The following is a 127,879-nucleotide window of genomic DNA, read 5'->3' on the forward strand; positions in this document are numbered from 1 at the left end:
GTAATAAATAAATCTTAAAAAAAAAAAAGGTCTTCAAATTGAAGGGGTGAATTGAGACCAACACACACACACACACACCCTGTGGCATGAAAAAACACAAAAATGTTCCAAATTTTTATTTTAATTAAGGTTAGGGGTACAGAATAATAAGAGTTGTGTGTGTGTCTGTGTTGCTTCTGACAGATGAGGCATGGGCAGTAGCTGCCTTAGGGAAGGATACCTTGTTTGTCTTGTTGACTTCATACTTGGACTTGTTATTGGCATAATCAGAAAGTTTTTGTTTTGAGATGGTCTCACCATGTAGCCCTGACTGGCCTGGAACTCACCATGTAAAGGGAACTTGCCTCAAACTCAGAGGCCCTCCCTCCCCTGCCTCCTGAGTGCTGGATTAGAGACTGCAGCAGTCACCTCAGTCCTCCAGTGGAGTGCCAGGGTGCCCAGGAAGGACTTCAGCACAGGAGGAGTCGTGTGAACGTCTACATAGGCACATGTGCATCTGAATGTGTCCATCCTGTTAGAAATAAGCCAGGCCCCAGAGAGGGAGACCACCACTCCAACTGCAGGCCTGGGCAAGGCTGACTTCACTCTTGATCAGAAGGGTGTGCTTGGGAGAGCAACAGAGACAGGAAGTGCCAGCCTGGTCTACAGAGGGAGTTCCAGGACAGCCTCCAAAACAATACAGAGAAACCTTGTCTCGAAGAAACAAAAAACAAAAACAGAGACAGGAAGTGCATTTGATTTTTATTGACTGGGGTCCTACCTCATGGTCTCATCCACCTGGCTAATTTGAAAAGAATTTGTGCACAGGAAACGAAGAAGGAAGGGGGAGGGCTCACTGCTCTAAGGAGAAAGGGTCATTGCTCCAGGCCAACAAATTCCTGGACTATCCCAGAGGGTCTCTGGGTAAACAAAGGTTTTACTGGGAGGGAGATGTACAATTTTTGCACAAAAGTCTTGCAAGGTGGAGATTTTAAGTTTTGATTCCTTGTCCTGAAGTTTTATAGTATTTGATAGAAAAGACTTCATATCTGGTATGTCTTCCATGAGAGCATGTCGGGGGGGGGGGGGGTGTACAAGCACGGGTGTGGGGGCATACACGTGTAGGGCGTGTGAGAGTGTGTGTGCGAGGGCCTGACAGTGATACGGGGATGCATGTGTGTGACCTGCACATGTAGGTCCATGGAGCTCCGAAGCACAGCTGACCAGCCCACACGGGGGGGGGGCATTTGCGTTCTCAGATAGGGCGAGTGAGGTTCACAAGTCCTTGTAGCCCCCTCACTTGGCCTTGAGGTCATTCACCTGCCTTTCCAGGTATCCTCTGAAAGGGTGCTGTGGCAGCAGAGACAGCAAGGTCATGAGGAAGTATTTAAAGCATAGGATGGCTGCTGGAGACAGCCTGTAGCTCACTGGGGCTGTGAGAGTTCAGGAAGTGCTGTACATGACTGTGAGCAGACAGTGTTCTTGCAGGCTGGAGTCTGTGCAGGCTTCTCTGTTCTGACTCAGCCTTCACAGACAGGCAGGGTGTGGCTGCCCACGGGGATTCCCAGCCCACAAAGAGTCCTTGGCTGACTGAGTTACCTCGGGGTATTTGCCTAGACTGACATCAGCCAAGATGTCCATAAAGAGTGGCTCACATCTTCCAGGAAGGTCAAGGGCCTCAAGTTTGCCTTTTTTCTCTTGGGTTGTAGGTCCTAGAGCCTGATCAGCCTTGTGTCTGCCCCCCCCCCACACACACACACCCGTAATCTGAGTAAATGCCCTGCATCAAGGCCAAGCTGGTGGGGGTGGGGGGAGCAGCTGCTGAGCAAAAGACAGCAAGCGTCCCTTCCCCACCCCAGCGCACACTCCACAGCTGTGTGTGACGCCTCCTCACATAAGAAGCATCGGCCCTGACTGACCCTCAATCCAGCTCAGAAAGCTTCGATGGAGGACTCCTATAGCAGAAGAAGCTCCTTAAGAATGCAGGGTTGCACACACATTTAATCTCAGCACTCAAGAGGCAGAGGCAGGTGGATGTCTGAGTTGGTTACAGACCTGGTCTCCATAACAAGTTTTAGGCTAGCTGGAATTTGAGGCCCTGTCTCAAAACTAAATAAATAAATAGGGGCTGGAGAGATGGCTGAGCAGTTAAGAACACCAGGTACTCTTGTAGAGGACCCAGGTTCAGTTCCCAGCACCCACATGACAGCTCACAACCATCTGTAACTCCAGTTCCAAAGGGTCTGATGCCCTCTGCTGGCCTCCTTGCACACTGCATGATCATGTCTATCATGCAGACAGGTAAGACACCCACACACATTAAGTAAAAATAAATAATAAACTGGCAGCTCACGCCTTTAATCCCAGCACTCAGGAGGCAGAAACAGATGGATCTCTGTGACTGGAGGCCAGCCTGATCTACATCGAGAGTTTCAGGACAGCCAGGGTCACAGAGAGAGACTGTCCCAAATAAAACGCAAACAAATAAATATGATTTGGGGTGAACTCTGGAAAAGGAGGGAAGCTAATTAGTGGGTGGGATGCTCAGAGAGGGAGCCCCATATGAAGGACACTGCCTATCCAGAGAAGCAGATATATAGAAAGGAAGGCAGGAGGGTTGGCACCCCAGGAAGGTGAGCAGGGCAGCTGCTTGCCTTGGGGTTCCCAGCCTGACAAATTGGAGTCTGCAGTGTTTTAAACTGGAGTTCTGGGGCCGGGCGTTGGTGGCGCACGCCTTTAATCCCAGCACTCGGGAGGCAGAGGCAGGTGGATCTCTGTGAGGTCGAGGCCAGCCTGGTCTACAAGAGCGAGTTCCAGGACAGCCTCCAAAGCCACAGAGAAACCCTGTCTCGAAAAAACAAAAAAAACAAAAAAAAACTGGAGTTCTGGGGCTGCAGATACAGCTTTGTGGAGTGTTTGCCTGGCATACATGAACCCTGGTGCCAATCTCCAGCACTGTAGAAACCAGGCATAGTGGCTCAGACCTTTAATGTGGCACTGAAACTATCTCAGAAAGAGAAAGAAAAGAGAGGCCCAATCTTGCACTATGATGACTATAATAACTCCTCTTTCAGAGCCCAGCTCCAGGCAAAACCCACCTGTAAAGGGAAACCTTTTCCTTGTCAGCCGCTTTGGTTTATTCCCCACCAGTCACCTGGGCTCTGCCGCATTATAGTCCCCAAATAAACATACAAGAAGCTGTATTAATTATGAAGCTGTTGGCCTTGCTTGTTTCTTACTGGCTAGCTCTGACTTAAGTATCTATCCCATAATTGTTAATCTAAGTATTTCTCTTACCGGAGAAAAGTTTCCAGGCTTCTTACCCATATGGCGGTTACATCTTGACTCCCTGTGTTTCTCCTTCCCAGAGTCCTCCTGGACTCCAAGTCCCACCTATCTTGGTTCCCTATTGGCCAACAGTGCTCTATTGACATATACACAGGACTTCCCCCATCATCCACCCACATGACCATGGGCCAGTGACCCACACCCCAGACTTACAAAGGCAGAGGCCCATGAGATAGGAACCAGGAATTGTCAGACATCACATGACTGTTGCTGGACTTTTCTTGTCCCAGCCACTTGGCCCCAAATAAACACACAGATGCTATATTAATTATAAAAACTGTTGGCAGTTATCTAGGGCTTCTTATTGACTAGCTCTGTCTTAATTACTTACCCAATTATATTAATCTAAGTATTTCCACATGGTCTTATCTTAACGGAGAAGGGTCTGGACCTGTTACTCCTTCCTCCACTACATGGCGTCTCCTTGCGAGCCCTCTCTGCCTACCCTTCCCAGAATTTTCCTCATCTCCTAGTCCTGCCTATTTTCCTGCCTCTATTGCCCAAACAGTGTTTTATTCATCAAGCAGTAAGAGAAACATAAGCAGAAGGACATCCCCCATCACATGACCCTGTCTTTAGGGCTGATGACTAGAGCTAGGGTACCTCTCTAGCTCCGAACCCAGGGTGGGTGTTCACATCTTAGCTCTGCTGTTCTGCAGAAGAACCCTTGGCAGGAAACCTCATCAGGACAGAAGATAGCTGGCTCCAGGTCACCAGGGGGACTAGCTTGTGTTTTATTTTCACACTGCTGGGATGCAACCCAGGGTCTCTAGTATGCTAGAGTCCCGCCCCCCACTGTGGAGTTGTCCTGACACTACTGTTGGTCACTCAAAGGCTGTCCTTAGACTGCACTCACCCTTGGGAGAACCCTCTCGATCCCTCCACTGAATGAGTTGTCATCAGGCTGCACTTGGGAGGGAGCCATGACAGCCCCACCTCCAACCTTCTCCACCCCCCACGCCCCAGGCCCCACCCTCCACACCACCCCCAGGGCCCACCCAGGTCAGACTCTCCAGTGATTTCAGAGGAAATCTGATGGGCTGAAAGCAGGTGCCAGTTCCTGCAGAAAACCCCAGTGGTTTGGCTGATGACAATCTTCCCAGTGGTCCCACTGTGGCAACAGGCAGCCACACAGGTTAGTCTAGCCGGCTAAGGTCTCCTTCCCAACCCAGAGCAAGGATTACCTGCTGTCAGGGTATACCTCGCCAGCAGCGGCCACATGGCAGGATGGGTGGCTACCTGTGGCCTATGGTCTAGTCATACGCCTTGCTGGGGCATTGATTCACAACTGTTAGGCAGTTTATGTAAACCCTCCATCATCCTGGTGTGAAAACAATGTTTAGCATCTGTCCTGGTTAGCCTTGTCAACTTGAGGTAGCCTAGAGTCAGCTGAGTGAAGCCTCAACGGAAGAACTTGGATCAGATTGGCCCATGGCCATGTCTGTGGGAAAGTGTCTTGATCAGTAAGTGACACAGGAGGGGCCAGTTCATCGTGGAGGACACCCAACCTAGGTAAGACAGGTCCTGGGCTATGTAAGAAAGCTGTCGGGCTGGGCTTTGAAAGCACACGCCTTTAATCCCAGCACTTGGGAGGGAGAGGCAGGAGGATCTCTGTGAGTTCGAGGCCAGCCTGGTCTACAGAGTGAGTTCCAGGAGAGCCTGAGAAGCAACATAGAGAAACCCTGCCTCAAAAAAAAAAAAAAAAAAAAAGCTATCAGAGCGTGAGCCTGTGAGTGAACCAGTGATTAAGCCAGAAAGCTGTCCTGCTTTCTGCTTCAGGTTTCTGCCTTGAGTTCCTGCCAGGACTTCACTCAGTGATGTGCTGTGACCTGGACGTGTAAGCCAGATAAGCCTTTTCCTCCTCTTAAGTAGCTTTTGGTCAGAGTGCTTTATCAGAGCAACAAAGAGGAAACCAAAACAACACTAAAAATTATTAAAAGGATCTGGAGAGATGGCTCCGTGGTTAAGAGCACTAGCTGTTCTTTTAGAAGACCTGGGCTTAGTTCCCAACACCCACATGGCAGCTCACAACTGTGTGCAACTCCAGTTCCTGGGGATCATATGACCTCTGTGTGTACTAGGCACACATGTGATACACAGGCATACACACAGGCGAAGCACCCATATGCATTTATGCATAAGTCAAAAGATTAAATCTCAAAACAGCCAAGTATGGTGGGGGTGCATGTCTTTAATTAACCGGAAGGCAGACATGGTGGAACCCTGTGAGTTCAAGGCCAAGCTGGTCTACATAGTGAGTGACTTACAGGACAGCCAGAGTTACATAGTGGGACTCTGTCTTGGGGAGGGGGGATCAAAACAAAATTTTAATTACTGTGCTCTTCCAATAATTTGATTATTTGTTGAATGAGAAAATTCCAAGGGACCCAAAGTCCACAGTAAATGCACAGATATGTTATCTTTTATTTTTGCCAAGCTGTGAATGGATCCCAACGCACCCCACATGCCAGGCAAGCTCTGCACCCCCAAGCTGTGTCTCAGCCTTCAATAACAGTTCAAATGCGTTTGTACCTAATTAACTGGAACAGCCTCAACATTCCTTGTCATACATCTTTAGGCGCCTATTATTCGCCCACAGTCAAAGTTTGCTGTGTATGTGAGTTTGCAAAGCTAAGGTGTGTAAGTTATGGGTCTCAGGACTGCTATGCACAGTGAGGGTCTCTGTCTTCCTGGTTCTGTTGTGTGTGCTAAACCCAAACAGCCCAGGGGGGCAGCAAGGGTCTTCTTTAGGTGTGAGCAAGCCTCTGGAACCCTGACCTCTAAAAGCTGTGTTGACATTCCGGTCTTATTCGGGAAACAGGGCTTTTGCTGAGTAGGTAGGTAAGATGAGGTCATGCTGAATTAGGGTAGCCGTGAGGACAATGACTGCTTTTCTTCTAAGTGGAGGGAAAGCTGGGGTGTGACTCAGCAGTAGAATGCTTGCCTAGCACACATGACCCAGCTCTATCAGTGTATGAGTTACGTTCTATTGCCGTGATAAAACATATCACCAGGGCTACAGACTTGGCTCAATGGTTAAAAACACTCACTGCTTGTCCAGAGACCCGAGTTCAGTTCCCAGCACCCAAGTTCACACTTTACAGTCTCCTGTAAATCTAGCTCCAGGGGATGCAATGCCATCTTCTGGTCTTTGTGAGTACCTGTATATGCACATACATACATACATACATACATACATACATACATACATACACATATATATATGCACGATTTTTTAAAAATGACTAGAACCATCTTAAGGAAGAAGAAATGTATCTGAGAGGAAGAGTTGTGATGGTGAGAACGTATGGCAGCTGTCAGCCAGAGCAGGAAGCTAAGAGGTAACACCTTCAACCACCCAGAGAAGACAGAGAAAGCAAACTGGACAGGCTATGAGCTCTCAAAGCTGACCACTGTTGCGGGTTCCCATCTGGGTCCCATTGCCGCTTTAGACCCCAAATAACACACAAGTCACTATATTAATCATGAAGCTGTTGGCTGTTTGTTATGGTTTCTAATCGGCTAGCTCTGACTTAATTATTAACCCATAATTACTAATATATTTTTATAAGGACTTATCTTTCCAAGGACGCAGCCTCATGGGTCCTCTTCCCGTGATCACATGGCAACAACTCACCCTTGACTACATTTCCCTGAATCCTCTTAGACTCCTATCTTGCTTCCCTATTGGCCAACAGTATTTACCAATCAAACATATACAAAGAAGGACTTCCCCCATCAGACCACCAGTGCCATACTTCCTCTGACAAGCCTCTAACTCCTAAGGTTCCAAAACCTCTCAAGCAGGATTGCCGTCTGGGGACCAAGTGTCCAAATACATGAGCCCGTGGGGGACATTTCTCATCAAAACATCACACTCAGGTGGGAGGATGTGTGTATATAATAGGTAGGAAAACAAGATGTGAGGGTCATCTGGCTGTGGCATCTGTCACCCCATGGATGGCTAGAGTAGATTTGCTGATCTGGATGGCTAGACCTGTCTCCTTCATTCACAGCTCCATCTAGGTCCCTCTCAAAGCTGCATGGTTGTTGGAAGCTGATGGCCTTCCCGATAGAGGAGTACCAGTCGTTGGTCAAGGACGATCAGGGCATGTGATTAGTTGCACTCCCCTGCTAGAGCTTCCAAGGGAAGCACTCAAGGGAACAGGTTATGTGACAACAGGTTGGCTGGAGAGAGGTACCAGGGACATCAGGACTTGTGGCTTGAAACAGACCTGGGAAGGGATGGTCCAGTGACACTTGATTTCAAATGTCACCTTCCCTATTTCCTTATGTCAAGCTCCCCAAGTGGGTGCTTTGCAGCCCAAGAAAACTAAAACAATTTCGTGCAGTTTTTTCACTTTCGTTGAAATAATCATGGACCAAGACACTCACTCTCCCCTCTTGAAAATGACAGGGGAGGGGCAATGGTGGTGCAGGCCTTTAGTCCCAGCACTCAGGAGGCGGAGGCAGGCGGATCTCTGTGAGTTCGAGACAAACCTGGTCTACAGAGCGAGTTCCAGGACAGCCTCCAAAGCCACAAAGAAACCCTGTTTCGAAACCACCACCCCCAAAAAAGCGATTTATTGATTATTATTTTATGAGTATTAGTGTTGTGCCAACATGGATGTGTGTGCAGCATGTGCATGCCTGGTGCCTGAGGAGGTCAGAAGAGGGTGTAGGAACCTTTAGAACTGGAGTTCTGGATGGTTGTGGGCCATCATATAGGCGCTGGAACTTGAACCATGCGTTCTCTGTAAGAACAACAAATTCTCTAAACCATTGAGCCAACTCTCCAGCCCTTATCTTTGGTTTTATTTCAAATTTTAAGATATATGTTGCTCTACAGAGAAACCCTGTCTCGAAAAACCAAAAAAAAAAAAAAAAAGATATATGTTGCTCAGTGGCTAAGAGTACTTGCTGCTCTATCAGAGGACCTGAGCTCAGTTTATAGCACCCACAACAAGTAGTTCACAACCACCTGTAACTCCAGTTTCAGGGGATCTGATAACCTATTCTAGCTTCTTCAGGTACCTGTAGCCAATGGTTCGGTTATGGTGCGGGGTTACAACACTTCTCAATGATCCGGGCAAAGGGCTAAGGATTTAAATGAAGACAAAGACAGCAGCTCATTCTTACAAGGAGAATGGCATTTATTGTAACAAGAGCAGAGCATTAAATACCAGCAGCAGGCACGGTGGAAAACTACCAAGGTCAGGAGCTCATGTTCCCAGGGACCCTCTGGCAAAGGATGGACGGACAACAGGAACTTGAATTTAGACAATAAGAATGGTGAAAAAAAGGAACTTGCATTCAGGCTACATGGGAAGAGGAGACAAAAGGTATTGCTAGAAGCTCCCAGTCACAAGCTGGTCAGCAGACCTCCATGGCGGAAGGGTGCAACACACTTGCACACAGTGACATGTAGAAATACTTTTTTTCATTACTACTGCTCATACCAAAAAATGTCCTAGGGCTCAGATTGGAGGTACTGGTTCTACCCCTAATACTGCATGCACTAGCACATACATTTTATCCCATCTCTCAGGAGGCAGAGACAGATGGGTCTCTAGAGTCCAAGACCAGCCTGATCTACATAGAGTTCGAGGCCAGTCAGGGCTACATAGTGAGACCCTGTCTGTCTTATTAGGGTTTCTATAGCTTTGATGAAACATCATGACCAAAGCAACGTGGGGAAGAAATAGTTCATTTGGCTTACACTTCCACAACACTGCTCATCATAGAAGGAAGCCAGGACAAGAATTCCAACAGGACAGGGACCTGGAGGCTGGAGCTGATATAGAGACCATGGAGGGATACATCTCACTGGCTTGATCCCCAGTGGCTTACTCAACCCGCTTTCTTACAGAATCCAGAACCACCAGCCCAAGGGTGGCTCCACCCACCATGGGCTAGACCCTCTGCATCAACCACAATTAAGAAAATGCCTTACAGCTGGATCTTAAGGACACATGTTCTCAACTGAGGATCTCTCCTTTCAGATGACTCTGGCTTGTATCAAGTCCACATAAAACTAGCCAGGAGGCCGGGCGTTGGTGGCGCACGCCTTTAATCCCAGCACTCGGGAGGCAGAGGCAGGCGGATCTCTGTGAGTTCGAGACCAGCCTGGACTACCAAGCGAGTTCCAGGACAGCCTCCAAAGCCACAGAGAAACCCTGTCTCGAAAAACCAAAAAAAAACAAAAAACAAAACAAAACAAAACTAGCCAGGACACTATCTCAAAATAAAAACAAAACCTGGTATGTGGTAATACCTTTAATCCCAGCACTTGGGAGGCAAAGGCAGTCAGATCTTTGTAAATTTGGGGTCAGTTTGGTCCTCAAAGCAAGATCTTAGCCAGCCAGGGCTATACAAAACAGGGAAACAAATGAAAAACAAACCAAACAGCAGAAATTTTTGGATGCACCCTTCCAAGTTGGAACAGTTGGTCTCTGGTTCTTCCTGGGGGCTTTTGTAACTTCCCATTCTGTGACCCCACTAGTTTGGTCTTACTACCTCTGACCCTGGCTGTAAGCGCTTGGGCTGGTAGAGGGTTTTGCTCCATGACCAAAGCAGCAGAGATTCCAGCGCATATCTAACATGCTTAACTTAGTCCACTTGTGCAAATGCATCTAAGAATAGCTCCCTCTTAGCTGGGTCAAAGGTTATTACTATTTTTCTCTTTTGCTAATTGAGGTATGCACCTCCTCCATTGATAACATTACTGACCTCAGACATAGGCAGATACTGCTGTATCCGATAAAATAAATCTATTTAAGAAAAAAGAAAAAGAATCCTTGCTTGAGAACTTGTGGACAGATGCAGTCAGAAGGGCTGGAGCAACTTAGGGTAGTAGGTGAGTTGGACAGCTGAAGTTGGACAGCTGAGGAAGAGCAGATTTTGAGCTGATTGGAACGCTCTGCATTTGGATAGTGAGGACCAGTGCATAGACTGGGAACTTGTAAAAGTCACTAAATTATACACTTTAAGAGGGTAGTTTTCTTGTATGGGAATTCTATCTCAATTAAGAATTTTAGCCGGGGGCTGGAGAGATGGCTCAGAGGTTAAGAACACTGGCTGTTCTTCTAGAGGTCCTGAGTTCAATTCCTAATGTCCTCTTCTGGCATGCAGGCTGTGTACATAAAAAAAATAAATAAATAAATCTTAAAAAAAAAAAAAGAGCAAGGGGACCAGGACACAAGAAAAAAAAAAAAAAAAAGAAAGAAAAAGAATTTTAGCCGGGCAGTGATGGCACACGCCTTTAATCTGGGGAGGCAGAGGCAGTTGAATCCCTGGGAGTTCAAAGCCAGCCTGGTCTACAGAGTGAGTTCCAGGACAGCCAGGGATGTTACACAGAGAAACTCTGTCTCGAAAAACAAAAACAAAAGCCGGGCGTTGGTGGCGCACGCCTTTAATCCCAGCACTCGGGAGGCAGAGGCAGGCGGATCTCTGTGAGTTCGAGACCAGCCTGGTCTACAGAGTGAGTTCCAGGACAGCCTCCAAAGCCACAGAGAAACCCTGTCTCGAAAAACCAAAAAAAAAAAAAAACAAAACAAAACAAAAAACAAACAAAAAAAACAAATAAACAAAAAGAATTTTAACGGGGAGGGGGAGGGGTGGAAAGATGGAAAGATGGCTGAGAGACTAGTGTAAGGGCTGAAGTTAGTCTGTAAGCCCCACTTGCCTAAAGACAGGTGTTGGAGGTTGTTGTTCATAGAACAACACTTCCCAGCTACACAGTGTCTGGGTAATCACACACAGGGAGATGGGCAAGCAGGAAGTATGTCAGGGTAGATGCCTATCCCCAGTTGGACGTAGGCAGGAAGTACCATAGCTTTGTAGCTGTTTGCCTTTATGAGCATCTGACTAACCTAAATCAGGGCCATATCTCTGGAGATCTGGGTGTGGACCTGGCCAGTTCCACCTTCCAGTACTAAATAAAGTTTGCTTTGGATGAATGCGAAACTGGTCTTTCTCCTGGCGATTTTCAGGTTTAACACTAGGTTTCAGGTTTAAACAACAATTGCTGCTTTTGCAGAGAACCTGGGTTTGGTTTCCAGCACCCACATGGCAGCTCACAATCTTCTGCCCCTCGGTGCCAGGGAATCCAATGCCTTCTGACCTCCATGGGCACAGGAGTTCATGTGGTGCACGTATATACATGCAGGCAAAACACTCATACACATAAATGAACATTATAGGGCTCCATGTAGTGTGCTCATCTTTAATCCAGCAATCCCAGGCAGGGGCAGGCTCACCTCTGAGTTTGAGACCAGCCTGGTCTACAAAGAGAGCTCCAGAACAGCCAGGGTTAGCTACATGGAGAGACCTTGACTCGAAGGAATAAAAGCCAAGCATGGTAATGCACACCTGTAATCCCAGCAGTCAGGTGATTGAAGCAGGAGGATCACAGGTTCCAAGCCAGCCTAGGCTACATACTTAGAAAGAGGGTCTCAGAAAACAAGTCGAGGGGCTGTGTGAGAGCCAAAGTTATGTTTTCAGTTTTAGTCTCTGTGCCTAAGAGAGCTGTGAAACAAATGCCTCTGATCTGCATGCCCCTTGCCCAAGCACAGATAGTTCCTGAAATGCTGGAAGCCACATTTTTCACTTCCCTAAACGGCTTTGTTTGACTGGATGTGCTTGATCACATGTGGGTGGGAGGTACATGGGCAGGAAATACCTCAGAATGTATGCTTGCCCCTGATTGGACCTGGTGGCAAATGTGGTGAATTGTGAGTTTTGCCTTTTTAAGCCCCTGCAAACCATGACTTGGGTCCATTTTCTGGAAACCCAGAGTTAGACCTGGCCAGAGAGTCCACCAATCTGGCCAGTATTTAATTAAAACTTACTACAGATTTGGCTTTAAACTGTGGTCATGGTCTTATTCTTGACTGGTAGGGTTAACTACTGGAGAGATGGCTCAGGGGTGAAGAGCTCTGACTGTTCTCACAGAGGACCTGGGTTTGATTCCCAGCACCTACAGGGCTGATCATAACTGAAATTCCAGGTCCTGGGGTTCTGATGCCCTTTTCTAACTTCCAAGCATGTTGTGTGTGTGTGTGTGCGCACACACACACACACACACACACAGGCAAAACAACCATACACATAAAAATAAATAAATAAAACTTTTAAAAAATGAACAACAACAAAAATAATTTAAAAATAGACATACATGAATTGTCCCCTGAAGGCTATGGTGGCAGAGCTCAGGGCTACCCTTCTCAAAGTCTAATATGTTAATATTTACACGGTTCCCTTCCTTCCTTCAATAAAAAAGTAACAAATACAAGTCTCTTCTATCAAATACCACAAAATTTGTGTTTAGGACAAGGAATCCAAAGACTGTTTTGTTTGACACGGGATCTTTCTATGTAGTTCAGGCTGGCCTGAACTCAGAAAACATCCTCCTAAGGGTTATGATGAAAGGAATTCAAATGTTTTATCTCCCCTATCTTGTAAGACTTTTATTAAAACATTTACAAATGTTTGAGTCCCTCCACAAGCACACACAGTAAAAGCTTTGCTTACACGAGGCACACTGCTCTGTTTCAGGAATTTGTTGACCTGGGGCAGTGAGCCCGGCTCCCCTTCCTTCTTCCTTTCCTGTGCAGCAGCTCTTTTCAGACTGGCCAATTGAGTAAGATAGTGAGGTTGAACCCTGGCCAATGGGGAAAAGACACCGGCGCCACTTAGAATAGAAATCAAACGGGCCGGGCGTTGGTGGCGCACGCCTTTAATCCCAGCACTCGGGAGGCAGAGGCAGGCGGATCTCTGTGAGTTCGAGACCAGCCTGGACTACCAAGCGAGTTCCAGGACAGCCTCCAAAGCCACAGAGAAACCCTGTCTCGAAAAAAAAAAAAAAAGAATAGAAATCAAACGTACGTCCTGTTTCTGTGTTCAGCCTTTTCTAGATGCTTCAGTTGGAGAAATGGTCTCTCTCTCTTTGCAACACTGAACATATTTCTAACCTTCCTTTCCTCCCTCCCTCCCTCCCTCCCTCCCTCCCTCCCTCCCTCCTGGGATCAAGGTCAGGGCAAGTGCAGACTGCATGCTAAGAACAACCCCCACAAACTGGCAAACTGGGCCACAGAGAGGCATGCCTTTAATCCCAGATATCTGGAGAGGGGCCCAGAGTGGATCTCTGAGTTCAAGGCCAGTATGGTCCACAGAGTGAGTGAGTTCCAGGACAGCCACACAGAGAAACCCTGTCTCAAAAAAAAACAAAACAAAAAAAACAAAAAACAGCATGGAGAAGAGGTTAAAAAGCTTCGTGGCAGAACATAGATTAATAAATAGTAACAGGTTAATTTAAGTTATAAGAGCTAGTGGGACAACCTAAGCTAAGGCCAAGCTTTCATAGTTAATAATGTCTCTGTGTCATTGTATTGTTTGGGGGTTGGCAGTACAAAGAAAGTCCTACAGGAGAGACTGGCTACACAGCCAACACAGCCTTACCCACTGAGCCATGTCGTGTGCTCGAGAACTGTTTGATACTGCAACCCTTGAAACCTTTGTTGTGTGTATGTCTGTGTCCTGCGTGCTGCCTTGTGCCAGCAGAAGCCAGTCGGAACTGCATTTACAGATGGCTGTGAGCCACCTCGGGGTGCTGGGAACGGAACCTGGGACCTCTGCAAGAGCAGCCAGTGCTGTCAACCTCTGAGCCTTCTCTGCACCTCCCGGATATTGAAACTTTAACCTGCTGTGTACTAATCCTCCTTGCTGCTCCCTGACCCTTGGTCGCCTGCTAGTTTCTGTTTCACTATTCCAAATACTTTTAATACCTGACAAAGTGTCAGAAGAGGCCACTGGTCTACAGCACCCTTACCCACACTTTGCCTAGGAGGATGTGCAACCCAGAGGTGACCTTGCCATTGCAACCTTGAATACTTGCAGCTGCCTTCTGGCCTCCTTCCAAGTCCACATATAATGGGTGGAGCCGATGAAGCCAGGGCGTTGGTGGCACACGCCTTTAATCCCAGCACTCGGGAGGCAGAGGCAGGCAGATCTCTGTGAGTTTGAGGCCAGCCTGGTCTACAAGAGCTAGTTCCAGGACAGCCTCCAAAGCCACAGAGAAACCCTGTCTCTAAAAAAGCCAAAAAAAAAAAAAAAAAAAAAGACTCACTTCGAACATTGTACCTCAGAGAATGTATTTATTTATGTTACAGAATAGCCGCAAAGGGTTAAGGAAGCCTTGCTGAAGATAGGGGTGGAAAGCAGCTGTTCTAACTCAGTCTGATGAGTCCAGCAGGTACCAGTGTCCAGTAGGAGGCGTCACAGCTTTTTATGAGGTGTGTGTGTGTGTGTGTGTGTGTGTGTGTGTGTGTGTGTGTGTGTGTGTGTGTGTGTGTGAGAGGGTTGTTTCTTCTGTTGGTCTGAGGCCTTCATAGGATCAGAGGTCTGGCCAGGCGTTGGTGGCGCACCCCTTTAATCCCAGCACTTGGGAGGCAGAGGCAGGCAGATCTTTGTGAGTTTGAGGCCAGCCTGGTCTACAGAGCTAGTTCCAGGACAGCCTCCAAAGCCACAGAGAAACCCTGTCTCAAAAAACCAAAATAAAAAGTGAAAGTGCTGCTTTGTAAAATAGAGTCACTCTGGACACAACACAGCCTGCAATCTGTTGTCCTAAACAAAATGGAGAAACCTGGAGCTGGTTCACCATGCCCACCGTCCAGCCTCAGGGGTGTGAAGAGTGCTGAAGTCTAGTCTTCTGGTAAGTGCCCTTGGTGGCTGGGCCACATTCTGTCCCCCTGGTATGATGTAAAGAGACCTTGTTTCACCTTTGTTAACTTGTGAGAAGGGAAACCAGCTTTATAGACATTGTGGTTTTCCTTTCGGTACATCCTCTCCTGTTCTCTCCCGCAGGTGTGACTATAGGCTGACATTGGTGGCTATAAAATGTGGTTTCACCCTACAGGTTCCCATGGATCCCTATGAGAGTGCAAAGTCCGTGTGCTCACCCTGTTTATTCCCAGGGGCTGTCAACCTCTCACTTGCCAAAGCAAGACACAGGGAAACTTGATAGGATGAAAAAGGAAGCAAAATTGCAGTGAGAAATTCCAGGGATGGCCCCATAATTCTGTTTCTACAGCCCTACGGAGACCCACATTCCTGGGGAAGGCTGAGCCCCACTGACAAATGCTCTGTAATATACTCTGCTATTGGATCCAGGAAGACTTTCATGCTCAACAAGATAAATTCATTCCCTGGGTGTATGCCTTAATCCCAACACTCAGGAGGCAGAGGAGGTATACCACTGAGTTCTAGGCCAGCCTGGCCTACATAGATTGTTTTAGACCAGCCAGGGTGGCATAATAAGACCCTGTCCAAAAAAACAAACAAGGGCTGGAGAGATGGCTCAGTGGTTAAGAGCACTGACTGTTTTTCCAAAGGTCCTGAGTTCAATTCCCGGCAACCACATGGTGGCTCACAACCACCTTGAACGAGCTCTGATGCCCTCTGCCGGCATGCAGGCAGAAGATTATATGCATAATAAATAAGTAAAATATTTTAAAAAACAAACAGCAGTGGTGCACACCTTTAGTCTCAGTACCCAGGAGGCAGTAGCAGGTGGATCTCTGTGAGTTCGGGGCCAGCCTGGTATACAGCCTGAGTTCCGGGACAGTCAGAAGTGTTACATAGAGAAACCCTGTCTTGAAAAACAAAACAACAAAGTCAAACCAGAAATGACTATTGGCTGCAGGGTAGGCATGGGTTCACGTGGGTCTGTGGAAAGAAGACTCAGGCACCCTAAGAACACATTTAGTCTTTTTGGGCTGTAGGGTGGGTCTATCTTGTCTCTAAAGAATGAACTGATTTCCCTTTGCCCAGGGTTTTTATTGTTCTCCAGTTTACACCTTAGCAAGTTGATCTGATAGCCTCAAAACAACCTGAATGAATAGGCCTCCGAAGGGATCTTAAGAAAATACCACAATACCACAGTTTTTTCTTTTTTTGTTTGTTTGTTTTTTCAAGGCAGGGTTTCTCTGTGGCTTTGGAGGCTGTCCTGGAACTAGCTCTTGCAGACCAGGCTGGTCTCGAACTCACAGAGATCCACCTGCCTCTACCTCCCGAGTGCTGGGATTAAAGGCTTGTGCCACCAACGCCCAGCCAAAAATACCACAGTTTTCTAACCAAGTTTTACACAGGCTTTGCACCATTGGGAAACTCTCCAGACAAGATTCACATTGTCCGACAAGAGAAACAAAAGGTATTTACTAGGCACCTGGACCCATCCCGGGTGTATGAACTGGCTTTTTGGAGCCCATTCCCTATGGTGGGATACCTTGCTCAGGTCAGATACAGGAGGGAGGGGCTTGGTCCTGCCCCAACTTGGTATGCCAGACTTTATTAACTTCTCAAAGAAGGCCTTACCCCTTCTGAGAAGTGGCTGGGAGGTGGGAAGGGGTGTGGGGGAGTGAGAGAAGAGAGGGAGAGGGAACTGGGGTTGGTACGTAAAATGAAAAATAATTTTAAAAATGCTATCTACTGGCCGGACGTTGGTGGCGCACGCCTTTAATCCCAGCACTCAGGAGGCAGAGGCAGGCAGATCTCTGTGAGTTCGAGACCAGCCTGGTCTACAGAGTGAGTTCCAGGACAGCCTCCAAAGCCACAGAGAAACCCTGTCTCGAAAAACCAAAAAAAAAAAAAAAAAAAAAAAAAAAAAGAATGCTCCCTCAGATACCCCTTTCATTTATACACATATTAATTAATTATGCAGGCTTACATTATATACTGCCTTTTCCCTATCTTACTGTTTTACAACCTTGTGTAAGTAAACCAAACACATTTCAAAGCCAGTAAAGTTACTTTTGCTACAACAAGAGCAATGCCTTCCAGAATAAGAAAACTATTAAAGTGATTCATAGGATTGAATGATGCTACAGTATCTGCATTGTATCAGGTAACTTGTTGTAAAAGTTTCTTTAATTTCTTTCTGAAAATCATAAACCATTTGAGAATTAGGGTGACCATTAAATGCATCTTAACCTTATCCCAGTCATACTTGCTTTCACTAAAGGTATAATACAATAGGAAAAAACATTCCAACCATATTTTAATTTTATCTGTTCCTTCAATATTTCTTTCTTTCTTTTTTTCTCTGAGACAGGGTTTCTCTGTGTAACAGTCCTAGCTGTCCTGGATCTAGCTCTGTAAACCATACTGGCCTCAAACTCACAGAGATCCTCCTACCTCTGTCTCCCAAGTGTTGGGATTAAAGGTGTTGGCCACCACCACCTGGTTCCCCCAATATTTCTAACTGATCCCCTAATAATATAACAGCTTGCCTTAACTCATCTAATTCATTCACTATCTCATTATTTCCTTCAGTCCAAAGTTCTCTTGAATGTTTATACCAGTCTCTAGAGAACTCAGCACTTTGAATTTCTTTTTTTTTTTTTCCGGTTTTTACGAGACAGGGTTTCTCTGTATTGTTTTGGAGGCTGTAGGTCCAGCCCAGCCTCGAACTCACAGAGATCCGCCTGCCTCTGCCTCCCGAGTGCTGGGATTAAAGGCTTGCGCCACCAACGCCCGGCTCAGCACTTTGAATTTCTTTATGAAGCGCCACTCCAGCTGTTTCTGCTGCAGCGGTCAATGTAGCGATTCCCACAATAACTGCAATAACCAGTCCGACCATTTGACATGTTCTTTTTAGTATTCTTTCAGCAAGCTTTTGTAGCAGGATTGTCACAGAGTCTTGCCGTGGCCTTGGCAATTTCCCCGGTATCCAGATTGCTGGCCTTGCTCTAAGAATATATCAACTTTCAAAGGTCAAGTGCTAGAATTAATGCAGGTATGAAGGGCACAGCATTCACAAGTGATGCTGTAATTATTAGGGTACCATTGCATAAGCCCCTTTAGTAGCAAGTAAGGTAATGTACATGTTAGTATTCAGGCATCTGTACGGGCCTGCCCTTGGGTTCCTAGTGTTTCCTCCTGCCCCCAGGCAGTTTGAGGCATGCCAGGACTCTGGAACCTGGCCCACACACAACAGCTTTGCATCTCTGAATTGATGGGTTCCTTCATCCAACACTGGCGTGATTGGTGAGCCTTTCCTCCTTCCCCACCTCTAGCTATTTCCCACAAGCGATGACTGTCTCTCAGCTGTGGTTCCTCACCTCCTGGACGAGACCTGGTTCAGGCCACCACAGCTCTCTCAGGCTCAGAGCCCTAGGCCCCCACCCTTTGTGTGACAACTCACTGGGCAGCCTGTGCCTTTCTTGTTCCTCATCTGCACTTGAGTCCTTTGGGCCTTGCCCTTCTGCCCCTGTACCTCGAGTGACAACTCCCTGGACAGCTTGACTCTTTCTCCCTCAATCCTCGCTTGATGAAAAGTTGCTGGATCTCATTCTGACTCTCTCGTGGGCAATAAGCCTACCAAAAATCCACTTCATGGCCCTCTATATGCTGATATTTTGTGGGACATTCGCAACATTCCGCCAGTGATGCAATAGATGGAAGGAGGCCTCACCCTCTAAATCTCTCTTCTTTCCCCTTCCCCAATAAGCCTCTCACACTAACTCTGTTGAGGGTGACGTGTTTGCTCAGGGCAAAGCCCACCAAAAGGCAATCCCTTCATGCTGGTACCCTACCCACCGCGCTCCACCTCAACGGATCTGCTTTCTTCCATCTGAAGCAAATTTGCTTCCTCTTTCCCTGGCGGCTTTGCCTTCCATTCAATGCGGGCAATTGGGTCTCTAGCAGTGCTATCTGCCTCTGCCGCTGCCCTAGACGTGAGGTTTCATTTCTCGAAGTCCTGGACCAGGCAGCTGTGTCTCTCTCGGGCTCAGAGCCCTTGCCCCTGTCCTTTGCATGACAACCCACAGGAAAGCCTGCGCCCTCTTGAAATCGACCCTCTCTGAATTCCTGGGACACAGAAAATCGCAGACCCGTGGGTCTCACTTCTCTGCCTCACTCATGGGAACTTTGTCGTCGTCTGTAAATCCTTGCTCCCATTAGGGTGCACCACCAACACCCAGCTGTCACACAAATTTTTAAGCTGTCCCCAGGATTGCCCTGGCCAGCAGGGCACAACAATGGTCTAGCCCACGGGAACCTGGAATGACGGGACAGGAGACAAGAGAAATGGACAGCAAGACTACGGGGCTGATCAAGCTGCAATTAAAAGAATTTCGTACAGGCTTAAATAGGGGAAATGAGGTGGGGGATAGGGCAGAGGAATGCAGGACAATGAGGGAGGGGTCGTTGCCTAGTAACTAGGCCACTAAAGGTGAGCAGATAGCAGGTATTGGAAAGGTGAAAGGGTCGCAGGGGGAGGGGTTAAGTGATCTAATTGTGGAATGTTTTCTTTTTTGCCACTGGCTATTCCTGTGAGCCCAAGTTCTATTCATTAGGAAGCTGGGGAGGGGGGAAAAGGTTGAATGGGACTTAAGGTAGCTATTCTTTTAACACTACGGGCTATTCTTAAAAAAGGCTGGCATTATTTATAAGAGGTTCTAAATAACAATGATTGCTACCGACAAGAAGACACTAGTGAGATTTCCAGAGATCTACAAGGATGACACCAACTGGCAATCTAAGCAATAGGGGAGACTACCTTAAATGCCCTTCCCCATAATGAGATTAGTGACTGCCTTATATGCCAGTGGCTGATGGAAGCAGAAGCAGACACCCACAGCTAAACACTGAACTGAACTCCTGGAAACCAGTTGCAGAGAGGGAGGAGTGATGAGCAAAGGGGTCAACACCAGGCTGGTGAAACCCACAGAAACAGCTGACTTGATCAAGGGGGAGCTCATGGACCCCAGATTGATGGCTGAGAGGTCAGCATGGGACTGATACAGACCCCCTGAATGTGGGTGTCAGTGAGGAGTCCTAGACAATCTATGGGGTCTCAGGTAGCAGATCAGTATCCCTGGCATACAAATGGAGTTGGGGAGACAATTCCACAGGGAAAGATGGTCTCTCAGCCTGGACACATGGGGGAGAGCCTAGGCCCTGCCCCCGGGTAATATGACAGACTTTGAAGATCCCCTTGGAGGGCCTCACCCTCCCTGGGGAACAGAATGAGGATGGGGTGGGGAATTCAGGGGGCTGGTGGGGGGCTGGGGAAGAGGGAAGGGAGAGGGAGCTGGGATTGACATGTGAAGTAAGCTTGATTCTAATTTAAATAAAAAATAAAAAGAAACCCAGGATAAGTGTCCATAGTGTGATAAACATACTAAGACTGTTCAATGTGGAGATGGCAGGAGTTGGCTCCACCCTGCGGCCTCACTACCCTCACAATCATGAGGCTCTCATAGGAATTGTCAGTCTGGAGGACCTTCAGTACAGATGTGGTCTCTGCAGTGAGTGTCTGGTCCCCAGATCTTGCTTGGCACCTGAGTGTCAGATTACCCACCACATCTTGATCCCAGAATTGCTGTGCTGGATGGAGTAGGAAAGATATGCTGCTGGGTTGAAGAATGTCTCACACAGTGCAAGAGATATTGCTCAGTGGTTAAGAGCATGGACTGCTCTTCCGGAGGACCCAGGTTCAGTTCCCACACCCAACAGCCAGTTCCAGGGGATGTGACACCTTCACACCAATGCACATAAAATAAGTTTAAAAAATATGTATGTATGTATGTAAGTATGTAAAATTTGTTTCTCTACCAGTGGATGTGAATTTGTTTCCTAGCACCTGAAAGGGGTAAACTAAACTCAAAGGCTTCACTTTTAAAAATGAAGGGTCCAGACCCTCACTCAGCCCCTGCTTTAGCAGTCATGACAGGCTACAGAAAAGACTTGTGGGCCTCTGACACAAGGAAACTCCAGATCCTCTGGCCTCCCTGAGTCTAGGGCCAAAACTGAACACAAAGAAACTCCAGACACCACCCGCCTCCCAAGCCTCCTAGATACTTCGTTTCTGGGAACTCTTTGGCCACAAAAGAAACTCCAGGGGGGACCAAAACCTCCCCTGTAGTCTCCAGGATATGTTCTGAAAACTATTGGTATCTATGTACAACAGGCCACCTGCAAGTTACAAGACAATGTCGTAGAAACCACAGAATGTTCCCTCTCAGCACTGACCAATGACAATAATTGGTACACAGGTATTTCATGCCGAAATATGACTTTGAGAAATTCTCCTGATTGTTCCCAAATGTCAGCCAATCAGAAACCAACCCATAGCTGCTGATGTAATCCTGTAACTTTTGTCTTTAAAACCTAGCAGTAGACAGGGAACTTCACACCCTCCGGAGGCTGCTATGTCAGCTTACTAGACAGGGTCCCTGTTGTGGGTGAATTAACAATCATTAAACCTTGCTTTTTTTTTTTTTTTTTTTTTTTGGTTTTTTTTCGAGACAGGGTTTCTCTGTGGCTTTGGAGGCTGTCCTGGAACTAGCTCTTGTAGACCAGGCTGGCCTCGAACTCACAGAGATCCACCTGCCTTTGCCTCCCGAGTACTGGGATTAAAGGCATGTGCCACCAATGCCCGGCTAAACCTTGCTTTTATAGTTTAGTGGGTCTGTCTTCCTGGTGGTCTCTGGGACTTTGCAACTTGGGCACAACAGCACCCACATAATCGTTCAAAACCATCTCCTGGAAGAGATCTGATGCCATTCTTCTGACATCCTCAGACATCAGGCACCAGACATACATACATGCAGGCCAACAATCATACATAAAGAAATCTTTGTTTCTTTGTTTGTTTGTTTTTGAGACAGGATTTCTCTGTGTGTGTTGGCTATCCTGGAAGTCACTCTATAGACCAGGCTGGTCTGGAACTCACAGAGATCTGCCTGCCTCTGACTCCCAAGTGCTGGGATCAAAGGCCTGTGCCATCAGAAAGAAATGAGCCCCTTCCCCCCCCCCAAAAAAAATCCTTGCTTGGAAATGGAGTCTTCCCGATATAATGAATTAGGATTAGACGATACCCAGGCATGGAGGATTATATCTTGAGTCCCAGCACGTGGGATGCTAAAGCAAGAGTGCAGCCGTGAGCATGAAGCCAGCCTAGGTTAGAGCGTCAAACTATCGAGAAAGAAGACAAAAACAAAAACAAAGAGCCTATGGGCTGGAGAGATGGACCAGTGAGTTACAGTGCTTTGTGCACAGGCCTGAGGTCCTGGTCCCAACCTCTGATTCCACAAGGTGACAGGAGAGGAGGTTGTCTTCTGACCTCCACATTCCTGTGCACACAGATAATAAATGAATAAATGAATAGGGATGGGTGGTGGCGGTGGTGTACACCATTAATCCTAGCACCTGGAAGGCAGAGACAGGCAGATCTGTGAATTCAAGGCCAGTCTGTTTTACAAAGCTAGTTCCAGACCAGGCAGAACCACATTATAAATAATAAAACCAAAGGAGGAAAAATTGATGTCATGTTGCCTCAGGTTGACCCTAAAACCCAAGGCAGCAGCCATCCTGGGACTTGAAGAAACATTTAGAGGGAATGGGGGAGGCAGGCAGACAGTGCAGACTGGACTGTTCACCTACCAGTCAAGAGGTGACACCAGAGGCAGGATGGAGAGGGGCCTAAGTTCCTCAGAGCCTACAGAGAAATAGCCCTGTGACACCATTACCTTGGACTCTGGCCTCCAGCCACAGTCATTTCTATTTGTTGTGTTGAGACAGGGGTCTAGAACTCTCTCTGTGTCCAATCTCCTGCCCCAGTTTCCTGGGGGCTGGGATAGCAGGCATGGTCAACACTCCCAGTTCATTTCTGTGGGTTTAAGTCACTCTGTTCTGAGAACTGTCACCACAGCCCAAGCTGAAGTCATTGTATCCATAACTTCTGTGTAAGTAGGAAAGCAAGTCCAAGTCCAGGAGTGCCTCAAACTTCCAATGCAGTTTACTTAAAACTGTGTAATAGGGCTGGAGAGATGGCCCTTTGTCCATCTGCTCCTGCAGAGAAAATGAGTTCATTTCCCAGCAGCCACATCAGACAGCTCACAGTAACTCCTGCTCCAAGGGTTCTACTGCCCCCTTTTGGCCTCTGCAGTCACCGCACTCACATGCACATACCCACAAACAGACACACATTGTGGTGATTTGAATGACAATGATCCCCATAAACTCTCATGATTGAATACCTGGTCCCCAGTCGGTGGAACATTTGCAAAGATTAGGAGGTATGGCCTTGTTGGAGGAGATGTGGTACTGGGGACAGGTTTTGAGGGTTTTTTGTTGTTGGTGGTGTTGGTGGGTTTTCTTTTTTTTTTTTAAGATTTATTTATTACGTATGCCTGCAGGCCAGAAGCAGGCACCAGATCTCATTATAGATGGTTGTGAGCCACCATGTGGTTGCTGGGATTTGAATTCAAGACCTCTTAACCTCTGAGCCATCTCTCCAGCCCAAGGTTTTAAGGTTTTAAAAGTTCACACCAGGAGCCGGGCGTTGGTGGCGCATGCCTTTAATCCCAGCACTTGGGAGGCAGAGGCAGGCGGATCTCTGTGTGTTCGAGGCCAGCCTGATCTACAAAGTGAGTTCCAGGACAACCTCCAAAGCCACAGAGAAACCCTGTCTCGAAAAACCAAAAAAAAAAAAAAAAAAAAAAAAAGTCCACACCAGGGTGGGGGAGGAGGGAAGGGAGAGGGAGCTAGGATTGACATTTGAAGCAAGCTTATTTCTAACTTAAATTAAAAAAACAAACAAACAAACAAAAAACATTGCCGGGTGTTGGTGGCGCATATCCCAGCACTTGGGAGGCAGAGGCAGGCAGATCTCTGTGAGTTCCAGGCCAGCCTGGTCTACAGAGGGAGTTCCAGGCCAGCCTCCAAAACAATACAAAGAAACCCTGTCTTAAAAAAAACCAAAAAAAAAAAAAAGTAAGTTCTCAGATTCTGCTCCAATGCCATGCTCTCCTGCTCTCCACCATGATAGGCATCGACTCTAACTCTCCACCACCAAAGAGCACCAAATTAAATGCTTTCTTTTATAAATTGCCTTGGTCATGGTGTTTTGTCACAGCAACTGAAAAGGAAACAAGACACACATGTATACCTATTTGAAAATAATCATTTAATAAATAAAACTATTTTTTTTTGGTTTTTTGAGACAGGGTTTCTCTGTGGCTTTGGAGGCAGTCCTGGAACTCCCACTGTAGACCAGGCTGGCCTCCAACTCACAGAGATCCGCCTGCCTCTGCCTCCCGAGTGCTGGGATTAAAGGTGTGTGCCACCAATGCCCGGCTAATAAAACTATTTTTTATAACAAAGAATGCAAGTATCACAGGTTCTCTGGCTGCAGTTTCAGACCCAGGAAGGGTCCGTCCATCATCATGTCTAGCATCCTGTGACCCCCCCATTGTCATTGTTGTCATTGTCATTGTTGTCAGGCCCTCCCACATCAATTAGCAACCCAGAAAACACCCCTCAGACATGCCCACAATCAGATGGAGGAGGTTCCCATTCCCAGAAAACACCCCTCAGACAGGCCCACAATCAGATGGAGGAGGTTCCCATTCCCAGAAAACACCCAGACATGCCCACAATCAGATGGAGGAGGTTCCCATTCCCAGAAAACACCCCACAGACAGGTCCACAATCAGATGGAGGAGGTTCCCATTCCCAGAAAACACCCCACAGACAGGTCCACAATCAGATGGAGGAGGTTCCCATTCCCAGAAAACACCCCTCAGACAGGCCCACAATCAGATGGAGGAGGTTCCCATTCCCAGGTAAGTCAGGTTGACAACTACGATTGGCTCACCTGCTTTATAAAAGCAAAGTCCTTCCTGCCAACATCTAAGTCTCACCCAAGTGTCAGCCACTCTGTGGGTTCATTATGTCCAACTTCTTGGGGGCCATTACTGGCAGGTTCAGTGACAGGGCCTGTAAAGCAAGCTGATGAAAGCTGGGTTGGCAGGCAAGGAGAGCTCACAGTGACACGTGAGCATAGGACACCAGGTGTCGGGGAGGGGAGTGCACAGGAGGGGATACGGAAGGGGCAAGCGTCTAAAGAAGTGGTTGCTGGAAAAGATGGCAGGCTCTTAGCAGTGCAGAATGTAGGATAGTTTTATGGCGGATCAACCTTTTCTTTTCCGGGTTGCTTTGGTCTTAATGTTTGTCACAGCAACAGAAGGCAAACTGGAGCTCACACACATTTGTGCTAAGCACCCAGGCACGGAACAGTGTGCCCAGCAGACAGCGATGGTGCGCTAACAAGACTATGATGTTTCCTCTTCTTTTGATTATTGATTGAGTTGATCTTTGCAACTTTTTTGGAGGGGGTGGGGGCTTGAGACAAGGTTTCTCTATTCAGTCCTGGCTGTCCTGGAACTTACTCTGTAGACCAGGCTTACCAACCGCAACACCACCACCCCACCCCACCTATTTTTATTATTTTTAATTATGTGTATATGCATATTCCTGTGTATGACTATGTGCACGGTGCCCGCAGAAGCCAGAGGAATTAGCTCTCCCCGGAGCTGGAGTTATAGGCTTCTGCTCAATCCCTTTTATCCTTTTACTTTTTGGGGGGGGGTGGTCAAGACAGGGTTTCTCTTTATAACTCTGGCTATCTGAAAACTCGTTCTATAGACCAAGCTGCCTTGTACTCAGATATCTGCCTGCCTCTGCCTACAGGGCGCTGGGAGTAAAGGTGTGAGCCATTACCACCATGAGTTTTCTTCCTTCCTTCCTTCCTTTTTTTTGGGGGGGGGGGTAGGGGAGATCCGGGACAGGGTTTCTCTGTGGCTTTGGAGGCTGTCCTGGAACTAGCTCTTGTAGACCAGGCTGGTCTCAAACTCACAGAGATCTGCCTGCCTCTGCCTCCCGAGTGCTGGGATTAAAGGCGAGTGCCAGCACCGCCCAGCAAGACTATTATTCTGCACTGGGCTTGTACAACATGCTCAGTCAATGGAGCCAAACCTAGTGCAGGGTGACTGCTGCTGGCCAGGTGCCAGGACAGCAAACTCAGCTTTGAACCAGGCCAGGTTTCCAATATCAGATATTGAGTCAACAGATGAGAAAGCACTGGTTTCCAGTCATCAGGATAAGGAAGCACCTGCACTGTATCCCCTTGAGGAGAGAAGCCCGAGCTTACCCTACAGTCCTCACACCGCTGTGCTTCCGAGGTCACCTTCTGCCCTGCTCCCTCACCACGCACCTTCCCGTCTTCAGCAGCAGAGCCCTTTGCCCAGCATTCAGAACACCCTTGGATGCTTCGCCAGCATGACCAAAACAAAACAAATGGCGGCCATTTAATCCTGTGGCCACTTTTGAGCTCAGAATTGTGGGTTTGAGGAGGTACACCAGGCTGTGCTTTCTGAGACTGGGCGGGGGTGGGGTTGGGTGGGTGGGTGGCTCCCCCCCCTCGGCCCACCAGGGTATCTGATATTTCTGGGTGTTCCTACGTCTGCAGCTGCCCAACTTCAAAGCCCTTCTCTTCTGAGGATGGAGTCACACTGAGGTAGACCTCACACTACTCCAGGATGACGCTATCTCTCTGTTTTTGTTTTTGTTTTTTGGGTTTTTTTTTTTTTTTTTTTTTTTTTTTTTGGTTTTTCGAGACGGGGTTTCTCTGTGGCTTTGGAGGCTGTCCTGGAACTCGCTTGGTAGCCCAGGCTGGTCTCGAACTCACAGAGATCCGCCTGCCTCTGCCTCCCGAGTGCTGGGATTAAAGGCGTGCGCCACCAACGCCCGGCTGACGCTATCTCTCTGTATCTTCCACGAATCTGCTTCTGAACAAAGGTCATGTCCTGAGGTGCTGAGCGCAGGTCCCCGCTTGTCTTTTGGGTGCACCCTTCAGCCTTTGTCACCAGCCTGAGGAGCTTCCCGAAGGTGTCTTCTGCCGGCAGACTGGGGGACTTCCAGAAGCCACCTCCTGCTGGCGAGCCTCCTAGATGCTGTCTGGGGCAGCGCTGCTCGCTTCCTTGAACCGTGGGTTTAGGCACAAGGACGAGTCTGAAGCTGTTGTTCCTATAGCTGGGGGCGAGTAAATCCTATGTAAGCCAGGAACAGCCACAGAACCGGTCGGCACTGTGTCCTTCCACCTGCTTAAGCTATCCCCCTCCCCGAAGTCTCCACCTGGTATGTGGGTGCGTACGTGTGTGCGCGTGTGCGTGCGTGCGTGCCTGTGTTCTGCTCCATCTGCTCCCAGGGGCAAATGTTGTTTTCCCACCCCTTCAATCTAGAGGTCTGCTTCAGGGAGCACACTTCATGGAACCCTGAGACCTTGTTCCTCAAGTTCGGGCTGTCTCATGCTGGGGTTGGTTCTGGGACCCTTAGTCTAGCTCTAACCTACACTGTTTCCTCTGCTAGGGGTCCTCAGTTGTGACTTCTTCACCAGGCTGACCCCTCACCTTTGCTGGCCACTGTCAGTGCAACATAGACCTTAGCAGGGTCTCCAGACCTTTTCCACCTCCTCACTCTCTGCCCCACCTGCCCTCAAGACTGATGTTTAACAGGTCTAGATAGATGCGGGATAGGACCGGGTAGAACAATCCAGAATTGAACGTTGATGTTTGCACAGCTTTCCTGTACTTGAAACAGGCATTTGGGAGTGCTCCTCCCTAGAAAGCATAGGTCTCTCCAGTGGGGCCCCAGGACTAAAGGCTGAGCAACGACCCTCTCTCGTGCATGTCCATCTCTTTCACTTGGGTTGCAGACAAAAAACAAAAAACAAAACAAAACAAAAAACAGTACCCACCTTTTTGCTGAGTCACCCTAGAATATCCGAATACAAAACCTGCAAAGCAGACTTCCTCTAGGCGGTGCTAGGTAGGCTGGACCACGCCCTGGAGCAGAAGTAGTCATCTCTTGAGAGTCTGAGATCCCTTTGAGAAGCTGAGGCAGACAGGGACAAAGAGAAGGGAGAGAAGGAAGCCTCTCTAGTTTGCCTTTCCTCCTGGCTGGGAGTCAAGGGACCTCACACAGCTGATAAAGCCAAATTTGCCTGCAAGGATAATGTGTGTTTTCTTTCTTTTTTTTTTTTTGAAAAGAGTTTTTATTTATGCTAGTATAAGGATTAATGTGTGTTTTCTAAAGATATCTCAAACAGGGATGGTACAGACAACATTAAACTGTTTACTTAGTCTATGGTTATAAACGAGTTTAACAATATCGGTATCCAGCTGAATAGTGGTGGTGCGCGCCTTTAGTCCCAGCACTCAGGAGGCAGAGGCAGACGAATTGCTGACTTCAAGGCCAGCCTGGTCTACAGAGTGAGTTCCAGGACAGCCAGAGCTACACAGAGAAACCTTGTCAACAGACAACAAACAAACAAACAAACAAAAAATCAGCATCCCAGGACTGGAGAGATGGCTCAGTGGTTAAGGGCACTGGCTGCTCTTCCAGAGGAACCAGGTTCAGTTCCCAGCACCCACATGGCAGCTGTAACTCCAGTTCTAGGGGATCCGGCATCCTTTCACCAAAGCACATAAAATAATGGTTTTTGTTTGCTTGTTTTTGTTTTTTGAATCAGTCTTCCTTCCTTCCTTCCTTCCTTCCTTCCTTCCTTCCTTCCTTCCTTTGAGATAGGGTCTCTCTATATAGTCCTGGCTATCTTAGAGCTCTCTATATAGACAGACACTTGCCAACCTCTGCCTCCAGGGCTGGGATTAAAGCATTCCCTGGCCTTGTACCCCTGCCTCATCCTTAAACAGAGCCCTTTAGGGCTGGAAAGTTGGCTCTGTGGTTGAGAGCAGTCTGTTCTCTTGTAGAGGATCCAGGTTCAATTCCCAACACCCATATAATGGCTCACAATGGGCTGAAACTCCAATCCCAGGAAATCTCACACCCTCCTCAGACGCAGGACATGGAGGTGGTACACATACACACAAGTAGGCAAGACACTTACATGCATAAAATAATAAATCTTAAAAAAGAAAAGAATTCCAGGCCAATCCCAGAACTTGGGAGGCAGAGGCAGACGGATCTCTGTGAGTTCCAGGTCAGCCTCCAAAACAATACAGAAGAGAAACCCTGTCTCAAAAAACCAAAAAGAAAAAAAAAAGAAAAAGAAAAGAAAAGAGCTCTCTTCATAAGACAGTCTTTTTTGTTTGTTTTTCAAGACATGGTTTCGCTGCATAGTCCTGGCTGTCCTGGAACTCCCTCTATAGACTAAGCTAGCCTCAAACTCACAGAGATCTGCCAACCTGTGCCTCCCTGAGTGCTGGGATTAAAGGTATGGGCCACTACCACCCAGCCTTCATAAAACAGTCTTTTACAAAGGGAAAATCTTTATTTATTTATTTATTTTATTTTATTTATTTATTTATTTTTGGTTTTTCGAGACAGGGTTTCTCTGTATTGTTTTGGAGGCTGTCCTGGAACTCACTCTGTAGACCAGGCTGGCCTCGAACTCACAGAGATCCGCCTGCCTCTGCCTCCCGAGTGCTGGGATTAAAGGCGTGTGCCACCAACGCCTGGCTTTTTTTTGGGGGGGGGGATCTTTAAATGAAATAAATGAACATCTCGTGCATCTTTACTCAATTTTTACAGTTTTGTTTGTGTGTTTTTTTCCAAACAGGGTTTCTCTATTTAGCACTGGTTGTCCTCAGATTCACAGAGATCCACCTCTCAAGTGCTGGAATTAAATTTTCAGTTTTACTTTTTATGCTACATCTTTTGAGTAGTGTGATATAGAAAAGCCACAGGGCCATTACAAGTAGCCATTGTAAGGACACCAAAGTGTGACTGTTTCTTAAGAAACCCTACCCATGAGGTGTTATGCAGGTTGTTGCAGGAGGAAAAGTCATCAGTGGTTTTACTCCATGGTGGACCCTGAATTCAACAGTACTGACCCATCAGGAAAGAGGTACCCACTGGTACCATCGTGGCGCAACTGCTGTGGGAATAACCAACTGCTTTGTGATTGGAGTTGGGGTTTGTTCCGCAGAAGGAATCTCACACCTGGGACTATAAACTTGATCAAAAGTTCAGGGCGGCCGGGCGTTGGTGGCGCACGCCTTTAATCCCAGCACTTGGGAGGCAGAGGCAGGTGGATCTCTGTGAGTTCGAGACCAGCCTGGTCTACAAGAGCTAGTTCCAGGACAGCCTCCAAAGCCACAGAGAAACCCTGTCTCGAAAAAACCAAAAAAAAAACAAACAAACAAAAGTTCAGGGCTAGGGAGGTCATTTACCGTCAAGATGGGAAACTTACTGTTGACTTGCTAACTGGACATGTTGTCAAACTGCCTTCTAAATATTTATGTTTATATACACAGATCAGTTCTGCTTTCAACGTTTGTCAAAGAAGTGTGGTGATATATTTATGATTTATTAAAGCTTGCCTGAGGATTCAGAAAGCAAAGCCAGCCTCAAACTGTAGAGGCCAGGCAGTGGTGACACACACCTTTAATCCCAGCAGCTATAGAAGCCAAGCGGTGATGGTACACATCTTTAATTCTAAAACTCAGGATTAAGAGGTAACTAGACCTCTGTTAGTTTAAGGCTACAGCCACACTGACTACACAAAATTTATCCAATCCCCAAAGAAATAGCTCACACAAAGGTGACATCAGCACCTGGGATCACAGGGCTTTAGGGAGGTATACATGACACATGACAGGAGCAGGGTCTCAGAGCTGACATTCAGTCTGAGGGTTAGTCTCTGGCCACACTGAGGAAAGCATAGCAGTCTGAGTGAACCTGAGGAGCGGTAGAGTTGGGAGAAGTCTGAGGTAAGAGCTAGTGGCCGACTGCTTTGCTTCTCTGATCTTCAGCTAGAAGCTTGAACCCCAGTGTCAGTCTCTGGGTCTTTTTTCCCCCTGTGTTACAAAGAAGCTTCTTTTCTGCAGTGGGAAGCAATCAACCCAGAAACTAAGTGACTGTGAGTAGGTAGCTCTAAATGGGCAATGTATGTCAACCTTCTCTTCGCCAACCCGCGGGAACATTTAAGAGGGGACAAGAAGAAAAGTGGATCTTGGGGATGGAGAAGTGGTTCAGTGTTTAAAGTGTTTACTGAAGCCAGATGTGATGTCCTCAAAAGCCTTTAATCCCAGCACACAGGAGGAGAAGCTGGTAGATATCTGAGTTCAAGGCCAGTCTGGTATACAGAGTTAAGTTCCAGGATAGCCAGGGCTAAACCGTGTCTTGAAAAGTCAAAAAGGGGTTCAGCAGGGGTTTTTTGTTTGTTTGTTTGTTTGTTTGGTGAGGTTTTTTTTTGTGTCTTTGTTTTTGTTTTTCGAGTCAGGGTTTCTCTGTATTGCTTTGGAGGTATGGTTCAGTAGTTAAGAGCACTGGCTACTCTTTCAGAGGACAATAGTTCAATTCCCAGCACCCACAAGGCAGCTTCACAGCTGTCTGCAACCCCTGTTCCAGGGAATCAGACTCCGTCACACAGACATACAAGTATACAAAACACCAATGTACGTTAAATTTAAAAAGAAAGATATTTTACATATATGGGTGTTTTGCCTGTATGTATACGTACCATGTGCTTCTAATGCCCAAGGATGGGAGGCCATGCTAACATTTATGTGGCAGGAGTACCTTGGCAGGCTGGAGCCAAGACACACTGCAGTAGAGATCACACCATGCAACAGATCTAGAGAGGATTATGGGGGTGGGGGTGTACACGGAGGCTGCCTGAGTGAGAAGAAGCGCTTTCCTTTTATAAATAGCACATGCACACGGGGAGAGTACGCGGCTGGTGGTGACACTGGAAATGTATCACGTTTTGATGCTGCTGATGACCTGACCATTGTTGCTGGGCTACTGAAGGGTGGGTTTAGGGGTGGACTTTTCCACCAGGCCAGAAGAGGGCATCTGCTCTGGAACTGGACTTATAGATAGTTGTGAGATGCTGTGTAGATGCTGAAAATTGAGCCCAGGTTCTCTAGAGAAACAAGTGCTCTTAACTGCTGAGCCAACTCGCACAACATTAAACAAATTTAAAAATCTTTGGTTTTGGTGTATATTAGTACATAAAATACATAGATGTATTTTATAATGAAAGTGTAACATGGAGTGTGTAGCTCCAGGCTCTCTGAATGCTTATTCTAATGGTAGAGAAGTTCATCAAGTTATATAAACTGTAGGTCTGGTGAATTTTGGTATGTAAGTCTTTTTTTTATATTTGCAAGTTTTTTTTATTTATTTATGTTTTTTAAGACAGGGTTTCTCTGTATAGCCTGGGCTGTCCTAGTGTAAGGACTCAGGCACTATGCTCGCCTGCCCCGTCACCTGACAGAACGCACTCAAGCGGTACTCTGGTCAGTCCATGCTTGCATAGTCTGCACACAGGTGCAAAGGACCCCTTTAAAAGACAGATCCCTGCGCACTTATGCTCTCTCTTCTTGCTGTCTTCCCGCTCTCTTCTCTTTACTGTTCTCTCTTTACCGCCCTCTTCCCCACGGTCCCCCTGGGGCAGACAAGATTTTCCTGTCTCCCTCCTTTCTTCTGACCTCTCTCTGTGTCTCTTTATCTCTTTTCTCTTTCCTTCTCCACTCCCCTTTCTAATAAAACGTCTCACTTAAGCTCTGTCTGCCTGGCGTGTTTGTCCCTCCACCTCGGTCACCCTCGCCTGACATGGAATCCATGCAGAGTTCCCTGGAGCTTTATCTCAACACCTAGAACATGTTCTGTAGACCAGGCTGGCCTCGAACTCCCTCCATAAGGGGAGGAAGCCTAGAGCCCATAGTGCCCTAAGGAATGGTGACATTTCTTTCTGTCCTTGAAGCCTTTAATTGCTCCTGTTTTGAGTGACATTTCCACATAAACCTTATTTGCTTATTTGTAGTGTGTGTGTTTGTGATAGGTGTGAATGCAGTTCTGAGTGTGCAGGTCAGAGGGCAACTCTTGGGAGCTGGGTCTGTCTCTTTCCAGGGTGTGACCCAGGGATTGAACTCAGGCTATCAACTGCAGGTGATTCTTCAGCCTTTAAGACTTCCTGAAAAGTAAATCTGCTTTTTCATCTACCCTCCTGGGTTGGGAGTATTGATGCTCTAGGAGCAGGTGCCAAGCCACACCTGATCTCTCCAGCTCAGAAAGGTGCCCTGCTGTAGGAAAATTTGCAACATTATAAATTGGTGTCCTTGTCTCAAGAAATGCTCCAGGTGATTTTTTCACCCTGCAACTTCAATCTGCATGACAAGACAGCCTTTATTCACATTTTAATCCCTATCCTCCACCTCCACACATTTCACTCAGCAGCCCACAGCAGTTTCTAGGCCTCCAACTAGAGGGACTCTGAACCTCAACCTCCTGGCCCTGCTTTGCTGTGATTCTTATGGGATTCTGCAAATGTGCATAATTAAACCTTTTCTCCTGTTAAATAGGATATGTCAATTGACCCCGGAGACTAAAACAAAGTTGCTGGTGGAGCCTTATGCATTAAGTAAAGGGTTGCTTTTCATCCTGTTTAGCTGGTGGCCATCACTGAAGCCACCTGGTTGGCTGACCTCTAGATTTCAGTGTCCTTATCTCTTTTGGCCTTGATTCTCACTGGGACCCACTCCAGGGTACTTTCTGCTGTCTGCGTGAGTCAGTACTGAGCCAGCCTGAGGCAGAGACCCACACAAGAGCTGAAATTCCCTGGTAAAAGACACACCTGTTTAGAAGGTTCTGGAGATTGGGAACTGAGTAGAACTTCCTGAATGTAGAGAGTTAAAATGTTGCTGATCCAGAGCCAAAATTGTCCTCCCTGAATAGCCAGTTGCCTGGCACTCGCAGATCTGACCTGACATGCCAGGACTATCAGGTAAGACTATGACCAGAGGCTAGATGTGGTGGTGCTGGCCTTTTATCAGGTTGGCAGGAGGCAGAGGCAGGTGGATCTGAGTTCAAGACCAGCTTGGTCTACAGAGAGAGTTCCAGGACAGCCAGGGCTAGACAGAGAGACCCTGTCTTAAAACAAACAAGATTTACTGGAGTTTTTATGACCAAAGCACAGGCTCAGCAGTCTCTAGAGCTGGGCTGGTACTGTCCTAAGCATCAGTTAAAGAGGTGAAATGCAGAAATTTGCTCAGTGTGGCCACAGAAGCAAGAGGTACACCCTAGTCCGGTGACCTGCAAGTCAATCTTCAAGGTACTGACAAGGGTTTTAGGTTTAAATAGAGGATCTGGGGCAAGGGGAAGTAAGAGTCTGCACATTAAGCAATTCCGGTCACAGAGTGGTCCTGCCCATTACCCTCACGCCTCAGTTCTGCAAGGTGCCCCGCTGCCCCAAAAAAGATTCTTCCAGTCTTCACTTGGGAAGGGTCACCTGGCTCCTACAACATGATCACTAATGCTCTAAGGTGTTTGTTATCTCTGTTTATCTGTGCCTCCAGCCAAAGGGAAAGACATGACGGCAAAGTGAAGAGAGGCTCACTGTTTTGTTTTAGGTCTAGGCATGGTCTTGGTGTTGGCACACGCCTCTAATCCCAGCATTCAGCAGGCAGAGACAGGAGGACTTTGAGTCTCTTTAGCAAGTCTTAGGACAGTCCTAGCTACCCTGTCTCACAGTAACAAAGCAAGCAAACATACAAAACAAACAAGCAAGCAAAACCTTCATTTTTGTGATATTGAGGGGGGGTATTTTTTTTGTCGAGGCTGGCCTAGAACTCAGTAATCCTCCTGCCTAAGCCTTCAGAGTGCTAGGATTACACACAGGTGTGAGCCACCATGTCCAGGCCTTCATTCAGTTCCTTCAAGGACCAAAATATAAAATCAACACTTTTCAGTGAAAATAACTGCTAATGCACCCAAAGGATGCATTAAATTAGACCATCCCCATTGGGTGCATGAAATTAGACCATCCCCATTGGGTGCATTAATTTACACCATCAGCTTCCACTAATGTAAAGGCACACAACTGTCATCAGATAGCTCATCTGTATAGCTAGTGTGAGACCTACAGCAGAGATGTCCCACTTTGGTGGACTAGTCCTGCCCAATGTCTCTGCCTATAAATGTATTTGGTAAACACATTGATTTGTAGTGTTTTGATTTTGACTATAAAAGTTCATGTAGCCGGGCGTTGGTGGCGCACGCCTTTAATCCCAGCACTCGGGAGGCAGAGGCAGGCGGATCTCTGCGAGTTCGAGACCAGCCTGGACTACCAAGCGAGTTCCAGGACAGCCTCCAAAGCCACAGAGAAACCCTGTCTCGAAAAAACCAAAAAAAGAAAAAAAAAAGTTCATGTAACCACTTCCACCCGGGTCATGTCATTGAGGCAAACTGAGTCAGTGTTCTAGTTGTTTTTTGTTTTTTTTGAGACAGGCTTTCTCTGTGGCTTTAGAGGCTGTCCTGGAACTAGCTCTTGTAGACCAGGCTGGCCTTGAACTCACAAAGATCCACCTGCCTCTGCCTCCCGAGTGCTGGGATTAAAGGTGTGCGCCACCAATGCCCAACTTGAGACAGGGTTTCTATATGTAGCTGTCCTGGACTCACTCTGTAGACCAGGCTGGCCTCAAATTCACAGAGATCCGCCTGCCTCTGTCTCTACAGTGCTTAAAGTGATGAAAGGTGTGTGCCACCACCACTTGCTAAATTTTAGGTAATGCTTATTATCTTATACACACACACACAGACACACACACATACACACACACACACACACACAGCTCAGGATGAAGACTTATTCCCTTTGAGGCATTTGAAGCAAGGACTGTGTTTCAGTTTATGTGCATGTGTGATGGAACCCCGAATTCAGCTGTCTTTTAGGCCACAGGAGATACACCTGTCTGCCCAGCCCTCTACAGCAGAAGAGCCTGGCTTTAGGCTCACCCGTGTCTCAGCATCAGGGGTTAAGAGTTAACTGTATGTAGCTGTTTCATATTACAGGCCACAGGAGGAGTAGAAGTTTAAGGTTATCCTTAGCCATGTAGGAAGATTGATGCTAACCTGGGCTGCATGAGACCCCCATTATAAGGAAGATGAGGAAGGAGAAAGCAACGCAGAGAAAGGAAGAGAAGAAAGGAAAGGACCAGGGTCTAGGGCATAGGGGACGCTGTGTTAACCCTCAGTACCACCACCACCACCACAACAAAAAAGTTCTGAAACTCCTAATTACGCCATTCCTTCCACCTGGCCTCCTTAGTTACATGGCTGCCTGGGTTTGGCTACCGAAATGCTGGCTAAAGGCCCAGGCCTGAGATTCTATTTCTGAGAAGACAAGTCCCACTCTATCCTGTCTGCTCTGGAACCCTTGACACTCTCCAACCCCGGTGATCTGTGTTATGAGCTCCCTAAATCTCCACTCCCACCTCCACCCCACCCCATGGAAATGTAGCTGGGAGGGTTGGGGGCTGGGATCAGGCTCCATCGATCCCCAAAAGCTGGCCTTGCAGCCTGACAGACATTATAGTTGACACCACCACATGCACCAGCTCCCCGCACCCCAGCCACCAGAGATGCAACTGAGGACAGTTTGGGAGTGCCTGAGCAGACAGGGTAAGGCTGCTGTGGAGCAACATGGGAGCTGTCTGAAGAGACCAGGAGAGCCAGTCACATTAGCCTAGCAGGAGCACCTTGCAGTTTAGGTGTTCTCTGCAGGTTCCTTAACCCAGAGCAGGCTTCACCTGAGGTGGAAAGGATGAGAGTCATTGTGGGGCTTCATCACTTGTCACCCTGGCACCCCAACAATGAGACCTTTGTGACTTCATGCTCATGAATGAGCAACACAGCTGCTGTAATTTTCCCACTTTAAAACTATTTTTACTCTGAAGGAAGAGTACCAAATTAGGGGAAACCGGACCTTCCTGTTCTCAGGCTCCTCTTGGACCTGACTGGCCTATCGTAGCATTCCTTCCTTCTTTCTCTTTTGAGACAAGCTTTCTTCACGGAGCCTTGGCTGTTCTGAAACTCATTCGCTAGACCAGGCTGGCCTCCTCTGCCTCCCAAATGCTTAGATTAAATGCATGTGCCGCCACCACCTGGCTCTCTGGCTTTTAAATGACTTAGTTTTGTTTTACATGTATGGGTGTTTTGCCTGCATGTATGTCTGTGTGAAGTTGTCAGATCCCTTGGAAGTGGAGTTATAGACCACCGTCAGCTGCCATATGGGTGCTAGGAATTGAACCCAGATCCTCTGGAAGAGCAGCCAGTGCTCTTAACCTCTGAGCCATCTCTCCAGCCCCCACTGTGGTAGAATTCTTTTTTTGTTTGTTTTTGTTTTTGTTTTTCAAGACAGGGTTCCTCTGTGGCTTTGGAGCCTGTCCTGGAATGCTCTTGTAGACCAGGCTGGTCTCAAACTCACAGAGATCCTCCTGCCTCTGCCTCCCTAGTGCTGGGATTAAAGGCCATTGCCACCACTGCCCGACCTAAATCTATTTTTATGATGTCATAATGTCTCACAAATTGTCGGCAGACTCCATCTGTTATGTCTGAGTTAACAATGTCTTTGAGAGGCTGGAGAAATGACTCAGTGGCTTAGAACACTTTCTGCTTTTCTAGAGGACTCAGGTTCAATTTCCAGAACTCACATGATGGGCTCACAACTAACTCTCTGTAATCCCAGCCTCAAAGCATCCTCCATCCTCTTAGGCCTTTGAGGGCACCAGGCACAGATATGTATGCAGGCAAAACATCTATATACATTTTTAAAAAAAGGAATGTCTTTGAGCTGGATGTGGCCCCGACCCCCCTAGGATCCCAGCCACTCTGGAGGGAGAGGCTGGAGAGTCAAGAGCTCAGAACCAGAACTCGTCATGGCTACAGGAGGCCCAATTTCACAGAAGACAACAATACAAACCTGTTAAGAGAAGCTTTTTCTTTTGCTAGCCGCTTTGGTTTATCCCCCGCCAGTCGCCTGGGCTCTGCCGCGCCAGCCTGGTTCTAGATCCGCACGAGTCCCAAATAAACACACAGGAGGCTATATTAATTATGAAGCTGTTGGCCTTGCTTGTTTCTAACTGGCTAGCTCTGACTTAAGTAATTACCCCATAATTGTTAATCTAAGTATGTTTCTTACCAGGGAGGTTCCAGGCTTCCTACCCCAATGGCGGTTACATCTCGAACTCTCTCCTTTCTCCTTCCCAGAATCCTCCTGGACTCCTAGCCCCACCTATCTAGATTCCTATTGGCCAGACAGTACTTTATTAACATAAGACTTCCCCAACATCTCCTCTTTTCTGTTTAAACAAAAAGAAAGGTCTTAATTTTAACATAGTCAAATTGTATATGACAGAACAGTTATCAAGTAAGAACATAGTTACAATATTTTAGCAAGATCTAAAGAAAATATCATCCTTGTGAGTCCAAAGTCCTATATGTAGCTTATCTTTTATCATAACTAAGGAAAACTATAATTATAACTATCTGTCTTCAACTCCATCAAAGACCACAGAAGGATAATATATAAACACTAGGATTGACAGAGACATCTTACTGCCTGGACAGTCACCCGAAGTTCCTCTGTAACGTTGGGGCATCCATCTTCAGCCCATAGGCCACAATGTGTCTGGAACACTTCTCAGCAAAGCAGGAAATTTCAAACTGTCCATCTGCGTTGGCAGTCTGTCAGTCATTTTTCTTTGTCCTGCAGAAAGTCTCGTAGACTCTTCATCAAGCAGGAACCCTGTAAGACTGAGTTCAGTAGTCACTTTCCTGTGGGTCCTGCATGTCCAGATGATACAACAACAGTCAAACAATCTAGGCAAGAGCAGTTTCTTGCCCAAATGGCTAATCTTGCCATGTTGAAAGCAAATTCCATAACAAGTTTCTTCGATGCCCATCTTCCTCTCAGACGTAATTGGTGCTGCCAGGAGCAGACATTTCTCATTGTCAAGACAAACCCTAAACCATTTTAAATGCCATGTTCTGAAGGTCTTTGAGAGGTTTGAAGACTGTCTATCTATCTCAAATATATTTCTGTATATCTAGAACACCTAACTTACCTAACTATAAATTCTATTATAAGTAACTATCTATAGTCTGTATTCAATTATGCATTCCGTTGTAAAAAATCAGTATAAGCACAATACTTAATCAAGAGGAGAAATATAAGCATCACAAAATTGACCTTGAATTTGTATCAATAAATTAAAAATAATACCCATACCATAATTCCCCTTTTTACCATTAAAAGGAGATTGGCTGTGATCATTAGCCAATTATAAACAATCCCATTTAAATGAAAACAAAGAGTTATAAACAAGATGGGAATTGGGACGTCGCTCATTCCAAACTGCTTCCTGCTGGAAGGGGGCGCCGTTCATACCATGGGAATCATGACAAAACTCAGAAACCTGTATAAGTCCATATTTTCAGGGTCTGTAAAGCTGCATCATCTTAGCTGTCTCAATAGTTGGAACACCTGGTCCACTGCTTCCGGGGGTCTTGGTTTGTCGAACCACAGAAACATGGAAGGAATCCTTAGCTTTTCATTTTCTGTAGAAACATAAATAAAAACTCCTTTTCCGAGTAACATATCCTTATGCTTAAATTTTGAAGTCAAGGCATTTTCAAAAGATAGAAGTTGGATTAATTCAGCAGCATTTATAATCAAGTGTACTTTAGCAGCTGTTCCTTCCTTAGCAATCAAAAAACTGAAAAACATAATAGCGTACAGTATCCAGACTCTCTGTGTATTTTCCATCTTTACGTGGCTTATTTATTTATTTATTATTACTTTATTTATTTTACGTTTATTTATTTTTCTTTGAGACAGGATTTCTCTTTGGAAATCTGCCTGCCTCTGCCTCTGCCTCTGGAGTAAATCCTACCAGCGTGCGCCACCACAACGCCGGCTTTTGTATTTATTTACCACTTTGTCGTTTCATTTTCTCTCTCAATCTCACGTATATTTTTAAACACACTGTAAACCTTTAGAGGTTTTTCTTTATCCAAGTCTGACTTTACTGTAAATCTTTATGTTTTTCTGGCCACGTGTCTTATCTGTAAAACCGTGGCTGTTTTAAACTGCCGTTTTTTTTTTTTCAAGATGGCGGGCATAAGCTTGATTCCAGCTTACTGCCTCAGTCCATGCTGACATCCAGCAAAAGCTGCCACTTCCAGCTGTATGTACACACTTTTCAATCGTTAGCAGAGTCTCTTAAAACAATCTTGCTGTTTTTTTTTTTTTTTTATGCCGAGTCAGGAAGACTCCCGTAAGCGAGCCACGTGAATCTCGGCTTGTCGTTAGCAAAACAGAGCACACCTGAGAAAAATGCTGCTACCAAAATTCTGTGCTTCTCTCCGTTCTTCTGTTTCTAAAATTCCTTTAAAGCTTTTGTTGTTTTGCGTGGAAATTCAATCCCACTCCTGACAACCATTATGTTAAGAGAAGCTTTTTCTTTTGCTAGCCGCTTTGGTTTATCCCCCGCCAGTCGCCTGGGCTCTGCCGCGCCAGCCTGGTTCTAGATCCGCACGAGTCCCAAATAAACACACAGGAGGCTATATTAATTATGAAGCTGTTGGCCTTGCTTGTTTCTAACTGGCTAGCTCTGACTTAAGTAATTACCCCATAATTGTTAATCTAAGTATGTTTCTTACCAGGGAGGTTCCAGGCTTCCTACCCCAATGGCGGTTACATCTCGAACTCTCTCCTTTCTCCTTCCCAGAATCCTCCTGGACTCCTAGCCCCACCTATCTAGATTCCTATTGGCCAGACAGTACTTTATTAACATAAGACTTCCCCAACACAAACCAAACACTTTGGAAGGCAGCTGTGTCAGTGGCAATACTCTGAGGACAACAGTGTTATGCTCACACAGGGTAGCATGTGCCCCGTCCTCCTCTGAGCCACTTACACCCCAAAGTTCTCAGCACATAGTCCTTCTAGTTCACAGGCCTTCTACCAACAGAGAAGATATGAGCAGGGCTAGGTGGCTCCACTAGAAAACAGAGATTCTGGAAGGAAATGGCTCAGTGATTAAGAATGCATACTTCAATCCCAGCACTCGGGAGGCAGAGGCAGGCGGATCTCTGTGAGTTTGAGGCCAGCCTGGTCTACAGAGTGAGTTCCAGGACAGCCTCCAAAGCCACAGAGAAACCCTGTCTCGAAAAACTAAAAAAAAAAAAAAAAAAAGAATGCATACTTCATAGTATATATTTATCTTTTGTACTATGAGCTTGCAGTGGAAGCATAGTTCACTTTTTAAACTTCAGTTGGTGTATACTGTATATAGTATGTGCTTCTTGTGATAAAATGAACTTTTCCTTTATTAAAAAAAAAGAACACATACTTCAAAGGGCAGTGATGACTCATGCCTTTAATCCCAGCACTGGAGAGGTGGAGACAGGAGTGTTACAGGCAGAGAAAGGAGTATAAGGAGGAGGAGACAGAACCTCAGAGCTTTTGCCTCTGAGGATTTGTGGAGACAGGATGGCCATTTCAGCTTAGTAAAGGTAAGATCTACTGGTTTGGCTGCTTTGCTTCTCTGATCTTCAGCTTGGAGCTTGAACTCCAATATCTGTTTCTGGGTTCTTACTTTTCCTCTTCCACATACTTCTGTCCACAGGACCGGAGTTCAATTCTCAACATACAAGTCCAGCATCAGGCAGGCAGTTCACAAGCGCTTGTAGGAATCGGTACATGTGGATACACAGGATTTTTAAAGGGGGGAGGGGCTGGAGAGATGGCTCCGTGGTTAAGAGCACATACTGCTCTTGCAGAGGAGAGAACCCAGGCTACTAAGTACTCAGCACCTACGTGGTGGCCTACAACTGTCCATTGCTCCAGTTTCAGGGATCTGACACCCTCTCTGGCCTCATCAGCTACCAGGCATGTGTATGGCACACAGATACACAGACGCCCATATACACATATGTTGTAACCGGTCTTTGTGGGACTTCAGTCCGATCCAGCTAACTTGCCCAGTTCGTACCTGAGAGAGGACTGTGGATTGAGAAGTGTCAAGTGAAGATGCTAAGAAAAACAGAGACACTTGAGAGAGTCAGGAGGGCAACCCAGTGAATACTGGACACTGGACCCAAGTTCTTCAACATTCTTAAGTACCACCACCAACAGGGGAGCATAACAAAAGACTTCTTTATCATGTAGAAGAAACAAGCGGACTTTAATTACCTTAGTTCTCCAAACATTTGGTAACCCCACCTTAGACTCAACTTCTTGAGGCCTTTAGAGTCAGGCCTTTAGAGTCAGGAGTAACCACACCTCAGAACAAGTCTGTTGTTATTTAGATAAGACATCCACAACCAAGATCAAACATCCTGTGGTAGCCACGCCTTAGACAGTTAGGTCTTTTTTTTTTTTTTTTTTTTTTTTTTTAATATTTTACTTATTTATTATGTATACAACACTCTGCCTCCATGTGTGCCTGAAGGCCAGAAGAGGGCACCACATCTCATTACAGATGGTTGTGAGCCACCATGTGGTTGCTGGGAATTGAACTCAGGACCTCTGGAAGAGCAGTCAGTGCTCTTAACCTCTGAGCCATCTCTCCAGCTCCGACAGTTAGGTCTTAATGACTTTAACTTTGGAAGAGTAAGGACAGTTTTGAACCCTCTGACTGTAAGTCAAGATGAAGCAGAACCATCTTGGTGGGCCCTGACACATATAATAATAAAGAAACCAGGACTCTGTTTCGTTTCATTTTATGCATCTGAGTGTTTTGTCTGCATGTGTGCCTATGCTCCATGCATGTGCCTGGGACTCACACAGACGGGAAGAGCTTCAGATTGCCGGGATTGGAGTTACAGTAGTTGTTCACCACTGTGTTGGTTCTCTGGAAGAGTAGTCAGTGGTCTTAATCACTGAGACATCTCCCTTTAATGTCTTTTTTTTTTTTTCTCCTGAGACAGGGTTTCTCTGTGGCTTTGGAGGCTGTCCTGGAACTCGCTTGGTAGTCCAGGCTGGTCTTGAACTCACAGAGATCCGCCTGCCTCTGCCACCCTTTAATGTCTTAAAGCTGATTTTATTACTTGAGTAGACCAGACAGACTTATGCCCCTAGGGCAGAGGCTGTCAAAGACTCCTAGGAAGATTCCTGGTTCCAGGAGTGGAGAAGGACCCTCTGGTGTTATCCTGCCTTCAGCTGTGCAGGGTCAGGTGGGGTTAGCAGCCTCAGCCTTCTCCTGTCTGGAACAGAAGCCACTGTGTCACTGAGTGATGTCAGAAGCAAGTCGTTATGACTTAAAGATCCTCAAGATTTTATTGCCACAAAAATGGACTTTGTGTGATGCCATGTGAGCCCTTCTAGGTCACACAGAATCGTGAAGGAGTCAGGCCCTTCTTGGCCAGTTGATCTTCATGTTTGGTCTACTCTTCATGTCACCAGACACTCAGTGGGAGTGGGGGACTGGGACGGGACAGGACCTTTCCAGAAGTGTGTATGAGATCCATTATGGGGCTCATTCTCTCTCTCTCTCTCTCTCTCTCTCTCTCTCTCTCTCTCTCTCTCTCTCTCTCTCTCTCGCTATTTTTCACACCTGGCCCTCTACGTGACTGGATCCTAAGATAGTTGAGACAAGTCACCTTGTGGAATGTCCCCCATACAGCCTCTGTCATCTGCTTCCTCGTGATAATTCATCTAACTGTAGCTGAGTGAGCTGTGTGTGTGCATGATGCCTGGGAGAGCGTCTGCCTGTTCAAGGATGGAGACTGAATGATGAAAGGAAACAAAAAGGAACGGAAACATGAGGGCTTCTGGGAGGGTTTATTGTAGATACTCGGGAGAGCATAGCCAGAGGCAGGGACATCTGGAAGAGTCCAGAGTAGACAGAACTCAGCTGGGCCATGTGGGGGAGAGAAGGAGGGGAAAGGAGATGGGAGAGAGGGGAGCCAGGTACAGCAGCCACGAGTCCCTGAAGTACAAAAAGAGCAGGCAATCAAATGGTTGCATTTTATAGGGAAGGGAAGCCCAGCCTCCGGGGCTGGAGAGTTCAGGGTAGGAGGCGGGATATGCCAGCTAGGAGGGCCCTGAAACAGGTGGAGAACAAGGGATGCAGGGAGAACCTGGTGGCCAGTATCCCCTTTGATGTGTTAAATAGACACCTTAGTCACTGTCCCAGGTTTGAAACCTAACAGAGACCATCCCAGGGTGGACAATGGAAGGAGACATGAGAGACCAAGACTTAAAATTTTAGATACTAGACTCAGCTTAAGGGTCTTTGTTTTTTTTTATTTTATTTATTTATTTTTGGTACAGGGTTTCACTGTGTAGCCCTTGGCTGTCCTGGAACTCACTCTGTAGACCAGGCTGGCCCAGAACTCACTGAGACCCGCTTGCCCCTGCCTCCTGAGTGCTGGGATTGAAGATATGCACCACCACCACCAGTCCTCAGCTTGGGCGTTTGCTGCCCAGCCTGTCTGCCCTCAATCTGGAGACTCAAAGCACTTTCCACTTTTGCTTTCTCACCCGTGGAACAAACCTTTGACGGTTCGATGCTCTGCCTGTGCCCTTGTGTAAATCCTCCTCAGAGACCACAAGAATTCAGATGGCTGCTAGAGCTGGAGTCTGAGGGGATGTGGGAGGAGACATCTCTCCTCATCCCTAATAGGTATGTGTCCTTTTATAGCAGAGCAAGAGAACCCTGGAAAGAGCTGTGCCTGTAGTAGCTGATTAATTAAAACTTCAAAGACTGTGGAGCCTGTGGGATGCTGCAGGTCCCGAGCCTAATTACAATTTTTCTTGGACTATCTTTGGTCTACTAAATAGCCATTCCTTGACCCCTGTGTCACATCCCTAACAGTGTGATAAACAGATAAAACCCTTTGGAATGGGGCTGGAGAGATGGCTCATAGGTTAAGAGCACTGTCTGTTCTTCCAGAGGTCCTGAGTTCAATTCCCAGTAACCACATGGTGGCTCAAACCATCTTTAATGAGATCTGATGCCTTCTGGCATGCAGGCATGTATGCAAATAAATCACTGTATACATACTAAATAAATAAATCTTTGAAAAAAGAAAACCCTAGGCCGGGCGTTGGTGGCACACGCCTTTAATCCCAGCACTCGGGAGGCAGAGGCAGGCGGATCTCTGTGAGTTCGAGGCCAGCCTGGTCTACAAGAGCTAGTTCCAGGACAGCCTCCAAAGCCACAGAGAAACCCTGTCTCGAAAAACCAAAAAAAAAAAAAGAAAACCCTTTGGAATGTCTTAACAAAACCCTATTCTGCACTAATCAAAGGTTGAAGAATGCTGCCAGGCAGCAGCTGAGACATGTAGACAAGTTCTCTGTTTCTGTTAATGTATTTTATTTTATTGTAGGTTTTTTGAGACAAGGTCTCTCTGTGTAGTTCTGACTGTCCTGGAACTCACTATGTAGACCAGGCTGGCCTGAACTTAGAGTTTCACCTGCCTCTGCCTCCTGAGTTCTGGGGGAAAAAATATACAATCAGTCCCTTGTACATGATGTCACATAGTCACATACTTGCCTCCAGTTTTTTCTTCCTCTGTATTATTATTATTATTATTAGAGGATTTTGGTTGCTGAGGCCTCTGGCACTCTAAGCAGGAAGAGAGAAGTATATCTTAGCAGCACCCAGCCCTGATTCACTTCCTGTTTCAGGTGCAGTATCCTGTCACTCAGAGGTGTGAAGGTCAGAGCCTGGGCCCTAGCAGCTCTGACAAGCTAGTGTCAGCTACTCATCCTTAATATGCCAATTAGTCAGAGAAAGATTAATTCAGTATGGGCCCCAATAGGAGAGGAACAAACAAAGGGGTCCTATAAACACACACACACTACTGTTTTCAAAATCTGAATATAAGGTTTAGGGTTTGTGTTTTTGTTTGAGACAGGGTCTCATAGCTCTGGCTGTCCTGGAACTACCTATATAGTGGAAACTGGAATCGAACTCACAGAGATCCACCCTCCTTTGCCTCCCCAGCGCTGGGATTAAAGCCTATGCCACCATACCCATTGAGGTTTGAGTCAAAGTATAGGGTAAGAGGTGTGTACAGCTGGACAGTCCTGGTGTGGTGTGATCCTGCATCACTCACACTTCATTATCTCTGCTCAGTTGTCAGGACTGTGTGACTCTTTTTCCTAGAAGGCTGTGCTATATAGTGTTGAAGTGTGGCTAAGGAATTTAAGGGGGATCTTGGGTCCCCACAGTGCACTGGCAGGGAGCAGGGATCACAGCTGATTAGACATACCCTGCAGAGTCCGGGGGTATCAGTTGTTTTTACCAAGAAGCAGAGTTTGCAGTTTTGTTGTGAAATTCCTAGAAGCTTGTGGGTCACACATGCTTCATGGCCTTAAGTATGGTTCACAGCTATTTGGTTTCTTTTTGTTTTTCATGGTGTGTGTGTGTGTGTGTGTGTGTGTGTGTGTGTATGTCTGTGTTGCTCCCTTGCTAGAAACTCTAAATGAGCTCTAAAGAATAAACCTTTTTATTTATTTGTTTCTTTGTTTTTTTGAGACAGGGCTTATCTGTGTATCCCTGGATGTTCTGGAATATACTCTATAAACCAGGCTGGCCTCAAACTCAGAGATCCACCTGCCTCTGCCTCCCGAGTGCTGGAATTAAAGGCGTGTGCCACCAATGCCCGACCAGTTATGTGTTTTATGTTGTAATATTTGAAAAACTGTTCCAATTTTCTGGAGACATATGCTGGAGCATTGTCAGTTTTTATTTGTACAGGTATACCCATAACCACCATCATTTCTAAGAAGTGCGTGATAACAGAATCAGCCTTTTCAGAGCTAAGAGCAATAGCCTATTGGAACCCTGAAAATATGTCTATAGTATGGTGTACATATTTTAAACTTCCAAATTCTGAAAAGTGAAACACATTCATTTGCCAAATTTCATTTCTGTGAATTGTTAAGAGAAGCTTTTTCCTTGAGAGAAGCCTTTCCGCCAGCCTGGTTCTAGATCCGCATCAGTCCCAAATAAACACACAGGAGGCTATATTAACTATGAAGCTGTTGGCCTTGCTTGTTTCTTCCTGGCTAGCTCTGCTTTAAGCAATTACCCCATAATTGTTAATCTAAGTATGTTTCTTACCGGAGAATAGTTCCGGGCTTCCTACCCCCATGGCATTACATGTTGACTCCTGTGTTTCTCCTTCCCAGAATCCTCCTGGACTCTTAGCCCCACCTATCTAGATTCCTAATGGCCAGCAATAATTTATTGACATATACACAGGACTTCCCCAACATCTCCTCTTTTCTGTTTAAACAAAAAGAAAGGTCTTAACTTTAACATAGTAAAATTGTATATGACAGAACAGTTATCAAGTAAGAACACAGTTATAACATTTTGTCTATTAACATTTAGCAAGATCTAAAGAAAATATCATCCATCCCATCCTTGTGAGTACAAAGTCCTATATGTAGCTTATCGTTTATCATAACTAAGGAAAACTATAATTATAACTATCTGTCTTCAACTCCATCAAAGACCACAGAAGGATAATATATAAACACTAGGATTGACAGTGACATCTTGCTGCCTGGACAGTCACCCGAAGTTCCTCTGTAACGTTGGGGCATCCATCTTCAGCCCATAGGCCACAATGTGTCTGGAACACTTCTCAGCAAAGCAGGAAATTTCAAACTGTCCTTCTGCATCAGCAGTCTGTCAGTCATTTTTCTGTGTCCTGCAGAAAGTCTCGTAGACTCTTTCATGAAGCAGGAACCCTGTAAGACTTAGTTCAGCAGTCACTTTTCTGTGGGTCCTGTATGTCCAGATTATACAACAACAGTCAAGCAGTACAGACAAGAGCAGTTTCTTGTCCAAATGGCTAATCTTACCATGTTGAAAGCAAACTCCATAACAAGTTTCTTCGATGCCCATCTTCCTCTCAGACGTAATTGGTGCTGCCAGGAGCAGACATTTCTCATTGTCAAGAAAAACCCTAAGCCATTTTAAATGCCATTTTCTGAAGGTCTTTGAGAGGTTTGAAGACTGTTTATCTATCTCAAATATATTTCTGTATATCTAGAAAACCTAACTTACTTAACTATAAATTCTAACTATTATAAGTAACTATCTATAATCTGTATTTAATTACACATTACATTTTAAAAGATCAGTATAAGCACAATACTTAATCAAGAGGAGAAATATACATATCACAAAATTGACCTTGAATTTGTATCAATAAATGAAAAACAGTACCTATACCCTAATTCCCTTTTTTACCATTAAAAAAGATTGGCTGTGATCATTAGCCAATTATAAACAACCCCATTTAAATGAAAACAAAGATTTATAAACAAGATGGGAATTAGGACGTTGCTCATTCCAAACTGCTTCCTGCTGGAAGGGGGCGCTGTTTATACCGTGGGGATCATGACAAAACTCGGAAACCTGTATAAGTCTGTATTTTCGGGGTCTGTAAAACTGCATCATCTTAGGTGTTTCAATTGTTGGAACATCTGATTCACTGCTTCCGGGGGTCTTGGTTCGTCAAACCACAGAAGCCTGGAAGGAATCCTCAGCTTTTCATTTTCTGTAGAAACATAAGTAAAATCTTCTTTCCCAAGTAACATATCATTATACTTAAATTTTGAAGTCAAGGCATTTTTAAAAGATAGAAGTTGGATTAATTCAGCAGCATTTATAATCAAGTGTACTTTAGCAGTTCCTTCCTGAGTAATCAAAAAACTGAAAAACACAATAGTATACAGTATCCAGACTCTCTGTGTATTTTCCATCTTTGCATGGCTTATTTATTTATCTATTATTACTTTATTTCTTTTACTTTCATTTCTTTTTCTCTGAGACAGGGTTTCTCTCTCAATCTCACGTATATTTTTAAACACACTGTAAACCTTTAGAGGTTTGTTCATCCAAGTCTGACTTTACTGTAAATCTTTATGTTTTTCTGGCCACGTGTCTTATCTGTAAAACCGAGGCTGTTTTAAACTGCCGTTTCAAGATGGCGGGCGTAAGCGTGATTCCAGCTTACTGCCTCAGTCCATGCTGACATCCAGCAAAAGGTGCCACTTCCAGCTGTACGTACACACCTTTCAATCGTTAGCAGAGTCTCTTAAAACAACCTTGTTTTTTTTTTCTTTTTTTTTTTCTTTTTATGCCGAGTCAGGAAGACTCCAGTAAGCGAGCCGAGTGAATCTCGGCTTGTGGCTAGCAAAACAGAGCACACCTGAGAAAAATGCTGCTACCAAAAATCTGTGCTTCTCTCCGTTCTTCTGTTTCTAAAATTCCTTTAAAGCTTTTGTTATTTTGTGTGGAAATTCCTGATCCCACTCCTGATCACCATTGTGAATACCTTTGGGATTATTGCCCGCTGGTAATGGCGTTTGATTATAAAATGAACAGGTAAGGCAGTTTCTTATTATTTCCTTGACTTGTTGCCAAGTGATAAAAAAAAATCCTTCTTTAAGCCTTTGCTATTAACATGCTGTTTTTTAAGAAATTCTGAAGCTTCTAGCACACTTCCTATTAATAAACGATCAATCTCATCATTACCTTGTGCCAGAGGACCTGGCAGACCCGTATGGGATCTGATGTGTATTATATATATAGGATGAGTTCTAGTTCTGATAGTTTCCTACAATTGTATAACCAATGAAGTTAATTCTGTATCATCAGGAATAAATTCAGCGGTCTCAATGTGTAAGACGACTGTCTCTGCATATTGAGAGTTAGTAACTATATTGAGAGGTTCTGTAAAATGCTTAAGTACTATGAGAATGGCGTACAACTCTGCCTTTTGTACAGAGTTGTAAGGGCTTTCAACTACTTTACTTATATTTCCTGATTTATAACCTGCATTTCCTGACTTGTTTGTATCAGTGTAGAATGTAGGGACTCCAGATATTGGCGTTTTTTTACTATACGTGGAAGGATCCAAATTGTTTTCTTTATGAATTTGATTCTCTCTGTTTTGGGATAATTGTTACTAATGGTTCCCAAAAAGTTACTGCAAGCCCTTTCCCAATATTCACTATCCTTCCAGAAGGAGGAAATTTCTTCATTAGTTAAAGGTACAATAATTTGTTGGGTCCCTTCCAGTTAGTTGACAAAGCCTTAATTTACCTTTTAAAATCAATCAGAGATCTTTTCTATATATGTCTTTAGTTTTTTATTCTGTTTATGTGGCAGAAATATCCATTCTAATATGATATCTTCTCTCTGCATTAAAATCCCTGAAGGATATTCTCTAGATGGTAAAATAACCAGAATACAGTCTAGTTTTGGATTCACATGGTCCACATGTGCTTCTAGTATTCTCTTTTCTACCCATTCTAATTCATTTTCAGCCTCAGCTGATAATATTCGTGGACTATTTAAGTCCTTGTCGCCTTTTAGGGCCATTTTTAGGTGTCCCAAGCCTTTAACCTTGGTTCCCGAGATGCAGGAGGCAGAAGCAGTTGGATTTCTGTGACTCAAGCCAGCCAAAGCTTCATAATAGGACACTGTTTCAAAACAACAAAACTAGGATTGTCCAAGCTGGTGACAGGTGACTGATGGCATCCTATGCATGAGAGCAAAGTGAAGCTGCTAATCCCATCAATTGAGAGGCAGAGGCCGGTGGATCTCTGGGAGTTTGAGGCTGCCTGTGGAGTGAGACCTGTCTCAAAAAAAGAAGGGGAGGTGTGGGGGAGGGGAAAGAAAGAAGAAAGAAAGAAGAAAGCAAGCTGGCTGTAGTGGCTCATGTCTTTTATCTCAGTACCCGAGAGGCCCATGGGGGAGGATTGCTGTGCATTCCAGCAATACCCAAATCTATAGGGTAAGACCCTGTCTAGAAAAATCGCCCCCAATAGCCAAGCATGGTGACACACCTGGAATCTCAGCACTTGGGGACTAAAAGCAGGAATATCAGGCTCCCCTGGAAAATATGTAACCTTGTCTCACAGGGTGTGGGGTGGGGTGGCAAACACAAGGTGCATCCCTCCACTCCACTGGGCAATATCTCAAGATTACACCTCACATTTGAGAGGTGAGAACTCTGGGTGGTTGGGTGGTAGCTTGGGTTCCTTCCTGCAAGTCCTTAGAGCATGGGGATCCCCCATTCACTGGCCCAGCTGGATGGAGACAAAGGCCCTGCTTTCAGGAAGACTTGGTCTTGCTTGGTGCTCCATCATTCTGGTTTGCCTTTGGGGCCTTTGACTGATTTACTGTGTGTGGGTCCTATGCAGGAGCTCATCCCAAAGCTTCTCTGCCAAGAGCTTTGTCTAAATGGAGAGCTAGCCATGAGGTTACAGGGGAGCCTCCCCTCCCGCCAGGTACTCACACAGGCACACTTGTACCTAGGTTATATGATAAATGCCTGTAGGGGAGAGATCACGTTTATACACTGCTTACAGTGTTCTTTCTTCTTTATCTTTCTCTTCTTTATTTTTTTTGGGATTTAGGAGAGTTTGTTTTGTTTTGTTTTTTCCTACCTAAGACAGCTAGCCTGCCAAGGGCTGGTGTTCCACAAATCTTTCCCACCTTGTAAAACTTTTTAAAGTATTTTCTAATCTCTCCAACCTGGTAAAACTTTGTTTATACACAAGAGCTACTGTCTTCCTGGAACCTGAGGACCCAGAGTTGTCAACCCACCCCCCATCTTCCTCTCTCTACACCAATTCCGCCAGCCATAGACAGACTGTGCGCTCGGATTGTCCCAGATTGTCCCAGCCTGTGATAGTGATACCTAGTGAACTTCCTGGCCTAGTGTGCCACTAGCTTAGTTTAGATCATGGTATACCTCTTTTTTTTTTTTTTAATTTTCAAAACTGGGTTTCTCTGTGTAGAACTGACTGTCCTGGAATTCACTCTGTGTAAACCAGGATGGCCTCGAACTCACAGAGATCCGCCTGCCTCTGCCTCCTGAATTCTGGAATTAAGGACATACACATTCACCACCCAGCTTGGCACACCATTTTTGTAAAGAGAAATCAGCTCTGTTAGTGTTTCTTTGTTGACAAGGACTATTTGTTTTTAACAGACTGAACCCAGGATCTGTGCACACTGGGCTGGCCTGGATTTCTGGTTTACACTCCCAGATTCGTGAACCTTTTTGTTCCCAAGTCAATGAGTATGGTGGCTCACACCTGTACTTTCAGAACTAGGACTGAAGGCAAGAGTGAAGAGGGTTATCTCTAGGTCGTGGCCAGCCAGACCTCGCAAGATATTAAAACTATCTCAAAAAAGAAAGACAAAGTAAGCCGGGCGTTGGCGGTGCACGCTTTTAATCCCAGCACTCGGGATGCAGAGGCAGGCGGATCTCTGTGAGTTCGAGGCCAGCCTGGTCTGTGTGAGCATGTTGGATCCCAGAACTGGAGTTACGGACAGTTGTGAGCTGCCATGTGGGTGCTGGGAATTGAACCCAGGTCCTCTGGAAGAGCAGCCAGTGCTCTCAACCACTGAGCCATCTCTTCAGACCCTGTGCTAGATTTCTTAACCATCAGCCAGAGGCTTCAACCAGACTCTTGGGTGACAGGGTTCCTTTCTCACTGCCTAATGACTGGCCTTGTTTTTCTGTGCTGCCTCGGTGGAATGCTTGTGTTAATGGAGGAGAGTAGGGGGCCCTTGCTGTGCCTGCAGTGCGCAAGAACACACATATTCCACTGGTCACTAGGTCCAGCTCCTTGGTTCGTGCCAGTGCTGTGGTGATTGAGAGTGGGAAGGAGAGGGGGAGGAGTAAAGGGAAGGGTGAAGGGTGGGAATTCTTGTGTCTGCAGGTTTTATTTCAGCCCCGCATGGCCATTTCATAGGCCTGAAAGTCAGTTAGAAAACAGAACTCTCCAAATTCCACTGTTCACAAAAGGGGATGTTTAGTGTTTTGTAACCCTGGAGTAGAAGAAAAGCAAGGAGACAGGGGGCCATTCTGGAGGGTTCTGCCTGGTGAGGTATATCCTACACATGCAGGAGAAGCCCGGGGTCTGTGAATTCAGGGCACAGGCCCTTGTCTTCTGTCTGCTTGTCTTTCCCCGGGGTTAAGGTGGCCAACCTCAGGGTTCGGAGAACATGCATTCACTTTCATTCTTACTCTCCAGTGCAATGTTAGCTGGCCTTTTGAACTCTTCTAGGCAAGAACTACTCATCCTTTTGGGTGCAGAGCAAGTGGGGGTGGGGTGAGACTGTCCTACCTACCCTTCTCACTGCTGAGAACCCGGAACAGCTGAGAAGCTGTTGATGTTATCTTGGAGCCTTTTCTCTGGTCTGGACAATTGAGACTGACTCTGCCAATCTCCAAGACCTCTTTTTGCTCTGAGACTGGTTTAGTTCATGTCAAATGAATGTCACTGTACAGTGGACCCTGCTTAGGGCTCTAGAAAAAAAATGAAAGGAACTGCTTGGGGACTTCCTACAATCCCAGTGCTTTTATCTATAACCTGACCTGTCTAGAGTTGTGTGATTTGGATTTTCCCTCAAGAGATATTCCAGAGATTTGTGGTATGTGCCTGAAGTCTCCACTTTTGAGGTGGAGGCAGGAAGATCAGGACTTCAAGGTCATTTTCTGCCACACAATGAGGCAGAGGTCAACCTGGGGTGTGTGAGACCCAGTCTCAAAGAAACACAAGTCAGGCTTGGTCGTTCACCCAGGTTGGGGTAGGGGGCTCCTTAAGGGGCAGTCTGAATACTTTGTGTCTGAGGCAGCACTCTGCTGGGGGCTCTGTATGGATAGTGAGTGTTCTCTGGGAGGCGGAGGGCAGCTGTATGGATGAGTGTGAGTAGGTTCCCCACAAACTTAAGAGAGACAAGGACTTCCCCTGTGAGCCTGTCTATGCCACTCCAGCTGTGCTGGTCGCTGGCACTGAGCCTCTTGCACACACAGTGTTGGTCGCATGAATAAGTGCACAGATGACTGAAAGTGAAGGCAGTCTGATGGGCTGTGGGCTTTGGGACACATTATCCACAATAACCTTTGCTTGAACAGCTCTGGCATCCGGACTCTCATTACTTTCTAATTCATTTTGAAAATCTTGTTTACTCAGAGGTATGTGTGTGTGTTGCTGGGGATTGAGTCCAGGGCCTTGAGCATTCTGGGACTGGACAGGCCAGCTCTCTGTTGGAATTCATTACAAACTCTCCTGCCTCCTTTGTGGGGTCTCCTCACTCCATTTACCCTGCTGAACGGTGAGCTTCTGGACAGAGCAGTGAAGGGGACGGGACTGGTAAAGCATACTCCAAAGAGGAGACTAAAAGTCCACTGACAGAAGACAAGGGTGGCCTTGGCTGAGAAGACAAGATGAAAAGCAAGGGTCATTTTCACAGGATGACCAAAAACAGGGGTCATTCTCTGACCATCTTCATCATCATAACTGTGTTTCTAAAGCACATGTCTTTTTTTTTTTTTTTTTTTTTTGGTTTTTTGAGACAGGGTTTCTCTGTGGCTTTGGAGGCTGTTCTGGGACTCGCTTGGTAGTCCAGGCTGGTCCGGAACTCGCAGAGATCCGCCTGCCTCTGCCTCCCGAGTGCTGGGATTAAAGGCATGCGCCACCAACGCCCGGCTAAAGCACACGTCTATAACCCTAACCGTCAGGGAGTGGAGGCAGGAGGATCAGGAGTTTAAGGTTAGTCTCTGTGTGCTTGACAGGGCTTCTCAGTAGCTTTGGAGCCAGTCCTGGAACTCTGGCCTGTAGACCAGGCCTCCCCAGCCAGGGATTAAAGGCATGCACCACCACCTCCTGGAATTTGTTTTTTCAGACAGGGTCTTATTATGTAGCCCTGAATGGTCCAGAACATGCTGTGTAGACCAGGCTGGTCCCAGAATCACAGTGATCCATGTACCCCTGCCTCTGGAATGTTGGGATTAGTGTGTGTCACCATATCTGACCTCCTGTTTTTTTGTTTTTCTTCTTTCTGTCTTTTTGGTTTTGTTAGTTTGTTTTTGGTTTTTCATGACAGGGTTTCTCTGCGTAACAGCCCAAGCTATCCTGGAAGTAGCTCTGTAGCCCAGGCTGGCTTTACACTCACTGCCTGGGATTAGAAAGGGCGTACCACCACCTCCCATCTGCCTTCTTCTTTTTTTTTTTAATTTGCATCAGTACTGGGACCGAACCCAGTATTCCCACATTAATCAAAGCTCTTCTACTTAGCTAGTTGCCTAGTAGAGTTACTTTCCAATACCCAGAAAAGAATTTCCAAAAACAAATCCTGAGAACGTGGAATAGCTTGCTTTAAAATACAATATCTTAGCCGGGCATTGGTGGGCACGCCTTTAATCCCAGCACTCGGGAGACAGAGGCAGGCAGATCTCTGTGAGTTCAAGGCCAGCCTGGTCTATAGAGTGAGTTCCAGGACAGTCTCCAAAGCCACAGAGAAACCCTGTCTCAAAAAACCAAAAAAAAAAAAAAAAATACGCCGGGCATTGGTGGCACAGACTTTAATCCCAGCACTTGGGGACCAGAGGCAAGGTGGATCTCTGTGAGTTCGAGGCCAAACTGGCTTACCGAGAAGTGTCAGGATAGGCTCCAAAGCTACACAGAGAAACCCTGCCTTGAAAAACAAAACAATACAATATCTTTTTTCCTTTCTGTCACCCATAGACATGGTCTCTGCCTCTAGCATTCTCCATCCACCTAATCTTTCCATTGTCACTCACCTTGTATAGCCTTTCACAGTGCTGCTGTCTATGCTATAACCATGCTTTCTGAGACACTGCACTGTGTCCAGACATGTACCCCATCCTCCCAGCCCTGTATCTGTAGCACAAATCTAATAGGTGTTCATAATAAAAACTTGGAGTTACATATAGGCATTTGATGGGGGGGGCGTCCTTCTGTATATATGTCTCTCTTATTGGTTGATGAATAAAACACTGTTTGGCCAATAGAGGCAGGAAGACAGGTGGGACTAGGAGATGAGGGTAATTCTGGGAAAGGTAGGCAGAGAGGGACAGCAAAGAGACGCATGTAGAGACCTGGAGAATAGGAAGTGCCAGGCATACTCTATTAAGATAAGGTCATGTAGAAATACATAGATGAGTAGTTATGGGTTAATAGTTAAGACAGAGCCAATAAGAGCCAATAAGAAGCTGTAACCACCGGACAGTGGTGGTACACACCTTTAATCCCAGCACTCTGGAGGCAGAGGCAGGCGAATCTCTGTGAGTTCGAGACCAGATCAGCCTGGTCTACAAGAGCTAGTTCTAGGACAACCTCCAAAGCCACAGAGAAAACACTGCCTCGAAAAACCAAAAAAATAAAAATAAAAAAGCCATAGCTATGGTCCAACAGTAAGTCTTTGTGTGATTATTTGGGGCTGAAAGGGCTGTGGCAACAGGCGGGACAAGAAAACTCCAGCAACAAGAGTTAATGCTGAAAGATGAGAGAAGCAAACAGGCAGCCACTAGTTCTTACCTCTGCTGAATTCTCAGAACAAATGGATGATCCTGAATGCCATCAGCTCCTGCTTCCTTCTGCCTTACATTTCTTCCTCTGCCCAGTCCTATCACTCCTGTCTCCACCTCCCTAGTGCTGGGATTAAAGGTGAGAGCCACCACCTCCTGGTTCAGTTTCTCTTTTAGACTGGACCAATTTTATGTAGCCTAGGGTATCCTTGAACTCACAGAGATCTGTCTGCCTCTGCCTCCAGAGTCCTGAGATTAAAGGTGTGTGCCACCACTGCCTGACCTCTATGGCTAGCTCCACTCTCTGATCTTCAGGCAAGCTTTATTTTTATTTTTATTTTATTGGGGGGGGTAGACAGAGTTTCTCTGTGGCTTTGGATGCTGTCCTGGAACTCACTTTGTAGACCAGGCTGCTCTCTAACTCACAGAGATCCTCCTACCTCTGCCTCCTGAGTGCTGGGATTAAAGGCATGCGCCACCAACGCCCCCTATCGGCTAAGGCAAGCTTTATTTGCTAAAGCACAAACAAAATATCACATGTATCAGAATATCAGATAGAGTTTTTCTCCAGATTGAGGCTCCTTCAGGGTCAGATCCTGTTCTTCTAAAATGTATGTGTCCCTGGAGTTGAGAGTCAGAGTCATGCTGGTATATACTAGGAGTTTAATACATCATCAATCATTGGCTAAATAAAATGCATTCCTCAAGCTTAACCTTTGACTTTATCCTAACAACATGTACAGAGTTCTGAGTCTGTCATTCATGGTTTTAATTTTGTAAATATTTATTTTTCTTAGCTAGATCTGGTATCACAGACCAATAATCCTAGCTAGTTGGGAAACAGAGGGAGGACAAACTTAAGGTTAAAGCCCTCCTGAGCCACAGATTGTGTTCAAGGTCAGCCTAGCCAATTTATCGAGACACTGTCTCAAACAGTAAAAATGGCTAGTGTACAGCTCAGTGGTATAGGTCATGTATGCTTACCGTATGTAAGGCATTAAACTAACTTTTTTTGTGTGTTTTGAGATGATTTCACTTTATGGTCCAGACTGGATTGGAACTCACTAATTAGACCAGTCTGGCCATGATCTCACAGATCTACTTGCATTTGTGATTAAAGCCATGTGCCAACACTGCCCAGCTTAACCATGACAACTCTTGTAAACGAAAATATTTGATTGAAGCTGTGTTGGTGGCACACACCTTTAATCCCAGCACTCGGGAGACACCCTCCCCCCCACTCCCCCACCCCCTCAACCTCCCACCCCCCACCCCCCATCACCAAAAAAAAAAAAGGAAAACATTTGATTAGGGCTAGTTTACAGTTCAGAGGGTTAGTTTATTATCATAATGGCAGGAAGCATGGTGGCTGCAGGAAGACATGGTGTTGGAGAGGTAGCTGTGAGTTCTACATCTAGATCTACAGACAGCAGGAAGAGACAGTCGGTCCTAGGCCTGGCTTGAGCTTCTGAAACCTCAAAGCACACCCCCCCAGTGACGCACTGTTGCTGGATATTTCTTTGCACACTTCAAGACTGGCAATAAAGTTTACCTTGAATCAGAGAGCAGAGTCAGCGATAGGCTGACTAGAGTTAGCCATAGAGGTTTTGAAGGGCCAAGATTAGGGTACAGAGGAAGATATAGGGAAGCATAGAGAGTTAGGGTCAGCTGATCATTCTTCTGGGCTCTTTGGATCTATCAGGGCTTTTTTTTAACCCCAATATCTGACTCCTAAGCTTTTATTGATATTAGAAGAATTTAGATAAATGCATCAACGCACTTGTTCCAACAAGGCACACCTACCCTAACAAGGTCACACTTCCTAAGAGTGCTACTAAGAGTCTGTGGGGGACTATTTTCATTCAAACCACCACTTATGTACTGTCTGTCACCTATGGTGCTACTCATCTCCTAGCCTGATCATGGCCTCAGAGGTTATATGACTTCTCTTTTCCAATAAAACTCATTTTCTGAAGGGTGATTCATCTCCTTTTCTTATCCAATTCGCAAACTGCTGTTCTTTTTGCCTTAACAGCTAGCATTAGGACCTAAATTCAAATCCCTAGAATTCATATCAAACCTAGACACAGTAGCTTGACGGTCTATAATCCCTGTGTACCTATGGGAAGCTCGGAGGTGAGGTGAAACAGGAGAATCTTGCAAGCTCTTTGCCAGTCAGCTTAGTGTATATGATGGAAACAAGCAAAACAAAAAACCCAAACAAGAGAGATCCTGTTTGAAGCAAGGTGAGAGGTGAGGACCAGCACTAAATATTTTTCTCTGACTGCCACACACAAATACATACAGAACAAAAACAAACTTTCAAATTTCATTCCATGTGCACTGGTGTTTTTGCCTACATGTATATCTGTATGAGATGTCAAATCTCCTGGAACTGGAGTTACAGACAGTTGCGAGTTGTCATGTGGGTGCTGGGGATTGAACCTGGGTCCTCTGGAAGAACAACCAGTGCTCTTTGTTTTGTTTTGTTTTTTGAGACAGGATTTCTGTGTAACAGCCCTAGCTGTCCTGGAACTCACTCTGTAGACCAGGCTGTCTCAAACTCACAGAGATCCATCCTTTGCCGGGCGTTGGTGGCACACGCCTTTAATTCCAGCACTCGGGAGGCAGAGGCAGGCGGATCTCTGTGAGTTCGAGGCCAGCCTGGTCTATAGAGTGAGTTCCAGGACAGCCTCCAAAACAATACAGAGAAACCCTGTCTCCAAAAACAAAAACAAAAAAAAAGTTTGTGCCACCACTGCCCAGAGACTTTTTTTTGTTTTGTTTTGTTTTTTCGAGACAGGGTTTCTCTGTGGCTTTGGAGACTGTCCTGGAACTAGCTCTTGTAGACCAGGCTGGCCTCGAACTCACAGAGATCCGCCTGCCTGCCCAGCGACTTCTTAACTGCTGAGCCATTCCACAGGCCCAGAGACTAAAAAACAAACAAACAAAAAAACCGAAAAACCACTGAGTGGTGGTGGTGTAGGTCTTTAATCCCAGCACTTTAGAGGCAGGTGAATCTGTGTGAGTTCAAGGCCAGCCTGGTCTACAGAGTGAGAGCCAGGACAGGCAAGGCTATACAGTGAAACACTGTCTCAAAACAAAAAATAAAAAAACAAAAACAAACAAAACAAACTTTAAAAACCACAAAAAGAAACATATCCTGGATACATTTATGTCATTAAATATAGTCATATTTCTCTCCTGATGCTTTTATTTTTTGTAGTGTTGGACAGGAACGCAGACCGCCTTCTAATCGGTAAGAGGTTTTCAGCAGTTGACCTTTATAAGGCATACATGCAGTTCACAGGAAGGAGGGACTGAGTATCTGCAAACACCTGACCTGCGTGTGTTCACTTTTTCTTCCCACTTCTGCACTTACTGCTGTAGGATAACTTTCTGTGTTATTAGAGCAAAGGTAGATTTGACAGTTTGATGAAACCGCCAAACTGTCGTTTGGGACCTTCATTTGAGGTCCCTGGATTCAGGGACGGCTGGGCAGTGTGTGTGGGACAGAAGGCGGGCACACATGTGTGTTCATCTACAAGTATCCTTTGTCACTGGCACTCTCTCTCTGGGGATAGCCATCCCTTTCCTGAGTTTGTCAGAGGCCAGGGATACAGACGAGATACTGGTTACTGGGTGTGAGTGTCCAGCATTGAGCTAAACACCCAAGTGACCTTCAGCCAAGCCCATTATCCCTGCTTCACAGATGAGGGAAGAGAACCCTAGGAAACAGCTTGGTCACCCGTGGATCCTTCTGGAATCTACAGCTTGGTCATTCTTTGACTTTTCTCACAGTGAACCATACAGAGCTCCTATTACCTGCAAAATGGACTCTGTTCCCTTCTGTCTCCCTCCTGTCATTCCTGTTGGAGCTCTGCTTGCCAAGACAACATGCTGTCTAGGCCACAGCCTGTTCTTCTCGTTGGTATTTTGTCTTTATCTCCTCTGCAAACACTTTTCATTCAATGTGAGTCCTTTCTGGTCCATGTGGTGGTCACCTTACTCCATCGTCTGGGTTTCTGGGTGACATTAGCCATGGTGTTTACTCTCATTGCCAAGCTCTGTAGTTTGTTTCTCTTAGCTGAATTCCCTAAGGCACACCACATTTGTTCAGTATTGAGTCTCCATTCCTGTTTTCCCCTAACTGCTGGAGGCTCTTTGTGGGGTTTGCTTTGTACCACATATTTATAAGTTTTATCATTTATTTATTCATTTTGTAGGGGAAGAGAGGCTGTCTTTGGCTTTCCTGGCCATTGTACTATTTAGAATCCATGTACCTGCACCTCAAAATTAGCTCACAATGGCTGCAGGGACATGTCTGAATGTGAAATGTCACAAGATAGTACTGTCAACACCCAGATGGAAATACAATTCCATCAACCTGTTGGCAGAAAGAGTTACATGTGACTGTCCATTAGGGAATAAAACCTAGTCTTTGATGAGTTGATCTTAGGCCATTTTATGATGGTCATTTTTTCCTTTTGCATAGGCATTATTTAACCTACTAAAAGGAAAATATATAGAGCATTGTGCCTGATTTAAATTTTTGTGTGTGTGTGGAGGGGGGCAGAGTCTTATTGTGTATTCCAGGCTGGCCTCAAATTTACAGAGGTCTGCCTGCCTCTTCCTGTCACTACGGGGATTAAAGGCATGCATCACCATGCCTGGTGATTTTTTAAAATAGATCATTGATAAAGCACTTGCTTAGCATTCTTAAGTCCCTGCTTTCAACTCCCAGGGAACACACACACACACTGATTTTGAGACTACTCTCAGTCCAGTTTTTCTATATTTCAAATAAAATTAAGAGCAGAAATTTGGCAGATTACAGACTGCAAACAGAAGGCTGTAAATCAGCTATTCTGAATCACACTGAAAAAGCATGTAACTGTAAAGCATGTAGCTGTAACTCTTCTTCACTGTCCCGCTGTCTCTCTTCTGTCTAAGCATGTTTTCCCTTTCTCTGGGTAGCTTTCACTCTCCTGGAACTCTCTGTAGACCAGGCTAGCCTTGAACTCACAGAGATCCGCCTGCCTCTGCCTCCCGAGTGCTGGGGTTAAAGGCGTGAGCCACTATGCCTGACAATTTACTCTTTCTATAAAGGCTTCCCTCCCTGCCATATGACTGCTTATGTCTGACCCCTATGCCATCTTTTTTTTGTTTTGCTTTTTTTTGTTTTTTCGTGACAGGGTTTCTCTGTGGCTTTGGAGGCTGTCCTGGAACTCGCTTGGTAGTCCAGGCTGGTCTCGAACTCACAGAGATCCGCCTGCCTCTGCCTCCCGAGTGCTGGGATTAAAGGCATGCGCCACCAACGCCTGGCTGGGTTTTTCTTTTAAATAAAAACAAGTTTATTTTAAGAATGTTTTGCTCATTCGTATGTGTACACACTAAGTGCATGCCTGTGGAGATCTGGAGATGGAGCTATGGGTATTCATGGTCTGCTGTTGTGGTGCTGAGAACTGAACCCAGGTACTTTGCAAGAAAAACAAATGTTCTTAACTACTGAACCATCTCTCTAGACTCACTCAGGTTTATCTTTTGAAACACTAATCAGATTTTCCTCTCGTGTCCATATATACATACACACAGACACATACATAGTTATATGGATATATACATTTATACACATATTATTCTGCTTATATAGTTTTTGGAGACAGGATCTCATATGTCCCATGCTGGTCTAGAACTCACTCTATAACTGATAATAACTTTGAATATTTTTCTGCCTCTACATCCCAAGTGCTGGAAGTCTAGGTTTGTGGTTCTCTTCCTGATTTGGGATAATGGATGCATTTATTTGCAACTTGAACAAACTAGAACGACTCATACTTATTTTTTTCTGTGGCAGCGTTCTAATGCGAAGAGGATGAGCTAGAAGCTGGGAGCTGGCTGGAGTGTGCTGCTCTGTGAGATGATATCATCTGGAGACAAGTTATTCTTGTTTTTTCTTCCCTCTAGCCGGGGTCCTGGGGAAATTGTAACTCCTTGGATATCTATCGCTCCAAGTCTGACAGCTGGAAGAAAAGGACATATAAGGATCTCTCTGAGTATTTCCTTCTCCACCAGGGTATCTTCCTATGCTCTTGATCACAATCCTCCTCAGTCAGCAAGGCACTGGGGAAGACACACTAACAAGCACTACCAATGGACATTCGTTCGGGCTGTGTAAAAAGAGGGCATAAACACAGCATAAAAAAGTTGCTTTTAAGCTGGGCGTTGGGTGCACGCCTTTAATCCCAGCACTTGGGAGGCAGAGGCAGGCAGATCTCTGTGAGTTCGAGGCCAGCCTGGTCTACAGAGCTAGTTCCAGGACAGCCTCCAAAGCTACACAGCGAAACCCTGTCTTGAAACCCCCCCACAAAAAAAAAGTTGCTTTAGCCGGGTCTTGGTGGCACACGCCTTTAATCCCAGCACTCGGGAGGCAGAGGCAGGCAGATCTCTTGGAGTTCGAGGCCAGCCTGCTCTACAGAGTGAGTTCCAGGACAGCCTCCAAAACAATACAGAGAAACTCTGTCTCTAAAAAACAAAACAAAAAAGAAAAAGAAAATAGACTCATGGTTTTCCGGTCTCTCTTTCTTGTCTCCTCTCTGGGGGACTGGAAAAAGAGAGCTTTTTCTAATTTGGTTTTATCTGGTCTGATTTGGATTTCTGCATACAGCAGAGAGGCTTATCAGAGTACAGAAACTTTTCAGGGAGTTCAAGGCCAGGACAGATTCCAAAGCTACAGAAAAACCCTGTCTCAGGGGAAAAAAAACCTAAACTATTATAATGTGGCTCACACCCATGACTAAACATTCGGAAGGCTGAGGCAGGAGAATCAGGAATACAAGGAAAATGTTTGATGCCTTGAAAAAAAAAGATTGTTGTAATTTGTTTTTTTGACACGTCAGTTCTAGAACCCTCAGAGGTAAAAGCAAGTTTTTTTTCAGACAGGGTTTCTCTGTATTGTTTTGGAGGCCATGGGTCTGTTTTCTGTGAGGCAGTTTAAATACCCTGTGGGAGTGGTCTTGAACATTGCTGGGGGAGGGATCATCATTTGGCAGGCTTTCTGAGACAAAGCAGGCTTTGGAGGGAGATGGGGGAGAGGGGCTTGAGGGGAACTTCCACCATAACACTCAACACTGCCCAGCTAGTTTACCCACCCTCAGCTCCCCCACCCCCGCCACCCCTTTGGACACTGGGTCTCTCTATGTACCTTTGGAATGCACTTATGTAGACCAAGCTCTTCTTAAACTCAGAGATATTCCCTCTTTTTCCTCCTGAGTGTTGGGTTTAAAGATGTGAGCTACCATGACTGGCTACACTTGTTTTTGAGACAGGGTTTCAGTTCTGTAGTTCAGGCTCCTGCCTGTTTCCTAATCACTCAGTCTCTCAAGTACAGCAAGGTTTAACAATGTTATTTTTATTTTATGTATTTATTTTTTGAGACAGATACTAATTCACTTACCTCAGATCACTTGGTAATTCTCCAGAATGCTGGGATAATAGATGTGTGCTGTTATGCCCAAGTTCCATTTTTTTTCCCAAAGTAGGGTTTCTCTGTGTAACAGCCCTAGCTGTCCTGGAACTGCCTGGCCCCAAGATCAGTCTTTTTTTTTTTTTTTTTTTTTTTTTTTTTTGGTTTTTCGAGACAAGGAAGATCAGTCTTTTTTTCTTTTCTTCTTTTTTGGTTTTTTGAGACAGGGTTTCTTTGTGTAGCCCTGGCTGTCCTAGAACTCACTCTGTAGACCAGGCTGGCCTCAGACTCACAGAGATCCACCTGCCTCTGCCTCCCAAGTGCTGGGATCAAAGGCGTGCACCACCACCACCACTGGACCCTCAAGATCAATGTTAACAACTTTGTTAAGGAACAATGCTGAATGTTTTCAATTCTAGGATCAGGCAAGGCTTCCACTGGTAGTGCTTGATGGGATGATCCAGGAAAGGCCCAAGAAAGAATAAAAAAAAGAAGCCATGGGCCTTTCAATGCTACTTTGCTAGAATAATGGGCCTGGGAGACCCAGCAAAAGAAAGCAAAAGGTACAAGTGAGTTACTGTCTAAATGTGAGCATTAAGATAGGAAGCTTCATTATCATGTTAATAGAAACTGCAGTAGGAAGAATTTTTTTCTAGAGAGAGCAGTTTTTAGTTTAGGGTTACTATTGTTGTGATGAAACACCCTGACAAAGCAACCTGGCGTGGGGTTTACACTTCCACATCACTGTTCAACAAAGAGGGAAAGAAGGGCTGAAATCTGGAGGCAGGAGCTGACACAGAGGCCAAGAAGGAGTGCTGCTTCCTGGCTTGCTCAAGGTCCTTTCTTATGGAACTCAGGACCAGCTGCCTAGGGGCCGCCCTATTCACAAAGGGCTGGGCCCTCTCTCCTCAATCACAATTAAGAAAATGCCTGGGGCTGTTGCAGTTACTTAGAGGTTAAGAACATTGCCTGCTCTTCCAGTGGACCCATGTTCAATTCCCATGGGTCATTGGAATGGCAGCTGACAACGGTCAGTAACTCCGGTTACAGAGGATCCGACACCCTCACATAGACGTATATGTGGGCAAAACACCGATCGATGTTCACAAAAAAAAGGTGTTTAAAAAAATTTTTTTTTATGTTCTACAGGTTTGCCTATAGCCAGATCATTTTCTCAGTAGAGGCTCCCTCTTTCTGATGCCTCTAGCTTGGGTCAAGTTGATGTAATACTAGCCAGCATGAACAGGTAACAGTTCAGTTTCTGTTTGGCTTTTGATCTCAGTCATTCCTTTTTATTTTAGCCCAATCAGTTTCCCCAGTGAAAAAGCTCAATCTATGAAAATGACCTGCTGTGATTTTTATCTAATAAGTCTATTAAATAGACGGGCAGTAGGCACTTTTTTTTTTTTTTTGGGTGTGTGGTTCGAGATAGGGTTTCTCTGTGGCTTTGGAGGCTGTCCTGAAACTCACTCTGTAGACCAGGCTGGTCTGGTCTCGAACTCACAGAGATCTGCCTGCCTCTGCCTCCCGAGTGCTGCGATTAAAGGCATGGGCCACCACCGCCTGGCGGCAGTAGGCACGTTAACAAAAGAAAAGTATATACAATATTGTGCTCACAGAGCACTACACGAACATCAATATTCAGAATTCTTGTTAGTTTCAGAAGTTTATATAAGTTCAGAGGGGAGATGGGCAGAGGAGACAGATCACTGGGCCCTCAAAGTAAGGGTAGACTGAATGTGGTATTGACCTTAGTCCTTACGAGTCTTTAGAGAGAGCATTTGGGGAGGCCCCACCGGAACTACTGTTTCTTATTATTGAGTAGAAGAAATGTGCTTAACGCCTTCTGTCCAGCGTCTCGGGTGAACTGGGCATGGTGGAGGTTTGTAACAGAAAACCTGCAGTTCCAGTTACTTCGCAGTCTTGAGCTGGGAAGTTCAAGGTCAGAGGTGGAAACTCAGAGGCAGCATGGTTTAAAATAAAAGAGGGCGGGTTAGGGCTCTTGGGTAGGAGAATGCTTGCTTACATGTGCTGGGCCTTGGTGGTCAATGTTTAACACGCGGGGGGGTAGATTTCATTCAAAGAAAAAGCAAAGGGTGGGAAAGAGAAGAGAGAAAAAGCTCTGTGTGGCGAGAAGGTCGTTGATAGCCAGACAGTGGACTGCATTTGGCATTCCATGCTGGCACCCTAAGTTGGGACTGCTGGTCGGCCTGGCTCGAGTGTGCCAGCCTATCTTGGGACGACAGGAACTCTTCACGGCCATAGAGCATGTGAGTCACACTAAGCTATCTGATCGCTATCTTCGTACGGGTCAGTTTCCACAGAGGCTGCGAGCGTCCTTCCTCCCGGTCGGCTTCCGGGCAACCGCAGGCCCCTGGGCCAAGTCAGGCTGGGTCGCCCAGAAGTCGCGGCCGGCGTCGGAGGCCTCCAAACCGCGGGTTAGCGCGGGGTGGCGCTTCCCGCTTTACTCTGCCGCCTTCCCCTTTGGAGGCTCCGCAGAGCTCCACGGCCAAGGCTGGCGGAGTCTTCCCACCGCTAAAGGGGCGCTTTCGAATCCGACGCGGACCTGAGCGGGCAGCTGCCGCCGCGCATGCGCGGCGTCTGCACCGGGCGGAAGCCGACGTCGCCGCGCCGCCACCGCGTGACGCACTTCCTGTTTGTTGTTGGAGAAAAGGAGAGAAAGGAAAGCGCGAGGAGACGCCGCCACCGCCGCCAGCGCAGCTGTGCCGGAGCCGCGAGGAGACCGGCCGCCCGACTTCCCCCCCTCGCCGGCCGCCGCGTCCTCGGTGAGGGGCCTGTGAACCGGGGCGGAGAGCAGGCTTGCCTGTGGCGGGACGGGGAGGGCGGTCGGCTGGGTGCGGAGAGGGTGACCTGCCCGGCGCCTGGGACACACGGGCGCGGGGAAGCCGGGCCGACAGTGGGGCCGGGCCGGCTCGCCAGCGCCGGACGGGTTCCAGTGCCAGCTGTGGCCTGGAGTCTAGGCCTCAGGCCTACGTTGTTCCTGGTCCGGGCCGGGTCTAGACCGGCTCGGTGGAAATCGTCTGCCCTGCCGGGTCCGGCCTACCCTGGGCCTTAGCCGGGCTCCGCTCTCCTGGCTCCCAGGTCTGCAGTGGCGGTTGGGCCCGGCACGCGCGAGGTCCGCCGCGGAGCCTCAGGAGTCGGCGAAACCGGTGTCACCCTGTCTTGGCATCCTCCGTGCATTCTGCAAGCAAGGGGTCAGGTGGCATGCGAAGAGCAGGACTCCTATGGGCAGGACTCCTATGGGAGGCGCGATCTCTGGCTCAGGCTGCCTAGGGGGCCGGGTGGGAGGGCCAAGGAGGTTTCCAAGGCTTCTCCTGTTGAACTGTTGGGAAGTTTGCTAGGCGACCTGACCGGCCCAGTTTACTTTCAAAACCCGTTTGTGGTTAGCCTTTAAGGGTGCTTTGCTTTATGTAACTAAAGTTTATGTAACTGAAGTTTACATTAGGTCTTAGTTCGCTTCGGTCGTGTGGAAAAGGGAACTGTACATTGCAAGCCGTAAGATTGTCCTGGGGAGAAAAAAAAATGGGGCCGGCGGTTTTTATTTTACAGAATGAGTTGTTAGAACTTTGAAAACTTGGTTACCGAAGTTATGTGTGAATTGTCGAAAGGGAATGGAGGGGATGGTTACACCTTCTCGGGCACGCCTAAGCAGTGTAGGTCCGATGCATCCACTTTGGTTTATTAGTGTCTCTATTTGAACCATAGATTTGTGGCTTGTAAGTCCACTGTATCTCCCTTTCTAGGTCCTATAATACAGGGAGTTGAACTCCGTACTTAATGCTTGCTAGGGGAGTGATGTCTACTTTAGGTAACTACTTTAATAGAAAAACTAGACTTAACGCAGCCAAAGGAGGGAACGGCCCTAACGAAAATGCATCCTAGACGGTGAACTTAGTTCTGTTGATAGTGAAGTAATTGAGCGCATCTGTTACCGGACTCTCTTGCTCTTTGGGATGTCACCACCACAGGGAGATTGCCTTCTGGTGTGTGAATACTACGGCTGCCAGTGATCAGTGCAGACACTTGCAGTTAACTGTGTGTAGAGCTTTGGAATTAGGAAAAATAAGAAATTTTGGAAATGCTGCCTTTGTGTAGGTGTGGGTGATTTGATGGGAAAAAATATTTGTGAAGTAAGTTTTCTCTTCTGTTCACTGTTTTTCACAGGCAGACTTCTGAAATTTTGGCTTCTCATGTGATTGCCTTTTGAAGGAGAAGTTGGTATTGTATTTTGCTTTTTTGAGACAGGAGTTCTGTGTAGCCTTGGCTGTCATGGAAGTCTCTCTGTATTGAACCCTGAGGTTTGCCTGCCTCTGCCTCTCCCCCTCCAGTACTGGAACTAAGGGGGTGCTCCACCACACCCTGCTAAGAAGTTGACTCTTTACTTTTGTGTGTTTATGAAATGTGTGTGGTACAGCGCATGTGTGGGAATCTTCCATCCATCAATCTCTCTTTTGCTAGTACCAACCTTCTGCATTTATATGGCTCTGCAGTACCAGATTTGAATTTATTTATTTATTAGCCTTTAGGGTCTCACTGTGTAGCTCTGGAAATCAGTGGTCAGTTTGACTCTGCCTCCCGAGTGCTGGGATTAAGTTGTGTTTCACATACCCTCAATACCTTTTATTTTCTTTTGGGTACAGGTTTCATTTTTTTTTTAAAGCTCTAGCTGGCCTAGAACTTGGTACGTAGATTAGGCTGACCTGGAGTTCACAGATCCACATGTCTCTGCCTCCAGAGTGTTTAATCATACCTGGCCCAGAGTATAACTTTTAGAGTCAGTTCTCTCGTTTCATAGATTACTAGGGTGGAATTCAGTTGTCAGACTTTTGTGACCAAATTACTTGGCCAGTTGATCCACCCAGCTCCACAGCTTGAGAAGTTGGCCATCTTTTGTTTTTGAGACAAGTCTTCTCTGTGTAATAGCCTTGGCTGTCCTGGAACTTGCCCTGTAGATCAATGGGAGCCTCAGCCTCCTGGAGAAATTGACTTTTATGCAATGGAAGATGGAATCGTATCAAGGAGCTTTAGGTTGGAGCACTGGTGGTGGCCCACACCTTTCATTCCAGCACTGAGACGATTTCTTTAAGTTTAAGGCTAGCCTGGTTTTACAGATAGAGTTCAGGACAGCCAGGGCTATACAGAGAAACCATCTTGGAAAAAAAAAATCATTGCTTGAGGCAGAGACAGGCCAGTTTCCTGAGTTTGAGGTCAGCTAGGTCTACATAGAGTGAGACCCTGTCACAAAACAAAACAAAGAAAAACTGCCTTTAATTATAGTGGGGGGTGGGGTGGAGTGGGTCTCTGAGTTTGAGGCTATCCTGGTTTACAGAGTGAGTTCCAGGACAGCCAGGGCCACACAGAGAAACCCTTTGTCAAATAACCAAAACATACTGTGAATTTTTTTCTTACTGATATTAGCATTAGATGTGTGAGATTTGGGTTAAGGACTGGGGTGGTAAATATTCTTACCTACTATAAAGACTGAATTAGGAATTCTTCGGAATAGTGCCCCACTGCTTAAGCAGTCCTGTTAGTATTACCCTGTGTAGACCAGCAGCATTGTACCCATAACTGTCCATATTAGGGCTAGTTCAGTGTTTTGAGGAAGGTACTTTGTTATCACTGTCCACTAGATACCTGGTATGACTGTCTTCTACATTGTTTAATGCTTAAGGATGCTCTCACATGCAGACCACTTCTGATGCCTTCTCAAAGAGCAAGGGAATGCTGCCATTTCCTCCTTTGTTTTAGATAGAGGGTCTCAGGTACTTGAGGCTGGTCAGGAACTCATTTTGTAGCCAAGGATGACCTTGAATTCCTTCTGCTTCTACCTTCAAGTTGCTGGGATACAGATGTGTACCATTCTGTCCAGCTTAGCAGGATTCTTAAAAACTGACGTTTACTTCTTTGTAAGTGTAAGGCTAGTTAAATTCACCCAGGACACCATCTGGTGGTGAAGGGCCTGCAATTGCAGATGTTGAGTGTGAAGGAGAGATCAGTAGACTGGGGAATTAATGTTATGCTTCTTTTCTACTGTATAGAATTTAAGAAAAAGTTTATCCTTGGGAATACACCGAGCTGTGTATTGTGGGTCTGTGTGGTACCAGTATTTAAGAGGGTAAGTAAGGCAGGAGAATTTTAGGTGGAGGCTATCTTGGTCTCTATTGTGAGACTCTACTTCATTAAAAAGAGAACAATCAAGGACCTGAGCTTAATGAGAAGAACAGTGAGGTGGTAAAAGAAAGGACAAAAATACTATTAAGCTAGTGGTCTGAGGAGTAGAGTTTGATCCCTGGGATCCTTATAAGGGTGAAAGGAGGGAGTTGGTGCCTTAAACTGTTTTCCGGATTCCCTGTGTGCCCCTCCCCCAATAAGATCCAATGGGAAGGAGAAATGGGCCACTTTCTCCTGAGGCCACACACCCCCCCGCCCCCCCCCACGGTGTATACTTTGCTGAATGCTACCTAAGCATTCTTAAAACTTAAAAAAAAATCCCTTAATGAACTGTAATTTAAGAAAACAAAAGGAAAACTGAAAGTCTGAGGACTGACTTACTAGATAAGTCAGCTAGTAGGAATTTTTGTTTTTTTTTTGAAATAGCGTTTCTTAGTGTAACCCTGGCTGTGCTGGAGCTCTGTAGACCAGGCTGGTCTTGAACTCAGAGATCCACCTGCCTCTCTGAGGGCTGGCATTAAAGATATGTGCCTCCACTGCCCAGCTAGGAATGGTGTTTTTTTTTTTTTTTTTACTATGTATACAATCTTCTGCCTGCATGCCAGCAGAGGGCATTAGAGCTCATTCAAGGTGGTTGTGAGCCTCCATGTGGTTTCTGGGATTTGAACTCAGGACCTTTGGTAGAACAGTCAGTGCTCTTAACCTCTGAGCCATCTCTCCAGCCCGTTTGTTTGTTTTGAGGACAGAATCTCTGTAGTTCTGGCTGTCCTGGTTATACAGGTTAGCTTCAAACTCAGATATCCCCTAGTTTTCTGCCTCCTAAACCATCATGCCTGGTTTAAGAATTTTGCTATTATTAGATAATACTATGGATAATAAGGTATTTTGTCAAACTTTGGATAGATACAGCTAAGGAAGATCACACTTGACTGCTTCCATATTACTTTCTTACCTGAGAATGCAAAACGCTAAAATACTTTTTGTTTTTGCTAGTTTTTTTTTTTTTTGGTTTATTTATACAACATTCTGTTTCCATGTATGCCTGCAGACCAGAAGAGGGTACCACCATGTGTTTGCTGGGAATTGAACTCGAGACCTCTGGGAGAGCCTCTCTCTCCAGCCCCTAAAAATACTTTATCTGCCTAAAAGTCAGTGCTCATCCAAGAAGAGGTTTCAGTTTATATGTTTCTAAGGCAATTTGGTTTTCTTTTAAAGTGATTTTATAAATCCAAGTCATAAGGACCCTATGAACATTCTGAATAAGCAAAGGCCATTGCTTCTGTCTTCAACACTGTTGAACTGTGTTGTATTGAGTGTTGACGGGCGTTGGTGGCACACGCCTTCTTTTTTGGTTTTTCGAGACAGGGTTTCTCTGTATTGTTTTGGAGGCTATCGGTCCAGCCCAGCCTCGAACTCACAGAGATCCGCCTGCCTCTGCCTCCCGAGTGCTGGGATGGCCTTTAATCCCAGCACTCGGGAGGCAGAGGCAGGCGGATCTCTGTGAGTTCGAGGCCATCCTGGTCTACAAAGCGAGTTCCAGGAAAGCCTCCAAAACAATACAGAGAAACCCTGCCTCGAAACCCCCCCCCACAAAAAAAAACTTGAGTGTTTTAGGAATGTTGCATGTCATTTTTGTCCCCTGTAAAATTTTTATTTTTGGGTGAAAAGGAATGACATTGGATATTTTAAATGAGGACCTGAAAAAACTTTTTTTAAAAAATTTATTTATTACACATGCAGTGTTCTGGCATGCACACCAGAAGAGGGTATGGGATCTCATTATAGATGGCTGTCAGCCACCATGTGGTTGCTGGGAATTGAACTCAAAACCTCTGGAAGACTAGCCAGTGATCTTAACCTCTGAGCCATCTCTCCAGCCCGAGGACCTGAAAAAACTTGCATGTGGGTGTGGACATGTGCTTGTATAGGGCAGAGGTAGCCAGCGATTGGGTGTGTCCCCACTGCTTTCAACATTTTTTTTTTTGGATAAAGGTCTCCACCGAGTCAGGTTCACCAGTTGGCTGTGCTGGCTGGGCAGTATGCCACACTGATTTGCCTGTGTCTGCCTCCAGGTCTGCCACACTTGGCTAAAGGTGTGTCCTGGGATCTGAACTCAGTTCTAAATGCTTGCTTGGCAGGTGGTACTTTAATGACCTAACAATCTCCCTCTACTAACCCCAGAATTTTTCCCAGTGCTAAGTTTTGAGGCAGGGTCTCAAAACTTGTTCCTAAATGTTGAGTAGCTGCTATTACACACTTGCCAGGCTGAGAGTTATTATATTAATGTTTACATGGCTTGGAAATCCACCCCTGCCTCAGCTTCCTAGATGCTAGCTTTTTTGTCTTACCTGGATAGGTGGTCTTCATCTGTTTGCTCTTGCTTCTGTTCTGTCAAGCAAATTGTACTGCATTAAGTTTGTGTGATGCCGCAACATAAATTGAACTCTCTTTATGATTTTAATTATTTTTTTCTGAAACAGGTTCTTACTATGTATGTAGTGTTGGCTGGCCTGTAGTTGAATATGTATACTAGTCTAACTTTGAACTCATACTTACATGTCAAGTGCCTAGATTAAAGGCATGCCTAGATAAAGGTGTCTGCCTGCCACCATATCTAGTAAAACATATATATATGCATATACTTTTTTTTTTTTTTTGGAGACAGGGTCTCTATGAAGCCCTGGCTGGGCTGGAACTTACTATGTAGAGTATGCTAGCCTTGAATTTTACTTCTGCTTCCAGAATGCTGGGATTAAAGTTTACCACCACACCTGGCCTACCTTACTCTTTTAAGAGAAAAGATAAGGGGCTGGTGGCACAGCACTTTGAAGGCAGAGGCAGGCGGATCTCGGTTAGTTTGAGGCCAGCCTGGTCTACAGAGAGAGCTCCCTGCCTGGAAAAATCAAAGCAAGAAAAAAGAGGGAAAAGGAAACAAAGAAAAAAGCTAGCTGAGTCTTAGTGGATATGGCCTTGAATTTCATTACTCCTTTTTCAGTATTGCTCTTCCTTTGTGGGAAAGGAAGAAAGCTGTTTTTGTTGGTGACCTGGGAAAATCTTCTTTCTTTTCTTTTTTGCTTTGTTTGAAACAGGGTTTTCTCTGTAACAGCCCCAGCTGGCCTGGAACTCACTTTGTAAGTCAGTCTGGCTGATCACTCAGATCTTGCAGCTTCTGCCTCACAAGTGGGGAATTAAAGGCAAGTGCCATCACTACCCAGCTTATTTCTTGATCCCCCTCCCCCATTTTCTGAGATACTAGATGGAAAGACCTTTAACAGGGCCTCATCTTTGGTAATGAAGTCTGTCCTGTATGGTAAAAGCTTAGTAGGTGGATGGCTAAAATTTGGGGCAGAGTTTATGAAACCATATACCTTTGAGGCCCTTGACTGTGTGTAACCCACCAGAAAGGGACTTGTATTGCTAATACACCTGTTGGGCATACATGCTCTGTTTATTAAGAAAATGGGGCAGGACTGGAGAGAGGTCTCAATAGTTAAGAGCACTGACTGCTTTTCCAGAGGACCCTGATTCAATCCTCAGCATCCACATTATGTAGCTCACAGCTGTCTGTAACTCTGGTTTACACCAATGCACATAAAATAAGAAAAAGAAAAGGGCAAGAACTGAGTGTGGTGGTCCACACATTGTCAATCCCAGAGGCAGGCATGTCTGTCAGTTGTTACAATGCCTTTTCAGAAGCAATGCAATACTGTGAGAGTAGAAGTTAATAAGGGGCAGATTCCCTGGGAACTTTCTCTAAAGGAACCTCATGACTTAGCAAAATTGCCTTAGATTTGCTTGTTGAATTGTTGGAAAGCTTGCCTATCATGTTTAAGTCATGGTTTCCTTCACTGTTGATGGCACAGTTAACAGCTGGTACTGTTGCTGAGCATCTGAGTTCAGTTCTCGGCACCCACAACCAGCTAGCTCACAAGTATCTGTAACAGAACCTCCCAGAGATGCAATTTCTGGCCTCAGGCACCTGAACTCATTCATAGTTAAAAATAAAATGATCGTTATAACTTCCCCTGGAATCCTACCATCAGAATGTTCTTTAAAGCTAAAACTGGGTATGGTGGTGCCACACACAGGAGTTCAAGTTTGAGATCAGCAGTGTCTGCAGAGTGAGTTCTAGGATAGCTAGGGCTACTTAGAGAAGCACACTACCCCAATTGTTTATGTTTATTTTTTAAAGATTTATTTGTTATTTATACCCGGGTCCTCTGGAAGAACAGCCGGTGCTCTTAACTGCTGAGCCACCTCCCCAGCTCCTTCCATTTGTTTGTTAAAATATTTTATGCTTGCTAGTGTATGGGTTTCAGACACATCGTAGCGTGCATGTGTTATTGAGAGTAAACCACCTCACTCTGGGGTGGTGTCTGCGGAGTCAAAGGCAGGCTTGTGAAGCAAGTGCCTTTTACATGAACATGATTTGTGCTCTTGGGGGCCCCAAAATGTTTTTAAGTCAACCAGGAGATACTGGAAAGTTGATTTTCTTCTCTTGGTGTAAAGTCTAAACACTTTAGATTTAGTGTCTGTTTTTCTCTCTCCCCATACCCACACTCTGTATTTTTGGGGGTGGGGGAATTATTGTTATTATTTATTTATTTTTGTTTTTTTTGGAGAGGATCTGGTGAGTAGCCCAGGTTGTTCTTGAATTCCTGATCCTAGTACTGCTATGGTTGTCATAGGTAGGGGGGTGTGTGTGAGAGAGAGACAGAGACAGACAGACAGACAGACAGACACACACACACACGCGCACACACACACACACACACACACACACACACACACACACACACACGAGACAGGGTTTCTCTGTAGCTTTGGAGCCTGTCCTGGGACTTCTCTGTAGATCAGGCTGCCTTCAGATTATATTGTCAGGTCTGTCTGGAAGAAGAGAGAATGTTGGACAAGCAGGCCCTGACCCTAGAATTGGAAGTGGGAGATTATAATGAATAGCCTGAGAGAGAGGTTTCACACTGTCACTGCTAGTTGAATTATAAGACAGAAGCTTCTGGCAGTAGTTTCTTGGATAAACTAAAAAGCTTCAGACAAGTTGTGTCCTGGAACAACAGGACTAAGTGTAACTTTAAAAAATTAAGAATTGTGAATCTGGTAGTTGAGGCATGTACTACTACCTACTCAGGAGTCTGAGGCAGAAGAACTTCCAGACACACAAGGGTCGGTCAGCCTGAACAATTTACTGAGACCTTGTTTCAGAGGGGCCTGGGTCAAACTGGTCTAGCTCAGTGGAAGGTTGAGTGCTGTCTTGCAATGGGAGGTCCAAGTTGAGTGCCCAGCACCACCATGTTCCCCTCCCCAACACAATGAGAGGTGAGGGGACTTTTTTTTTTTTTTTTTTTGGTTTTTCCAGACAGGGTTTCTCTGTACTGTCCTGAACTCACTTTGTAGACCAGGCTGGTCTCAGAACTCACAGAGATCTGCCTGCTTCTTCCTCCCAAGTGCTGGGATTAAAGGCGTGCGCCACCAACGCCTGGTCATGTGAGGGGACTTTTGTATCCCCCTCTTATTTTTTTTCCCAGACAGGGTTTCTCTTTTTAGCCCTGGCTGTCCTGAGACTAGTGCTATGGATCAGACTGTCCTTGAACTCAGAGATCCACCTGCCTCTGACTCCCTAGGGCTGGGATTAAAGTAGTTTGCCACCATGCCTGATTGAGCTTTGACATTTGATTGTCAGACATCTGGTGGACAGTACATTGGCAGTGGACTTCTGGTGGATGTTATGGATTCAAATAGAATAAAACTTGTTCCTTGTTAATGTCTAGTGTATATTTGTGTATTGGATAACATTTTAGTATTTTACTAATTTGGTGTGGCTACTCTAAATTAATTCCAAGTGGATAAGCACTGTATAGAGTAATATAATAGTTGTCATATTAGTCATGAGTGCTTGTTTGAAGTGTATCTTGGCAGGCTAACATCCGTGTAACCCTCTTGTAGAATTGGCCAACCTGTGGGTCCTCCTGAGGACAGGTCCCTTGAGCTTTCATTGGCACCCCAGTGGCAGTCTTTCCTCAGTAGGTAATCTTGCTTGCATCGTCATTTGTTTGCACATACTCTTTCTTTGGAGTTTTAATCTTTGCGTCATTGTTGGCCTGGTTTTCTGTTTTTGATCTTAGTTCAGTTTTTTGCTGCATGTAGGCATCTCAGTAGAAGCCCTGTTAACATCTTCTCCCATACTTAGCAGTACGTGGCCTTTGCTGGGGATTCCTGTATTGAAAGAGTAAAAACTGAAAGACTGCTTTAAAGCTTGTTTTTTGTTTTTGTTATTGGTAATCTCAGCAGGAAGGGCCAATAGTTAGTTGGAAAATGGACAAAGGTTAGATAAGCAGCTCATAGTAATCAAAGCTGTGGGGTCCCCCCCAGATTTTTATGGACACAAACTTAACCATATATCAAGTGCACAAAGCATATATGTATGCTTGTGTATTTTGGGCAGGTGCCTTACTACTGAGCCACATCCCCTGTAGAAGGTTCTAACATGTGTAACATGAAATAATAAAAGACCCAGAGACTGATATTGGGGTTCAAACTTCAAGCTGAATATCAGAAAAGCAAAGCAGCCAGCCACTAGCTCTCACCTCTAGCTCAGGCTGAAGGGACTGATCCATGCATGAACTCTTCAAGTGTTGGCTGCCTCTCCAGCGTGGCTGGAGAACGAATGCCTCTATTGAAACTGTGCTTCTGTTTTATACATACAGTTCCCTAATGTTGGGATCAAAGGTGTGAGCTATAATTCTCTTTTAGACTAATTCTTGAGTGACCTTGGACTCACAGACATAATCCTGAGTTACAGGACTAAAGGTGTGTGCCTGACTTCTATGGCCTGTGGCTGACTTTGCTTTCTGAATCCTCAGGCAAGCTTTAATATCATAAACGGTGTATCGCCTCAAGCATGAAAAGGTGTTTAACTACAAGGACAAGAGCCAGCCTTTTTTTATTTTGACATAGAGTCCAGAGTAACACAAGATGAACTTGAAGTTCTTACTGAGATTTCACCTCTTGAGTGCTCCTGGTGTGCGGAGTTGTTTCTGATTCAAAATGAAAAGTGGTTCCTAGGGCCTCTTATTTTAGTCTAACAACCTTCTAGTCAAGTATCTTGCCACCTGGGCAGTGACACCCCCACTCCCAGAATAGTTTGTTTATATATTCATATTTATATATTTGAAGCAGGGCCTTATGTGACCCAGATTATTCTTGAATTTGGCTGTGTGTAAAGGATAGCCTTGTTCTTCAGCACCCTGCTATCTACCACAGTACTGGAATTATAGGTCTTGAGTTGTTGGGAATTGAACCCAGGCCTTTGTTCAAGCATCTGCCATCTGAATTCCATCTTCATCCCAAGGTCTTGAATATCTGCCACTGTCAAGCAGGTAGCTGGGATTATAGGTCTGCACCACTAATCCCTGCTATGATGGAGAAGCTTCTACCAAAGATTTTTTTTGCTTAGCAGTTCACCTGCCTCAGGAAGAACCTTCAGGGGACTTGGAGCAATGCCCTTTTTTTGTGTCTGTGTGTGGGGGATAGTCTCACTATGTGCTTCTGGCTGCCTCCAATTTACAGAGAGCCACCTGTGTCTCACCCCCTCCCCCAATGCTGGAATGAAAGGTGTGAGCCACCACACCTAGCTTCTAGCAAAGTCTTTTTTTTTTTTTTTAAGTTTTTCAAGACAGGGTTTCTCTGTATTGTTTTGGAGGCTGTCCTGGACTTGGCTCTGTAGACCAGGCTGGCCTCGAACTCACAGAGAGATCCACCTGCCTCTGCCTCCCGAGTGCCACCAATGCCTGGCCTAGCAAAGTCTTAAGTGGTCACAGTTTGGATATGTGGGTGCTTTGGTACCTGAAGAGTAGAAGTTAGATGCTAGATGCTCACTAAATCTAAAGACACCTGATCCACAGAGATTTTGGAAGGAAGGAAAGTCAGGGCATGAAGATCTTCACTCATTTGTCAAGTACTTTTCAGAATACGCCTGTTGTGGTTTATTTTTGGTGATTCCAGGCAAATGTTCTCCCAGCAAATTGGATACCTCCGAGTAGGAATATGACAGGTACCAAGAGGAATTGTTTGACTGGGAAAAAGATTAGTTTATTTTTATATATTTAAGTCATTTTTTAGATAAGGTCTTACCATGTAACTCTAGCTGGCTTACAATGCAGCGATCTGTCTGCCTCTTCTCCCTAGTGCTGGAATTAAAGTGTGTACCACTATGCCTACTTTTTAAAAAAAACTTTCCTAACTTGTAATTCCTAAACTTTTACTGTATGATTTGGTTGTGCTGTCCTAGTAAAAATTTTTTGCCAGCAGGAAGGAAAATACCTGTTTTGGTCATCTCCATCATTTTGTTTTTTGAGGCAGACCCTCACTATCTAGCCCTTGCTGGCTTAGAACTTGCTATGTATAACAGGCTGACTTAAACTCAGAGCCGCCCGCCCCTGTCTCCTGAGCACTGGGGTTAAAGGTGTATACCACCCTGCATCCCAACCTGTTTACATTTTAGGTAGGGCAAATGTACTTTTGAGTTTTGTTTGTTAGTATTGATGCTTGTTTAGAATTGGAAGGCAGTTTTTTTTTTGGTTTTGGTTTTTCGAGACAGGGTTTCTCTGTATTGTTTTGGAGGCTATCGGTCCAGCCCAGCCTCGAACTCAAAGAGATCCGCCTGCCTCTGCCTCCTGAGTGCTGGGATTAAAGGCGTGTGCCACCACCGCCCGGCGGAAGGTAGTTTTAAAGGTAAGTGTTGGCAGGCAGTGGTAGCAAACACCTTTAGTTCCAGCACACAGCAGGCAGAGGAAGGTGGATCTCTGAGTTTGAGGGTCAGCCTGGTCTACAGATCGATTTCCAGTACAGACAGAGTCACATGTGTCTCCTGTTGGCCACAAACCTATCTGTGAGACTGCTCTAAATCTCTGATCCTCCTACCATACCCAAGTTGATATAACAAGTTGGGAGAGTTCTTAAACTTTGATATGTCATAGCTTTTTTTGTAACTCCTTCCTGCTTATACCTGACACTAGCCAGTACAATTAGTGATTGTGCTTTTAATTTCACAGTTCACTTAGTAGAGTTCCTTGTAGTTGGTATTTCCTAGTATATTACGCTTGTGAGTCTGTCTTCATTGAGAAGATGGTGGCCCAGAGGATCCTACAGGAGTAAAGGCTTTGGACCATGCTGAAGAGAGTGGAGCTGGAGATGTTTGGAAAAGCAATAGGTACTACTTGTGCACAATTTCTTTGTGTGGTGAGTGTACCAACATTGCAAGCAATCAAGGTAGAATAAAGAAACGTGCTCAAGAGTTAAGTTTTCATGTTCTGTTTCATACAAGCATCCAAGCGGCCATTTTGCACAGTCATGTGCCTGTTTGCTGGGGTTTAGTTTCCATTTGGGACTGAGGGTATTCATAAGGAGAGAGATGGCGAGAGGAGGCTTTGAGCCCCTTTCAGTGAGGAAGACAGAAGACAGATCTGAGAAGACTACGGGAAAGAGATTTGGGCAGTCAGGAGAGCTCTCAAAGTACAGGTGGGACTGTAAGGCTTAGGTTCTGTGTTCCTAAGCTGCTTACATTGGGTGATTCCAAGTGATAGGTAGGACAAAAGTGGGAGCGCGCGAGCGAGTGAGCCAAGGCTGTGGAGAAATAGTTAACTGTCATTGACCTTAAATCAGAGTCCGTTTCAAGGGCTTTTGTGGTTGACAAGTTGGCAGCTCTAGCAAAGTTCTCCAGGCTTTTTTACTCAAGGGGTACTCTTCATCTAAGATGAATAGCATTTGTTAGGTGGTGGTGCACCCCTTCAATTCCAGCACGCAGGAGGCAGAGGCAAGTTGATCTCTGTGAGGTGGAGGCTAGCCTCAAAAACTACACAGAGACGCTGTTTCAACCCCCTAAATGCTGCTTCACACCCTTTGCAGCTCCAACCCTGTGTCAGTTAATGAGGTAGGGAGGAAGAGGCATTGGTTTTCCTGCTGCTTTATTTTACTTATCAGCCCTTCTGGTTCCTGGTGGACAGACTATGCATTGTGCTGTTTGGTGGTGTGGGAGTTGATTATCTACTACACCCACTTTGCTACCAATCCTTATGTAGGAAGGAAGCCTTTTATAACGGTGCTCACTGCTTTGTCTTGTAATTTACTGGGTTATATACCCACCTCCAACCCCACCCCCTACCCCTACTTTTTGAGACAAGATCTCTTTAGTGGAACGGAAAATCTTAGGCTATATACAACTACGAAAAGGCCCTAACATCGTTGGCCCATATGGCATCCTCCAACCATTTGCCGACGCTATAAAACTATTTATTAAAGAACCTTTACGTCCTTTAGCCACCTCAACATCCCTATTTATTATTGCTCCCACACTATCCATCCTGGAACCCTGTCCATCCTGGAACACACTATGTAGACTAGACTGGCCTGGAACTCAAGAGGTTTGATGCCTCCCAGGTGCTCGGATCAAAAGCCTGTACCTTGACACCCGGCCTACCTAATTTTTTGTGAGCATTTCCTTGAAAATGTTGCCACTTAAAAAAATTAATCCTAGTTCCACCTTCCTCCTCTCCTCCTGCTCCTCCCCCCCTTTTGTGGAAAGGGTAAGGCCTCTCCCTAGGATGTCTATTGAGTCTGTCAGGACCAGGTGTGTCAGTCGTGTCGTGTGCCCCCCCCCCGCTGAGCAAGGTATCTCTCCATATAGAATGGGCTCCACTAAGTCAGTTTGTGCATTAGAGCTAGATCTTGGACCCACTGCCAGTGGCCTCATACATTGTTCCAGTCGCACCATTGTCACCTATATTAAGGGAGTCTAGTTCAGTCTTATGCAGGTTCCCCATTTGTCAGACCTGAGTCAGTGATTTCTCAGGCTGGCTGATTTCTGTGGGTTTCCCCATCATGGTCTTGACTCCTTTGTTCATATTATTGCTCCTCCCTCACTTTCATTGTGCACCAGGAGCTTGGCCCATTGGTTACTTGTAGATTTCTGTATCTGCTTCCATCTGTTTCTGGAAGAGGGTTCAAGCTTCTCTGGGGTTGTGGATTATAGGCTGGGTATCTTTTGATGTGTGCCTGGTGTCCACTTATGAGTGAGTACATAACTATATTTGTCTTTCTGGTTCTGGGTTACCTCACTCAGGATGTTTTTTTTTCTAGTTCTGTCCATTTATCTGCAAGTTTTTGGATGTCATTTTTTCTTACTGCTGAGTAGTACTCCATTGTGTAAATGTACCACATTTTCTTTATTCATTTTTCAGTTGAGGGGCATCTGGACTGTTTCCAAGATCTGGCTATTACAAATAATGTTCCTATGAACATAGTTGACATAGGCACATTCTTGTTTCTTTTTCTGAGGTCCCACATCTTTGATCTCTTAAGACACCTGTATTTATGTGCGCTTGTGTACACACATGCATTTTTGCAACAGCTTTTAATTTTTATTGAATATTTGCTTGATGTGTATGACTGTTTTTGCCTGCCTGCATTAATGTAAGCAATGTGTGTGCCTGTTTGATGTTCTGGAATGGGATTACAAATGATTGTGAGCTACCATGTGGTCCTGGGAATTAAATCTGGGTCCTGCAAGAGCAACAAGTACTTTTTTTTATTATTTGCATTGGTGTTTTGCCTACATGTGTGTCTATGTGAGGGTGACAGATCTTGGAATTACAGTTGTTAGCTGTCTTGTAGGTGCTGGGAATTGAACCTGGGTCCTTTGGAAGAGCAGTCAAATGCTTCTAACCACTGAGCCATCTCCAGCCCTAAAATTAAAAAAACCAAAACCAAAACCAAAACCAACCTTCCAGACAGGGTTTCTGTGTTATACCTTAGGTGTCCTGGAACTGGCTTTAGCCCTGGCTGGCTTGATACTCACAGCTCATGAGCGCTGAGATGAAGGGCATGTGTCACCATCACCAGGGCCAGTTATTGTTTTTTTTTTTTTTTTTTTTTTGTTTCACATTGGGGACCAAATCCAGGGCCTCACACTTGCTAGACAGGCTCTGTATTTGGACACATGTCCATTGTTTATTTTTATATTATTTGATAGTTTTGTGTATATGTGTTTGAGACGGTGTCTCTTGTGAAGGGTAGGATAATGGGTGTTTGTCACCAATGGTACTTTTTGTAGTAAAAGATTTTGCTTTTCCATTCTGCATGTCAAAATGGTTTTCAAGCCTCAAGGTCTTTTTTTTTTCTTCTTCTGAAGATGAGTGGGAATTTTTCTTCCTGAGGGTGATAGCCTTTGAGGAATCACCTTTCCTGTAGGACTCTGAGCAGTAGTTGCTGGTTTCCTCTGCCTGAAAAGTGGTTAGAATTAGTTTATACATGTTGAATAGAATTGCACAATGAGTGTATGGTCCCAGCAGGAGGAAGACGCAAAGGCAGGTGGATCTCTGAGCTTTGGGCCAGCCTGGTCTACAAAGAGTTCCAGGGCAGCAAACCAAAAAAATCCCTCTTGGGGCTGGAGCAGTGGCTCGGAGGTTAAGAGCCCTGGCTGCTCTGCCAGAGGACGGGGGTTCATTTCTTTTAGCACCCACATGGCAGCTAGCAGTCATCTGGGATTCCAGTTGCAGGAGACCTGACACCTTCACACAGACATTCGTGCATGTAGAACACCAGTGCACATACAAAAGCAATCATTAAAAATTAAGAAAAAGAATTGCTCAAGGGAGCTGTTTCTCCATTTGGAAGGTAGAGGCATACAAATGGGATATTGGGTTTGGAAAAATGGCTGTTGATACCCTAGTACTATGACTAAAGGGTGGCATTTTGCCATGTTTTATTTTTGTGGGCATGTGAAGAGGACATCAGGTTACATAAACTGTTGTAGGTACTGAGAAACAAACTCTGAAAGAGCAAGAGCTCTTTCTTTTTGGCTTTTTTTAAGGACAGAATTTCTCTGTGGTTTTGGAGGCTTTCCTGGAACTAGCTCTTGTAGACCAGGCTGGTCTCGAACTCATAGAGATCCACCTGCCTCTGCCTTGCTGGGATTAACCACTGCCCAGGCAAGAGCTCTTTCTTAATCCTGAATCCTTACTTACTTAGTTCTTTTTTGTGGAGAGTGGTCAAGTGATATACCGTGTTAAGGGAGAAAGCATTGTTCAGAGAACACATACTAGAGGTAGCTAGAAGCTGAATGAGTTCCATTGTGCTGCTCTATGGAGACCAGGTGTGATCCACAGGTGAAGGAAGCTATGCTCACTTCCTGGCTTTCAGCTGAAGGCACAGTCTGTAGGATGGCATTAGAGAAGTGCTGTGTTGGTTTGGTAGTTAGACACTGGACAAGAGTAGTTATAGACTGGCTGATTAAGTATGTTCTCTTTCTTCTGGATACTGAATGCAAGGACTGCTGCCATTTCCATGAGAGAGGGCTGAGGAAGGGTGCTTCTTAGGGCAGGGATAGTGTGTTCTTCTTTACAGTCTTACCTAATTCCTGGTGCAGGAACTCATCTGAGGAGGGAAGTAACCGAATCTCCCCAAGTGCATTGTGGTCTAGGAAAGCAGATGTAGCCAGTCCTTAGGTCAAGAGGCCAAGAGGCACCTAATCTCTGACTCAGAGCCCAGTGACCTTTTCATAGTTGGAGGCTATTAGGTCATTTCCAAGCATTTTTTTCTATATGCTTTTTTTTTTGGGGGGGGTTTTCGAGACAGGGTTTCTCTGTAGCTTTGGAGGCTGTCCTGGAACTCGCTCTGTAGACCAGGCTGGCCTCGAACTCACAGAGATCCGCCTGCCTCTGCCTCCGCCTCCCGAGTGCTGGGATTAAAGGCATGCGCCACCAACGCCCGGCTCTATATGTATTTTTTGAGAATGACACTTCCCCTATTCCCCCAGGACAAGCTTTCTCTGTTTTATATCTGTCCTCAGACAGGGTTTCTCTGTATTGTTTTGGAGGCTTTCCTGAAACTGTAGGCCAGACTCACAGAGATCCTTCTGCCCCTGCCTCTGAGTGCTGGGATTAAAAGCACTCTGCTAGGAATGGACCCCCCTCCCATTTTCTCTGTTTAAAACAGCTCTGACTGTCCTGGAACTCCACTTTGTAGACTAGAGATCCACTTCCTCTGCCGCTGAGTGTGGCTGGAGTTTTAGGTGTGAACTACCACTGGCCAGCTGGGAAAATGATTCTGCATAAGGTCCTGCCCCACACATAGAAGCCAGTGGCTGGCTACCAGAAGTTCTTTCTGGGCCAGTAGGTGCTAATAAGAAGGAAGTACCCACCTGTTTTCTCACTTTTCACTGTGATTGGGCAGTGTTATGGACTTTTTTTTTTTTAACAGGTTTGTTCCAACAATCTGTTAAAACATGGTGGATTACTATGAAGTTCTGGGCGTGCAGAGACATGCCTCACCTGAGGACATTAAAAAGGCGTAAGTATTCCATTTCTGACATGATATTCTGTACCATGGTCTATTGGTAATTGGATAATGTAACTTGTATTACCTACTAAACCTTTTAATTTGTTTTCCTTTTTAAAAAGTAAAATTGTTTTCTGTGAATGTTTTAAAAAATGTGGATGGCTCTTAGGTTGACCACACCCATGTATACACATACACACATGGTTGAGAAAGAAAAACTTGATAACTCAGACTTGTTAAAATAAGAACATCGGTCTCTGCTGGAGGCCCTGGGTTCCACCCCCACTTCCTGGCACTGTCTATATTTACTTTTTGATACTTTATTATGGCTACTCCCCTACATCAGTTCCAACTCTGGTCTGTTGTTTCCACTGAACTGTATCTGAAGCTCTTCAGCATGATTCTTTTTAAATGTCGGTGTAGTATCAGTTGAGTCTTGGTGCTCTGGTCTATTTCTGTTGTTGTGATGAAATATTTTTCTTTCCAGAATAAGCACATAGTCCAGTCTGCTGCTGCTGCTGCTGGTGGTGGTGGTCAGGACGGACCCCATCTTAAAAACAGACAAATGGCCGGGCGTTGGTGGCGCACGCCTTTAATCCCAGCACTCGGGAGGCAGAGGCAGGTGGATCTCTGTGAGTTTGAGGCGGGGCTGGACTGACAGCCTCCAAAACAATACAGAGAAACCCTGACTCGTAGAACCAAAAACAAACAAACAAACAAACAAAACCAATAAAACCCCAGACAGATATAAAAAACAAAGTCATAGGCCGTCATTGAGGGAAAAGATGGCAGGATCCATAGTTTTGTGTTTTGTTTTTGTTTTTGTTTTTCGAGACAGGGTTTCTCTGTGGCTTTGGAGCCTGTCCTGGAACTCACTTTGTAGACCAGGCTGGCCTCGAACTCACAGAGATCCACCTGCCTCTGCCTCCCGAGTGCTGGGATTAAAGGCGTGCGCCACCAACGCCCGGCTTAGTTTTGTGTTCTTGCATGTACTCAGATTGATTTCTCTGCAGTTTAGGACTCCTGTCTGTGGAATGCTGCTGCCTCTAGTCTCCCACATCAATTAAATTAATAGTACGCACTCCACTGGTGCTCTTATGTAAGTTGACCTATTACCAATAAACACAGGAGTTAGATAGTGGGGTAGAATCCTGATAGGTCAAGAAAGCAACAGACACACCCAGCTGACCTGCACCTCCATACTTCCCAGATTGAAAAGAGGGTAAAAAAATCCAAGTTCCTTCTCTTTCCTGTGCATCTATCTGTGTTCCTGGCTTTTTTCTATGGCAATTCCAGTCAGTGGCTCACTCTGCCCCTAATTCAAGGTTACCTTTATTCAGTGTGATTACATATTTTGTCTAAATAGAAAGGAAAGGTGTAGACAGAAGTTTCTGTTCTGCCCTGTCCTGTAGCCATTCAGTTCCAAATAAATACACAAAGGCTTATAGTCAATAACTACAATTTAAATTAATTCATAATTCTTACCTATCTTTAGCCATATGGATTTGGTGCCTTTTCTCAGTAAGGCATTCTCATCATGCTTCCTCTGTGTCTGGCTGGTCTGGTTGGTCACTATATCTTTGTTTCCTCTTCCCAGAATTCTCTTAGTCTGGTAGCCTGCCTATACTTCCTACATGGCTACTGGCCAATCTATTTTATTAAACCAATACGAGTGGTTTACAGTGAACAAGAGCATTGTCCCACACCAGAAAGGTTTTAACCTCTAACACAGTAAAACTATATACAATAAGAACAATTATCAGGTAAGAATTACATTCACAATGTCCAGTGTATTTGCATTTGGCAAATTTTGAGAAAATACTTTTACCTGTTCTGCCTTGATGAATCCAATGTTTTTATACCTAAACCACTTTATCATATTGTATTACCCGCCTAAAATAATCTTTTAGACCTTAAAACATTTTTTAGATAAATAACCTAAGTTTTTTTATATATGTCTCCCAACCTTATAAACTTTACATCTCCTTTTTTAAGTTTCTATTTTGAATTTGGTAACAACAAAATGGTATTAACCACCTGCTTTTCAACCCCATCAGAGACCCAAGAAGGATAAAATACTACCCGAGTAAACAGGAACTGCAGAGGAAACAACTTCCCAAACTATAGAAATGACAGAAACAGCTGGCTGCCTGGATAATCCCCCAAGGTTCCTTTGCAACGTTGGGGCATCCATCTTTGGCCTGTGGGCCTAGAGTATCTGACAGGCTTTTCTGTGAGGCACGAATTTGGAAGGACTGTCCTGCCTTATCTTGTCAGCCACCTTTTGTGTCCTGCTTGTGCAATTTAGACAACCTATTGTCAGCAGTCCAGGCAAGGGTTGTTTCTCGCCAAGTGGCTAAGTTTACCACAATGAAAGCAAACTCCAATGTGGAGGTTTTTCAATGCCCATCAGGAGCAGAAGTGTTTCACGTGGAAAGCCTTATGTTATTAAAACATCTTAAATGACATATTCTGTAGGTCTCTGAAATGTTTGAAGACCATCTATCTAAAATATGTTATCTGTTTGATCTTGAATATACCCGGGGCTGGAGAGACGGCTCAGAGGTTAAGAGCACTGTCTAGTCTTCTAGAGGTCCTGAGTTCAATTCCCAGCAACCACATGGTGACTGACAGCCATCTATAATGAGATCTCATACCCTCTTCTGGCATGTATGCCAGAACACTGCATGCATAATAAATAAATCTTTAAAAAAAATAAAACATATCCAGCATGGATGGCTACAGATTTGATTGATAACTGATTACTACTAAAACCTGCATTTCTTTAGGAGGGGTGGGGCGCAGGGTTTCTTTCTCTGTTTAACAGTCCTGGCCTGTAGACCAGGCTGGCCTTGAACTCACCGAGATCCTCCTGCCTCTGCCAAGTGCTGGGATTAAAGGTGTGTGCTACCCCTTGAGGCTGGACTATTTTAACCAACTTCTTGAAGTTGTCTGAGCAGTTTGTAGTCCAACACTGATTTTTGGGTGATATTTGATGTTATCACAATGTAGGTGGATTCGTTATTACAGGGCCTTAAAAATTTTGAGGTAATAGTCATACCTTAAAAGTTTTGAAGAGCCAAAGTAAAACCAAAGGATTATGAGATTGGTGGCAATAGAATAGTCCTTTTTTTTTGTTTTGTTTTTTGTTTTATTTTGCTTTTTGAGATAGGGTATCTTTGGGTAACAGTCCTAACTGTCCTGGAACTTTGTAGACCAGACTGGCCTTGAACTCAGAGATCTGCCTGTCCCAAGTGTTAGGATTAAAGCCAGGCACCACCACCCGACCTCCTTTTTGTTTTTTGTTTTGTTTGTTTTTTCTGTCCCATACCAGTTTCAATATGAGACAGATTTTGGATTTTTCTTTAATAAGCTTGCTTGTGTTTAGATTAGAGACAGAGATCCACACTTCACTCTAAAGCCAGCTTTAGGTTTTAATTGTATTGGAGTCACAACAGGACCATTTGTTTTATATGTCTATAGAGTCTATAGAAAACAGCAAAAATAAGCATTGGGTAAGACTTATGAAATTCCACCCTGTTGGAGGTGTGCTGTACCATTAGGCCAGTTTGCTTTTGGCAAGTTATGTCTTTGTTAAAGGAAAAAAAATTTGTTTAGGCAACAGAAAAAGCCAGACCCCCCCCCCCCCCCAAGGCTAGCCTCAAACACATAGAGATCTGTATCCCTGGTGCTGGGATTAAAGGTCTGCACCACCACCGTTTATTTGAGACAGGGTTTCTCTGTGTAACAGCCCTGCCTGACTGGCCTGGAACTCTCTTTGTAGACCAGGCTGGCCTTGAACTCACAGAAATCCACATGTCTCTGCCTCCAGAGTGCTGGGTTCAAAGGCATGTACCACCATGCCTCATTGTCACATGACAGGCAAAGGCATTTGTTAACTTTCTTTTTTTAAAGATTTATTATGTATATACTGTTCTGCCTGAATATATGCCTGCAGCTCAGAAGAGTGTGCCAGATCTCATTACAGGAGGTTTCCAGCCATGTGGTCGCTGGGAATTGATCTCAAGACTTCTGTCAGAGTAACCTGCTGAGCCATCTCTCTGGCATTTATCTTAGCCTTATAAGTTGGTTTAGATTGAATGGCCTCACTGTTTGACAAACTATTGTCTCCTAGTCAAGAGGTCTCTCTTGTTAAAATCTAATCTTTATCAATCTTGATGGTATCCATATCTTTTGCCCTGTGGAATCTTCCCCAGTGTAACACATATCCTGGTTTCTATTCTGAGGTTAACACATCTTCAAAATATACAGGCTGATTTAATTTAGCAGGCTTTTCTACTAACCAATGTCTCTCTCATTAGCATTTAAAAATGCTAATGGTATACCTGTTATGCTTTATTTTGTAATATGCAAAAAACCACTTTACTAGAGACATGCTGGACCATTGTCAGTCTGAATTTGTACAGATATTCCCTTAATGGCCATAGCTTCTAATAAATGTGCAATTACAGAATCAGTCTTTTCATAATTTAAAGTAGTTGCTCATTGAAATCCTGAATATGTATCTGTATGGTGCACACACTTCCCAAACTCTGTAAAGTGAAACATGCCTAATTGTCAAATTTCATTTCTTTGAGTACCCTTTGAGTTACTTTGTACAGGTTGTGGAGTTTGTTTATATAAAGAACAAGTGGCACATTTCCTTTATAATTCCTTTGCTTATTGTCAAATGACAAGAAAAAATTTCTTCAAACCTAAGGTTTTTTTTAATTCAATTCTGAGACTTCTAGCACATTTTCTATCAATAGCTGATAAAAGGGCCATGTAGACATGTATCAGATATGTTATGTGTTATGTACAATGGATGTTTCAGATTACTTGTGGTAGTTGAATAAAAGTTAATTCTGAATCATCTGGAATAAGTTCAGTTTCAGTATGTGAAAGTACTCTTTATATTGAGAGTAACTACATTAATAGGTTCTGAAAAACCTAGTAATACCATGAATATAGCATACAATTTTGACTTTTGAATGGAATTGCAAGGGCTTGGAGTCACTTGTCTTTCCTGAATTATTGACATCAGTATAGAATGTAGGGACTCCAGAAACTGGTGAGGGGGGGATCCAATTAATTCTCTTTATAAACTGAAGTCTCTAGCTGTGGATTATTTGTTCTAATTTCTCCCTAGAGATTTTGCAAACTCTTTGGCATTGTTTATTTTCTGCTCATAAAGAGGAAATTTTAGCATTAGTAAAAGGCATTACAATTTCTGCTGGGTCTTTAATTTTTTACTCTCTCTGTGTGGCAATAATATCCATTCTAAAATATTATATTCTCTTTGCATAAGAATTCCTGTGGGATAATGTGTAGAAGGTAAAATAGCCAGAATACAACCAAGCTCTGGGTTCAAGTGATCCACACGTTCATCATTTAATTTCTTTTCTACCAAAGCAAATATCTCTCAGCCTTAGCTAATAGTTCTCTTGGAGTAATTACGTCCTTATCACCTTGTAAGGTTTGAAATAAATTACTTCTTGAATTTTAATATAATTGTGAGCCATAGCCAGTTAATATCTCCCAGCAATTTTTGAAAACAAATAAGAGTGCTAAGATAGTATTAATTTCACCTAATGGAGTAAGCCATTTTCTTGCCTAAGGCTAGGTGTGTGTGTGTGTGTGTGTGTGTGTGTGTGTGTGTGTGTGTGTGTGTGTGTGTGTGTGTGTGTTCTTTCTTTTCTGCATTTTTTTCCCTTACTGTTGTGTTTTTTAATCAGTCTCAGTGTGTATAGCCCTGTCTGTCTGGAGCTCACTATGTAGAATGTAGATCAGGTTGCCTCCTAGTGCTGGGATTAAGGGTGTGTATTACCATATCCAAGGACTTGATAAGTACTCAGCATACACCCATTTTGTCTTTCAAGGTATCGGAAACAGGCACTTAAATGGCATCCCGACAAAAATCCTGAAAATAAAGAAGAGGCAGAGCGGAAATTCAAACAAGTAGCTGAGGCATATGAGGTGTTATCAGATGGTAAGTAAACCTGAGCTTGTGAAGGACTCTTGAGAGGGTGAGTCAGGACAGGCATTTCCAGAAATAGCAGAATACAGACACAGGATGCTAGAGTGCCCCCCCCCCCCCAAAGGCTTTCATTTTCTTGTGGACATTGCATCTGGTACAGTTAACCACGAGTGCTGAGGTGCTATAGGCTGTGAAAAGTTTTCCTTGGGCTGGAGTGGAGAGGTTGGGTTTAAGAACTGTTGTGTCAGCTCCTGATTGTCTTGACCTATCTCCATTATTCTACTGCAGCAGCACCTTATTAATGGAATTTACTACTTGGATAAGGAAGAGATCAACATTCTGCTCCCAATTTAGTCTTTGATTAGGCACTAATTAGGTGCCTTTGTGAAAATGGGTTGTATTTTGCAATTAGGTGAAGGATTTAGCTGTCACCTAGGGGCAGCCATCAAGTTTGAGTTTGTGGTAAAGGAAAGATTTTGCATCTACAGGGCTGGGGACAGTGCCAGAGACTGGAAAAGTACTGCCCACATCCTAAGCGCTATCCTGCTGGGTGGCCTGGCATGAGTCAAGGCAGAGACTTGACTTTAAAAGGTTAGGTATTGAGTCACTGACCACAGGAAATAACAAATAGGTTACTAGAAGGAATCTGAGGTAAAACTCACTGAGCCAGATTATTGGCATATAGCCCCTTGCATTATCTATACTCTGACATGTCCCCCTTTCCCCACTTTTAAAGGCAACCCTGGAAATTTCACAAGTATTTAGACATTGATAGCTGAAATCCTACAAATGTGGCAAGGTCTTAACCTGTTGGGAATTTTGAGGTCCAGTGGCTGGAGCTTGGACCTCAGCTTGTGTCGTGTTCTTATGAGAGCTCTTTTATTCAAAATGGGGTTGTTTGTTATTTTGCTTCCCCTGTTGTAGAATGAGTTTTGGGGGCGGGGGAACAGAATGGTGTGGATGCATACAAGCAGCAGCAGGGCCTGTGGGTACCAGCACAGCTCCTGTGAGGTACCTGTGCACAGGCAGTCTCCTTAAGGAGTTTGCTTATCTGCTTTCCCCTGGAATTTTTAGGAAGTCCTCTTAACTTAAGTTTGCCAACTGGTCTTTCATTCAGGAAGAGTGGGAAGAGTTAATTAAGACTACTGCCTCTTTTCTTTGAAAGTCAGGGTCTCCCAACTCTGGACCTAGATTTAAAACTTGGAAATATCAGCTGAAATTTGATGGTTTGAAAGAGTTTGTCCATAATGATTGTTTTTCTCAAATTTAAAGCAAAAAAGCGGGACATCTATGACAAATACGGCAAAGAAGGATTAAATGGTGGAGGAGGAGGAGGTATGTCTATGAATTATTTCTTTGGAGACATAGGTCTTAACAAGTCATCTGTATTTGTTGAGTTCATATGATCTGTACCTGATACACAATATACATTAGCCTAAAAAGTGGTAAATTTGGGTAAACATGGAGAAATACTTACATTCTAAGCACTTTGGGAGGCTGAGGCAGGACGGTGCCTGTGAATTGACATCCTGCCTGGTGGGTTTCACACCCTGTATAATTATAGTCCTTGTGTGACAAGTCTTGCCTCTTTAAAGAAATAAAAAAAGTTAAATAAAAAGACCTGAACCAAAAGAGATACTGACAAGAGCTTTGAGAGCTCAGGGCCAGCCTGCTTCATTTACATAGTGAGACCTGTTGAAAAAGTCAAGTTAGGATGTTTATGCTGAGGTATTTATTGTGATAGATAATCTTAAAGTGTTATCAACAGTGAACCTATTTGGGTTTAAACAGCACACACTGCCTGTCTGATAAAAATGGTGCTGCTTCATCATGGTCCTTAGAATTCTTTTTGTGAGCTAATGTGAATATGTTGTATGTAAGAAACTTGAGCCTTTATTATAATTCGTGACAAAAAGAGTGGGCAGCAGTTTAATCACGTTTTGGAGATGTAAACAGTACTGTAGACAGATTGGGAGAGAAATAGGCCTAGAGATCTGAGCACTTATGGTCAATGATAGGCAAATGCAGTTAACATAAAGAATGCTTGTGGTTTTTAGAATCCCAGATATGTGGAATATGTTCTTTCAGACCATGAAGCACACAACGATTTATAAACGTTGCTTAGAAGTACCAGAATTCATAGGCTAAACACTTTACTGTGCTTGTATAGGTGGAAGTCATTTTGACAGTCCATTTGAGTTTGGCTTCACATTCCGGAATCCAGATGATGTCTTCAGGGAATTTTTTGGTGGAAGGGACCCATTTTCATTTGACTTCTTTGGTAAGTGACTGTGTGGTCCATCCTTATTGTCTGTCCTGATGAGGGTTTGTGGTTGTGGTGCCCTTTGCATTTAACACTGTGTTGTATGACTAACCTTTATCTTTACAGACCAGTGGAACTGTCACATATTTTCTGCCAACCTTTTCACAACTTTTGAATTTGTAACTTCAGCAATAAAAGAATGGAGTGTATTTTCCCCCTCTTAACCTAGTTTTTGCCTTCCAGGGAATCTATGGTTGGGACAGGACAGGATGTTGAAAATCTGACCTTAATGTTTTATCTTTTTTCTTGTTTGTTTGTCTTTAGAGACAGGGTTTCTCTGTGGTTTTGGAGGCTGTCCTGGAACTCACTCTTGTAGACCAAGCTGGTCTCTCAAACTCAAAGAGATCTGCCTGCCTCTGCCTCCCGCATGCTGGTATTAAATATGTGTGCCACCACTGCTCGGCACACTTTTCTTTTAAGAATTTTTATTTCTTGCGTTTGGTGCTGAGGATTTGAACCCAGGACCTTGGATATACTGACATCTTTTAGGGCTGACCTACCACCACTCCAAAAGTTAGGTATATATGTATTTGTGAGTTTGTGAAATTCACTAAGCATCATAGATGCTGTTCAGAACATATGGGTTCCGTAAACACATTGTCTTCTGTTACTGCAGTCCACTTAGAGTTGTGAAGAGAGATGCACCTAGAGCAAGGCAGCAAGAATCAGGAGTGTGAGGGTGATGTTGTTAGGGAGGTGGTGTTGAGAGATTAGATGTTGGATTGTGGAGAAATAAATTCTCCCATTTCTTGCCTTTGGTTTGATGCTGCACCCTGGATGCTTAGAGGCTTGTGCACAGGTGCCTTTCCACGTCTTTGTTGTCAGTTATGAGGGATGTCTCATATTTGAGTGTTTGACCTGGGATGTTTGGGGTTGAACATGCTGTCACTGCATCTTTTTGTCCGGGGTCACTGAGAGGGAAACAACGTTCTATGTGGCTGAAGAGACGGCAACATCACCAGCACTTCCCCATGAGGAAAAAAGACAATTGTGTCTGCCAGTAATACCAGAGGGAGACAGGTGGGAGCCTTGCATGCCATGATGTTATGGGTGTGAAGAGGAACAAGTCACCCTGGATCTGGTAGGTCTTAGACTTTGCATGGTGTGATCCTGTAGTTGATCTCAATGTGGGCCCGTGCGTGCGTGTGTGGGAGTTTCTTCCTTTTTAGTGAACATGGTTTCTGCTTTTCCCTGAGAAAAAGAATCGGACTTGCTAGCCTTTGGACAGTTCTTTCTGTGAAGGAAAGCTCCTTTTTTGGGGGTGGGGTTGTTTGTTTATTTTTTGAGACAGGGTTTCTCTGTATTTGGAGTCTGCCCTGGAACTTACTCTATAGACCAGGCTGACCTCGAATTCAGATCTGTCTGCCTCTGCCTCCTGAGTGCTAGGATTAAAGGCATGTGCCACCACTGACTGGCTTTTAAGAAAGCTTTCAGTTAGATACGTTGCGTTTTTATCAGTAGTGCAAGAATGTACTAGGCTTGCTGAGATCTGCTCAATCTTAGGTATGGCTCAGGTAGGCACTCCCTCCCTGCATTGCCGTGATGAGTATGGCAGTGATACTTCTTCAATCCATTCTTGTAGGTCTTCTAGGGGACTTCCATTTTCAGGCAGTAAGGATTTTCGCACAGGAAAAGAAGCTGCTCCATGGCTACTACGTGTATGAGGTGACCGTGCAACCTGCTGGTGGTATGTGGAGTGTAGACTGGGTCCTTCGTGCAGGGCTGGGGACCTAGCGCATGGTCAAGCAGCATCCAGAGCCCTTGTAAACCCAGTTACAGTTATAGCCAGTTAATTTTCAGTTTTAAAGTCCTATATTCTTTTTTTGAGGTGGGGGTTTGCTTTTATTAGAGTAGTAACTCAATTTATTATAAATATGGTGGATGCAGTATAATTAGTGTACTTGTTTTAGTTACTGGGAGACTGACAGGGAAAGTCCTTAAGTTTGAGGCTATTCTGGGTTTTATAGATCTAATCCCCGTCCATTTTTCTGTCTCTTAAAAAGTCATTATTAAGATTTTTGTTTTAAAACAGTCCAGGCTGTCTCTGTATTCCTGGTCAGCCTTCCAAGTGCTGGGATCACACAGTGTCCTGTTGTAAGGCATTGTTGAGCTACACACTGTGCTCAAAATTTTCAGGTCTTTTACCCTAGTTATGGGATGGGGTCCTCATATTCAGAGACCTGGAGCAGGGAGATGCTCTGGCATCCTACAGAAGCTGAAAAACTTCCCTGTTACTAGCTACTTTTTCAGGAAAACCTGTCCCATATAGGCAATTTCCACAAGGAGCTCAGCAGTGGAGGGGGATGTAAGTGGAATGTTGAAGCTCCCTGGCCTTACATTTCCCAGAATATGGATCTCACCCCCACAGGAGCCTTTCTTGAAATGTTGATTGAAACCAGGATGTGTATGAATTTGAATTAGAATGATCTCTTCATGTGTTTTACTAACTCAAAACAGCATTACTTGTGTCCTGGTTATGTAATCCTGGTAGTGTAAGACCAAAAGTACCCAGCAGTGGGCCTTTGAGTCTTAGTAATCATGGCAGGAAGTATCTCTTAGAGAACCGTGTGGGGTTAACACCACATTTTATTTTCGTTCTCATTTCCGAATGTCCAAACTGCCTTTGACATTGTTGGCAGAGGGTCTTTCCTCTCTCCCTTGACCACGTAGTGTGGTCTTCACAAAGTCTTGTGAACTCTGGGGAAGGAAGTAGTAGGAAAAGCCCGTGGTGAGGAGAACCTTGGGAGACACCTATTGGGGGAGGGTGATTGTGTGGAGGGTAAATTTTCTGAGCCATAAATTTAATGTAGTGAGTCAGTCATTTTACTCCCTAGGATTCGAGGAAGTGGCCAGTGAGGACTTGGAGCCTAGTGAAGAACTAGACCAGCCCTGTTTTGAGGAGTCAGTAGAAGACGCCCTGAGTGACGAGCACAGTGAGGTTTTGGATGTGATATCCAGTGAGGAGCTGGACCTTAGTGACGATGAGTCAAGTGAAGGCTGTAGCTGGGGCCAGGGCGGACTTCTCAGTGAGGACCTGGACCTGGTCTCCAGCGAGGAGGAAGCCAGTCTCGGGGATGCGGAGGAGCTCAGCGAGGAGTATGAGGAGCTGCTGAGCGAGGAGGAGCACAGTGGGCCGGAACCCGAGGCGCTGCTTGTTCAACAATAAACAAAAAGGAACGGGCCTGGGTCTCTGTTTTATATAAGAAGGGTTATTTTAATCTAAAGATTCTGTAGAATAAAGAGAAATTGCTTCTATCACCGCCATGTTGTATGTGGTCAGAATCCCAGAGTTGATGTGGAACCAGGGAGGGAAGAGGGCTCAGACGCCCCAGGCCAGCCCTCTTTGTAGGATGGCTGGTCTAGCAGTCCAGGTAGCACTGGGTTGCTGTAACAGAGTACTCAGTCCTAGTGGTTTAAACAGCAAACTTCCTCAGTGCTGCAGGTCCAAGGTAAAGGTATGCCAAGGGCCCCTGCTAGCTGAAGCAGATATGACACCTCTCCAGTGACTCTGCATACCATCTCCATACCCGGTTTCTCCTGTGACCACTGATGGTCCCTGGCTCATGAGTTCATTAGATCTTGATTACTTCAGGGAGCTGCTAGTTAAGAAAACAAAACAAAACAAAAAACCCAGATCTTTTGAGATTACAACTCAGCAAGACTTTTTGCAGCTGCTTAGGTTTAAATCCTAGTCTATGCAGTTTGGGAGCTGGTAATAAACTTACAAGTAGAAAATCTTGAAGCCTGTGGATATTAGAAGAGTTGGAAGTTAGAAAAAAGTAATGCAGAGATCAGAGTGGAAGGGACAAAATGGGATGGTTTAATAACTGCGTGTGGGATGATTACAGCTCCAGTTTGATCACAGATGTCATTAATTGGTTTAAGAACAAAATACTATTTCTCTCCCCAGTAGAATTTGAAAGAGAGTAGTGAATAAGAATTAAAAGTATATAGAGATGTGTTAGACCAGCTTCCTTCCAGCTAGTTACTAAAATGCAACATTTTCATTGGCTTTTAGTCTACAGCTTGCCTGTATCTTTCACTAGCTCTCTTGGTTTTTCTAAAGGAAAGTGGAATGTTGATGTTGCAGGCCACATTAAATTAGAAATCCATACTTAACCATGAGGATGGAGACTGGTGATTTCTAACTGGGATGAAGTGGGTAATTCAAGAGTGCTGAAGGTAGAGATGTGCTGTTGGAAGCCTCTGAGGCCTGTCTTCTTTGCTGCAGGGGCCTGGCACCTGGTGCCCCCCCGGTGTTGTTGTGGGTTTCACGTACTTTTTGAGATTTTTCTGTAGCATTTCTTACTTAACCCCCCACCCACCCCAACCAAGTGTGAAGTAAATATGTACCTTGTTTGGTTGTGCTTTTCTATTTTGAGACAGGGTCACTCACATAGTCCTACCTGGTCTGGAGTTTGCTGTGTAGACCAGCCTTATTAGCCTGCCTTTTGCTTCTAAGTGTTGGGATGAGCACCACACCTGGCCTAGTTCACACACCTTTATGTTGCATTCATGGCAGCAGACAATTCACAGGTGGGCATCCGTGATGTCCTTGGATAGGAGGCGTAGTTTAACCAATCCCAAGCTTCCTGGTGTGGGTTTAGGGAGCAACGGCATTTCTTGTTCTTAAGTTTACCTTGGGGAAGAGAAGCAGCAGGTTGTGTTGTATGATAGAGCAGTTAGCACTGAAAATAGAACTAAACACTGAATTGTCATATCAGAGTAGAAAGGACCCCCTCCATCTCTAAACAGAGCCATGGTACCCTAATGTGTTTCTTCTAGGGGCAAGTTCTGAGATAATCCTGTCTCCAGGGCTCCTCATGAACTACACTAATTGAACTCCAAATCACTTAGAAGTTGAAAGTGACAGAGAACTTGACATACTTGACATCTTTTACCTAGTATTTGTCTCCATCCTGGGTGCCATGTGGGTTAGTGTGGTCCCTGACTGGTTTTTGTTTCTGTTAATTCCATGCTGCTATTTTCTACTCTTGAAATGTAAAAGATATCACTTGAAAAATTGTAGTTGTAGTGAGTAAGTGCTTTAATTTTAGCTCTTAGGCAGTGGGATTAGTGTTTGCCTTGTGTGTCTCCTTAGGATGGCTGTCTGTCTTTATTTTTACTTTATGTGCATTGGTGTTCTGCTTGTATGTATGCCTGTGAGGGCGTCAGATGCCCTGGAACTGGAGTTCCAGACAGTTGTGAGCTGCTCTGTGAGTGCAGCATGAACCCAGGTCCTCTGGAAGAGCAGCCAGTGTTTCTAACCTCAGAACCACCCTGTATTTTTCTTCTGGTTTTGTTTGAAACGGGTTTCACTACGCGACCCTTGCTAGCTGAGAATTTATAGCAGTCCTTTTGCCTCCTTACCCCTAGGATTAGGGGCAACTGCTGAGCAGTCTGGGGTAAGGGAGGTCCCAGTGAAGTGCCCAGGCTGGCCTTCAAAATCCCAGCTCTCAAGTGCTGGGATTTTAGACAGGGGCTACTGTGTTGTATTGGCAATTTGTTTTTGGTTTTACGAGACAGGGTTTCTCTGTATTGTTTTGGAGGCTGTTGGTCCAGCCTGGCCTCGAACTCACAGAGACCCACCTGCCTCTGCCTCCCAAGTGCTGGGATTAAAGGCGTGCGCCACCACCGCCAGGTTGGCAATTTGGTTTTAAAGTCAATCACACAGAATTTTTAGATGTTAGGAATTCCCATGGTATAATGGATGGTGTCTCCTCCCACCCCTGTTTCTTTTTTTTTTTTTTTTAAGTTAGCTTTTTGTTTGGGTGTATACAAGAGAAGGGAATTGCAGGTATGAAATGTTTGCACTGTGAGGCAGTGGGACATTCTCCCTGCTGTGTGAGCTGTGCTGAGTGCCTGCCTGGTTTTGCTCCTGAGTTTTCACTGGCAGAAACATTAGATTTGAAGCTAGCATTTACTTCCTTGTAGGCTTTTGTTATCTTTTCTGCTCCTGTGTGTGTGTGTGTGTGTGTGTGTGCGCGCGCGCGCCCCACTTAGAGACAGGACCATACAAAGTTTCTCCTTAAAACATTTAAAAGATTTTATATGTATAGGTGTTTGCTGGTGTGTGTGGGTGCATGCCTGGTGCTTGTGGGGACCAGAAGAGGGAGTCTAATCCCTTGAGGCTGAAGTTGTGAATGGTTGTGAGCCACACCATGTGTGTGTGGAGAATTGAACTCTCTGGGTACTCTGAAGAGCAGTCAGTGCCCTAACCTACTGAACCATCTCCAGCTCCTCTTATATTAAAGTGTGTGTGGGGGGGTGGGGGGGTTGTTAGAGGTCGAGACATTGTGCAGTTTTCTCTATCCATCTTGGTAGTTCCTAGGATATGTTGGCGGGTGTTTTGTTTTTATTTTTCAAGACAGGGTCTTGCGATGTAACAGCCCCAGCTGACTTCAAACTTGTGATCTCATCAGTTCCTGGTTGCTATTAGAGGATAAGTGTATTCTAACATTGTGGGGTTTTTTGTTTTGTTTTGTTTTTGTTTTTCGAGACAGGGTTTCTCTGTGGCTTTGGAGGCTGTCCTGGAACTAGCTCTTGTAGACCAGGCTGGTCTTGAACTCACAGAGATCCGCCTGCCTCTGCCTCCCGAGTGCTGGGATTAAAGCATTGTGCGACCACTGCCCAGCCTATTCTAACCCTGTTAAGTGAAACACCATGTATTCTGGTGGCTTCATGGAATATGGAGCACACACACAGCCTAGCAAATGCTCCATCACTGAGCTACACTGCAGCCCCTAGAACAGTGATTAAGGAGAAATTGCAGGTTACAACCTTTGAGTCTAGTCTAAACTAAACAATAAACAACAGAAATCAGACCACTAAATAAAACTTTAGCCTTTGCAAAATACAGACATAGTTGGGGTGGGGCATAAGATGGCTTAGCGAGTAGAAGCACTTGTGTGCTTGAGCACATGCACGACCAGTGGTAAAGGTGGAAGGAGAGAAGGGACTCGTGTCGTTTGTAACCTCCATATGCGTGCTGTGTTAGTATCCCCGCTCCTGATTGCGTACACAGACATACTTCTTTCTAATGATCTCAGAAAGACAGAGGCTGGGCTAGCTGTGAAGGATTTGTTTTTCTTTCGGATGATGTGGATTGACCCCAGTTCGTGAATTATCACATAGTGTGTTTTTGATGCTTTTAATTGTGAAGACAAATCGGTATCAGAGCCTTAGGCTGGCAATAACTGGGCTTTGTTGCCAAGGATGAACCTGAACATCTGGTCCTCCTGCCTCTTCCAAGGGCTGGGTTCAGAGTCTTACTAGGTCTTACCATGTAGTTCTGACTAGCCTGGAACTCCCTGCCTCTGCCTCCCAAGTGCTAGGATTAAAGGTATGTCCACCATGCTGTCTTGGGATTGTTTTGTTCCTAAGTTTTGGCATTATAAATACACTAATGCTTATCCATGTTGCAAGTCTTCTGTCTAGGAACCTTCGGTGGCATACTTACTTTATTGGCTGCCAATCTATTTGAAAGCTACTTAGTAAATAAAATGCTCAAGTTTTATTTGTAATGTTTGTAGCTACTGGAAAAATGTGCTTATTTGGTTTTTTTAAATGGTTGAAGAATAGGAAAGAGTCTATACAAAGGGTGGAGAGATGTCTCAGTGATTAAGGGCTGGGCTGTATTTCATCACAGTACTCGGGTCAGACATCTCACATCCACTTCCCTCTTGGCTTCTGGGCACGACAGCCAAAGGAACAAACCCATATGGAGACACACACTTAAAAAGAAAGCGGACACCATAAAACATGCCATCCCCCAGTCATAGCTCAGACAGCAGTATATTTTGTTTACCATGTAGTTTTTAAATCTCCCAGCCTTGAGGTTGGGGCACAGCAAGTCCTGTTGGTAAATACACCAAGTTCCTTTCATCGAACCACTGCCAAACCTGGGAAGAAGCTAGCCAGAGCCACTTGATGACATGGACAGTTGTCCTGTTTTTTTTTTTTTTTTGGGACTCAGCTTTAGGCAGAGCTGCCTGGCCAGTTCTGTGCAGAATAACCTTGTTCAGATTCTGCCTTTGCTCTGGTCCCTGTGGTCCAATCTTGATGATAGCCTTTTTGGAGGAATGTTGGTCATAGACCCCTGTTCTGGAACCAGGGCTCACTGGAGTGTTGTTGTTCATCTGACTGCAGGTAGATCTGCCAGTTTTCCCTTTGTTCTCTCTTGTCCTCGTGTCACTTATGAGTCTGTGATATCCTGCATGCATTCATTTGTTTTTTAAAAGTAGTGTGGGCTGGAGAGGTGGCTTGGGGGTTAAGAGCATTCATTGCCTGCTCTTCTAGAGGTCCTGAGTTTTAATTCCCAGCAACCACATGCTGGCTCCCAACCATCTATAATGAGATCTGGTGCCCTCTTCAGGCATCCATCGAGGCAGGACACTGTATATGTAATAAATAAACCTTAAAAATAAGTATGTAGTGTATGATTCTTTGCAGATTTCCCATTTCCTAGGGGAAATGAAAACACTAAGGTAAGTTTAAAAGGTAGTAGTTACAAATACTTTGTTGTTAACTGCCATAGTGGAAAACTGAACTTAGTGCTGATTTTAGTTATCCCTGACTGTCCTGGAACTTCTGTAGACTAGACTGGCTTTGAACTTAGAGATCCTCCTGCCTCTGCCTCCCAAATGCTTTTTGGTATTAAAGGTGTACCCCACCATACCTAACTGTTTAAGCCTTTTCTTTTCAGGAGCATGGTCATTTGTTCCAGGCATAGTATTTCAGATTCCACTGGTCTTATAAAAATTTAAGATTGTTGTGTGTTCCTATGAGTGTCCTGCCTCCCTGTGTTGTGTATAACTTGGGTACTGCCCCTGGAGGCCAGGAGAGGGTGTTGGAGTTGAGATGGTTGTCAGCCTCCGTGTAGGTGCTAGGAACTAAACCTGTAAGAATAACACATGTCTTAACTTTCCAGCTTTTTAAATTTTAAAATTTTTGAGTCATCACATTGAACAGAAATGAGAAACAAATTCTTGGGACAGCTTCACCAGGCTCACTAGCAATTAACATTTACCTTGGAATTTTGCAGACCAGGCTTGTCTGAAACTAAAGGATGTCTGTCTCAGCTAGAATTAAAGGTGTGGGCCATTCAGAATTATTTTGGAAAAAGCATGTTTGGACAAGTATCTAAGCTTGGAGGCGTCCTTGCAGAAGATCAGTTTCCAGGACTCAAGTCAGGCACCACTACTGCCTTTAACTCCAGCTCCATGGTGACCGGATACTTCTGGCCTCTGAATGCACATGTACCTAATCTATACAAAGACACATTCGAGCATAAAAGAATTAAAAAAACAAAAAAACCCTGCAGATGATTTGACCTAAGAGTTGAAACTATCTTTTCTAATGAGCCCATTTGTGTACTGAGAAAAAAAAAAAGCTGTTAACTAGCTCTGTGAAGGCTGGACAAAGAGTCAGGTGTTTATGGATACCGTTTACATTGTGGGTTTGGTTATTTGCCTTGTAGCACTGTGCTTTATTTGAATGATACCAGTAAGTGTTGGGCATGTGCTCCAGTCCTGTGAAGAGCTGTTACTCTTAATAGTAAGATGTTTGTTTCAAATGGACTGATGTGTGTCAAGATATTAACCTACTTTTCTTCTGTGGAAAAAATAAACTTGAAATTATTTTTATAACACAACTTTTCATTTGCTTCTAGAAGACCCATTTGATGACTTTTTTGGGAGCCGAAGGGGTTCCCGAGGAAATAGAAGCCGAGGTACAGGCTCGTTTTTCTCTGCCTTCAGTGGATTTCCTGCTTTTGGAGGTGGATTTCCTGCTTTTGATACAGGTATTAAATCCTTAGATTGATCAGTCTGAACAAGTCTTTTAGCTGGCACAATTTGAAGTTTGTAGGGGGCTGGGCAGGTGGATCTCTTTGTTGGAAGTCTATTCCATGTCTTGAGGACAAGTGTGTAAGATGGTCAGGGACTTTATGTAAGTTATGACTGTAATCCCATGTCCTAACATGGGATGCCAGTTGAGGAAGATTTCCAAGTTTGAGGCCAGGCTGGGGTTTGTAATGACATCCTGTCACAAAATAACAGCCATGGCCACCATTATGGGAATATGGGGCAGGTAGTTTCCCCTGCTTTAAGGTGCTCGTAAGGTGTGGGCCCAACTGGGAAGTACAAGCCAGGTTCTCAAAAGTCTGTATATAGAAAACAAAGGGCATTATTTCCATCTTGAAAAATACTCTGTTACATACATGAGTACCTGGGCACATTCATGCCATTGTGTGTGTGTTTGGAGGTCAGAGGGAGATCTCTTGAGATTGATTTTTCTCTTTCTGCATGGGTTCTTGGTAAGAAACTAAGGTCATCAGGTTTTAATGGCAAGATTTTTATTGACTGATAAATGATGCATCTGATTGGCTCCAGTGGTTCTCTACCTATGGCTTGCAACCCCCTGAGCTTGTCAACTAAACCTTTCCTAGGGGGTCGCCTAAGACCATTGGAGAACACAGGTATTTACATTATGATTTATAACTAGCAAAATTACAATTATGAACAAAAGTAATTTTATGGTTGGGGATCAACATCACAGAATGAGGAACTGTATTAAAGGATTGTAGGATTTGGAGAGCTGATAATCACTGCTCTAGAGAATCATTAGTAAAAATATTTTGGATAATGATACTTAATTTTTGATGTGGGCTTCAAAAATGTAAGTTAGACTCCCATCCCAGCACTTGTTTTCTGTGGGTATCACTGGTCCTAGGCAGCCTTAGAGTGTAAATGATTGAGACATGCATAGGAATATGATCTGCTTTAGTGTGAACGTTTGAGACACAGGAAAAGTACTGAGGTTTTAAACAACAACAAAACAACCTCATGCCAGAAAATAGGTCTGCTTTGTTATCTTGTAAAAATTAATAGTTTTTTACAACTCATAGTGTAATCGTGGTATGATTGAGAGCAGTGTGCACATACTACAGGGGCATGATCTCTCAGATATATTAGTTCATAGTGTTTGTAAGATTATTTTAAAGTTTTTTATGTATATGTGTATTTTGTCTGCACTGAAAGAAAGTGGCTATAGCTCTACAGCAGTGATTCTGGAGATGGCATGCTGCCACTCCAAGTCTCAGTCTGTAGACTAGACTAGCCTTATGCTTATGGGGGTCACCTGCCTCTTCTTCCCACTTGGCTGCATTAATTTGTGCCACCATTCCAGGACCTTGACATAGTGCTCTTTGAAGCAGCTTTTGGGGGGGTGGGGTGGTATTTAAGTCAGGTGGTGCGGGCACACTCAGGAGGAAGAGGCAAGTGGGTCTCTCTGACTTCGATGCCAGCTTGGTCTACAGAGCAGTTTCCAGGACAGCCAGGGCAGTTACAGAGAGAAATCCTGTCTCAAAACTGTTTTTAAGTTACTTGTGTTTGTGTGTACACTTACTAGTGAACACATGCGTGGAGATGGAGAGTGCAGTCTCCTACCATGTGGGTGGGGGATCAAATTCAGGCTTGATAACCAGTGCCTTAACCCACTGAGTCATCTCACTGGCCCTCTTTGAGGATTAATAAGTTTTGAACTTAGTAGTTTTTTAGTGAATACTGGAAGTATGCATTTTTTAACTATGCTCTGTTTCTCTATAGGATTCACTTCGTTCGGGTCACTAGGGCATGGAGGTCTCACTTCATTCTCTTCAACGTCATTTGGTGGCGGTGGAATGGGCAACTTCAAATCAATATCAACTTCTACTAAAATAATTAATGGCAAAAAAATCACTACAAAAAGGTATTTACTAATGAATTCATTTGTTTACTTTTGAGGTAGTGAACTCACCTAGATAGAGCAGGAACAGACCTAGACCAGAGAGCAACCTGCTTCTGCCCTTTATTCAGTCAAGACCTCGAGTTTCCTGATTCTCATGTCTTTTATGGTTACAATACTGTGGTTAGAGGTTTGTGACACCACTATTGTGCTGTTGCTTGAAATGTAGGAGGACATTGCCTAGAGTAGGCAAGTGTCCTATAAACTAAGCTGTATTTCCAGCCCTTAACTATTTTTCCACTTAAAAATTTTTCATTTTTTTCTAAGGCTTGGTAGACCTGGATGACCTGAAACCCTTAATCTTGCTGCCTGTCTTTCTGGCGATGGGTTCTATATAGTCCTCTACATCACTTAGTATTTGTTCTTAGCTGTCAGAGTCCGATGGCATAGTGCTTCATATGCTTGCTTTGCAAAGCTCTCAGAACCAAGTTTTTGAAGCAGCTAAAGGTTTAAATTTTGCTTTTAATATTTGCTTAATGTTTTCGTTGAGGCATGCCAGTATGTGGTTCTGTGATGGGTTTTCGTGGCATTGTCAGTGTTGCAAAGGGAAAGCGGCTCTCTAAGTAGGAAAACTCTAGTGGTGGAGTTGGACTGGAACTCGGGCCAGGTGTTCTGATGTCCCAGCCTTACTCTGTGGTTAGTAACTTTCTTCGTATATAATGAGCAGACAGATTTACCGTATTTATAGAGTCCAAACTTTTTTTTAACCCCCCCCCCAAAAAAAACACGAACTCTTGAGTTGAATTTTGAGTGTAGTTTTCATGGGCCTGTTCTATAAATACATATTTCATAAAATTTTTTGAACCTAGGGCCATAAGTTTGTTAGGCATCTACATCCCAATTGAATAGAAGGCTTCTAAATGAGTCAATTTTTTTACAGAATTGTGGAGAATGGTCAAGAAAGAGTAGAAGTTGAAGAAGACGGACAGTTAAAGTCCTTGACGATAAATGGTAAGGAGCACCTGCTACGCTTGGATAACAAGTAATTCAACGCCGCATTTCACAGAAATGTTAACCATAACAAGCACCATTTGAGGAATACCAGGAACTTTTTTTTTTTTGAAGATTTCAAACGAACTGACTTTCTGTATAACTGTACCTAATCTAAAGTATTTATAAAACAGCTCATCGGAGCCCTATTTGTCATAGACTTTTGAGTTTGTTGTTGGGACCACAAAATAGGACCATTTTTATTTTGTCTTTAAAATTGTTGTAATCTCTGTATGCACTTTGCTTTAAACAAAACAAAACGTAATCTGAGGTGAGCCCTGTGACTCTTGAGTAGTGCTAGGACAAGATTGTTCTTTAACACCAGCATGGATCTGCCTCCCATTGTGTTGAAATGTGAGAGTAGTGTCAGCCTGCTGTGAAGTTAACATTGCCAGATGAACCTTCTACAGAAATATTTCAATTTTATTTTCAGTATTTAGTTACGAAAGCTATTACTGCATCAATGGTAATACATTTCTGGATTAGTGTAAATTAAGGATGTTTTCTAGTTGTGCATGGATGCTGGCAAATTTGTCAGTTCTGACAATTGTTTAAATATGTAATGTTAAGCTTAGGTTTAAAAAAAAAGCTGGTAATTTGGGTCTTTGTCATTTGCTTAAAAAAAAAAAGAAAATAAATGCGAATGTGTTTGGTGCATTCTTTCATGAGTGTGGGGTCTTCAGCCTTCTTGTGTCTGTGTGATTTTTGTGCCTGGGCTTCTAGTGTCCTTTTTGTGTTTCCTTCTATCATTAAGGTGGATTCAGAGTGAAAGTTACATATAGACCTGTCTTCAGTGTATACAGAGAATGTATGAAGATGTGTAAATAATGACCAACAATTAGAGTGTGTGCGCGTGCGCACGCATGTGTGGAGTGGGGAGGTCAGATTATATGAAGACCTGTATAAATAATGAGCAGCAATTTAGTGATTTGTTGGGGGAGGGCATGCTAGACAGGGTTTCTCTGTATTGCTTTGGAGCCTGTCCTGGAACTCATTCTGTAGATCAGACTGGCCTCGAACTCACAGATCCGCCTGCTTCTGCCTCCCTAGTGCTGGGCTTAAAGGCGTGCATTACCAATGCCCAGCCTTCAGTCTAGTCTTGAACTCTAGATCTTCCTGCTTTTACCTAAAGTGCTGGTATTATAGACATGCTCCATTGTACCTTGCTATTACAAATCTTAATATAACAGTTGGTGTGAGGAAAAGGAACCGGTCCAGAAGTTTTAATTGAAAACTCCAATGTAGTTTTCTAGTATTTAGTTTACAGACTATCACTTTAGGACACTGTGCATGGAACCTCATGGTATAATTAAAGAGCCAACAACAGGGGACATCTTGTTTTTCAGTCTGTAAAAATAGCCTTTGGTTACAACCATTCTAGCTAAAAGTTATGTGACATTAAATGAAACTTGCATTTACTACCCTATTAAGAAGTGAGTAGTGTGTAGATACTGACTGTTGGAAAAAGTTCTCCTGGAACTGTAAGGACTCTTGACACTGTCTAGAATAAGGAATAGCCATTTTACAAACTTTCATAGGAGAGAAGAAAAGTTTTGTTTGAAAGTGCATAGCTAACATGAATGACCTAAAGATGGCGGAGGATTAAGCACTTGAGCATGAGCTAGGAGTGAGCTGGTTGTAACTCCATGGCCCTTGGATAAGGTGGGTATGCAAACAGACTGCAAATCTGAAGACAGTGGATGCCTATTGTTTTGTTTCCCAAATCGTTGGTGATCAGAAAGCCCTACTTGGTTAAGTACATCAAGTGGGTATCTGCAAACAGGATGAGACAGAAACTCTGGTGTTGGGAATGAAAAGGAGACCAGTGCTTGTCCTCGGTTTTGTATTTGCATATGTTTGAGTGCTCTAGGTTGTTGGAACTTGAAGCATTGGAGGTCATGCTGTGCTAGGGCCCAAAGATGGAGGAGGGTCCATGGTGGAGGAGGAGGAGTGGGGGAGGGCATATGGGCCGGTGCCTGTATTTGCACTTGATAGCTTTTGGTTTAGCTGTTAGTCTGTTTATTCCTCCATTGCTGGCTGAATCCACTTATTCAAGTAAATCTGCTTCACAGACAGCTGAATCCCCAGGGCAGATGGCACTTGGAGAGGGTTTGAATTTGTTGTGTGGTGGTAGTGTTATTCAGCAGTGACTTGCTAAATGAAAAAGGTCCCTTTGCCACCTTGAAAAGGAAAGTCTCTCTTTAGTGCTTGGTCTTAGAAAATCTGAAAGCTTGGGAGGGCATGTTCAGTTTCTGTTCAAGGCCATCCTCAGAAGCTGGCTATTATATGCAGAGTCCTTGAATAGGAGGTGCCTGTGTCCTATAAATTTCTTTTCCCCCACTCATTTTCTTCTGTGTCCTTCAACTTGGTTTGAGCCAATATAGTGAAGGATTATTCTCTGTGGTGTTTTACAAAAGTTGTAGGGCTTCTTCTGGAGCTGAGTACAAACAGTAATATTAAGTAGCTTTACTTTGGAAGTTAAGGGCAGATTTCAATAGCAGTGTGTAATCAATCTGGCCATATACCAGAGTTCTCAGTCTGTGCTTACCCCTGAAGTGTGCAGTACTTCAAGGTACTCAGCTTAGAGGTGCAATGGGATGAGCCTCTTGGCAACAAATTCTAGGTTTATTCATCATGTGTGTGTTCTCTTGACGAATATTATCTCTTCCAGAATCCTTTTTTTTTGGGGGGGGGGAGCTTCAGGATGCTTGTGACACACACAGGTCCCAACACAAGCTAGGCACCTCCTGTCATCAGCTGTGGCGCTTTTCATGTTTTTTTTTTTTTTTTTTTTTTAACCATACTGGCAGGTCTCTAGCTTCATTTTATGGGAGTTCTCCTGACAACCCCCCCCCCCTCTTTTGGGATGATCTACAGGCATGCACTATCCGCCTCTCTCTCTTTTTTTTTTTGTTTTTTTTTGTTTTTTTGTTTGTTTTTGAGACAGGGTCTCAAAATTACCAGGTCTACATAGACAGTACAGCCTACATAGTTTGGAACTCAGAAATGTACCTGGCCAACTCTTGAGTGCTGGGATTAAAGTGTGCACCCTCACTCCCAGCCCTTTAGAGGGGTCAAGATGGTTTCTTGGTGTATCCTTGGCTATCCTGAAACTGGCTTTGTAGACCAGACTGGCCTCAAATCAAATAGAGATCCTCTTGCCTCTGCCTCCCAAATGCTGGGATGAAAGGCAGGTACCACCACCACCTGGCTCCCAGTTATTTTTTTTAAGTGTGTTGTGGATAGAACCCAGAGATTTGTGCATGGTGTGTCTAAGCTGTATTCCCCAGTCCTCTTCCAGAATATTTTCTTGGATTCTTCTGTTCGTAGTTTGGTTTGTCTGTCTTGTTGGGAACTGGGAAGACAAGGTCTCAATATTGCTTAGACTGGACTTGACATTCATTGTGTAACCCAGGTGCTACAAAGAGCAGTGAATGCGCTTAACCACTGAGCCATCTCTCTAGTCCCTAGGGGCAGATTTTTAGCTGCTGATCCATTTCTCCAGCTTCAAAATATGTATTAACTAAAGAATTTAATAGTGGCATCTGGTTTATGTCTAGTACCTTTTTGAGCCCTGTTTGTTTCCTTCACTGAGCATGTGGCAGAGGGCAGTGGAGCCTGGCTTGGCTGCCTGGGTACAGGAGGCTACCTTGCATGTGTTCCCCATAAAGCCTGGCTCTGGTCCTAGAGATTGCTCCAGAAGGCAGGCATTCAGGAGTGGCCACAGCTGTGGGGTGTGGGTAGTTGCTAAGCAGCACTGTCTGGTAGGTAAGGACAACATTTGGCCTCAGTCACGGGGAACTGTTGTTTTTAAGATGCCCATTAAGTCCCAGCCCTGTCTGCCTGAGGACTGACTTGGTTATGACCACCCTTACGCAGGGTTTTTGATGGGTATGATGAGCGACATGGCTTTAGGGAACGTCATTTAGAACAGATAAAACTTTTACATTTAGAGGATATCAACTCCACTGGGGTGCTGGAAGTCTTCTGGCCCTTTCTTTGACTTTGTTCACTGTGACTCAGGAGCTTCAGGATGCTTGTGACACACACAGGTCCCAACACAAGCTAGGCACCTCCTGTCATCAGCTGTGGCGCTTTTCATGTTTTTTTTTTTTTAACCATACTGGCAGGTCTCTAGCTTCATTTGGTAGCCTAGGCTAGCCTCATAGTTATGGAACTCATGCCTTAGCATCCTAAATGCTGTTATTACAGGTGTATGCCATCCCAACTTACTAGTTATTTTCATAACCAGCATATGCATCTCTGACTCCAAAGATCTTAATTAGTAGCCTTTACAGATGATTAATAAGTCTGAGGATGTGATTCAGAGATATGGTACTTGTTTAACGTATGTCAGAAAGAAATTACGTCCTGTTTGAAATGAATGCTTTAGGGGTCCCTTGGCTCTTAGGTACACTGAAATGCTGCTGCCACCCACTTGTGTATTTTCTGAATTTTGGCATAACCCAAGCTGCCCCTGCTGCCTTTTTGCACAGTTTTCTCCTTCTTTCCCATTTGTTCCATGCTGGCCTCGATGTTTTCCCTTTTCTGGCTGCTGTGTGCTTGCTTTCCTGGTCATATGCAGGGTCCTCTCCCAGTTGTTCCCCGTTCTGCTGGTTCCTTTGAGACTGACAGCACACAGCTCCCCTCATTTGAAACCAATTATTACTGAGTTTAAGAACAAGAACAGGCCTGGGTCCCTGTGCCTGACACATGTCAGACACCAACTGTGACTTCATCTTGTGGGCTAGCAGGTGATGCAGGTAGAATCTCAGGTTGCAATGGCATTAATGACTTGAGTGAAATGGACTACTTTTCTCTCCTCGTGTACTTGGGAAGGGGGGCTGTGTGAAGTCTGCAGGAGTACATTCACATTCAGCCAGACTCCATGGATCTGAAGTCATGCCACACTCGTGACAGCTGCTGAGTATTTCTGTCATAGCTTCTGGGTGACTTCAGGGTTTTGGCTCAGGACACCGACAGGTCATGGGTCTGTTTTAAATTGATTCAGCTTGTTCAAAAAGCAGGGTGTTTTCTGTTGTGCTCCCCAAGTGGAAAAGAAATGTGAGCTCTCATAACCAACCTCTGTACTGAGCAATTTGGGTATTTCCATCAGTGTGACCTGGGATGTGGCCTAGTGCTTGACTTGCATTGTGCCCTTGCTTAGATCCCTAACACCAAAACAACTGCATTAAAAAATAAAGGTGTGACTGATTCTATCTTGTGTAGACCTGGGTGACCTGGGACTCACAGACCTGTCTTATCTCTTAATTCTGAGTTTTAGGATTAAATGTGTGCACCACCACTTCCTAGCTTCTGGCTGCTGGGATTAAAGGTGTCTGCCTGGCTTCTAAGGCTTGTGGCTGACTTTGCTTTCTGAATCCTCAGATAAGCTTTAATAAATCATAAATAATAGATCACTGCACCAGACTGGCCTTGAACTCACAGAGAGCCACCTGCCCCTGCCTCCTGGGTGCTGGGATTAAAGGCATGTGTCATCACCACCTGAGAAATTACACATATGTATGATCCATATCTGATAAGGGAACAGAGCAGAGCTGGTCAATTGGGCTGCTCCTGTAGTCTTGAAATGTGAATGCTGTCCAGTCTCAGACTCTGCAGATCTCCATCCTGCCGCACCGTTAGAGCCACAGCACCGCTGTGAATACTAGGCTCCAGGCATGGTTCACTGCAAGCCATAGTGTAGCCTGGGACCACACCCTCCGCATTCCTAAGAAGCAAGTGTTGAAGACATCTGCTGTTAAGAGTTTATTATGGCAGTGCTCAAGCTTCCTAATGCTGTGACCCTTTAGTAAGGTTCCTCATGTCACCAACAAAAAAGTTACTTTGTTGCTGCTTCATACCGTAATTTTCCTGCTGTTATGAATGGTAAATACCTGGTATGCAGGATATCTAACATCTAACAGTAAAAGAGTCATCTGATCCCCAAGGGTTGTGACCCACAGGTTGAGAACTGCTGGTTTATGGTGTTATTTCTTCGAAAGAACTTTCTTTCATTTTGCTCTCATGGACATCATGAAGTTCACCCTTGTTTACTGGATTTCATTCTTTTTTAATGTTTTGGGTTCTGGGTATGGAATATATGATCTCATATTGATAAATTAGTGTCAGCCCTTTCTCTCCTTTTGAAGATTTGGTCTTCTCCCAGCCACTGGCACAGCCCAGGCTGTGTTTTGAGGACCTGTAGATGAGACCCACCCTTGGTGCTGTGGTACAACTCTGCCTGATAGCTTAGGCCTGATTGGGTGACCAGGGATAAGGGCAGGGGTGGCAGTGCCACCTGTGATTTTACTTTCAGAAGGAAGCTCACTAGCAGCATGGCCAGGGCATACTGGCACTCATTGCCCCTGCCTGCGGGGGACCATTCTGTCTCTCTGCAGGGTGCATGTGTGTCCTTTCTGTGATAGGAGCTGTTCAGGACAAAGCCTTTCTTATGGGTTCTGTGACATCTTCCTGGCTACTCCTTGATGAGGTAGCAGTGGGTGGTAGGTGTGTGTGTCTGTCTGTCTCTTTGTGTGGTACCTGTCCAGCTCTGCTAGAATCTGCTGTGAAGGCTGTGCTTGGAAAGAATCAACTAAGTAAATTGTGCCAGGATGGCAGGGACGGTCCTCCCTCAGCTGCCCGGTTCTCAAAGCTTGTAAGGCATCTCCATGTTAAGGGATAGGATGAATGGTGTTTGAACCTAGGTGCTTGTCACCGTTTTGAAGGTGGTGGTGGAATGGTTTTCTGCACCGTTTGTGCGTTCCCACTTTACCAGGACAAATGAGTCATCAGAACTGTAAGACGGCATCCCATGGGAAAAGCAGTTTAGCTTCCATGGGCTGTTGTCAGACTGACCGTGCTTCTGGGCCCATAGAGCACTTGTCCAGTACTTCGGCTAATTGGCAGTTACGAAGACAAAGAACAGAAGGTTCATGAGGAGGTTCTGAGGCAGGGCAGGGACACATCATGGGGCAGAGTGTGAAGGTTACAGCATGGTACCTGAGAGCAATTGGTATGCTGTTACTGTCTTTGCTGTTGTGATTCTGCTCTTGGATTTGCAAGCACAAAGCAGTCTGCCCACAGGGCCCACAGGGCCATCTGTATTGGGGCTGGGTCCAGGCTGTGTGCTGGGGTCCAGGCTGTGTGCTGCTTCTTTTCACATAGGAGTCAGGCTTGGAAATGTCCCAGACTCCAGTGTCATGCTGTGTCTGCTCTGGTCCAGAAAGCCTTAGGGGCAGCAATTGCAATCACAGTAACCAGTTGATTTTATGAGGACAGCAGGCAGGAAGGACATTTGCTTGGACAAATACACCAAATACACGGCAAGTGAGCCCTCCTAAGAAGTGCCTCGTGGGAATGCTGGAGGAGAGAAATGACCTATGTCTAGTTATTTCCCACCTTCTTTATTTCCGTCCTAGGCACTTGAGTTTGTGGGAGCCTGTGCCCCATAGTCTCATGCTCTCAGTGCTGGGCCAGAGAATTTCCTAGTGGGGATTTTCAAGAAAGTCCTCAGAGCTGGAGGACACTCGGAGCAGGAAGGTGGCAACCATGAGAAGGTCTGTGGGTGGCTTCCATAGGCCACGAATTATGAGCCTTCCACCATAGACGCAGAAACCACATGTGCCTGAGTCCTGGTTTGCTAGGTGCCTGTCATGAGAACTAATGAGGTTAGGTTCTGGAAGGATTGTGAGGCACAGTGTGTAGAATTTTTGTTCAGCTTTCTGTTAGTCATCTTTTAAAAATTATTGAGAGAGGGAGGGAGGGAGGGAGGGAGAGAGAGAGAGAGAGGGAGGGAGGAGAGAGAGAGAGAGAGGGAGGAGAGAGAGAGAGGGAGAGGGAGGAGAGAGGGAGGGAGGAGAGAGAGAGAGAGAGAGAGAGAGAGGGAGGAGAGAGAGGAGAGAGGGAGGGAGGAGAGGGAGAGGGAGAGAGAGAGAGAGAGAGGGAGGGAGGAGAGAGAGAGAGAGAGGGAGGAGAGAGAGAGAGGGAGGGAGGGAGGAGAGAGAGGAGAGAGGGAGGAGAGAGAGAGAGAGAGAGAGAGAGAGAGAGGAGAGAGGGAGGGAGGAGAGAGGGAGGGAGGAGAGAGAGAGAGAGAGGGAGGAGAGAGAGGAGAGAGGGAGGGAGGAGAGAGAGAGAGAGAGAGGGAGGAGAGGGAGGAGAGAGAGAGAGAGGGAGGAGAGAGAGAGGGAGGAGAGGGAGAGAGAGGGAGGGAGGAGAGAGAGAGAGAGGGAGGAGAGAGAGGGAGAGGGAGGAGAGAGAGGAGAGAGGGAGGGAGGAGAGAGAGAGAGAGAGAGAGAGAGAGAGGGAGGGAGGAGAGAGAGGAGAGAGGGAGGGAGGAGAGGGAGAGGGAGAGAGAGAGAGAGAGAGGGAGGGAGGAGAGAGAGGAGAGAGGGAGGAGAGAGAGAGAGAGAGAGGGAGGGAGGGAGGAGAGAGAGGAGAGAGGGAGGAGAGAGAGAGAGAGGGAGAGAGAGAAAAGAGAGAGAGAGAGAGAGAGCGCGCGCATCAGTGGGAAGTGGAGATCAGAGGACAACTTGAGAGGGCCCTGGGGTAAAGTTCAGGTATCAGACTTGGCAACAAAGCCACCTTTACCCTTTGAGCCATCTTGCCCTTTGCTAGACAACAAAAAGCCAGTTTAGTTGTTTCACTCTTCAACAGTAAACACAGAGTTCTTTGAAGGTGTTCTGAAAGCAGGTATGGTGTGCATTCCCAGGCTGGGGAAGGGAGGCGTTTGAAGTACAGAGATCCTGCATCGAGAAGGAAGCGTACCATCCTCCCAAGCGACAGGCTACCTGCTATAGATGTCTTAGCCAAGCTCTGAAAGCCAGAGTGCAGGGAATTTGCCCAAGAGGGGTGGTGAGCTTGTAAGACTGCTCCACTAAGGGTCACTGCCTGTAAGTCTGTTGGAGGAAGTTTGGTTATTCATTTTGGGTGTTGAACCCCATTGGGTGAGTCTAGGTTGAGCCTGCAGATCCAGCAGGACTGTTGGGAAGGGTGCTTCTAAAGGAGAATGTGGGGAGCATCCTGTCTCCTCTATATGGCTGGATGGGAAGACCTGGTTCTGGGCGGACCCGAGGACACCATCCTGGTGCTGAGGTAAGTGAGAAGAGCGAGGCTGCTGTCCTGTGGTTCTGCATAATCCCCCTCAAAAAAGGTTTGTGGGGGGCATCTGTCACACAAATGAAAAAAGTGGTTTCCTTCATGGGTTACATGCAACCAACATGCTCGCCCTCCCTTTCTCCTTCCGGTCATTCTTTCCTACCTCCCCCTTTACTAAATACGGGATGTTGCTATATAGACCGCGAACTGTGTAGGCTGGACTGATAGTCCAGTGAGTGCACTGTCATACTGCCTCAGCTTCCTCTCCTGGGATTATAGGCGTGTACAGCCATGCCTGTCCTTGTTCATCATTTATTTACTGAGATCCCCCTGCCTCTGTCTCCCAAGTGCTGAGATTAATGGCGTGCACCACCACAGCCTGGCTTGTTTAGTTTTTAAGCATTCCATGAAATGATTTCACAGGTGTTATTCCGCTTAGAAGAGAATAAATAGTCTGGCCTGATGAGTGCTGAGTCTCTGCATAGTTGGGTGACTGGCCAGCTGTAGGGCACCCCGGGGATAATTGGCAATACCCCAAGGGACCAGTGAGCTTTGACCTTATCCTCTTACATGCCGTCATGTATGTCAGTCAAATTCTGAACCTGTCACCATGTGCCTGCTACTATAGATAGGGCTGAGTAGTTTGGACATATGTTCTGTGTGCTGACCATCATGGGTTGGTTTTCATTTCAGAAACCCCATGGGGTGGTGCTAGCCTCTGTTGCTCCCCAAAGTGTGCCTGTCCCTCAGTGTAACCTTTGAAAACAGTGCCTCAACATGGTTTTGCATGGTAATTTCCTTCCTGATGGTCCCCAGATCTCAGGTTTTGGTCTCATTCAGACATGTTTCTTGTCTGCAGATGAGTCTATGGACTCGCAAGTTTGCCCATGCCCCATTTTGCCCTCAGCTCAATGCAGAAAGTGTGCGGCTCAGTAGGATCCCCAGGCTCTAGGCCATGCCAGGGTTAAGTAGGATGGGTGTGAACAATGAGGTCAAGACTGGCCACCTCAGGACAGGCTGCTGGCTTACCTTTGTGCATGGTTGGTTAAAGGGATGCCTGTAAATAGCCTTGTTGGAGCTTGCAGGCTCAGTGCCCTGGACCGAGCCTTCAGCTTTCTGATTGGTACAAATTATAACAGCGCTGTTACTCAAAGTTCCAGGGAATCGAAGTCAGTCCTTTAATTGTTGCTTTCTTGTTTTATTTTCAGTATCCAAGTAGTGGATACTGAACCCTTTCTGTTTCCCTAAAGATAACAGCCATCTGAGTGCTGCCGGGCGAGTGTTGAGGGGGTGTGATGAGCTGTGCTACAGACCTGCCTGGGAGCTTTCCGGGAGATTGCCTGGGACCTGGTTCTATCCTGCAGGCATGCTGTACAGAATGCCTGAGGCTTCTGCAGTCCTCCCAAGCCACTTCCTGCTTGTGCAGAGGTGATGCCTGCTTGTTGCTGGCCTATGAACATGCCTGGGCTGGCTCTGGCGCCTTTTTGCAGGACTGCATTATTGGGTTGGCAAGAACCATTTTAAGTAGTGTCTGCCAGGCCTTGTGCCTTGATTGCAGCAGAGACCGGATAGTTGGTCTCTCTGGGATTGCTTTATGTCCCCCTCTGGGAAGAGACTGTTCAGATCCAGCAGTGCAGTGGAGTGCGCGGACAGTTTGTACTTTATAGGAGTACGATGGCTGGAGAGATGGAGCGCCATCTTTTGGGAAAGAAGGCTGGTGAAGCCTTTTGCTCCCACGGAGGGTTGCAGCTCACAGCTCTCCCTGGTGTGCTGTGCTTTCAGGTGTGTCCGACGAGAACGCCCTTGCAGAAGAATGCCAGCGGAGAGGCCAGCACACGCCAGCTCTGGCCCATGGCTCGGCCCCAGCAACAGTCCGGGCCCCTTCCCCAGCCCGGCCCCCGGCCCCGCCTCCAGCCCCGCCTTCGGCCCCTTCTGTCAACACCCGCCCACAGAAGCCACCTAGGCCTGCCCCGATGGCCAAACTTGTGTCTAAAAGCAACTGGGAAGATGAAGAGCAGGACAGGCAGCAGGTTCCTGGCAACTGGGATGCCCCCATGACCTCAGCAGGTGTGCAGAAGGGAGCTGGTGTGGAGCACCCCCAAAGGGATTTGCCCCCAGATCCAGGACAGCGAGAACAGAAGTCAGGCCTGTGTTGCTGCATTCTGACCTGAGCAGGCCTGGGGAGTGGGGGGAAGGTGCCAGGCCTGCTGAGCAGGGCCAGAGAGATCCCTGCACCCAGCTCCCCTCCCACGGCCACTCTGTACAGCCTAGCTGCGTGGTTCAAAGACCACCCATGATTAAAACGGGGGTCCCAGTATTCTGATGTGTATGGAGTATGTTGTCTGGGTCAAGTTGACTGCTGAGGAAATGCTAGGTGCTGCTTCTGTCTCTAAAGGCTCCTTTTTATAATTTTGATCCTAGATCTTGAGATCTGTCACTTAACCTGACTTGATCCCAAGGCCACTCGCACACTATATTAGTTTACACGAAAGACACATCCAGGTACCCAGTAGAGTTCTCACAGGCGAAGGTGGAGGTCTGACTCCTTCCCGCCTCTGTGCTCATGATGGGATCATTCGCTGCCCAGCTCTCCCCTCAGCCAGCAGCTTGTATGATTCTGGATGGTCAGCATGTACAAATAGAGCTTTCCCAGTCAGGCCTAAGCCCACTATTAGTATAGTTTTGTTGCTCAGAAGTGAGACAGGTTTGTGCCCATGGCTGCACAAACACAGTAAGCCAACCTGCAGAGGAGATGATGGCTTGGTGGTCCACGGCTGATTGTGTTCTAAAGTGCTCCAAGTAGGAAACAGGTCAAAAGTCAATTCCATTGCTTCCCAGAACCTTGTATTAAAGTCAAGCCCCCGAGTCCCTGTGGTTCTCCGTACAAGAGAATGAAGTAGAGAGCCCTCTAGGGTTCTAGAGCAAAAGAAAACACCATGTAGAGTCTCCCATGGGTGAGGCATAACTGGAACTGGGCAGTGGGGAGATGCCAGAAAAACAGCTAGGTGACTGGGACACGAGTTTTGTGCAACTGAGTGGCAGATGGACAGGTTTGCACTAGGAAGCTATCCTGTGCCTCAGTGGCTGGGACACCTATGATGTCTTGTCCACTCTCAGTGCTCCCAAGAGGACTGGGAGGGGTATTGAGAAATACAGAACGGCAGGCTTGTAGACTTTGGCACCCCCTGCCCCTTATGTTCTGTTGTGAAGGCATCATAAGGCTGGCCTGTGAGGTGCTGTGTTATTAATCTCCTGGTCTCTAGAAGGTGTACAGGGACAGGCCTGCCTGCAGAACGTGTTTACAGGTGCACAGGCCTCCCACAGCGGGATCTGGACAGGAAGTATGACTGCAGCAGATGGCCATTCTCTTGGCCCTGGGCCACGCCTGCTAAGCAAAAGGTGATCAGCCAAGAAGAATCTGGAGACAGTAGAGTTGAGCAGTAAGAAGAGCAAATCACTGTACCCTTGCTGCTTTGTCAGTGCTGATCTAGACCTTTTCTCTCTGTGTGGGGAGGGAACTAGTGAGCTTGTGGATTCCTGTAGAAATTCTTGGTTGAGAGGCTCTGAAAGCTGTGAATGAGGTTGTCCTCCTGTGTGTCCCCCAAGTCTGGATCAGGAGCACCTGACAGCATGGCTCTTTGCTGTCCTTTTGTTCCATGTTTTTAAGGAACTATGCTTTTATGTAGAAAAGTGCGTGAGCAGCCCTTCACTTACCTTCTATAGAAAAATAAGTGAGCAACCCTTTGCTTATCTCTTCTATAGAAAAGCATGTGAGCAGCCCTTCACTTACCTTCTATAGAAAAATAAGTGAGCAGCCCTTCCCTTACCTTCTATAGAAAAATAAGTGAGCAACCCTTCACTTACCTTCTCACTCAGAAATGATGACTCATTTTGAAGTGGGGCTCTCCAAATTGCCATCTGAGCTACACAAGAGCTTGGCTTAACAACAAAGTGAAAACAAAAACCCGTTGAGAAGGACATTCGAAACTTAGCTACCATGATACAAAAGCAGTCTCTGGTTTCCACCACAGCAAAGCTGTGACCTCTGGGCAGCATAGCTTGCTCTGTACCTCAAGCCACTGTGCTCTGTGCAATGCAGAGGCCTTTGCAAAGTCTTGTGCTCTGCTGTTGGAATAAGTGGACCAAGCCCAGAACTTTCCATTTAAATTCTGAGTTGAGGAAGTATGCTGGTCTGGGGCAGGCTTCCAGTGCGGCCTTCAGTGGTTTTGCTGTTATTATTGGGTTTTATTGGATTTACAAGTTTTCCTTAAAAAGCACACACAGAGAAACCACCCCAGTTGCAGCTCCCATTGGCTGTCAGCTAGAGAGCTGTCAGGTACAGTCTAGATGCAGCCAGGCTGATCGGCACTGGGAAGGGGACTTTCCTAGATGAAAACAATTTTCACTGCTGTGTCTTCGTTGAGAATGCCTTACTAGGGGTGTCAGGCTCTCAAAAATTTCATGGATTGGTCATGCGTGCGTGTGTGCGTGTGTATGTTTGTTGTAACTTTGGATTGCCCACATGCTGGGTAAGCTCTGTATCCCTGAGCCTTGGGTCTAGTATGTGTTGGCTTTTCCTTTTTTTCTTTCTGGGCTGTTCTTTGTGCTCTGCTTCTTGGAGAAGAGATTAGTGGCGTTTTTCATTTGTGTATTCCACACACAACATGGGCTTGTGAACTGTGAAGAACACATGACCATTAAAGATGGAAATTATTCAACATGAGGAACATCATGAATGAAGGAGTAAACCTTCCTTCTTCCTGCTGAACGTGGCCTTGCCCAGTGTCACTATGTATGGAGTGTGGATCTCCTCACAGAGCATGGCTTGCAATTCACAGAGCTAGAGCCTGCATCTAACCCTACGACTGACCTGACTCTTGTGTGCCCCACCCCCCAAACTAATTCATGTGCTAAGGTTTTGGTGCATCTGATCGCAGGAATTTTGAGTTATCTGTGGGCATGTTCTAGAAGGTGGAGTTCTGAGATCTCTTGTGGCTCCTGTTCAGCGTGAGGCCTGTATCCCACCTACTTCTTGTGGCCAGGGTGTGAGAGCTTCTGCAGGACTGAAGGCAGAGCCCTTCGTTTCTGGCTCATTGGAAATGTCCAGAGGCAGAGCCTCCATGAGTCTACTGTGGCCTTGGTTGGTAAAGTTGTACTTGTTAGCTTTAATGACAGGAAAAATGAGAGAGGCCTTGTTTTCAAGGAAGAAAAATGGTCTGCAAGGGAGAGTGGGCTGTCCATTGCAGAAGGGAGTGTCTTTGCTTGACCGGCTGTGTAGGTGACAGGGTTGTGTGTTCTGCAGGTAGGGTCTTGGCAGGGCCTTTGAAGATTGAGAGTCTGTTCCACAGAGGTGTTCTGTGGCAGGGCTGCTGGGTAAATGCAGGATGCTTGCTGTGAATAGCACACTTCCCTGTGTAGGTATGTGAGTAACATGGGAAGCCTTCAGTGTGCTAGTCCAAACAGCAGTTGGTGTTTTCATTTTTGATGTGGACACCACGAATGACTGTTCCGTTGCTCTCTTGGATGTGGGGAAGTGTCTAGTGAGTGACCTGCCTCGTGGGGAAGCAGTTGTTGGTGTGCAGTGTTTCACAAGCCGTGTTTCCTTAGGGCTCAAGGAAGGTGGCAAGAGGAAGAAGCAGAAGCAGAAAGAGGACTCGAAGAAGAAGAAGTCGACCAAAGGGAACCACTAGGCTGGACTTGGCTGCAGCCGCGGCAGCCGCTCTCGTGTGCGGTGCGCACGCGTACGGCAGCGGCATCGTTTCAGTGCTGCCCAGGGCCACTGCGCTTAGCAGGATTATGGACATGTGCCCACGGATCGGTAGGATCAGGGGTGTTGGAGACGGAGGTGACAATACCGGGTGGCCTGTATAGTATAAGCTTGTGACACAGCCTTACCTTAGCCTTGTAACTCTGCTTTTCCCTAACACTAAATCCGTAGCGTTTTCCTCTTGAGTTGTAAGGATCTGCCTCATTCTTTTCAGCAGTCCAAGCCATGCTCCCAGCACCGAGGGATTTGTAGCTGTAGGAGTCCAGTAGGGTCCATAGGGAGCTGGGTATGCGTTCATGACTTTCTCCTGGCGGCGGTACAGTGTGCAGTTTTAGTACATCGGAACTTACAGGTAACGTAAGCTGCGCCTTGAGCCATGGGTGTTAGGGTGCTTTTGGTTCAGTACTCTGGCAACACATAGGCCATCGCGAGCCACTTCTTTGCTTATATTTATCGTTCAACTCTTAATCTTCTCCAGGTAGTCAGAATTTGACACCAAATATAGTTTAGTTTTTGGGAAATCTCATCTTTTCTTCTTGGAGAAATATTTATCCTTCAGTCAAAAGGTATTACGTAGCAATATCATTTCTAGCTTTCATAGGTCAGTGCCACCTGGCTATTTACACAAACACACAGCACTCACAGCCGCGTGCAGAATAGTCCGCTACCCAGCAAGAAGCTTGACCTTGGCTCTTCAGGTTGCAAACACTGGCCCTTCAAAAGCACCGTCCCGTCACAAATCCATGCCATGCTGCCACAACCTGCCCTTAGCACTGAGCACCAAGTAGTTCTGATGCCGTCTCACTTCTGGGCTACCCGTGTCTCTTGGGGATGCGTTCCTTGGCCGTGAGGATCTGTTGCTCAAACTTCATCTCCTAGGAAAGGAGAGCATCATAAAAAATGGTGGGCTTGAGATGCCAGCATTTGGGTCCAGTAGTACGGAAAGGGGAGTTTTGTGAGTTTTGGGCACTGCCATAGCTAGGAGCCTGGGACAGAGTCACCTGAGGTTTGAGGGGATGACCATGAAGTGTTTGCTGTGTTTGCTTGGTTTCAGTGGGCGGTGGTGTGGGCAGTTACCATGGAGTGTGGATTGGTATTGATGTGTGTTGTGGAAATGTGACCCACAAGGCATAATGTATTTAGTGCTACTGACGTAAATAAAATGTAAACGTCACTGAGTCCAGCTCTCTTGTGGTCATTCCTTGCCGGTGAGTTGAACTGTTACTGTGAAGAATAAAAGCAGGTCTTGTATGTTTTTTAATTCAATTTTATATATTTATTCTGTGTATGTGCTTGGATGCATGTGCAAAGGTGTTCTATGGTGGTGTGTGGAAGTCAGAGGACAGCTTGTGGGAGTCTGTCCTCTCTTTCTGTGTGTTTTCCCGGGGGCCCAGTGTAGGTGGTCAGACCTGATGGCAAACGCTTTCACCCACTGAATCATCTCACCAGCTCCTTCATTTTCAATTGTGGAAGGTAAAGTGACATTTTTCGGGCAAAAGATGTGATGGTGTCCCCCATACAAATTGTAACCCAGAGAGCATGACTTTATGGGCCTGGTTGGCCCCATGACTGTGACAGTACAGCCAAGTCCCCAGTACTGAAGAGGGAGGTGCCGGGATGTATGCATGAGGAAGCACTTCAGATGAAGCTGCTTGGCCACTCAGCCCACAGCCTAGCTGATGATGGGTTTTATTTATTATTATTATTTTTTTGGCAGGGGACGGTTTCTCTGTGTAGTCTTTGTTGTCCTGGAGGAACTCCCTCTGTAGACCAGGCTGGCCTTGAACTCAGAGATCCACCTGCCTCTGCCTCCCAAGTGCTGGGATTAAAGGCGTGCACCACCGCCACCAGGCTTGTCATAGAGGTTTTAGGGACAGAGTTGCTACTACTTCAAGTATAGCCACTCCCTCAAGGCGAGTGACAGGTACATAGCCAGTAGGCACACAGCGTTCATGTATGCATCAATCAAGTCTTTGCATGTCTTCAGGCAGCCTGGCTTCCCAGGTGAACTGAAGTCCAAGGACAGCTCTTCCTTTGCTGCTGCAATGCACAGCCAGAAGGGTGGTGCCGACCCTGTGTGGAGCCTGCTGTGGGCCTAGGCTTAGGTGAGGACACAGAAAAACAGGCTGCCGGTCCATACCTGGGCTGGACATTACCCAGTCGGCCCTAAGTGTGCAGTAGTTTGCAGCGTACCAGCCAGCCCAGCCCAGACTCTTGGTGTGTCAGTGCAGGATCCTTCCGGAGGGGCAGTGAGTGCAGAACAGCATTGCCACTTGGCAAAGTCCTGTACTTCTTAAGTGATACTGTGTGTGGGCTTGTCTCCAGCCATCTTTGCGATCTCTGATGTGTTGGATGGAAGGTGGCTCTCTTGCTGTGGAGATGCCCTGAGGGGCTAGGGAGAGGGGACCTGGAGAGATCAGGACCATGCCCTGGTACTGCCTGGACTCTTCCACCTTTGGTGATGGGCTTCAGAGCCCAGCGTCTGTGTGAGTGCAGTCATTTTGAGCACAGTGAAGGCCCAAGGTCTGGACCACAGAGTCTCACAGGTGTAGGGCAGATAGAGAAACCTCGGAAGTGATGCTGTGCTCTGGACAGGCTCTAGTTATCACCCAGTGTTTCAGCAAAGTGGTATTAAAAGCCACAGTTATAATCTCATGTGGTAACACAGGCCTCTAGTTCCAGCGCTGTCGGGAGGCAGAGGTAGACTGAAATCTGAGTTCAAGACCAACCTGGTCTATTTAGATAGTTCCAGGCCAGTAAGGGCTACTCATTAGACACACCCTGCCTGCCCCAGGGTCACCTGCTCTCACCCCCACCCCCTGAAAAAAAAGAAAAGTGGTAATATCTGGATTGAAAAGCATTTAATCTTGCAGATCATTGTGGAGGGGGCCTAGTTTATCCCATTGACTTTCATATCCAGTCCCTGCCTGTGCCTCAAGGGTCTTCACTGTTGGGAGTTCTACCTGGCTATTGGGGTCAGCTGGCATCCTCAGGTCTAGTCTGCAGCTGGCATCCTCAGGTCTAGGTCTGGAGCAGCTCCTGCCACTGGTGAAGATTTTCCCTTTCCTTTACTCTGCCCTAGAGATGATGCTGAGAATGTTGTGTGTGTATGTTTTCACGGGCCATTCCATCCAAAGGTGATGCTGGGTTTGTGACTAGCTGCTGACCCTGAGGTGTCCCTGTCAACTGACTCATCCAGGATGGTGCCACCCAGTCTGAGAGCCATGATGAGCAGGCAGGTGGGACCTGAGAGGCAGCCCAGGGCTGGTCACTGTGGGCTTTACAAATATATAGCAGGCTCCATGTGGGCAAGCTATCTGCTTCCCCAGAGGCCCCAGATTGAGAAGATGGCCTAGGCTATGAGAGTAGCCTCCCTGGCTGCCTTGCAAGTGTCTGAAGCTTTGTCTAGACAGGTGGGTGCCATCGCCTTCCTCAGGAGTGCTTGACGATCTTTCATGCTGTCCCTTTCAATGAAGAGGGCTTCTCTATGACTATGCTGCGTCCTAAACCCTGGGCTGCTGTAGGGAGATCCTCAACACTGACCACGCCCGTTTGGGCATGGTCAACAGGTACATGGGGGAGGAGAGATAAATGGAAAAGGGAAAGGGGCGCTTGTTCTCTTTTTGGGGGGCTGCGATCGAGGTTGGAGTAGAACAGAGTGCTGACTTCAGTTCTCAGCTTCTCGTGTAATTGACTTCTCTCTCTCTCTAATAAAGTATCATATGACCCCCGCTCCCTGGTATCTTTGGCATGGCCCGTTTACCATCATCAGGCCACCCTTAAAGGAAAAGTAAAATCAGAGCACCTCCCACCCGTGGGTGGGGAACAGATAGATGAGAGGTGATCTGCCTCAGCTCTGGCTGGACATCGCAAAGGCCAGTTATGGAGAAGCTGGGGGTTGGGAAGGTTCTAGTGCCCATGGCTTCTGTTTCCAGGTGGACTGAGGTTCTTTGGAGAGGGCAGGAGTGAGAGAGAGAGAAGCTGCGGCTCCAGCTGTGAGGGAAGGCCACGCCCCCAGGGAACCCGAGGGTCTGCCATGTACTTCTTTATAGCAGGGTGGAGCTGGTTCCTGGCCCTGCTGTGACCCCGGGTGGGTGGGAGCTGTGTGGGCTAGCTCTGCTGTCACACAGTCTCTGTGCGTCTCACTCCAACAAGACGAGAGTTCTGACTGTGCGTCTGCCCCTTCCTGGCTTCTTTCTCACACAGCTGGGGGTTGTGATGGACACCCAGGGCTGCATATCTGTCTGTAAGCCGCAAGAAAGTAGCCCATAGTCAGATACCCTTGTCTAGAAGAGGTGGTTTTCCGAGTGCTGGGAGCCATCAGAGGCCCTTTGTCACCTGTTTAAAAACGTTGCCATACACGGCTTTCCCCCCTTACTTACGATTTAGTTTTATTTATTTTCCCACTAATATTTTTTGCTGGGCATGGTGGAACATGCCTTGACTAGTGAGGCCTCCAGACATGCTTCTTGGCCTTGGAGCGGCCAGCTTGTCCAACTCCATCCCTCACCTTTTGTCATGAGTCTCTGCTTTCCCCACGGTGTGGATTTGTAGTAGGCATGTAGAATTTGGTTGTCTACCCCCTCCCCCCACCTCAGACAGGGTTTCTCTGTAGAAGTTGTCCTGGAACTAGCTTTAGTAGATCAGGCTGGTCTCGAACTCACAGAGATCCGCCTGCCTCTGCCTCCCGAGTGCTGGGACTAAAGGCGTGCGCCACCAACGCCCAACTGACTTTGTTTTTTAATGGCATTAAAAGAAAAGACTTATTCTGATGGATTAGCCTTTGTGCAGTGACATGTGGTGGCTGGCACTGGTGACATGGAACAATGAGTCTTCCTGATGCTGAGAAAGTGACTCTGATTTACGGAACTGGTGCTCAGCTGTGTAGGTTTGAGCAGATGGGCTAAAGAGCCATCCTGGCTTATGGACTGTCTGGGGCTGGTTGTAGGAGGGCGGCTTGCCGTGAGTACCACAGACAGGCAGGTCTAGGGAGGGCCCCCAGTCCGTGTGTTGTGGAGATCTTTAGCTTCTGCCCTGGCTATTTACTGGGTGTCAAGGCTGGGCTATGTAGCCATTGTCTTAGGGGGGCTCCTGGCTAGAGACCCTGGAGGTAACTGTTAGAGAGGACATATGCTTCAAGATGACAGGTCTCTGGGGTCCACAGACAGGCATGGGGAGTTAGTTTCATCCCCATTCTATTCCAGCCCTGAATTTTTGTGGTTTCGTGGAAGCCCATGGCACCATTGATATTGTGTGGGTAGCAGGCAGCCAAGGATACAACTTAGCTAGTTCTCCGAGCCCAGACACAGCTGTGTTCCCAGCACTTGCACTTGTCCTGTTGGGGGCTGGGGATCCTGGGGTGACCCATTTGGGGATTGCACGAGCATGTGGCTTCCTTCCAGAAGAGGATACTGTGTGGGGGTCTGCAGCAGGCTGGATCACCAGGCCACACAGCCTGAGTCTTCCCCATCAGCCCCTTGACTTCAGAAGACATGGCTGGCTGTGGCATGGGCCTCCCTGGGGAGGTTTTCTTCTCTGTCCTTCGTCCCTGAGACCAGGGGTGGCCTTTAGGTTCCGTGGAGCTGGGAGCTGGTGTGAGGGAGGACAGTCTGCCTCAGCATCCTGTCCCTGATGCTGTCCACTTCCCATCGGATGCTCAGGCCCCGCAGATCCGGGAGGCGGGGGTGGAGCCAGGAGAACAAGACCATTATTTAGGTAGGACCACATCAGATGAGGACCTGCAGGACCTGGATATAATGTCATTGTTGTATCATGGAGCCCTGCAGCCTGTCACCCAGAGAGTGTGATATGTTCCTTATGATGGCTGCTATCTCTTCTCCCTGGGGTGTTCTGGTTTCTGAAGATTCAAAATGGCTCTTGAGAAACTGTACACCCCAGGGCCCCTGGATGTGGCATACGGGGAGCCCAGTCTTTGCAAAGGTTGAGACAAGCCTTTGTTTGCTTTAGGGTAGACACTGGGTCAGCACTAGGTTGTTAGGGGTAGGAGAAAGGGGGTGGGGTGGGGGCTGAGACAATCGCAGACAGCTGTGTGAAGACAGCAGAAGAATGTGAGTGTGTGGCAGGGACCAGGCCACCGGGAACCTCTCAAGACCTGTCACTAGAGTTATAGCTTCGAGAGAATGGGTGTAACCTCCAAGTTTAGGGCCGGTTGTCACTGCAGGCTAAGACACAAGGCACCAGCCGTGTGCCCTGGTCATGCTGCTGCCTGCTGGAAACTGGCTGAGAATGAATCTTCTGTGTCTTAGCCCCTAAGCCTCACTACATGAGAACACTGGTTATTTAATATTGTGTGCGATGTGTTTAAGGGGTACAGTCGAGCAATAGCTCACGTGTGAAGGGCAGGGGGCCAACCCTGTGAGTAGATTCTGTCCTTCCAGCTTCATGTGAGTTCTGGGGCTCAAACTCAGCTTGGCAGGCTGTGTGGTAAGGGTCTTTAATCGCTGAGCCATCTCACCGGCACTAGCCCTGGGTGGATCCTTCTTGAGGTGGTGCTTTTTGTTGCTTGGTGTCTATTTTTTAAACATTTATTGTGTATGTTTGTGCATGTGTGTGCAGGTGACCACAGGGATCACAAGGGGCATCAGATCTGGCTGGGGTTGCAAGTGATAGGGCGCTTATTAACATGGATGCTGAGATCTGGACTCTGATAGAACAGTAAGTGCTCTTAACCTCCAAACCTGGTATTCAGCCACAAATAAAATACTTCGTGAGAAGATTCCATATGTCTATGTGGCCTAGTGCAATTTTTATTTCTACACTAAGAATCTACGTGTTTTCATAGAAAAGCAAGACCTCTCTTCAGTTGTTTCAGGGTGCGATATTTTAGGTGGCCACAAGAGGGCGCCTCAGTAAAAGAAAACAGGACCACATGGATTTGGTTCCGCTTCTAAAGATGCACACCACATGTATGTGTGTGCACACACTAATATTTGTAGTCACATATGCATGCTCACATACAGAAATGCATGCATGAACATACAGTTGACATGCATTCTCACATAAATATACAAGGATACACACATGCTCACACACGGGCACTTTCATATATACACATGTTTGTGCACAGTGCACGTGTGAACATATGTACTCGCATATATGCTCACAAAGACACACACATTTGTATGCTCATGTATATGAATATTTGTGTGCAGGCACATGAACTCTTGCACACATGTAAATTGGCTTTTAATTTATGTTCACGTTACTTGAGGTGAAAATTGAATTGCAGGGTGAGAGAATGTCCCCTTAGTGGTGTTACTGAGGAGTGAGTGGGAGGTTTGCTTCCGAGAGTCACCATTCAGCATTGTAACCCTGCAAGTGTCACATCAAAGGAGTGCCAAAGACAGTGGTAAATGTCAGGGTCATTCTGTTCTCCCGTACCACGACAAATAGCGATTTGTGTTTACTGGTTAATAGAGAAAAATAAAGCTCAGTGTTAATATTCCCAGTCCTTCCTACTTGCAATAGTCCTGTCACCTGCTGAGCTTGATATCGCCCAGAGTTCACTGACAGAAGGAGACCAACCAGTGTCTGCAGAGTGGATGGGGTTGGCCCCCGACTGCAGGGACCTAGGGCGACATTTGTCTTCCTGTGCCACAAAATGCATTCCTTTCG

At 45.7% G+C, this 127,879-nt stretch overlaps 1 protein-coding gene across 5 annotated transcripts; it reads left to right on the top strand.

Annotated features, from left to right (window-relative positions):
• The first annotated feature begins 66,399 nt into the window (after positions 1–66,399).
• On the top strand, positions 66,400–121,422 carry Dnajb6 (DnaJ heat shock protein family (Hsp40) member B6). 5 transcript variants are annotated; one of them, XM_040739362.1, is made up of 10 exons: positions 66,400–66,549; positions 84,230–84,319; positions 90,187–90,296; positions 91,557–91,619; positions 92,455–92,565; positions 102,281–102,409; positions 104,214–104,355; positions 105,272–105,342; positions 116,260–116,544; positions 120,085–121,422. In XM_040739362.1, the coding sequence occupies exons 2-10, from the start codon at positions 84,255–84,257 to the stop codon at positions 120,165–120,167; spliced, it is 1,059 nt and encodes a 352-aa protein (XP_040595296.1). In that variant the 5' UTR covers positions 66,400–66,549; positions 84,230–84,254; the 3' UTR covers positions 120,168–121,422. The 5 variants fall into 5 exon arrangements, with proteins under 5 accessions (XP_040595296.1, XP_040595294.1, XP_040595297.1 ...); XM_040739361.1 differs by having other exon boundaries at positions 66,401–66,549; positions 102,278–102,409; XM_040739360.1 differs by lacking the exon at positions 120,085–121,422 and having other exon boundaries at positions 102,278–102,409; positions 116,260–116,794.
• Positions 121,423–127,879: the final 6,457 nt, after the last annotated feature.

This window comes from Mesocricetus auratus, unplaced genomic scaffold (genome assembly GCF_017639785.1).
Source record: "Mesocricetus auratus isolate SY011 unplaced genomic scaffold, BCM_Maur_2.0 Super-Scaffold_100676, whole genome shotgun sequence".
Taxonomy (NCBI): domain Eukaryota; kingdom Metazoa; phylum Chordata; class Mammalia; order Rodentia; family Cricetidae; genus Mesocricetus; species Mesocricetus auratus.

What these genes read in the sequence shown, in the direction of transcription:
- Dnajb6 (XM_040739360.1), top strand. Translation starts at nt 84,255, where the DNA reads ATGGTGGATTACTATGAAGTTCTGGGCGTGCAGAGACATGCCTCACCT. An exon ending in AAATGGTGGAGGAGGAGGAG is followed by an intron (nt 91,620 to 92,454) that starts GTATGTCTATGA and finishes GTGCTTGTATAG; the next exon opens with GTGGAAGTCATTTTGACAGT. An exon ending in ATTTTCATTTGACTTCTTTG is followed by an intron (nt 92,566 to 102,277) that starts GTAAGTGACTGT and finishes ATTTGCTTCTAG; the next exon opens with AAGACCCATTTGATGACTTT.